The sequence below is a fragment of the Mercenaria mercenaria genome, chromosome 1 (assembly GCF_021730395.1).
Source record: "Mercenaria mercenaria strain notata chromosome 1, MADL_Memer_1, whole genome shotgun sequence".
NCBI lineage: Eukaryota > Metazoa > Mollusca > Bivalvia > Venerida > Veneridae > Mercenaria > Mercenaria mercenaria.
The window spans coordinates 68,502,539-68,646,717 of NC_069361.1; the positions used below are offsets into that span (position 1 = coordinate 68,502,539).

Here is a 144,179-nt window from a genome sequence, read left to right on the forward strand (position 1 = left end):
ATTAAGGGATTTTAATATTACTTGGCATAAATGTTCCCCATGATGAGACGACATGTCACGCGCAACACACAGAACCCTAGCTAAAGGTCAAGGTCACACTTTGAGATCAAAGGTCAATGGGACTTTTTCCTGTCCGGTCAATAACTTTGTCATGCAAAACAGGATTTGAATATTAGTTTGCACAAATATTCCCCTTGATGAGACAATATGTTGTGCGCAACACCCGAGCCCTTAGCTGCAAGGTCAAGGTCACACTTGGAAGTCAATGCCAAAAAGGCTTTTTTCCTATCCAGTCTGTAACTCAACAATCATTAAAGGGATTTTAATATTACTTAGCACAAATGTTCATCATCATAAGACGGAGTGTCACACAAGAACCTGGTCTCTAGGTCTAAGGTCAAGGCCACACATAGAGGCCAAAGGTCAAATACAAGAATGACTTTGTTTGGAGCTTTTCTTCTTCATGCATGGAGGGAATTTGATGTAACTTGGCACAAATGTTCACCACCGTGAGGTACCATTGTTTTTAGAATTACGTCCCTTTGTTCTTACTATAAATAGATTATCTTGTAACTTATTTATTACTGTTCGTAGGGGAAAATCGAGACCAGTTTTCTGTGGTAAAACATGCATGTTACATCCAATTTTTAGGAGCATTTTGACCTATCTCTACCTGGTAAAGAGTTTCTTGTGAACTTATATATATTTTCCCCCTTTGTTGTTACTATAAATAAGTTATGACACCTTTTTTGATAATCGGGCAAAAAATGCCATATGAAAACAACTGTAGGTTTTGTTATAACATATTTTATATAGTACAATATTGTTTATACATCATTGACAGATATTAGTTCATTATGCTATACTGCAGTAGAGAAAATTAGGTGCCTTCCAGCAGCGGACTTTATATTGCATGGCAATACTTCATTCACTTGTTACCTCTCTCATCAAACCAGACTTTCTTCAATTTTGCTTGGCTCTAGGCTTCCAAAGGATCAACGAAGTCAGTGAAATTTATATCGTGGATAAAAAAAATGATATCGGTTTTAGTTGCAATATAACAGACCCTTATTATGAAACATAAAAAAAGTCCCGTTGGTGTTCCGCGAATATTCAATTGTGTCAGTGTTTTCGATTACAAGTTCTTGGATCTCTGGAACAGAAAATTAATTATTATTTACAAGTGCAAAGGATGTTCTATGACAAATATATACATATCTACAGTTTTTTCCTATTTAAAGCGATTTGACTCGCAGAAAACACACCACAACAGTTTTGGACATATTTTCACGAAATTCACATTAAAACAATAAAAGGGGCCTCCGTAGCCGAGTGGTCAAGGTCGCTGACAGCTACGGATAGCTACGTCTAGCTACGGATAGAAACGTAGTAAACCGTATCGATCCGTACCTGCGCCGTACGGATTGGTACGAATTAATACGGATTACTACGTTAAGGTACGGCTCAGGTATGGATCGATACGGATTACTACGTTCCTATCCGTGGCTAGTCGTAGCTATCCGCGCCGTATGTGTGACTGGGGTATTAAAGATAATCGTAATGAAAACGCTGGCAAAACGTGGCCTATTTATATGAAACTTACCGACCCGTTACTAAACCTTAATGCGAACGTAGCCATGCGAACTGATCCGTAGCTGAACGTAGTTATCCGAGGCTGCCCGTACTAAGACGTAGTTCACCGCAGACCCGTCCACGCGCTTGGCAAGTTACCAGGCGCATTAAAACGTAGTTCGACGTAGAACGCCGTACCTATTCGCGTGCTTTATCTTTTTGTTCCCCGTTTCTCACCATTGTTCCCGTACTAAAACGTAATGCTCCGTACTTATCCGTGTACGCGCCCCCACAGACCAATCCCATTCACACCATACCTCAACGCACGGACATATCCGTATGTGTGACTGTAGCTTTACGTAATGTCGGTGGTTCTACCCAGGTGCCCGCTCGTAATGATATAATGCACGGAGGGGCACCTGGGGGTCTTCCTCCACCATCAAAGCTGGAAGGTCGCCATATGACCTAAAATTGTGTCGGTGCGACATTAAACCCAACAAAACAATAAAATGGATTGAAAGTTCAATTATTAATTCAATTGTAACTTCATTTAGATGTAATTTTTTGGGTATAAACAACAACTAATCCGCCAATAACAAGTAAATAACGTTTTTACAGCATTATCAAACTTTAATGAAATTAAAATGAGTTAGGATGATAAGATTTTCAATGCTCATGCAAAGACAGCTTTAGTCAATATTAAAACACAATCATAAAACAATTGAATATAGGCATAGATTTATTGTGTTATTCCTTTGGTTATTTCTAATAAGATCGCCAATTACCAACTCTATTCTAGCGTGGTTAGTGTCTCCATGGAAATGGTGGAACATGCTAAATCTGATGCATACTGGTCTTACATTGTAATCGAATATAATATTATTTGTTAAAATGCTATTAATTAGGTAAAATATTGTTTGTTCCACAGCAACAATTTAAAGAAAACGTCGCTTGAGAAGAGAATGTTATGTAAAAACAAGTGTTACGTACTTCAATAGGTTTACGTAGTTAAACCTGAAATCTTACAACAGACTTCAGAAAGTGAATATATATAGAGCGTTTCCAAGTTCAAATGTCACACTTTTATAATGAGTGAAAGTGGCAAATGTTTGTTTGTTTGTAAGCTTATTATCACCAGTAACCCATATTGGTGGAAGAGAGTGTCTTGAACTTATGACCCCTGTTTTAACAGTCAGACAATGTTACCACTGGACCACAACGTCTGCTCTAGATGACCAGTGCCTGCAACCGAGTGGTTATGAAGATGAATGTCTTCGGCTAAACGCGTGTCGGTTTCGTTACTGCGAAGGAACGGTTTAGTCCGTTGTTATATATCATTAATGTACCCGATCCCCCCCAATTAAAAGTGTGTAGGATTTCTTCTATTTATTGTCATGTTAATATGTGCATCACATGTGTCAAAACATTAAAGCCCGAACTGCAACAGCGTAATGTGTTTTCAAAGAGAAATGAAACTCGTCAAAACATTTTTTGTTAATTTTATCCGTTGGAACATTGAACTAGAAAGCAGGGTGTTATACTTAAATATTTTATCAAAAGGTTCCAAAAATAGTATTGAAATGTTCGCTTCAGATATCTGTTCATTTATGACGGGAATAAAATAATTGCGTTAACTTCAGAGTTTAGGGGAATATTTAATTTTTCTTTTGACTGTACATTAGCTTGAAATTATTACCGTAATAACTCAAGGTAAAAAAAAACAATAAAAACAATGCTTGGCAAACATCAATGACGTGGCGAATGTACATAAAGACACAGATATGTTTGTGTAGACATATCTCCCCGACAATCTTATGACTTTTCATAAACTTTTTAAATACATATGAGACATATTCATTTCGCTATAGTATGATTAATCGCTGTTATTTCGAATAGTTTGATGACGACAATTGTTTCTATCAGCAAGAATTGTCTCTCTAAAGTTTCCCTCGTGTTAAAAACACGTGTATGAAAATGCGAACAGTTTGTTCTTTTGCTTTCATGTGTTATTTACACGAAACCATGATATTGTTCACCATTTAATATGATACAAAATGTACAAAAAATGATTTAACACTTGTACCCATTAAAAAAAATAACAAATGCCGAAACTCCTAGAATTTATCTTTTATTTCACCGAGTACATCAAAGTATGTTTGTAAAGCGCTTTTGTTTTGCTTTCGTTTGAACTGTTTATGATCTCTGTCAAGTCAATATAAATATATAACACTAACGATGTCATTCGCCTACAACTGCACTCAAGGGACAATGATATATGATACTTGTGTAACAGTAATGGCTTTTGGCGCTACATATAATCATTTCAGAGACAGGAAGGTAACCTATTTCATTAATTATATTGTATAAGCATGTCAGTACGTAGCATAGGGTATGCCAGTACTATTTTCACTACAACTGAGAGTACAATTTTGTTTTCATAGCCTGTTAAAAGAACAAAGGTCTACATGTACATACACTGAATACTGGGATTACAATTGATAGAAGTTTGTTCTTATTACTACATAGCCAATAATATTACCACAAATGATACATACATTCAAGGCTATTGAACGTTCTTCTAAATACAATTAGAGATAATGATGTACAGAATGCATTTGAATGTTCTTCAAAACATATTTATTGTTTTACACTTTGCAAACTGACCGAACAAATATGCTTGCTGTGAAGCACTTTTGAATGTGTTTTTGTAAATTGTAATAGTGTTATTGCTGTCTATTGATGAATAATAATATTTTAGCTAGACCAGGTGTAAAACACAGAGTTCTTCTTATTCGTTATTAGATTAATTGTTCAGTGCGTTTATGTTATTCCCCGTCAATAGACTATTCTAACACGATCCGCAGCAGTTGCTATATAAACATATAGCGAAATCGCCTATACATGAATCTACGATAAAATATAGCTCTTCCATTCCGCCCTACGATTGTAACACGACTGAGATTCTACTCTGCTTCCGTTATATACCGACTAAATACTCGACTTTTTCGGTGTAATGTAGTAGTAATAAAAAGTACATCAAATTTTCTGAAACAAACAATATCTAACTGATATTTTTTTTGTTTATATTTTACCGTAAGAATATGTTTCAGCCCGGTAAGTTTCAACTTCAACACCAGTGCATCTATGTCTGGTCGTGTGTGTAGTTTACAATTTCTGCGTTGTAGGCACCACAAATGTCAACTAGATTCTACTTTGACGGTAAATAAATTATAATTAATTTTCCAATCTTCCAGACTCAAGTTTTTACGTGTTTATATGCCGCCGCAATGTTCTGGCGTGTATGTTTCAGTGCCATCATGTAGGTGACGTGTACTATTTTTAGAAACTGCATATATAAACCTTGAATTAAGTATTTACCTCTGATTTCTATATCCGACCTTAGATGTTATTGAAAATAACATTTTCACGGCAATAACTACTTAATACTTAAAATTTACTGAATATCGGAAAATTCCGTTTGATGCAACGCTTTCCATTCGTGGGGAGGTTTTTATAATAGCATATGGCCAGCTGAATGACAATCGCGGTAAAATGTAGTGCTGTAAAATGCGAAGAATTTACGTAGTTAGAATCGAAATAATAAATATGTTCCAATAATTTTATCAGTTAATAAAATATGGGCAGTCGTTCGGATGCGAATATTAAATCACTCGTGCTACGCACTCGTGATTTAATTATTACGCATCCGAGCTCCTGCCCATATTTTATTAACTGATAAAATATAGGCACATATTTATTATTTCTTAATTAATGAACTGAAATGTTCACTCAATTTCTTTATCTCTACTGATTTCTAAAAATACATTATCTATCTTGTTGTGATACTAAATACAAGGAAACAGGCTCGACCGAAAATCGTTTTGAAAAAAGCATAGTTTAACTGTTAGTGTCTTTGGAGTTCTTGCAGTGTCGTTCGAACTATTTAAGGATACTGTTCAAACTTTGATCTTGATCAGAGATTTGAAATTAGTGTACAGTTACTTATTGAAAATTATAACAATAGTTACATGTTTAAATTGCAGTACATGGCACAATAATCATTACCATAAAAAAGAACGTAGTTTAAATTTATTACACTTGTATTTACTTTTGTGAATTTTGTATCGATCTATAATTGTTTCTAGGCAAGTGTCATTTTGCAGCCTTTAAATAAATATTTTTTTCCATACTGAAATTTCCCGCGGGGGTTAACCACGGGCTATCTACCATTTTACGTGTAAAACTTCCACCTTATTTTGTGGTTAAACATGTAACCATTTTTATTGTAAATATTGCACATGGCGTTCACTCCGTGAAATATATTAATACGATCTTACACTGAAACAAACGAATATCCTCTCTATATTTATATTATGATCACAGAAATTTCTTGCTTTGCTACGGAAAAGGAAGCCGTAAGCGTTTGTCGATGTGATAGTTCTAATTTGTACATTGTACTTTGTTAGGAATACGGTCTACTTCATTTTGACTTCTGTCCGCAGAAATATAACAAATGATATGTCGCAAGTAAAATTTTGTTTTCGTCCAACGTAAAATTTAGATGGCAATGCAGATTGGATGATATTTGAGGTTTAGTGCATTTTCAGTAAAATATGATGTTTATGACACTGCAAAATTTCAACAAGACAAAGTAATGTCATTATATTATTTTATACATTTTACGTTTAAATCACAAAAATATACACAAACGAAATGCGTATATGTTGAGACAATGAAATCCCTATCATATCAGAAACAAAATCGCATCCTGTCGAAACCATGAAGAAAATCTACATTTTGTCTGATATCTTTACGAAACCTTTGTTTCAGTATACATGTACTTATATTTGCTCCATCATCCATGTAAAGTCGTATGATATTTTAAAATTGGGACGGGGTCGCACAATGAAGGCTATTATAAGAATGAGATTTTCGATGGTTTCAATACGTAATTTTCAATATAATTATTATTCTACAAGTAAGTAAAATTATACTTTCAGTAATTGTAGAGAAATTGGCAAGATGCCAAGTATTGCATTAGAAAATTTCTTCAAAAATAGAATCGCGAAATTAAAGGGACATGAAAATAACCCAATGTACAGTATCAGAATTGAAAAAATGGGACAATTACATTTAACTTCACTCAAAGGATATGGAAATCTTAAATAGTAACAACTGTTTAAGTTAAAACTTTAATATATCTCCAAGTATCTAAACGCGAATAAATGCAGATGAGGAGATATGAAATTAATTAAGTGGACTCATTTGGCATATTCCTTGTGGAATAATTTTTTAAACAATTGGCTTTTTCAATAATAACCTTAATACCAAATGTAGCTGTTGTCTCCATGGAAATGGTGGAAGCCAGTCGTAAATTAATTCAATTCTAAAACATGCCAAACTGTGAAACATGCAAGGCAGAGTTTATTAATAGTGTGTTTTCTCTTTGGTGTTTTGCAAACAGCATTCAGTGTGGATTTAACAGAATTTTCGTGCGATTGAACTTGTTTTGTAGCACATCATTAAAATAACACTCTATGGCGACCCTGTTTAGAAAATATGAAGGCAATACTGATATTGCCACTTCGCTAGAAAATCATCATTTTGGATATTCCCTGCAGTTGTCTCTTGTTTTGGTCAATGTTATGGTTTGGTTTGGTTGAAAATTAATCATATTTTACACCTGATAAAAGTCATATTTGAACAATTGATCTAGTTTTTTTTCGAGGACTTCTACATAAAATTAATCTCGTAAAGAAACAAAAAGTTGCTCTGTATAAATTTGATTTAGAATTGCACTGAGAAATATCTAACATATGTTTCTCAACAAGCAAATTAGTCCCTACCGCTGTCAATAAATGTTCAAATTAGTCTCTACCGCTGTCAATAAATGTTCGACAATAATGAATTTATTGCATTTAGTAAAAGATTCGATACAAATTCTATAAAGTTGATCGTAATATTAGCTTCTGGAAGCGCTTTATTAAATTGATAGTTTGGGTCTAACACAGTATAAGTTTTAAAGGGAAACGTCATAGTTGCACCAAATCGAAAGGACATCGGACATTATGCTACGGATTTTGCCCAAATTTCAATGTCATTTCATGAATTCAATAGCTGATAATTTTAAATAATGGCTTCAATTACGCATAAATTGATTATATACCTATCAAACTGTCACAAAAATGTGTAAAATGTGTATCTTTAGTGATAAGCATTATGCATTTAAGGTATGTCTATTATAAAGTGTTTTAGAACAAAAAAAAATAAATTTCTACTATGCAAATTATCAAGTTTATTAACATTTTTAAAAATAACTGAAAAGCAAAAAATAAAAGTGGAACAAAACTTTTGGCAACACAACTGTACTTTAGTTCTTTCCACCTGGGAGCTCATGATAACTGATGCATTGATCATAGCCTATTGTTTGTTTTCTATACATCTATTGCGATACTATATATTGACACATGCAGTACACATGTACAATACTGACCGGGCATTATAGGCAGGGTTATATATTGCATACATGAAGTGTTTTACATACACTGACGTAGCTGGCCTTTTTCATTTATAGCGGAGGGGTGTAGGAGACTGTCTAGGCCACTGTGGGTTCAGGTGTGCCTGGGTTTTAGCATTTTATGACACATTTGGACACATTCTAGATGCATCGTTTGCTCTTCTCAAGGTCCCTTAGTATTGCATTTTTAGTGTGTTTGTTTTTTCAGTTTCCGAAATTATCTGTAGGCAGTCCTGTTGTGCCTAAATAATGGCGGCTACACCACAGAGTCATGCACATTTAGCCTATATTTTTAATGCCTAGCAAACATTTAAATGTGCTTTCTGTTACTCTAATGCAAAAAATATAAAACAACATAATAATAAAATGTAGTAATAAAATGTAGTAATAAAATACCGCCTGATCCAATATATCAATGGAACAGAACTACACTAGCTAGTACCAACATTAAAGCCCCAACTTTTACTACCCTGGCAGTAAGTTTTGTAGGAGGAGCCTATCAAATAACAACGCTACTGTAGGCTGTCTGTTAGCTAAAAATAGCTCACTTTAAATGATTCACAGGCAGATGTAAACAATGGTCAGTTGAAGAAGAAATTTGAACTAGTTTGCATGTTTTGATGGTAAACAACTATTATTATCCATATTGTGCACCCGTATCAGTATCAATCCTATGAAAAATTGAGTCAAGACTAGCATTCCTGATTTTTAATCTTGTTTATGTAAATTTAACAATGAAACTCAAAATCAAACATTCATTTAACTAAAATTATCATTGCTGGCTGGTCAATTAATTGAGATAACCTAGCAATAAATGTAGAAATGATAAACTTTAAGTCTGGGATGCAGAACAATACACACAAATTAGCAAGTGCTGCTGTGATAAGGACTAATAAAAATGATAAGCTATTTGAAATTATATTTCTCACTGTATGTCTGTAATTAGTAGTTCCCTATTTCTTTAAAACATTTTTATGATATGACATATAAAAATATAACTGTAGAAATGACTATGATATTCTATTTGGTTTAAAAATTCAAAATTACTTTCTGGAGAAGTTTTGCAATGCACTCTAGCTTGGTGTTAATTCCATTGATACGAAGCCTTCTGACGATCAGGTTTGTTGATAAAATTAACCACGTGGGAATTGTTTACATTCTCTGTTCCTCTAGGGTTCATGACCTCATTAGCTCCTCCCGGCAAATTCAAATTTTTGGCAGTTAGGTTTAAATAATTTTTTGAAACTATACTTCAACAATTTTTGTTTTAAAAAATAAAAACACCAATTGATAAAGAATATTTCAATGTGTATTTATGCAATTTTTCATAACTTTTTATTCAGTGGTTTATTTAAAATTTTGAAAAAGGGCTCTCTGATGTGAAACATGCATAATTTATATAAAAACCTGCCCCGGCACCATCTTGTGGCTTTTATATGGCAGTTGGGGGTTTAATGTCGATATTCCTTTGGGGTCGTTACTAATATTTCTGTCGGCTTCGGAATAAGTTTCAGTTCAGACGTGTGGGTGAATTGGTGTTAATTCTAGGGGTGTCAGTGTTAGTTCTGGAGGCGTCAGTGTTAGTTCTTGGGGCGTCAGTGTTACTTCTGAAGGTGTCAGTGTTAGTTCTGAAGGAGTCAGTGTTAGTTCTGGGGGTGTCAGTGTTAGTTCTGAAGGCACCCGGGTCAGTTCAGGAGTCGATGTCTAGTGTAGTTAGAGTTGAGGATCGATGCTGGATACAGTGCTTCTTTGGTTCGAATTAAAGCAAAAGTTCATAAAATGCATTCTAGGTGTGCCATAATTGTATCCTACAAAGGGTAAAAAGGCATTTGCACCACAGTGGCACTGTTTCCATAGAAGGTCGTCTATATCTCTTTGTCATGTTTAGGTTGAAGACACATACATCTAGTTATATATGTCTAAGAAACTTACTTCTTTCATGTCGCGACTTGCGACAGACGCAGTTGCCTCAATCCTCATAACACTATCGACGGACTTCGACTGTCAAGAGGCCGCAGACCTGATTGAAAAATTCATAAGATAAACATACCAGGATCAGTCTGCTTTCAAGCTTGAAGTTCTGTGTCCCCTTTTTATTTATTGTTGTGTTTTCTTTGCTTGAAATATTTACAAAAACGAATAAGGCTGTAGATATGTAAGATTTAGGAAACACATGCAAGTGTCAAAATATCTTATGTAAATTCATTTGCTGACACCCTGTATGTATATTTTTCAATTTTTAACATTTCCCCCCCCCCCCCCCCCCCTCGTGACCAAGGCCATTTTTGCAACATACGTACATGATAATCATTTACAAAGGCATGTGAAATATTTTGTTGCGTCACTGGGGGAAAAATGTTTAAAACATAAAAATGATTAATGTTCATATTTCAATAGAAATAAAAATGAGAAATATCTACAAAATCATCTTTTTTTTAACAAACTTGTAAAATTCATTCGAATATATCAAGAAATGGTCTTTAACAATCTTTATTATGCTATTTCAGAAGTTTAGCCCTAGGTCAGTTTTTACTTAATTTGATAGGCAATCTGAATAGGAAAATGTCCGATGTCCTTGGTTGATTAATTGCAAAACTTGGGTATCCCTAATTTGATGTACACGTAAATTTCACAAGTAAACTAGTTTCGATTTGCAAATTGCACTTGATTTTGTCATCCATGTATAAAACATTGTACCTGATATATTTACTTATACGGACATATAGTTCGAACACTTTCATATCATGTTATTTCATGTGTTTATCTGGCAGGTGTAAACTCTGACATCAGGGTATTTCCATTTTTGGTTTGGACTCGCTAAAAATAACACAGTAATCCGGTACCTGTGTAATATTTACACGCTTTTTCAATAAAATGAAATGCAGCAAGTGCTTGTATATTGTACATTTTAACACTTCTTGCTTTAGAAATGATGTTTCCTTATTATGCGAAACATCACTTACAACTTCAAAGGAGAAACCAAAGAAAAAAAAACAATTGAATTGTCATAGAGAAAATGCGTTGGGTGACTGAAACCAGTTTTCATCCAATTAGGATATTGCATACTAAAGTTGAAACAAAGGAACACATGTGTGTGAGCTCATTTGTTACTCGCACATTTTGCCGTAAGCAATTGTCTTTACAATTATTGCTGTATCTCTATGATTAAAATTATTGTAAGTTGCATCTTGTTATATTCCGACTAAGTAGATCAATCATACGATCGCCATTTACTACTTAAATTTGGTAACAATTATTATCAACATAACAATGGTATTTAATGTAGTTTTTTGTGTTTAATGCACAGAAAGTAACGACATGCATCATTTATCATGACAACTTTGAAGACAAGAGCTGTCAAAGGAAACAGCATGCTCGACTTTTTCGATACTTGATGGTGAAATAGGGCATATCTTAGAAGGCTAAAACTATCACTGGTAATACTGGGCAATAGTTATAGTCTGAGTAAAATTTATGTAGTGACAACAGAGATAGTCTAAGAGTGAATTTAGAATATAAAGGACATAATTCATTGAAGAGTAATGCACCATGTGTTATATCATGTGCCTTATAACGTGTAACAACTATTTTAAGTTTGAATCCAGTAATAAATAACATACAGCCAGCAAATTTACGTGACAAAAACCTTACATTTTTAGTAAAAACGGGGTTAATAATTTCATAAAATATCACTGAAAGAGTTATGGACCTTGTGTTATATGCTGTGGATGATGAAATGGAACAAAAATTTTAATTTTTAATCAAATCCATTCAGTTACAACAGAAATAGGTGAAAAAGCATCGAAATAGAAATAAATTATAACTAAAAGGGAATATTATTAGGAAATATTTGTGTCAGAGTAACGGATCTTGTACCAACTAAAAGGGAATATTATTAGGACATATTTGTGTCAGAGTAACGGACCTTGTGCCAAATGATGAGGACGATGATGTGAAAGAACTACTTTAAGTTCGAACCAAATCAATTCAGTAATTTGAAAGATCTTTCTAATTCTAATATAAAAGTGGGAATAATTCCAAACAAAAAGAAAATGATAGTCCTTGTGTAATATGATGTGGTGATTATAATGAGTTCGAAGCAAATCCATTAAGAAAAACAGAGTTAAAGTGGAAGTCCCTCAAAACTTTAGCCAAGTGTGGACAATTTACCAATAGCTTTTTTCATATGGTCATAAAGTCTGTTTATGCCGGTGCACATAATTTTAAAACAAATTGCAAGTTACTAAAGAGAATACAAAACTTGTAGTTGGTATATTTTGAGTTTTTGTATTTTAGACTCAGACGGACGCCGCCGCCTAGGCGAGCAGGATAGCTCTCCGTCGAGCTAAAACATCGATCTGTCCTATGAAAACTAAAACAGGTCACGAATAAGTTATCTGACTAAGGAAATAAGCAACGCTCATTCTGTCTAAAATACAAAAACTCAAAATATACCAACTACAAGTTTTGTATTCTCTTTAGTTACTTGAAACTTGTTTTAAAATTATGTGCACAAGCATAAACAGACTTTATGACCATATGGAAAAAAAAGCTATAGGTAAATTGACAAATCTGAGAACTGTCATCGAAATTTAAGTTTTGTAATATTTTTCGATATGCAAAAGTACCATCAAAAAGTATATTTCCACATAGACTGTAGTTGCAGTACTTACTTTAGGTCCATTTCTATCGAATCAGTTCCGCAAACAATCGAGCAAACAATACTGTTCATTGGATTATCATTCTTAGTATGTTCTTGGTATATTATGATGCTTTGAAAAGTCAATATAACCTGCAAGAAAAACGAACGCAACCAAGGAAGATAATAGCAGACTCTATTTGATTGAGTCTGTTCGTGAGAGGTAATGGAAAGTGCAATACCCCTAAGGCCTATAGCACCGGCTTAAGCGGAACTCTATTACAAATGTATTGAGTGAATTCCATGATCCGAAAGGACCAGAAAATATAACAACACAGAATCCAAGTACTGGTAGACATTTTACAGCCGCCACACGGCATTTAAAGATCGATGTTGTGATAGTTAATAGAATCTGCAAGAAGATCTTTTGGAAGCATAGAACGTTACCAATCAAACTAATAGCAGACTCGGTTTGACTGATTCTGTTCATGAGAGGTAATGGAAAGTGCAAGACTAAATCAAAGTCTACATTACAGAATAGACGTTTGACTTGAACTTGCAGGACAACATTAATCCTGAATCAAATTTCTCGAATATTACATCTCGACGCATAATAGTCATTTTTTTTGTATTTTACATTACATGTCTTCTGTTGCCTTTGCGACTGTTAGGGTTTCACCTAGCTGGGATAGCTTCTATTTACACTGTCCTGTGACTTTAGAATATGGAGGGGGTAAGAGTGATAACGTGCACCATAAACCGGTTTAAGCTCCCCAGTGGTGGTTTTGCCACTGACCATTCCAAAGCGGTGCCCCACTGTGATCTTTATTTGGTATGTTTACTTTCTGTGTGTGTGTGTGCGTGCGTGCGTGGGTCGTGCGCGCGTCCGTGTTCTGGGTTTACGTTTAGGGAGGCTGCGTTTTTAGAACGTGGCTTTCCTTGTTGGATATTCATCCTTGTTTTAATGTATACACTTTTTTTTACTGTAGCTTGCTACAAAACTATGTAGTTTACTTTCCATGGGTATCAGTTAGTTGAAATAAATGTCACGTTACAGTCCCGTGGATAGGAAAGGGTAACTGCAAATATTGAGGATAGAAGTTCATGTATGACGTATTGCTGTCTGTTGGAAAGACATTTCTTAAGCGCCAATGTTGACGCTTGTATACTCATTATGGCTCATTTATAATATTTAGAGGGGGCAGGGGGCATAAAAGTGCCTGAAAAACTGGAGGTACAGGCAGTTTTACCAATCTTGTCAGTACACTTATGCTTGTATCAATGGCGCTCCAAGCAGGGATAAGTATATTGCTTTTTACTTTAACTAAATACAACTAAAGACAACTATGGCATGTCAAACGTTGCTAAATTATATATGTATGTTATTATTATTGTATGTTTATTATTGTTATTCAATGTCGTGTCATTCATATCCTAAAATTTGCTATTGTTATTGTATATGTCGTTATTCTTATGGTATGTTCAATATTCTTATGGTAAAAGTCATTATTGTTATTCTATGTTTCGTTATTGTTATTGTATCTTTGATATTGTTATTCAATGTCATGCCATTCATATTCTAAGTCTTACCATTGCTATTGTATATGTCGTTATTCTTATTGTATGTTCGATATTCTTATGGTAAAAGTCATTATTGGTATTCTATATTTCGTTATTCTTATAGTATCTTTGATATTGTTATTCAATGTTGTGTCATTCATATTCTAAGTGTAACCATTATTATTCTATATGTCGTTATTCTTATGGTATGTTCGATATTAATTATTGTAAAAGACGTTATTGTTGTTGTATATACATTATTGTTTTTCTAAGCTTGATATTCTTATTGTATGTGCGATTTCCGGCGATATAAATAGCACAGTGACGCTATACAAATACAATCACATAACATAGAATAAGAATGACACGTTTTGTAAATAGAATCGTCAGATATTGAACAACAATGATGACTTTTGCCGTAAGAATATCGAACATACAATAAGAATAACGATATATACAATGGTAATACTTAAAATATGAATGACACGACATTGAATAATAATATCAAAGATACAATTAGAATAACGAAATAAAGAAAAACAATAATGACGTTTCCCATAAGAATATCGAACATACAATAAGAATAACGACATATAGAATAACAATAGTAAGACTTAGAATATGAATGACACGACATTGAATAACAATATCAAAGATACAATAAGAATAACGAAATATAGAATAACAATAATGACTTTTAGAATATGAATGACAAGACATTGAATAACAACAACAAACATACAATAATAATAACATACATATATTATTTAGCAACGTTTGACATGCCATAGACAACCCCTTAGTCCAGAACATGTTTTTATACGCAATTTATAATGTATCCGACAAATAGTGGCATATATATCATTTAATGTATTTAAGGTGCAGTTTTAATGTTCACGGCTTATGTTTATGACAAATGCGATGCCCTGAGTAAGACACCTAGAAAGTTAATTGAAATGACGAATGAAATTCTACTAGTGTAACCAACAAAATGTTCAAACTTAACATCTTCAAATATACGGATATGTCTTTAAAATTCCGTATTAACTTATTTAAACTTGCAGTTCAGAGTGGGATATATAGCCTTTGCTATAACCTAACTGAAGCTCTTCTAGTATTTCTTGATTATGGTAAGATTTAACACAGACATTCTGACCAATTCTTGTGATTATCAGGAAAAAACTGTTACTGTGGAATTGTGAATGTTAACAATATGATTTGGAATAGTGACCTAGTTTCTGACCTATATAATCCTGTTTCAGATTTGACATTTCAAAGAAACGAATATTCTGACAAAGATGTATGATGATCAAGTAGAAAGTGTGACTTTTAAAATTGTAATAAGGGTTTCTCTACGATTTAAGGATGTATGAGCGTTTTTCTCAGGATATCCGCCTTTTTGAAAAATGTTTCTTCGAATATTGCTTTCTAACAAAAGTTTTGCAAAAAACTAATGCTAAATATGGCTAATAATGTACCATTTAACCAAATATATTATGCATTTTGCGGAAAAAATGTTTTCACCCTTATTTTTGGCTGGCATTTGCCTAAAATTGACGTAAGATTTACAATGGGGTAGGGGTAGGTAATTTCAAATATCTATTAAAGTAGATCAGGTTTGGTTTTGATATTTTTCTGACTGATACATATAATGTTAAGCTATAAATAAAATAAAAGTTTTCAAGATAGCACTTTATATTTTCTAGAAAATATAAATTAAAACTAAAAGAACAAAAAATATCAAAATTCACCTGTTTTTAACAGTTTTTTCTTAATAAATCTCTTAGATGCACGGTGACCCCAACATTTTTTCTTTCCATTTTGAAGCATTTTTATGTGTCATTAATGCTGCAAAATATTTTGAAAATCTTAACGTCAGAATTTTTTTTGTTGATCTAAATACGTTTTTTTTCCATTGAAAATAAAGTGGGTGGGGTAATTATGTCAACATGTAAAAATTAAAGAGATTTGTTAGTGACATTTATGCTTATATAATACTGACATCACCGTATATTCATATTAACCTGTAAGACCTGAAATCCCTATAAGATTAAGTAGGATATTATATGTTTTATAAAGTACCAACATTTTTTCAATTTTACAAAATTTCAGAAATGCGTAAACAGTGGGTGAAGAAAATACCCTATAAAATTAAAACGAGTTCGGTGACCTATGTTTTTTCTGCTCTTGTTTGTGTTAGAAACTAATGTTCTTCAAGCTCACAGGGTATGAAAAAATTCTTAACGTTTGAAAAAATTCGCTCGTACATCCTTAAGCTAGTGTCGTAGTTTTTGTACTCATATGCAGGAAACAAAATTTTAAATACGGCCAAGGTTTAATCAGAGAAAAACATTCTAAGAAAGAAGCATGATGATTAGATACAAAATATGGTCTCTCGAGTGATAAACAAGGTTTTCTGTAATCTGGTGACAAACTTTACGAGCTAAGGTAATTCAGTTTCGAAGTTAATTTACGTTTCATTTGAACGAACATTTTGCACTTTTATAAAGATAGTGATAAATAACAAATGTGGTATTAAATATGTTGGAAAGGGTTTTTTTTAATCATCTTTTTTGTTTAACCTAGTTACCTAGTTTTAAAATTTATTTAACCCTGTTTTAAAGCTGATCTTGAGACGGTCATTCAGACAACGTTTTATGAAGGTAAGGTAAAAAATGTAGCGTTTAGAGTGTGTAAACATTGTGTTCTTATTAACTAAACTAGTGATCTAGTGTTTCACTCCAGATGACCTAGTGGCAAATATTCCGAGCTTTTATTAAAGACAATATTCTGACAAAGTTTCATTATATGGCCAAAATTGTGCTCTTTACAGTGTTAACAGTTTAGAAATGTTAACTACGAAGATTAACGACGAACGACGGACACAGGGGTATCACAATAGCTCAACTTTTGGTTCAGGCGTGCTAAGAATGACACAGCTGCAGTACAACAATATACGTAAGAACCCAAACGTAAGTGTTTGCTGTTCGTGACTGAGGGTCTGAATATAAAAACGTGTAACAGAGTTAAGGTACTCGCAATGTACTTTGCTATAAAAGCGTTTCTTATTTTATGATTTTAGTAATATTTAAAGAAAAAACTAACTATCATTATGTTCATTTCAGGAAATATTCTTCAATTTTATATTGATGTTAACTTATCCCTCCTAGTCAATAACTTGGAGGACAACTCTTTTTTTATTTATGTCCAACCCTTTGCGTAAAGAATGCCTTTAAATTGTAGCTCGAAAGTATTGCCATATAATAGTTTACTATACTAGCAACACCGATACAATACGGTTAATTTCAAATCATCTCCCTTGAATAACGTATTTATGCCTACTAGACGATCTAATAACGATTGATAAATGATTTCATGTAGCAAGTTTGAGATATGAACGTCACTTGTCCATAATATGATTTATTACTGTCATTTAGAACTGTTGGGTGAAGATGATTGTGTTAGTTATCTATCGATGTTCTTGTATGTATTCATTGATTTTATTAATGTGAACTGTTCCCCTCTTCTTGTGTTTGAATATAATTTAAATGTACTTCTGAAAATATGTGTCAAACTGATTTTATTATGTCATGTTTAACTGTTTTGAGACATACCGCATGTTAGTGTTCAATCCGTTTACAGTTGGACACTACGCTTCCCTCTTTGATTGCGTCTGACGGAAGAGTTTGTGTTTGTGTGTTCGGGTTTAACGTCTTTTTCAACATTTTTTCAGTCATATAAACGACGGAAGGGGGAGGACTCTATGATAAACAGTTTTTAAATCCCACCAGGACTGAATTGTTTAATTTGATATCTGTCCTCTGCCCTGTTTTGTCGGGCCCTTAAGGGTGTTTCTCTTGTTGCTCTGTCTCCTGTAAAGGCATTGAGTACATACGCTTCTGGTTCTTAAGGTTTGTTTTTTTATATATTTATACAGGAGCATTTTTGTGTTTTACCTGCCATGCCTTTTTGTTTCTATTGTGTGTTAGAGATTCACCTGGCGGGGGTTACTTTTATCTAAACTGTCCCGTGTCTTTGGAACATGGTAGGGGTAAGAGTGAGGTTGAGTGCGCACCATAAACCGGTTTAAGCTCCCCAGTGGTGTTTTTGCCACAGACCGCTCCAAGGCGATGCCCCACTGTGTTCCTTTATTTGTCCGTTTTGTCCCCGTGTGTTTGCTTTGTATGCGTGTGTATGTGTGCGTGTGTGTGTGTTTGTTTGTAGTGTGCACGTTTGCGTGCTGTTGGTTTCGTTTTAGAGAGACTTTGTTTTTGGAACATGGCATTCCATGTTTCATATATGTCCTTGTTTTTTTTATGTTCAGTTGAGAAAATACCTGAACACAATTCAGTGCCAAAGTCAGAAAATGCCAAAACGATTTTTAAAGACCGGGTTGCACATTTTCATTTGCCTTGAAAAAGAACTAATCACGTAAGACATATTAAACATAAACGATATTTTTAACTCACTCACAGGCTCATATGTTCTATATTCAAGATATATAGTATCAGTAATTCACTTTCAACAGGGAAATTCTGTTTATTTGCTGATCAGTTTATTTTCATTAATATCATTTATATCTTTCGGTATCAAAAGACTAACTTTCCAAATGTATGCTAACAATGCAGAGTTGTTGAACATTTGACCTTTAAATGACGTTGACATCATACATTACATCACCGATCATTTAAACAATTTTCAGACTTTAACTAAACAAAGGCCCGCCCGTTTAGCTCAATAGGGAGAGCGCAGATCTAGGGATCTCGGGGTCGCGAGTTCGATCCCCAGGCGGGGCATATGTTCTCCGTGACAATTTGATAAAAAACATTGTGTCTGATATCATTCGTCTTCCACCTCTGTTTCATGTGGGGAAGTTGGCAGTTACTTGCGGAGAACAGGTTTGTACTGATAAAGAATCCAGGAACACCGGTTAGGTTAACTGATTATGACTACGTAACATGAGTACCCATCAGGAGTAAGAAAGTTACGCTTGGAATTTGATATCGAATTGCTTGATGCATTATCATAGAAAAATGAGTTTTAAGTTTTTTCGTATCTTTACATATATTCGTAGAAAGTAAAGCCTTTATGATACCTGTCCGGTGAGATTGTTCAAACTGTACAGAAAGGTGAGTAGAGAAGATTCAGTCCTTAGAAACAAAGTTTTATTTCTCGGCGAACCATAATTTTGGAAAACTAGTGCTACAGGTATAAAATAGTTCAATTTGTATGATAAATGCAGTAAATATTTGATATCCTTCTACATTTCCATGTTCTATAACAGTTACATGTATTCTCTCAATATAGCATTTAATATGTTAACATTTGAAAATAACAAAAAGGAACGTGAAACATACATTTATTTATTTGATTTTCTCATATTTCTGTATGCTGTATTAGTCTGCTTAAAGTTTGGGTGAAATGAAAATGTACTTTGTGTTACAGGGCAATTATGGTATATATCTGAATAGATGTTGGCTGTAATGAGAAGGCAAACTTCCATTTCAAGCGCTCAAAGCACTCAGGCAAAAAAAAACATACTATTTACAATAAATTAAGTGTTGGCTGGCATTCTACCGAGGTGGCGCAGTTTTCGCGACATGTAAAATCTTAACTTAGTTAGTACCACAATGTTTCAATGGTTAAACAACAAGAAATGTTGGCAATAATCCACCAGAATAGCACGTATGATGCACTTTCTACATAAACGGTACAAGAAGGTTAGCAACAGTCCATCTGGAGAACATTATGTGAGACAATGAGTCACTTTCTGCATTGCAAGACATAGAAAAATGCATTATCAGCAATTCACAAATATGAAGAAGTTGGTACTTATAATGCGAAAACTGTGATAAATCTTTTTCATATACAGAGTCCTGGTGGCAATGTTTACATGACAAATCAAAATTCAATGTGCACACGAGTTGTCTTTTTATATTTGAAACTTTGACATTTAAAAAAATGTGATATGCAAGATGCTTCAGTTTCATTGAATCAAACTCTTAACTATAAATAAATATGAACGAACCCTCGGGCTGATATCACCATTATCCAGAGATGGTACCTAAGGCTACGTTATCAACGATAACAACAACAAATCAAGTGCAAAACTGAAGTGCATATCGCTTATCTCTTAACATAGCACCGTGCAGTAAAACAACGACATCGGCTTCGTTGTTTTGGTGGATTAGCTAAAGAAAGGCGGTTGTCATTTCTTTTTAACTAACACAACCATTTTATTTATACTACAAAACGTTTGCATTATATTAACAGCAGTTTCTGTAACGGCAGATTCCGCAAGGTAAATGCGTCTTTGCCCGCCTCGGTCAATATGCAAATTAGGTACATTTGTAAACACAAGGTGCGTGTCATAAAAAAGTGAAATATTTACACATCCGAATCTATGCATACTTTATTCAGATAACTAAATAGTCCTAGAAGAGTTATCTGTCACTGGTTTTACCTTTCCATGTAGGGATTAAATATTGCCTTTCAGCATGAAGAATGAAGTATGAAAGTTAAACCATTATTTGAGGTACTCCGGTATTAAGTTTTCAGCAGAATGTAATATCAGATGCAAATTGAATTTTAGGTACCATCTCTACATTGACACTCGAAAGTTCCGTTCTCCAATTTATTAACATATACTTATTCAGCCACGACTTGCTAAGCAGAAATTGACTGTTATTAACAATTCTAACACGATCCGTTAAATTTCCTACGTTTTATATTACTTTATGTTAATATATACTTAGCTACTATATTTCACAACATTTGCATGTGGCATAAATATTCTATCCCTCTTATCCATTGTTACCAGTTTATATGCGCAATATTTCGTTGCTAAACGTTATATATTAAAACAACAAATAAAACATAATCATATTAGTATGAAATGATCGTATTGACTCGTGTGTGGAGCCATAGATATGTTTTGACCTCTGTCAATTGATTTCGAAATGATGTCATTAAAAGATAACTTAAAATATACGATGTGCCAAATGTCTCCAAACCGCCTGCGTAAGTATGGCATTATTTCGGTTGTTGCCTGTCCAAACCTCGTTCTGTCACCCGTCTCTCCGTTAAACGTCACGACGGTGCAACCTTCAGCGGGGCTCTGAAACGACCATTGGTGGGGACTTTTTTACGCGAGGCGACGTTTGGTGTGATGACGTTCTATCGGCGATGTTTGGTGGATAAAACTCGGAGGGTGACCTTCAGCAACCCAAACCGTTGATGCGACGTAATGTAGGGCGCCATAATGACATTTGTCGCAGTGCCGCTACGACAGAAAGACATAAAAAGATGGTACAAGTTAGCCACTATATTATTGGATTACTAGATTATGGACATACATCAAAATTCCAGTTCGCACTACTTTCGAGGTGGACTGTAAATTGTAATATCGTATGGCCCGAATGCGAAAATGAAGTTGGACAGTAAGTCTAGAACATATGTTAATAAATTGGAGAACGGAGCTTTTGAGCTACTGATGATTATTATGATGAAAATAGAAATTATAATGTGTACTTATCAGTGGAAATACAGGCAGACGACCGGATTCTATTAGTAACACGTAAAACATATGTTTTACGCATTCGTGATTTGATCATTATTCATCCAAACTTCTGACCACATTTTATTCACTGATTCAATATATAAGCATCTGTATTATTCCTTAGTGAATACAATGTCATTCTGAAGATAATCTCACTTTTCATATCAGCAAAAACAATAAAAATTCATTGTTTCACTTTTTGTTTTGGTTTTCCTCTCTCTCTTTTTTTTGCCTCTGATTTCTTTCAAGTTGATATAAAATAATGAAACTAACGACGCTGTCTGCCTACATCCGCACACAAGAGACCATAGGAAACAATATATATACACATAACAAATGTAAAATTAATAGTGTTGATCGTTTCATCTTGGTCGTACAGATGTATATTAGGAGACTTATTTTACATTCGGTTGCATGTAAACTAAGCGTGCCGCTATCACGTAATGTGGCATACTGAGTAACTAACGATGCCATTTGCCTACATTTGCACACAAAGGACCATAAGAAACAACACATATGTACAAATAATGGTGTTCACCGTTTCATCTGGTTCGTTCAGATGTGCATTAGTGTACTAAGCCTGTCGCTATCACGAAATGCGGCAGATTGAGTGCAATTTTTTCTAACACCACAATATTCTATAACTTTCCCTAAAAACGTATGCACCGCTCTCACGATTTGCCAAAATGGAAAATTAACAATACTGTTTAGTCTTTTTCTTATAACTATTCATATGTGTTCAGTCGATCAATAAAGTAACATCTGATACTGGAGTAAACCTTGGTTTACTCAACCAAATCGCCACAAACTCAATAAAAAAACGCAAGTAAATAAGTATAGGTAATAGAGCATTTATTGACATTCTAATGCAATTAAGTTTGCCGAAACGGAGCACAACGTAGTAAAGGCAAAACTTAATGCATTAGAATGTCAATAAATGATCTATAACCGACTTATAGTTAAAACGCCCCGTTTCATTTTACTGACAGGTTAAAGCAACAAAAATTTTCGTCTCTGGTAAACTAAACAACATCTTCTTCAGTCTCTTGAATTTTATTGGCTAGTCTTAACTTCACTCATGATTGAGGAGTACATTTTTAATTTCATAGCAGTCCCTGTAGTTTGGCAGTTGTACCGTGTCCTTAAATGTTGTTGATTCTATAATGAACTTGTCCGTCTTTCAATTTGGACATTGCCATTAACTGTTAAAATGAATGCTTACCAAAAAACGGTACTGTCTGAATGGCGAACAGTGTAGATCTTCATCATACTGCACGTGTGTGTAAAAACAGATTATCAATATCAAAAATATCTAGATAGCGTAATGTATTGTTAAATATAGTAATAATATCTTTCTGCGTCTCTTGAGAAAGGCTCAATAACACATTTCTTTACTGTTTTGGCGGTAATGAGGCTGTGTGAAATCCGGAAGGGGACTTCTTTTTTTCTGACTATTTATTTCAAATTCTAATATGTTACTTCGATGTCCTCATCTGCGGTATTTCGTTGCATCAAACTAAGGTATAAAAAAGTAGAATCACTATAAAATTGATAGTCAACATTGTAGTTGTGGTAAAGGACCTAAAATTCCCTGTTTAATTATTTCGTAATGAAAATGCTTGCAAATATCGAAGTAAGACGTTAGCATCAAGAAACTAGAAGTAAGAATTTTTAAGCTAGAGGTAAGAACGAAGAAGTGAGGTGAGTAATGGTAGTAAAAGATTAGGCGAAGGATTAATAATGTCCTTATAATGATTATATGATCAATATTTTCTATTTATTTTTCATCCACAATATGCTGTAAACTAATTTCTCATACATTATAATATAACTATTATAGTTTATAAACCAGCTAAGCCCAGGATAGTAAATGATATGAGTAAACAAAATGTGCATGTAAGAGAATGAAATGATTTTTACTCCAAGATTTACACAAAATACCTACAGTTGGAATAAGATTCATATTTATTAAGAATTAACCGACTTTCACTGAGCACACTACTATCAAGACAGCAAAACCGGGTTAACTTTCGAGTAGTACAAAAGACTTAATGCACATTTACAAATAAAAACATTATAAACCAGATACTAGTATTTCCCTTTTAGGATCTCATTTACTGTCTAGACAAGAAAATGAAATATCGTAACTTTAAATCGTTAATTTAAACTTTTAATGAGCGCATTATCATCTGCGCTGTGTCAGGCATACGCCTTAATTCATTCAGATTTAATTCCTGAAAATATTTTAGGAGATTACTGTGCTAGAAGAAATATCATTGCTATCATTTTGCAGCAGTCTTTACCTATATCCTTAGGACGGCCAGCACATATTTATGCAATCTCGCCAGGCATATATATGTTTTTGACAACACAGAAAATGACGTCACTCGACCTTCAGTTATTTCCGGAAGTAAAGAAAATGAAAGAAGAAATGCTAAACTTGAAAACGAAAGCCGTATTTTGATTCGTAGATTGTCCGGGGTCACGCGCAGGGGTCACCCTGTCTAAATGTATGCGCGTGGACTTCTACGGAAGCGTGAAAGCGCCATCAGACGCTTATACGTTTTAGTACGTTAAGGCTGCGGAAAGGAAATGACGCAATGCAAAGGCAGATTACGTTATTTACAAATATGAATATAAAACGTACATAAGATGAATTAAATACAAAATAATTTATCAGTTTTCAACAGTCTTCAAGGATTGTGTGGCGGCTGTCAAATATCTCTCCGTACTTGGCCTCAATATTTTTATATTTTCGGGTCTTTGGGATCAATGTTTATGGATAACAGGAGTTTCACTTAGGCCGGTGATAGGGGACATGATGGGAGTTGTACATTTCATTACCCTTTGATTCAATCAGATTAAGTATGCTATCATATTTGCACGACTACGTTCAATACGACAAAATCATCTTTAGATTTTGTTATCCACTCAATATTAAAAATGTGGTTGTTGTTTTGATAGAAGCGGCGGTATTCACATTCATTTAGATATGACAGGGCCGTTCTGTCAAGCTTTATGGAGGAATAAATGAAACACAAAACCATTCAGCGATCTCTAAACTTGCTTTATTAAATAATAAGTTTAAGATTTTACATACTTAAAGATATTTCAGCTCATCTGGACCAAATAGAATAATACGATTACATTTGTATATTAAAGAAGAGTTTTTCTCTAATTTACTAAAATAGTTCTTTGTGACTTAAACACGACTAAATTGTATCGAAATAGAAACGAATTAACAATAAATTCTTAAAAAGAAACGACACTTATCCTCTTTTAAAATGAAATAACATATCGTTAATTGTGGAATATTATTTGTCAAAACCTGCTATCATCACATTTTTATACCTCTCATCAGATATAATAGATTTTGATGCATTTTTAAATGTTCGTAAAAAGTCTGCTTCTTGTCATCTGAATATTCGGCTAGCTTGATCTTCAATTTAACAGGGAAACCAACCGATGTCAACGATAAGTGATTTAAATAAAGAGTTTGCATTGACTTGTTATTTATACAGGCCCACAGTACGCAGTGTACATCTGAATTTGACACCAGCGTTTTTTTATCCTATGACATCTATTTTTATCATTTCAGATTATGCCTTTCAAGACACACATAGCTGATGAAAGTTTTGTTTATGATCACCTTCGTGTAAGTTCATTTTAGAAGTTTTCAAATTAAGCAAAATAAGTTACTTCGTAATCAAAATGTATTTAAATATCAGTTGGTCGTAACATCAAAACGGACCATCTTTGAATTTTCAGTTGGTAGTCTGATTTTTGAAAGCCGTTAAAACTAACCAATTCTTTGTCAGTAAATATATTTAGGTACATACTCTTTTATTGATTAACACGTTTTAATACTTGCATTCTAAAGTATATGAAATCCGTATAACCATCACTACTTTTACAGCTTATTCTTCACTAAATGATGATTTTCACAAAGAATCCATTGTACTATGGCGGTCTACATAAATTCTGAGAATGGTCTACTATAATCTAACATTTTTACAGCTGAAACGTTTCTGTATTTGATTTTCAAGTCTATAAAGATATTTAGAAAGCTATATTTCGTCGAAAAAAGGGGTCTGACGCTATCATAGAAAAAGGTCAGTTACAAAACTTTCCTGAATATTTTAATGATACTACGGAATATTGAATTAATGTAGGTTTTGCTTCTATGAAACTGAACTGTAATTAGAATGTCTTAACCGAATCCCTTTTGGTATGAAACAGAATGTTAGCTATTCCAAGATATCAATATTGAAAAAAGACACTGTCCTTTACAATATTCATAACATGGATGATGACAATGAATGATGCAACGTAGGTCATATAACAAAATATCAACAACATTCCATTTAAACAATAACAGCACTCAGAAGCCTGGCTCTTTCACACAGAAAATATATGATATAGTACACTGCTGATGCAAAACAAGAGTTGAATGTATCCAAAAATGGTTTGCCATCCTACAAGATAATTGTTTTCTCGTTTTTTCACGACAGTATTTAAAATTTGTAAAGTCTAATTTTGAGTTTGTACAACCATGGCGGTCGTCTTTGAAATGAATATAATAACTAATACCAGTTTTGAAGTAAAGCTGATCTATTGCTGAAATCTACATATATTTGAGATTTTTCAATTTGAAACGTTGCAACAAATAGATCTAGAATACAATTTAATTTCCTGTTAAAACTAGTGAGCAAATAATCATGACAATCGGCTCCCTTCGGCCATAACTGAAAATTGTTGAATCATTACAACCGAGAATGCCGAAAACACACACGGAGACTACGAAATCGAACGGAAACTGCCGATTGTCATTGCGGGTCCACTACTTCAGCTACATGCCACCTATGGGGAATGTCCAAACATTTTCGAATACATTTTTTAAAACTTTTATATATAAGCGTAACGTTTATGAAAATCGGACAGCATATAAAGAATAAACACAGGCAAATAATTTTGTTTACATAATAGAATTTAGTTCATTCTTGATGGAAAAGATATAAGATAAATAATCATCTTATATTACCAAACGACAATGTACCATAGGTTGAAATATTAGTTACATTACTTTGTTTTTCTATTTTCTATATTCTTTCAAGGGACTTTTTACAGAATTATATTAACCAACTGTCTAAAAATGACTTATTAAATACTATGGTATAATACGAATACTATCCAAAACGATTTTGATACAATCATTCAAAATTCCTACCATATAAAAACTGATAATCAAACGAGTATAAATAGATCAAATATTACATGTACATATAAAATCATACAATTTCATACAAATCAATATAACAAACTTCATTACATTTATTTATTCCAGTAAACTAATTGTATTACATGTTCACAAAAAGGACAATGTTTCTTCTGTTTACACAGTAATATAAAAACCTTTTAATGATTATGTTTGAAAACAAATTGATTTAATTATCTAATAAAATATTTTTCATTGTTATGGTGATTGAAATAACACAATCTAAATTGGTGTCATTAAGAATCTAAGATGTTTTAGTTTTATTTTCTACTTTTTTAGTATTGCTTTTTTAATAAATAAAAAATGGATGAAATTGTAACGAATTCATGAAATCACAGAGAGCTTTATCAGTATATCTAATAATATATCTTGAAGCGAAAACATAACTCATATCGAGTCAATATCGGTAGATCAGTTACGGTCGGTATACTATCTGGAAGCTATGTTACGGATGTTACTAATATTTTTTTCTAATGATCGCTGAACGGTCACAGACCTGTCTAATGTATTAATAAGGTTTTTGGTCCGCACTGTATCCCTATGTAAATATGCCGTGCCTGCAACACAATTTAACTGTTTTCTCAAAAGAACTGAGAAAAATATCATCAACTGTCAGATTTAGACCAACTGACTCAGCACGGTTGCCATGCAAGTGTGATCTCATTTTACAGTTCATGTGGAGCATACTGATTGAAACGTATTTGATGCTGTGAAATTAATATGATTGATATCACCATGTGTAACATTTATTTTGTTGTTGCGCCTATTTTTCAATAATGGTACTAAAGTTGTGATCACAATATATATATTTAATTTGCAATTTAAGTTGATAACGATATCTGTACCCTAGATGTATTTTTACCATCGGTAAACTGTTAAATTCAGGAGTTCAATGTTTGATTTCATTCCGATTAAGTCTGAACATCAGTAAATTTATTTTAAGGTATTATAGGATTATTTAACGTGATATTCCTTGGCGAGAATCCCCCCAAAGAGAGCAATAGTTCTTCCACTTCTGCTTCAAGTTCATTTATCAGACAGATTTTGTTTATCCTGAACAAAACGTCTAAAAGACACGGATAAACAAAATACTAGTCGGGTGGGAGATATCGTTAAATACATTGTACTCTATGTATGGTATGTCAATACAATTGTAAAATATTCCTTTTTAATATATATTTCTTCACTTACTACTTTATTGTTACCTGGGGCCGTATTCATAAAGCATCTTAAGTATAAGTTTTGACTTAAATTGAAGATTTTAGCTTAAGTCTAAGTAAAAAAAACTTGTCCTATTCATAAAACAGCTTAAACTTAAGATATGTAAGAAATGACTTAAGTCAGAAAACAAAATAGCGTCGTGAGTACGATTAAAGTGTTGGTTTTCAGATAAAAGCACTTTAAACATAATTGTGCATGTTGTATCTGTCTGAAATTAATGTTGTTGTTTTTTAATGTTTTCGTCCACAATAAAAGCCAAGAATTATTTATTAATTCGTTTTATGAATAACAAATATACCTAAGTAAAATAAATTTCCTACCTAAGTAATACTTAAGTAAATAATCAATTTCTTATACTTAATATATACTTAAGATGCTTTATGAATACGGCCCCTGGTCAACAAAAAGTAAGACATATCTTAGAATGTCTAAATGTTTTTACATCGTCTAGATTGTAAGTTGATCAGCGTTTACAATCATAAGATGTAATTTTGTGGTTGTTGTTGCTTTTCAATATATTCGACATGACGTCATCACCTTTCTGAGCATCGGTTACTGTAGCGGAATGTTTTTATGTTGTTGTACGTTGACGCCTAACTACTTTGCAGACTTTGGCATAGATAGATATGGGATTGTGACGAAATATGTGACTCTTTGGAAGAATTTACCTTGTTGGATGAACATTGAAAAACAGATTCTCGCTTCACACACAGCATACAGATCAATCTGACTAAAGTACATCTCCTATTGCGCTACGCATAGGATCTGACAACGAGCTATTGATGGCCTCGTTCTGACAACCCTTCCGCTAGCCAATCAAAAGTTAACTTACAACATTCTGCAAGCTTTAAAAAGCCTTGGTATTTGATATTAACAATTTTTATGTAAAAAATGCCAGATAGCCGGTTAGCTCAGTCGGTAGCGCACTTGCTCTGTAAGCGAGAGGTCCCGGGTTCGAGCCCTGGATTAACTGCAAATTTTTCTTACTCTTTGACATTCGAAAAATAGCAATCTTGGAAATCCAAAATATACAGAAGACGAATGTGAATGGGTCGTTCTCAGATCTTCGTTTAGAAGATCAAGTACTTTAGTCAGATTGGCATACAGATTAGACCATATACTACGTACAAAACTGCATATGCACTTTTACGATGGGTTAATTTAATTTCAACGGTAAATGTGTCTGTGTATTGAAAAGAAGTTATTAATAAATATTGGACATATCAACAAGCATACTTTTGTTCATTTTAATTCATTTAGCCATTCATTCATGCGGCAGTTTGAAATGTAGCTTTCCAGACCAAAATATATTTTTACAGAAATGTTCTGTTAAATAAATAATAGAACTGAATTTGAAAAAAAATGCTACTATATCTGATAGAAAGGTGAATCTAATTCTTCTGTAAGTAAACATAAAACTGAGGGTATACACAGCTACATTTTTGCTTCCATTTATACAGAAAATATCAATATGAATGGTTACCATGACAATAAAATGACAAGCACTAGTTTACGTAATATCATGTATATCAACAACATATATTCACAAATATGGCATTTTGATGTTTAAGAGCAGATGTTTCAAAATTAAGCGATTTAAAACATAATAGCTGTCAAAAAGTACACGGATAGACTCTTTTATACAAAATATATACTATCTTCTGATGGATAAGATCTGGATTCCTGTAACCAGAAGTCACGGGTCCGATATACTAAACATTTAGTCCTCCATCGACAATCTGTGTAAGCAAGCTTGATGTGTCGTACCATTCACCTTTGGGCATTCCAAGTTTTAGCAAAGGTCGCATATCGTTTTGGAGAACGCCGATAAATACATTTTCCAAATTTCTCTCAGCTTTTGGGGTCAATCCAACCATCATTGCTATATCCTGTAAGTTTGTTGCCACTGAAACAAAGAAGAAAGTTCTCATATTACATGTTTAACAACGCAATATTTGAAACAAATCACAATATTTGTCCTTTTTATTTTATTCCCCCTTTGTATTCCCACAACTTCTAAGGTCAAGTCCAAATCCAGAGCATAGAAAAAAGCAACTGTTTTCCCTTCGAGATGACTGTTTCCATGACGATTAGGCTAAAGAAATAACGCGATTAATAAAAACTTTGGTAAATCCTGAGTCTTGTTGGGTAGATGTCTGTTATTTGAAAAGAACGATTTTGTTCCAGTTGGATAGCGACACCTACCTTCAGGCAAGCATATCAAACTAAACGTAAAAAGAAGAATAAATCAGACCGAAGATAAAATATAAATTGAATGTTTAAATGTAGGTATGAATACGGATATAACTTCAACCTGGATTTTAGAAGTGTTTTATTAACGCTTCAATGAATTCTAAATCGGAATGTTCTCATAATTCAAACTCTTACTAAGATACTGCGGGCCTACGTGGCCGAGTGGTTAAGGTCGCTGCCCATTCTAATCACTTGCCCATCACCGGGGTGTTGAATTCGTCAGGCGAGGAAGCCTTTCTGCTGGCTTACGGAAGGTCGGTGGTTCTACTCAGGTGCCTGTCCGTGATGAAATCATACACGGAGGGGCACCTGGGGTCTTCCACCACCATTAAAGCTGGAAAGTCGCAAAAGGACGGTGCAACGTTAAACAAACAAATTGTGAAATAATAATCTTTACGTATACATACATGTACCAATAAATATATATGCATTGCCGAAGACATATTTTTTATATTTTCGTGCATATTTTATTCGTTAGGTAACTTTTCGGGTTAAACTAATCAAGAAATTTTTCCCTGGCGTTTCTAATAGCACCAATAGAATTCCAGTTGTTAGGAGCCAACATATGCCAAGTTCTAAAACCTACGTTATATACTTCTCGTTCCGACATCATGAGCTTTGTATTTGTCTGATTTATGAAAAATAACTTAGGTCCAAACGGAACACATTTTTCTTTCAGTATAGCTACTAGTGTCAAGATAATGACACTGACAGCAAAGAGATATGAAAATTGGTCGTTAAATGTACCTGCGAGAGAGTGTGCAACGAGTTCCAAATCTGCACCACTGAATAACTTCTGCAGCATCCATTTTCGGTTTCGTTCCAGGAATTTGTAAATGGTTTCAACAGGAGGTCTCTTTCCTGGAAACAAGTAAGGAGAATAAAAATTTACATATTCATGTTCATGCTGCGAACACTTGTACACTTCTAAAGTTGATAAATGCAACACATTGTTTTTCAAATATCATTACAATTATTATAATTATCATTATTGTTGTCATTACTATTATTGTTAGAATGTATATATTTAAAATTTTATTTACAATTAAAGCTATATGTTGTAACGAACATGATAACAAAAATATAAAAACACAAATATAACTTAATATGTAGAATCTTTTGCTTGATATTTCATATCCATTTAGTGAAATTCAATAGTTACGCATCTGTGTTCCTAAAAAGATATTTGCTCACTAAATTGAAAGCAAAAAGTACACGAGAGTTTTGTATGCTTTTATTAGTTTATAATTAGTTGGTTACATAAATCAGTAGTTTCCGGAAAATCGCATTTCAAAGTTTGTGCCAGACGACGTAAAGAACTTGTTTGATGACATCAAATCTTGTAAAATCCTAATAAAAGGACGATATTTGTAACAGTGTGGGAACGGTAATGGCACCGAAGGTTCTTCAATGACAAAACATTGAAAATGTTTCAAAAAATATAAGATACATTTCACTCGTGATGTTTCAGCGTATAATATTATGTCAACCGTTCTGAAGAAGAATTATTGAAACCCATGTACAATAATATATTGGACTAGATTTCAATTCGTGTGTACGATGAGTCTGATAGTGAATTAACACGGCCTCATTAATTGAAACACTCTTGTCAATTAGTTCGCAAGCAATATATGAATATAAATGTAGTCCCGTGAGCGCTTTCTGCTATTGATTAGTGAAGTTCAAATGTTCACCATATTAATGTTGAGCGTTATTATTTCCATTTAGTTATTTGATGAAAGGAAAACGATTCTATGATTCTATTGTCGTATATAGTATTTTCGTTTTTTAGTTTTAATCCGTTTCAAATGTAAAAGCAAAATCAATGAAATAACTTGAAATATATGGTAACTATTGGAGAAAACATTGTTGAATAGAAGAAATTAGAAGAGATTAATATAATGTTTATATGTTTTAAAGGTATTATTGGATCCAAATTTAATATTTAGAAACAATTACTTCATATGGTTTATGTAAACATGAAAGTAATAAGTATATGTGTTGTAACAGTACTATGCATTAGGTTTAAAATAATATGCACTGTATACATGTATGGGTGACATAATACAAAAATGCATGCTACACTTAAAGAACTGGTTGTTTTAACACTCAGATGTTACTACATGACATTTAATTATTATAATAAATCAAGCTCTGTAGGCTGCATTAAATTTTAATTAAATTTAGTAAAGTTAAATACATCTGATGAGGATTTTATACATTTGAAGTAAATAAGATATATATAGGATAAATATTTCAGTGAATGATGACCATTGGACATCTTTAAGATAAATGCCGGTGCTGCAAAAACTCATCTTGTACTCAGCGGAGTAAGAGGACTCACAGGCTGTGGCTTTATATATGAATGAATGCTTTAAAGAAAACCTTGATTTTATATCTTCTAACATATGAAGAATACGGTATGCAGAGAGAGAAACCTTCACTGAAAAAGATGTGGATTGAAATATCCGACTGTAGGGTAACTGCTCTGAGGTAACGAGGCAGAGTTACTGTATACACAGGTATATTCGAGCTGGACATTTCAATTCGCGAGTTCAACCAATGAAAGATGCTTATAATATGAACATACTAGCGTTGCAGAGTTCTTCATCTTCATCAAAATGGTCCGGGCAGTCGGGATGGCCATCACAAACTGAATCTAAAGCTATACAAACTTCTGATGACTGACATAAGAAAGGCTGCCATGCTGGACACGGATTGCCTGAAATAGACATACATGTGTGTAATTATACATTTTAATTATGATGACAATACATATAATATAATATTCTAGACAAATAAAAAGGAATGCACTGGACCACGCTTGACACGGGTTGGCTGAAATAGACATCTTGAAATAGATATGCCCAATCTACAAACTGATAAATGGCATGTCATTTTTGAGCTCTGAAGCTATAATATACTCATGTTGCTTTAAATAAAAAGGGATGCAATTCTGGATACGGGTTGCCTGAAATAATAATAGATTTGGATCATAATGAAATCTAAATATATCAAAATGTAACAATAATGTGTAATTCGGTATGCATAACTGACATAAAAAATGTTTTCTTGTGAATAGTTGTTGCCGAGAAAGAATTCAATAAAAAATCAAAATGTTCAATGACGACAGTATTATAAATAATATTTTACATAGTTCAATCTTATATTTATAACTGTAATAAATAGCTACTCCTGACGTCTGATGGCCGACTAATTGATAGTTACCTGATATACACAGAATAAGGGTTGCCAGAAAATACTTAAATGAATAGGAAAAGTGGAAACTTCGTTGGCCGCCCAAAACGACAAAAACGAAAACTCTGAAGGCTAGGACTGATTTAGCATAATTGAGAAACCCGTCGCTGGAGAATCTAAAAATGTTTGCAATAATTTGTATACGGTCTCGTATGTGGTGAATATACAAATGAACGGTAGATTAATGCTATGTTATTCAAGACATGGTGTTATGAACAGAGACGTTGACAACCATTTGTGATACCAAAGTCAATACCATATTGCAAGAAAAAATAATAAAAAATAAAAGAAAAAAAAAAAAACAAGAGCTGTCTCCATAGGATGACACATGCCCCCGATGGCACTTTGAATGAATAGTTATGGCCGATGTTAGAGTTTAGGACCTTTGACCTATGGACCTAGGTCTTGCGCGCGACACGTCGTCTTACTGTGGTACACATTCATGCCCAATAATTTTAAAATCCATGCATGAATGACAAAGATATGGACCGGACACGCCCATCAATGCACTATCAGGAAATATGACCTTTAACATCTAAGTGTGACCTTGACCTTTGAGCTACGGACCTGGGTCTTGCGTGCGACAAGTCGTCTTACTGTGGTACACATTCATGCCAAGTTATTTGAAAATCCATCGATGGATGACAAAGATATGGACCGGACACGAATGCACATCATGAAAAATGACCTTTAACGTCTAAGTGTGACCTTGACCTTTGAGCTACGGACCTGGGTCTTTCGCGCGACACGTCGTCTTACTGTGGTACATATTCATGCCAAGTTATTTGAAAATCCATCCATGGATGACAAAGATATGGACCGGACACGAATGCACATCATGAACAATGACCTTTAACGTCTAAGTGTGACCTTGACCTTTGAGCTACGGACCTGGGTCTTTCGCGCGACACGTCGTCTTACTGTGGTACACATTCATGCCAAGTTATTTAAAATTCCATCCATCGATGACAAAGATATGGACCGGACACGAAAATTGCGGACACACCGACAGACTGACAGACCGACAGACGGACAGACGGTTCAAAAACTATATGCCTCCCTTCGGGGGCATAAAAAACCGGGGTGTAATAATAAGTTCATAATCGTAAAAGTGCATAAAATGCGCTTTGAAATCAGTATTGTAAACATATGATCAATTTAAATAAATCATTTTCCCAAGAAAGTGATAATTCAGATAGTACTGGTAATTATTTTCAGATGTGATGGTAAGAATTCACAACAATAGTAATAAAAGTAGTTTTTTAAGACTCCCCAGAGATTGTTTTGTAAAATTAATGTTTTTTTTCAAGCCAGATAAAATTGTATATTCAACGTAATTCTAGGTGTGTCGTTCGATATTATATGAATCGGAATAATAAGGTATGTCTCTATAGAGACCGATAAGCACATTTATGATACATTATTTTAAAAGAAAACTCTTCATGTCATGTCCGTTTAAGAACATTTGTTTTAAAATTAATATATATCTAAAACCTTAGGACTTATGTTAATGTGTGCCAAGTGTCTTGCATTGCTCGTTATTACTCCTTTTTGATGATTAAAAACTATAAAACTTATGCGTCTAGAAAAATCATTGGTTATCAAAGATTCAGTTTATAGCATCTCGTTTATATAAGTAAGAACAATAGCAAAATTAAAAGTTCAAAAAGCCGTTTTCTTAAAAACTGTCATCCCTCAGTTTGAGCATACGTGTTATAACAGTATAACACAGTTTGATACTTTTGCAAAACAAAGCAAAAATTTAGTGTAATGTTGGCGGCTATAGCTTCATACAGTTAACATACAAGGCATTTATTGAAATTATTATATATTTGCAAAACCCAAAAACCCAACATTTTTGGAAAGGCCGTTAACATCCTGTAGCATTCAATCACCCCCGATGCATAACTTTGCTTTATCGAATCCACCTATGATGGACCGAGTGAATATACTGATTTTCTTACAGTTGTCCATTAAATGTTAACAACGTATACAGCATGTGGTGTCTTTAAAAAACGATGTATGAATGAAAAATACCAAACATGATAATGCATCAAAATTTTGGAACAATAGCTCTATATTTACATTCGCCCTATTCTTTTCCATTGAAAATAATGACGTTCATGAACACAAGAAAAGGCGAGGAAGTGACGTCACGCTGCTAAGTAATAACGGGCCGCTGTTGTGACGACGTTCGCGTATACTCAGAGATGACGTCGCAGTTGTTCAGTCTGGTGAACAGAATGACCGGGGAGCTGATTTTAATGTTAAATGCAACAAAACGTATGAAATGTATAATATAATCTTGTTTACAAATGGAAAGGAAGTATAATGTAAATACATGCGAAATGAACGACAGAATAGGATCGGTAAATTAAATATGAATCGCTATCGCGATTCATGGATTTGCCGATCCTCTTCTGTCGTTCATTTCGCTTGCACACCGAAAATTATTTTATTTCTTAATTGAAATTTTAAGTGCCTAAACTTTTATCATATCTTTAAGCCAGCAAAGCAAAGCAATAACACCTTCTGTTGATTTCGCTTTATAGAAAAATAGTTGCAATAAATATGCATAAACGCTGATGAACTGGCAAATAAAAATGTAATTTTCCATTTAGATGCAGCAGAAAAGCTTTCGTATGGCACCTGGCATCGACGGAGTACACTATTGCGTAAAAAAAAAACGTAAAAGGCATGACACCTATTGAGTAATGTTAATTAGTCTTTTCTTCGTAGTTCGAAAGCAGGTAAAATTAACCAAACGGAACAGAAAACGATGTAGCTACACACATTAAGCCTTTTCATAGATATTAAAGTTTATGAGTTGCAACGAACCAGTGGACTGAAATAAAAAAAAAATACCGATGAAATTAACGAATCAAATGAGAGAAAAAAATATGAGAAAACACGAGTTGATTTCAATTTCTAAATGGAACCGATACAATTCAAATCCGCCGTCATTGTGATCGGACAGGATCATATTTTACAAAGTAAAACAGTTTGTCTCATAAGTGACATCTATTTAGAAAAAGATTGTTAACAAAAAGCACCACTGAAGTAAAAGCACAACAATCCAAACGAAAATGAATAAACTGTTTAGTAAAATTTCGGGACATAAAAGATATAAATCAATTGCATTCTGATATGGCCAGTTCAGGTAAATACTAAAATTGGTGAATCGGGCGTAATTTGAATATGACTATGTGCTGCTCGTGCCTGTTATTATCAAGGGTAAGAGAAAACAATCCTCGAATATGGTAGCCTCGAGGTCTGACATTAGACGACTGAAACCCATATGCAATAGATCAAAGACTGGTAAAAAAAAAAAGAAATATTTTCAAAATTATACCATGATATGTATTCGGTTTTATATGAAGTTATTTTTCTGGTAAGCTTAAGTAGATTTTTAGGCTTCAGTTATTATTATATTTCACGGTAACTTAATTTGGAGTTCTACATTTTGCAGCCTCTCTATTCGCTTTATTGTTGTCCCTATACCAAGAAACGGTAGGCAGATTAGCTAGATATGATAGTTATTATTTCAAAGTTCCATTAATAGTAACAATGATAAATGAAATGCATGTTTCTAAGACAGTCACATCACCGAAAGCTCTGGCTGCATGACAGATATGCTCAGAGAAAATAATTACATTATCTGAGTGCTACACTTGAGCAATTATTAATTTCATCAACACTGACTCATCGTGCAGTATGGATAGAAATAAAGATGCATAAAGTGTTCGTATAGTTACGAATACAATAAGCGTAGATCACTTGATGTATAATTTTTAAAAGAAATAGCTGACTGAAATTCTTTCACTTGAACAGGACGTGTTTAGAATAAATGATAGTATAAGATACAACAAATAGATTAACCTTAGAACTACTGACATCCGTGAAACTTTCTGATTTAAAATCTATATATGAGACACTATTTGGACTAAATACTGAATGAAAAATAGCTAAATAATACAATATACTCCTACAGGAACCAGAAAACAATGTTAAGCTCCCCCACCTTTCCCCAAAATACATCCACTTTTATAATGTTAAATTTCAATTGTAGTACAGTTTGTACTACAGTATCAATTTGTTGGTCGTCTGATTTGGGTTTCCTTTGCTTTGTTTTATGCCTCCAGAGAATCAACTTTCACATCTTTGTTCTGTTGGTTTATTTCAGGCTGGCACTGTTCATGTATTGCTCTTAATAGTTGTGGAGGCCAAAAATTCCATTTCAAGAACTGTTACGCCCGGTTAGAACTATTGATCTTATCCAAGCGAGGTACCAGGTCAGGCTCCATTTAGAGGCGAAAAATACCAAGCTAGGTACCAGGTCAGGCTCCATTTAGAGGCGAAAAATATAGAGATAAGTGATTGGAAATAGGAATTATTGTTTAACAGGTCACTAAATTTAAATGAATCTTGTTTTAAGCAAATAGTTTTTGTTGGTGAATTCACTTTACGAACAAAACATTGGCTAAAACATGACTTAATGTGTTAGAAATATTGATCATGATCTGTATAGAACAATGACGTGTTGATCATGAAATGTATAGAGCAATGACGTGCCCGAAACACATTGCGCTTGTATTTCTGCAATTAACATCATCTGATAACAACGGAATCCCACAACTATTTATGAGTAGATATTCTGTCCTGTATGACGCATCATTTACTCACCCCCGCACAAGATCCTTATTTCGATCTAGTTTTCATACTCAAGAAAAAAATCAAAAGTATAACCATGCTCGTGGTCTAATTTTGAGTGCTTAAGTTGTATACGTCATCAAACGTACTTCCTTGATAATAAACAAAAAGAATAACAACAAAAATGTGAATAAAATTCATGGAAGTGCATGCTTTATTATGATGTTAAAGATTGTTGAAATAATTTAAACATCAGAACTGCCATTAGATATCTGTCCTTTTATCTTAACTTCATTCACATTCCAGTAATTGATTTCAAGTGAGAAATGATGAATTGATCCAACGCCGCGTCATGTTCAATGCCAAGGAATAACAGTTACATAATTAATTAAAGTAACCTCCGGAGGCCTCTTAAGTTATATGAATATATTCCTTATCGCATATCGATAGGTGGCGTAAATATATGAACGGATTTAGAAAGAATTAACTGGAATCGATTCTGATGAAAGAATTTAAAGTATTGAGCAGTGTCAAGTAGTAAGCACCTCAGAAAGTGGCATTCTGCCACAAATGAAACAGCTGATGCAAAACGGGCACTAAATCATTTGCAAAGTAAAGACGTTTGTACCAGCACTGAAGAAAATTTGTCTTTATACCTTCAAAGACAGTCCATTTTCGCGCTTTAATGATTGCCTTTGTGTGTAAAGAACCTTTGAACGTGAAATGTCATGTCATGAAATGGGCGCTATATAAATTTGGCATAATAAAATATTGTATATAATATTTCAATACATATTTAAAAACAAATGAACACTTACAGCCAACAGACATCTTTCTTATATATAATATTAGGGATATTACAATTATCGCTCTTTGTTCATTCCTACTAGATGTATACTCCTGACGTATATCATTTTCTAGACAAGTTTCAAAATCATTATGAATTCACATGTAAGATTGGTAGCCCTTAGAATTAATTATCATGAAATTATATTGGGGACGAATATCATCCGTCATTTGAGAATATCTATTCCTTCATAAAACGTAAAATAAATATTTGTGAATTAACGTTGTCGAGAAATGGCATTTCTATTGAAAGTTATATGAACCGGGGTATCAAAACTTTATCTAAACTTATATGCAATTAAGTACAATTAAAATAACTATTCTTGTAACACTATCACTACAAATAAAGTAAAGGAAAATGAATGCAACAATAAAATAGACGTTGTCGAGACATGACACTTCTGTTGAAAGTTATATGAACCGAAATTACAAAAATGATAATAATATAAAAGGAATCTATACATTGAATAAATGTCGTCTGTCTAGGAGAGGATTCCAAGTATAAACTAGTAAATGGTAATGAATGAATTATTGATGAATAAATCTGATTTCATCACCATGAGTATATCTCCTAAATGTTAGAGAAAACGTCTGGAAAACTGCGGTTTTCCAATTTAGCAGAAGTCATACGAAAAGCTTCAGAGATTATGATACACTCGGATGTACAACTTCATGGAATTAGCATCGATTAAATGTCACAGTGAAGCAAAATAAAGAAATATTATCTAATCTGCCTTTCGTCAAGCAGACGTTCAGCAATTTCGAACAATTTATTATAATTCGTGGTTCGAGGACCTGATACATTTGCTAGATTTGTGTCCAGGGGCAATCTGAAGCCGAGAAAGGAAGTGACATCATTCTAATACGAGATTAAAATTACATTTAAAGTAAAATGTATATGGAACGATCCCACAGTCATGTGACTCCATTGCAAAGTATTAGATCTACCTTTTTGAAAGCGGTGACGACTATTTTTTAGTTATATAAGGGATAAATTTAAATAAGATTTCCTATTATTATACCATGTATTTAGGGTTTTTTTGCAGATTTTGGTTTTATATATTTTACTGAAAAATAAATACACTAGCTGTTTTATGAAAGCCGTTTTGTAATACCCGTCTTTAAAAATATTTTCCTGCCCATGATAGTCTATGCCAGTGAAACCAACAATGGTATTAGTGATACGATTACTGAACACAAATCCGACTGTTTTAGGTGGGTTTTTTTCTTGTACAGATTTTACAAAAGAAACTAAACAGGGTGTGGTCGTAAATCTGCACATGTTCAACTGATGCAAATTTTACTTACGGCGAACTACTGCTGAAACTCAAGAATCCGAGATTTTTTTCATTGATCTAGTGCATCTACCATCTTCTGTGTGTAAAAGTAACGGACACATGATGTGACTAAGAGTCTATTTAACCACTGTCGTTTTATTTCATCACCATATCACTATGTAAAAGTATAAAACGTGTGATACCGGAAACGAGATATTTGTTTACAAATTGAAAAGGCGACAACTAATGAGTTTCTAACATGTTTACACAGAAAGTACAAAAGTATAGTGTTTACTATTAAAAGGTATCAAAAGAATAACGTATACGTTTAATTCGGATTTTCAAAGAATTTCTCTACATTGACAGTCACTTTGATCAAGCTGATTTCAGTTCTTTACCAATAACATGATTCTTTTCAAATGTAATATCACACCAGTAAAGTAGCAATTTCTTTGTTTATGCAGCAGTAGTTTCGTAAAAATTGTCAAATATATTTGTTTGAGCATGATCATTTACATATTTTATTACAAAGGTATTAGATGAAATTAATTGGAGTAAATGTCCTTATAAGCAGTATCTGTACGGTATCAGAAGCTGCCTTTGCGGTAACGTATATCAGGTGGTGTAATTGTAAAACTTACTGACTAAAACAGTTTATCACTTGTGTGCGTGAAAAAAAAATCCCATCTGATCTTTAGAAATTAAAACAAAGAAACAACTGTGGTATTACATAGTATCATGTAAATAGACACATTTGTATTACATATTTCTTAAAATCATTTTTCTTTGCAGTACTGTCATTGATAACTTTTGACATATTACCTGTACACTTTTATCATGTCTTACTATTCATCATTACATGTCCGTCTGTACTCTGTAACATTTGGTCAGATTTTATTTAAATTTGAGATACGTTATTAATGGAGAATCGTCGAATGCAGTGCATTTAAAACTTCGACAATCCATTTGAAAGTAACATTTTCCATGCTTGAACCTCCATGGGTGCAAGTTAACGTCCGCCCCCATCCCCTCAACCCCTCCACCACCACCACCCCGCCGTTAACTTTAGTTTTATTTATCAGTTTACAAATATTTTTTTCTAAAAGGTCTCCGTTTACAGCAATGCTTTCTGCAAATATCTACTTTAATTTATAATTATAATTATACTTTGTGATATCAAATATTTCTTTAGTTCTTCATCAAAAATGTTGAATGATGATCGCATGTACATGTACAATAAGTATTTCTCCTTTAAATACAGAATCCTCTGTGTTCTCTTTGAGTTCTCAGAGTACTCATATTCAATTATAGACCTAGCGTGTGATTTGAATTTCCACTTGTCGGATTTCATTATCTTTTTCCAACTTTAAAGTTCATAATCTAGTTTTCAAAATTTATTTCGCCTACAAGATATGACAGCACAGATGTGCATCTTTAGATTTTCAGACACTTGTCACTTTCAGATCTTACCATCAAAGACAAGTTCGCCTACGTCTTTCTGCATATTTTATATATAGAGACAATGGGTCATGTTGAATTGGCCGTCACATGATTTCTAGTATGTAATAGAAAACACTTAAACATCTTAAACATCAAAATAGAGATAAAAGTAAAAACGTTTTTTTTTTTAAACTAACAATTAGGACGAAATGAGGTTTACTAAACCTGTGGCGACAACAGTGTTTTATTTAGTATAAACATATTTTATTGCGTTACGTATTTTCATCATAAATACACATATTCTTCAAAGTTTTGAAGGAGTGTAATATCTTGAAGAAGAGAAGAAGAAATACACATCAGTTGCACAGCATAAACAAGCAGTATGTTCAAAAGGGATGTGTAACAAGTTCTAACAACATTCTTTCAAACTGATACATTCTGTTAACAATATTCATTTGAACACAATATATTTATCTACCAGCAAAGCAAATGTTATAAGAAGAGAAAAGAAGTGGGGAAAAAGGGGCGTAAATCGGACTCAAGCGAAACAAAGTACAATATGTGTACTTTAAATATCTGTTGTATACCACATAAATAATGTGAAAAAGATAGTTTGTGAATGTTGGTCAAGTTCTAATTATATTCATTATGGTGTAATATGAGCCGTGTCATGAGAAAACCAACATAGTGGGTTTGCGACCAGCATGGATCAAGACCAGCCTACGCATCCGCGCAGTCTGGTCAGGCTCCATGCTGTTCGCTTTTAAAGCCTATTGGAATTGGAGAAACTGTTAGCGAACAGCATGGATCCTGACCAGACTGCGCGGATGCGCAGGCTGGTCTGGATCCATGCTGGTCGCAAAGCCACTATGTTGGTTTTCCCATGGCACGGCTCATATGTCAGTTTCAAAAATCATCATGCGTCAGTTTACGTACTAGTATTTGAATATAGGTAGTGACGTCAAAAACAGACAGGATTCGATTTCATACTAGCACTAGCAGTCCAACGTGTAAGATTATCTTAACTATTTTTTATAATCACCTGATGTGTCATATTGCAGAAGATTGCAAGCTGTTCACAAACTAACGTTTTAACTGTAAGTGCATTTTGCACGTTTTTTACGTATCAATTTGCCTACAATGAGCGATTCGATTAGATTTATCGGATAATTGTAGCAGAGGCATGTTGTTTTATATAAATATAAATAAAGATTTACTAAACATGCGCATTAACGTGCAAGTATTACTTCACACTCTCTCTATTTGGCCATATCGAAATCAGTGTAGGTCTCAAAGGATAGCTATTGTTCCGGGTCAAATTGGTCTTAATAGTATAGTGGCCTTAATAGTTGGGTTTTTGCTGTCAAATGAAAGAGTAATCCGTTGGCCACTGTACTCTGTTGTTCTACATAAAACAGGTGAAAAAGAAAATAAGAAGCACAGTCATATATATTTTATTTTCGTAACAAGTAACACGGACTACATCACCGAGCGACACAATCCATGAAATTGTTCTACATAAGTAACCTTAATTTCATATTACAGGAAACAACGAGTGATTTTAGCTTTTATAAGCTATTAGCACCAGTATCATGCTATGCATACACATACATATGCAAAAATAGTCTTTTTTGCCACACCTAAACAACACCTGTTGATAAAAAACTCAACTATTATGACATTATTTACCATTTTCTGCTAATTGATTCTTATTTGCAGTTTATCTTAATTAAAGCAGTCTTTACCACAAAGAAGTCTGAAAGACTTGTCGTAATACTAGTATGTAGTTGGTGCCTGTAATTACTGAGCTAATTTGTATGAACATGACATTATGTTTTTGATACATAGGTCGTAGGACCTGAATTGCGGGGTTCCCACGGTACTGAAACATTTCTTATTTCTTAATTGAAATATAGACAAAACTGTTCTTTTTTCAAAAGTTCCCTTAAGAGTTTCAATGTAATGACATTTTGTATCAAAATAATACACATTTTCGTAGATACTTTAAACTATCATTTAAAACAAGAAAATTTATTTATTTAATACATAAAAACGTGATATAATGTTTACAAAGATGATTTCGATGGCGTTTATTTGGAGGAGGTCTTTATAATAGCGGGTTTATATGCCTTTTACATGTGTAAACTGGAAGTGTTACTGACAGTTATTTTTAGCAGTTGAAATGTCACTGTTACAAATATTACTGTAATCTAAGAGAAATTCATTAATATCATTATCAGCTGATAAATTTCTGTTATAAATATGTGTGTGATAAGGAAAAGAATGAAATACTATTGCTCAGCATAAACCCTTAGGGTAGATGTAAATTTACTTCATAAATTCAGTTCCATATGATAGGTGAGACAACGTTCTAGTACAAAGAATATAAATAATGTTTTACACTATTAGTTCTATTGAATTATAAATTTAAGAAATAATATATCTCATCCAGTGATTTGTCGTTGAATAAATCATTGTTTGGAGTTCAGATGCAAAGGAATTTTATCATGAGGGCGCAGCCCGAGTGATACAATAATACGGACCTGAACGACAAATAAATGAATGATTTATTCAAGAGCAAATCACTTAATGAGATATATTATTTCGATTCTAACACGTTACTAAGTATTTTTAAGTAAATCCTTGATGACATTCATTAAATATTTACCCGTTTTCAATCGGTTTCTTTTCCAGCGCGCCGCTATGCCGTTTGACGCTATGACGTAATAACTGTGACGTCAGAACATAGAACTGTTAAATAATAATTCAGTTTTCAGCCTTCTTTTTTAATAGGAAAATGAATCGGACGGTGTTAGAATGTAAATTAATGTTCTTTACCAGTGGAATTATTCTCCGAAATCATGATTGAAAAATTGTTAGATGCACTGTGCTCTTAGGGTATTGGTAAAAAATGTGATTCAATTCTATACAGTATCTCTATCTACATAAGATTTAAGTGACCTAAATAACAATGGTACACTAAGATAAAAAAAAAGACATATTTCAACACATAAAGTGCGCAAAATAGAAAACGTTAAGTCACTTTTGCAATATTATAGAGACTAACTTGTTACACACATATTTTAATGAAAAGATATTCACGATACCGTCATGTGAAAAATGAAATTCTGTTACGTTAAGTAAAATGAAAACACTCCAAATCAGCGACTTAATTCAAACCAGGTTTCTTTTACATGACCTTGTTGTTCATCCTGTGAAACTATGTTTACACAACTTTGATCTATGTCTTTCTGATTTCATTATATGAGGCGCAACATGAGAATACCAACATAGTGGCTTTTGCGACCAGCATGGATCCAGACCAGCCTGCGCATCCGCGCAGTCTGGTCAGGATCCATGCTGTTCGCTTTTAAAGCCTATTGCAATTAGAGAAACCGTTAGCGGATGCGCAGGCTGGTCTGGATCCATGCTGGTCGCAAAGCCACTATGGTGGTTTTCTCATGGCGGGGCTCACATTTCTTCTTCTTACGTATATTCAAAGCTCTATACCGGCTATACAGATAAAAAAATTGGTTGAACATAGAAAATGTACAAGGAATTTCACTAACTTTTTAATGCATCTTATTCATGAAATATTTGCTGCTTTTGTCTCCGAAGGTTTGAAACAGTTGGAAAATATTTGGAGATGACAGTTCCCATCCTACGCTTAACATGTCATTTGTTATTACACTGAAGGCATTAAGATTTCTAACAAATTTGCTGCCAGATAAAAGTCCCAATGGATACTCTTTTCTTAAGGCGACAAAAATATGATACATCAAACCCACATTTTGTCGGCTTCTTTTCATGTGAAAGTTATCAAATGAGATAACTTTACGCAAATGTTTTGCTGTTATTTGTCACAATTATATTCGTTAAAGAGAAAAGGACTTTTAAACCTCATTCTATGCTTCTCAGTGAAATACTGAAATATTTCGGTAAAATAAAATGAATATTCTCACTGTTTCAAAGCAGGGAATGTATCTTTTTTTTTATTTTTCACTGGTACGGAACTGCACTTTAATGCAAAAGTGCACGATTAATAAACAGTCGGAAATCCTTTGCAAAGTATACCTCAGTAAAAATATAGATTTACATAATAAATGAAAGAACAAAAAGATAGATATACGTTCTACCGTATTCAAATACGAATGGAAATTCGGAAACTTCACAAAATATTTGACCATTTTCATTTATAAATATCGTGACGTCCCGCTACTGTGACGTCGCCTTGCAATAGACGTGATGTTGCGCAAGGTAAATGGACGTAATTTAGCCAAAACCATTAATACAAGAAATAACCAGTGGTAATATAAAATATACAGTCCTCATTATATAAAATTCTATTCTAAATACTATTACAAATTAGTTTTATACTGTTCATCCTCAAATTATTTTTGTTTACTGTTGTTGACATATACCTTGTGAAATATATAAACCAATTATTGATTATGCGATAGTGTGTATTTGTAAATATGCTATGTATGTATTATCGATGATGTACTTTGTTCAAGTCACAATAAACTATATTTTCTGTTCTGTTCTATTCTGTATAAAATGTCGGCATAGATCAATGAAAAACATTTCATTTTGAACAGTGAATAGATACTAACGTGATGATAGAAATAGAAGAAATAACAATACGTTGAAAATATCATCGTTTTTAATACCTTACTTAGAAACAAGTTGAATAGAATCCAATCATTGACATGTATTTATTAAAATGGTAACACCATTATGTAAGCAAATAATCTGTAAAGAACATGCCGTAATTACTGTTCGTCCATGGGACTCTGGACGAGTGTGTACATGTTTTAGTACAATATAAAAGTTGTAAAATAGCAACATTTCAGCTACATTCACATATAAAAACTGGAAGAAAAATCAAAAATATATATTCATAACAATGGGAACATACTTGCAATGACAAACAAGTAAAAGCAATGCATCACTTTTCCTCCTCATCATCAACGGAGGTCATACATCATACATGTACATGCCTTAATTACTGTCAGTTGAATTTCTGGACATACAGCCATTGTATTGTTTTATAAGGATCATAAATAATTATAACGAATAAGTAAAGATTATGTATGATGAAAGAGTAAGAACACTACCTCACTATTCGCCAATGTGTACGCGAATAAAACCGTTTCCACGGGCTTGTATTTAAACGGAGTTTTATCAAAATGTAGAGACTTAATATATAAATTGTATTATTTTTGTATTACTCTTTAAGAAATACGTTTCTTCCGTATTGCCTTAGACTGGAGTTAGTGCAAAATATAAAACTAGATATCTCTTCAGCAAATGTAAGTCCATAGGATATACTATTTTCCTACTTTCATGCATTTACGCCATTTTTACGACCATGGAACCACGGAACTCTCGCACCTAAACGTTAACAAAACGCTTTCGACCCCCTTATGCATATTTTCAGTGCATGAACCATAACATTGTGCTGTTTTTGACCGACTTCCTTGTGCATTTTTTCAGTGTCATGAATCATATTACATTTTGCTGTTTTCCATGCAAGTTTATGCGTGGTATTTCGAATGACATTTAACCAGATACTAAAATCGTTTCGGAGTTGCAAAAGTTCATTTAATTAAGTAATGGGATTATGTCGGATTCCATATGCATCTTCTCATGCATAGTTATTTATTTCCTGGATATTTTCTCTCTATAATTTATAGTAAGAGATCAAATTTAAAAGACAAGTTGTAAAACGTCGAAGCCTTGTTCATTAGATTGCTAGGGATTCAAGTACACCAAAACCAGAAATAACTTGGTGTTTCCAATTTCGCACTGAAAAATGCCCGGTATTGTATTCAAGACGCGCATAAGCGATAAAATAGTAAAGAGTAGATCTACCTAGATAGGCATACGAATATGAAATGTAAAGAAAGTTAAAATGGATTATAGGCCTAACTATAGAAAAGGACCCAGCGTGGGAGCCATCTGGTCTACTCGCGTAATGGCGGACAGGTTTTTGAACACTAATTTTTCACTTGGCATGGCAACAGAGGTCTAAATTAAAGGTAGTTTCTGTTTAAATTTCATTGTGGATGTATTTTTGACATTTTGGTAGGAAAAATGGGAGAGCAGGTTGTATTTGGTGAAGTGAAGCTCAAATTTAGTATGAGTAGTACTTCCAGGGCACAGCAGTGTGATTTTGATGTGATTTTACAGTAAGCAAATGTGACCAGAGAAATCTTTGAAGATACATGAACCCTACTTGTCTCTTCATTTTATACCAGTTTTATCATAACTTCTTTAAAATGAGATAAGCATTTGTTCTCTGAAATTGGTCTAGCTATGTTTGGCAGCTCTTTAAAAAAAGTCAGTTTTATATAGGATATATAGGGAAAAACTATTTGTGACCTTATACAACAGCCTTCCAACATTTATTTAATATTTCGATCAGGTATGTTAACCCTGAAATATCAGGAAAAGTTTAGCCAAAACTAAATTCACGTTTTCCTGCGTTTTATTTTTTTCAAAATATTGCTTGCTGTTAGTTTGCTAAGATGTTCTCCATACTTCCAAAAGGAACTTATTCATTTAGTTGAGAAAACTAATATATTTAATACAGAAAAGTAATGTCATCCAGCTTTATTTTAATTCACACAAATATGCAACATGAACTTTACAAGGTGGGGAGTGGATTTCAGGTGACGATTGCTCAACCCGTACGTGTTTGGTTCTAGCCCCTCTGGTATTAGGGCCGCACATTCTCATATGACACCATTCTAGTTTTCGCAGGAACCTGATGCCAGCGTGGTACAAACAAGCTAAAAGCCTTCATCACAGTCGAGCTAAAACAATTTAGTAAAAACTAAACACTTTGAGTAAGAAACACTCCCGACATTTCACAAGTATCACATTCGTATGCTCAGTTGATATGTTTCAATAAATTTGAAATGCTTCTTTTATATATTTAATGTTTTCATTAAATTACTTTAGGAATATAGGGTTCAATTCATGTTTCGGTTTAGTGTTCACGTTTTTCATTCATATTATGTAATACTACAAAATGTCACACTGTTGAATAATTATATAATGTACACGTTTGCTGAATGTGCAATTTAGCAAATGCAAATAAATCTGAAGACCAATGAAGAAGCTTTTGCAGTTTAGTTTTCACGTTTTTCATTCATATTATGTATTGCTACAATACGTCATACTGTTAAATGATTTACTAAAGTCAGTATTGTAACGTGTTCGTTTGCTGAACGTGCAAAGAGCAGATTAGCCAGACAGGAAGGTTTCACGTTTTTCATTCATATTATGTAATGTTACAATACGTCATACTGTTAAATGATTTACTAAAGTCAATATTGCAACGTGCGCATTTGCTAGATGTGTAATTTAGCAAAGGCAAATAAATTTGAAAAGCAAATTAGCCAGACAGGGAGCTTTGCACATAATTTCTGACCAGAATTTCCATCGGTGGCTTGTTTGTTTTTGAAGTAAATCATCTTTTGATTGCAGTTTACTTCTGTCGTTACACAAATTCCATTTCCTTTTATTATTTCGTTAAATAAGGCAATTTCTCCCGGAATGATGTTAACATGATTGATTGATCCAATACAATCTCCAACTGGATGTATGAAATGGCTGTAACAAGCTTCACAACAGAAAACCTTTAAGCCTGCGACACCGACATAATTATTTCGTCTCACTTTTTGCAACAAAGGTGATTAGTAAGTATGAAATGATACCGTTAATGAGATTCAGTGTTGGCAAAATAATTGGTGACAGAGAACACAATGTCTGTACAACAATGCGATAAGCATGTATCATGTTTTAATCCGATATATCATATATTTTTGTTTTGATTTATGTTAGGGTTTCTGCTGTAGTACTATCTTTGATTCGTATTCGACAACAAACGAAAGGTTAAAAACATTTTAAATTTCAATAAACAGTATCGTTGATTGGTCAAAATTTACATTAAAGTTACCATTTTAAACATAAAAAGCTCATAATTGATATTTAATACATATAATACTACAACACAACATGGATTGTGTTTTTATAGCTTTCTTATTTCATTTCTGGTTCGAATATTTTTATTTGTATTTCCTTCTTTTATGTCATTGAATGCAACAGTGTGTCAAACGACAGTGCACATTTAACACTATTCATTTCTAGCGATTCAAACACAGGCATCAAATTATCAAGAGACGAATTCTTACAATTTTTCTATGCAAGTACATTGTTGGCTTGTTTTCGGAAGTAGATCATCATTTCGATTGCAATTAACTTCTCTCGAAATACAAATTTCATTAAATAAGGTAATCTCTCTAAGATTGATGTTACATGATTGATTGAACCGCTACAATATGCGCTAAATTACTCGAACAAGTTGTGTAACTGAGACTGAAATGACGATTTTGTCTAACTTGATTTCCAAAACAAATTGCGAGACGGTGATTAGTTTGAAAAAAGACATCACCAGTAATGGCATACATTTTGCCAATTAATTGATTAGTTACATACTGTCTGTACGATTCTCGTTTAGACAATCAGCTGTTCAATATATTTGACTTAAATTAATAAAAAAGAAAAAAAAGAAGAAAACAAAACAAAACTCCCTGATAATACATCCCAATATTGTGCGTGAATGTATAATAACTTGATATATAGCAGTTTTACACATATTTACGAACGCATTGTTCATTTTCACTTTGGGTGGGTGTGTGTGTGTGGGGGGGGGGGGGGGGTATTTTTGAAATTTGATTTTCCTGTCCTCTTATTTTAGCGTAAGTATAAACGTTATAAACATATGATAAGAAGATAAGAACTATCATATTGTCTATGTCAAAAATTATAGATGTAATCTAAATATATATTTAGGCTAAATTCATTAGAAATGCAAGTTTGTGATGTTAATATAACCTCCGTTTGCCTATTTCTAAAAACAAGATTGGAAATAAATGAATTTGGAAGCTACACGCTGTTCTAAAAATTTCCACTCGAATCTGAATGTTGAAATATTCAAATATCTTTCAAAAGAAGAAAACTAGACATCATATTGACATTAAAAGAAGTAATTTGCTCTGTTAAACTTTTGTCATTACAACATTTTATAAAAAATCAATAAAACATACTTTTTGGTAAGGATCTCACTTTGTGTGATGGGTCTTTAACGGAATATAACAAAACTTTAAAATATCATAAGATGTTGCCTAAATGTGACTAAGCACCTTTAGAGTGTTCTAACATGCATGTTGTAATTAATTTACGCTAACAACCGAAATACACATTTTCACTGAAATTGAGCAAGTCAACACGCAGTTACTTTATCAATTTTCTTAAGTCAGAGCTCATTAAACCGTTATTATCAAAGAACATTTACGTTTTAGTTAGAAACTCAATGTATTGATTACACCCCTTATCTGGCTCTAAACTGTGCTTTCAACCTGATCTATGACATAAGAGGATCATTCGGTTATTGTTTACTTAATGCTGATTGTTATCTAAGTGGAGACATAGAAAATACAATTACTGTACGGATGAATTCACTCAAATTACACGCCGACAATTTGATAAAACTTATAACTCCCTAGGAGAATTCCAGCTCGTTGAGAATGTTCATGGAACTGGATAACATTGATTATTCGTTGGGAGCAATTTGTGTCATACCTTCCATTTAATTTAGTCCTTTGTCACGTATTCCATTTAACTGATCTTTGTGTCTTTCAACTAGAAGTTTCATTGTATAAGTGAAAAAGAAAATGTGAATAACGTCACAATTACTTACTATTTGGTAATTAATAGTTATCATAATTATACTTTTTTTTCAAAATTAAATTGTCCGTAAGGTAGTCCGTTTTTCATGCTATCTGTATTACAAAATAAATGAGAATTAGATCAAATATGAAAAATGCGAATACCTGCGAAACTATGAAAAACTGTATAGCTGAGATTTTAAATGGAATCATTTTGTTAACAACAATTGGCTATGAAAGCCTTTATTTGACGAATCTGTTGTCGAGAATATGTGTTCGTCAATAAGCACAAGAATCACAGTTTAGTTGTCATATACTTGTTTAGAAAATTACACACGCACTTACTCCTACTAAAGAATAACTCGTGTATTTTTTCACATATACACGATGTATGCCAATAAAGTGAAATGTAACCCCAGAAAAAGTTCCGTCCATTATTTGGATTGAATACACTACTTTAAGCTTATACATGTCGCATTATCCGATTAAAACTTCAGCAGACGATTCGTTTAACACTGATTGAATAACTGTTGGCATAATACATTATTTTTCAAGTCATGTTTATGATTACAGTTTCAAAATGATTTTGTTACATATTCCATCAGTGCTTAAAGGAATCATTCCTTGAAAAAAAAAATCTGCGGTGTTTGATGCAACATTACATTAAAGAACAATCGGTGGCTAACTGAAAAGTGGGTGTTGCAGTAGGTAATATAAGGTATTACCGGAATATGATATCAAAAAGTACTTGGCGGAGCAAATGTCACACGAAAGATACATATTTTTAACAAAAATAAAAATGTTTACATCTGAATAACAAGTAGGAAAATAAATAAGAACTTACTGAATCTAATTCATGTTTGAATGACAATATTACTATTAACCCGGTCAAATACATTAAAAATTAGTTATTGCTGGCTGTATTTCGGAATGCCCAGACTTAAAACTATTACCAAACTGTTTGTGTTCGGTTTGTTACAGTCACCACTCCTTTTGCGCTAATGAAACCTAACCCAATCAATTACAAAGACGGGTATTAATTACGTTTTCAATTATGCTTCTTGATTACATTTTAGTGTTACGGCTCATCAAAGCTACCTTCTCCGCGAAGCAATTAATGGAACAAGTCTGCAGATCATCTTGATAAAAACATGTTTTTCTAAACGTCATGGAGCACGCTGAGAATGCTGTAATTACTTAGTAATGTTAGAAAAAACCATTTAACTGCCTTATGTGACGATACATAAAGAACAATTTACCGAGAATGTATGTAAAATGAAATGCCCTTAACACTGAAAAAATACCACCTTGTTAGAATGAGAAAATATACTATCTTAAACGTGAAAAAACTACGCCTATCAGTAAATTATCTTCAAATAGAATTTGGCCAAACCTATTCAACATTAATATATAAAAACTTGTGTTACTGTGCTACACACAGACGTTTTAATTAAGGTTTAATTTCGTAACATTGCTGATATATCGTTTAAGCAACAAGTTTTCTGTTCCAATTTCAAATTTATTACAGCAAGCATCTGTCACAACACATATGACAGAGATAATATCAAGAAAATTAAAATACAAACTCAAAATAAGCACACGTGTCCGGCCCTATGATATTGTTATGTTTATTTTTAGAACAAGACATATACTTACTTTCTATGCAAATAACGCAGCTAATGAACTATCTAAACTATTCTGTGAGTACACCTACGCACGTATGCATAATTTATTTACCGTCCCATTTTCTCATTCTGATTATAGAACACCTTTTATATGTATAATACAAACTGACAAATTGGAACAATTCTTTCTTCTCCCTTTCAAGACTCTAACATCATCTATATCCCAACGTCGTATCTCAAGGTGATCGTAACCTTAGATTATCGGCATCTAGTTCGCTGGTAGCCTCCATCTTTTCGTGAGGAAACGGTATGTGGCGGGCTCACAAATGCATATTTTATTTGATGCCGTCACAGAATCGCTGTTAATTACTCTTAAGGGATTCTTGCTTAGAGCAACTAATGATGAAAATCTTGACTTCATATATAATCAGTATTGATGCCATAATCCAGATATAAGCAACACGATATCCAACATGTCGTACAGTAATAAAGACTGACTTTCAAGATGAGAAACAAAATAAATTATGCCTCTTTTGGGTTTTAAAGAGGAACAACCTTGAAAGAACGTGCCAGCTGATGGACATCGAAATTTTATTGTGTGTTGTAGACAGAAATGAACGTTCAGGCTTTATGTAAATAATCATAATTATTCCCTTTTAAATTGATATTGTATGAATACATTAATTACGGCACCACTAATTCTATTTTTAACTGCAGTTTGACTGACTCTGAATACCTTTCGTTATATTTTACAGATTTATACCAGCGTTTTTATCAATAAAAACCGTCTATATGTAGAACTCACAGAATTAAATTTTTTATTTCACATTCAAAATTAAATTTATCTATTTCTAACTAAACGACCTAAAAGCCGAAGCTGAAATGAGCCGTGTCATGAGAAAACCAACATAGTGGGTTTGCGACCAGCATGGATCCAGACCAGCCTGCGCATCCGCGCAGTCTGGTCAGGCTCCATGCTGTTCGCTTTTAAAGCCTACTGGAATTGGAGAAACTGGTAGCGAACAGCATGGATCCTGACCAGACTGCGTGGATGCGCAGGCTGGTCTGGATCCTTGCTGGTCGCAAACCCACTATGTTGGTTTTCTCATGGCACGGCTCAAATGATGTTCACGGGCTATGTTACATCCATTTTATCATCATGTTATTTCAAATATTTCATGTCTCGAGTGAACTAATAATCTTTGTAATTAAATACTTGGCGGTAACATTAGGCTTAAAAAAGGATTTTGTTAAGCCAACATTCAATATTTGTACGGCGGCTATCACACGTATGGAAGAATTTTTAAGGGTCTTTCAATTGTCATTAATAGTTCAATACACTTTAAGGCAATTCAATTTGTAGCGTTAATAACAAGATAAATACAAATTTACACATCTTATCAGTCGCCAGTAAATAACGAACCATTGCTAAATTTACAGCTGCATTTCATTGTGTAACTTAGATAATTGCATCAACTATCAAACTGATTTTGTAAAAAAAAAAACACAGTAAATTCTTTTTCATAAGATTCCACCTTTTCCGTAATCCGGATATGCATTGTGCTGCGAAAAAAGTGTACAACGTAGTTTTTCCCGCAAATTTCTATTTCGTAAAATCAAATTATACCGTGCTTGGTACCAATTTTTAACCTTCTGGTCATTGCTATGTAGGTGGACTGTTTTACAAATGGGCTATGATTATTGCAAAAGAAAACAGGACTAAGTTAGAAATCAAAAGTTACTTTTTATGCAGTAAATGAATTGAATAGCGTGCGATTTTTACAACATTGTACTGTATTCCATCGATAATGTGTATGACGTTCATACAAACCATGACAGATCAACGTTAAATGAAAACGGAGCTGGGTAACTATGTTAAATAAAAAGTGATTCCATCGATAATGTGTATGACGTACATACAAACCAGGACAGGTCAACGCTGTGTGGCAACGGGTCTGGGTAACTATGTTAATTACAAAGTGATTCCATCGATAATGTGTATGACGTCCATACAAACCATGACAGATCAACGTTGTATGAAAACGGAGCTGGGTAACTATGTCAAAAACAAAGTGATTCCATCGATAATGTGTATGACGTTCATAAAAAAAACATGACAGGTCAACGCTGTATCAAAAAACGGGTCTGGGTAATTATGTTAAATATTAAGTGAAATACCATTGGATATATGAAAATATCACTTTAAACACAAGAACTTTGGAATTAAAACGACGTGATTTTAACCAAGGAATTTCAACATTTATAATTCAATACTGATATTGGTTTCGGAAATTGTCCACAGGATAATTTGTTTAACGTATAATCTCTTTTACTGAAAGTAACTTAAAGCATTCAATGTAAACCAAAATGGAAACTTGATGAAATGTTAAACAAATTGACAGCTTAGTTATATTTATTTTGATTTTGACGTATTCAATTTAACACAGAAGCGCCTGATTAAATCCAATAAATTGTAATGAACAACTGTTTACACGGATTTAATGCAAATATTTGATACATCTTATTGGGAAGAGCGAGAACATGGCTTAATTTAGTATCGATGCTGCCATATCATGTATATAAGTTCACATTTCAGAAGTCAGAAATTTTAGCTTTTATCATATGGGACATGTTATAGAATGTTTTACAGTTAATATGTACTTATGTTATGTTATGTTATGTTATGTTATGTTAATGTCAATAGATTCAGGTCAATATATAGTTATTGACCTTTCGCGAAGTATGATATTGACCCAAACATTCAATGATGCTAATATATCCCTTTTCGAGTCATTATCGGTTATTGCCGAGCCCTCAGCTGATCAAAATATCAAAAAAAAAATCGATTTGCTAAGGTAAAGGTCTCCATTTTGAAGTCTCATATATATTGATTGCTAAGGCTTTTCCATGAAAACCTGTCTAACTTGTTAACTTCAAACCACAGGTGACTTAACTGTGCGCCTTATAGAAAAATCCGGGTTATAGTTGAAACAAAGTAAAACTGACTCCTTTGTAATTTTGTCTCATTATTATAGAAGGGTCAATACCGCTGGGTATAATATATTGCTATATTTCCTCTTATATTATACTGGTGAGATACAATTAGCTGAAATAAATGACATTACCTCTAGATCAGTTACGATCACAACAGTTGAAATTGTTACTGAGTTTCTGATACAATGAACCTGCAATAGTAATATAAATGCCGTACTAAGTATTTAAGAAGAATAACTAGAGAAAACTGATATTAAAGATTGAAATTAACTTCGTAATTTTTGCAATTCTTAACTTTTCAGCCCGTTTGTTTAAAGGCTATTATTACATGTTTAAAAGTATATACTTGTATGTACATTTTGATACATCGGCCATATCATGCCGCTGACCATTACAAGGTACTGCCGTAAAAAGGTTCCTAAATCTTTTTGCGTTGGATCTTGTAGTTTTACTTCGACATTTACACATCTGTACAATGCAGCATGAAGTTGATTTTGAAATGCTTGAAACCCAGTTATTCCTACTGGATATTGGACTATGTTTAACCCTTACCCTGCAAAATTTCTATAATGCACTTAGCCATCGTTCAATTCGGACAGTATCATTAACTGTTAAAAAGGGGTGCATACCAAAAAGATACTGACTGAATGGCGAACAGTGCAGGTCGCGATCAGACTGCACGGATATGCAGGCTGATCAGGAACTGCACTGGTCACAAAGGCAGAATCAATCGTGCCCAGTATGATAAGGGAAAATAATCTTATGGAATTAAAGGCATGTTATATATTGATTTTTCCCTTCCAGGAGTTAATCATCATATTAATTTTTTTTCCTGGTGTCAAATATTCAATTTATTAATTATCCTGTTCCGAAGCCAGCGGTGAACTATTGCGTGCTTGTATGCACTCCAGCGTATGGAAAGTTGAAACAATATATCACTCGTGAGCAAGACGATATGAATAGCAAAAATATAACCACATGGAACACAATAATTAAATACGGACACTTTGAGAACATGTGGTTGTGGTTTACAGGCACTAAATAGCCAAAGGTGCGAAAATGTTGGATTTAAGAAGTTATCATCTATTCATATCCTTTATGCATCTTTCCTTAACTTTATAATAGATAGATGCTTGACATACGGGGAGCATTTTTATCATTAAATATTTGTCATGGGAAGTTATGTCATACACCACCACTGGAATTCTGTGTCTCATTTTCGATCTAATTCCACAATTTGTTTGTTTGACTAAACAGTTATGTTTTCTTGCATTCGACATAACCAAACTTTTCTTTGGTTTTAATTGGCATTGACAATTTTCTTCAAGAGAATGTACATTTTAAAGATTTAAATGCTTTAAAATAACCATATTCTAAGAGAACACAGACTATAATCCCCTTACGATATATTCTAAATATAAATCAGAATTATAACGTGTCACAAAGACCTTAATTCGCACCGAAACAGTGTAAAGAGAACGAAAATTCCATTTGGCATGAAAGAATTGCAACCACCTCATTAACTATTCATTACAATTGACGCATAGAAAGGATATGTGGAATATTGTATTGATGCAAAGGACACTCTACGTCTCTGTGAAAATGTTCTAACGCACCGGATAGATTTCACAACTGTCTCCGAATAGTCATCGAGATAATTCAATCAAACGTTGTGGAATTAATATGACGTTCAACAATTATTGAAACTGTCAACCCATTTACATTAATGCAGAAGCCTTATAGACGGTCTTGTACGCATGTGGTGATACGAATAGAAATTTAAGATAATCGCCTAGGGAAAACAGATCTGAAAATCAAATTGCATGACATTTTATCATACATAATGTTAACGAATGGGTCTCATTTTGTCTAAACATAATACAATATTCACGAACAAGTAAATAAAGTTCAGGCAAATGATAAAAATGATAACATTTAAGACTTCTTAAAAAATCGAGGACAGATGAATAACAGAAGTACAGAAATATGTGGAACAATCCCCTACTTCATTGTTGTTTTCGTACACTGCAGGTAGTAATCGTTCCTATTGCAGACTTGTCATTTAGCAATTAATATCTATTCATTCAAAATAAGCTGTCACGTCACGTCAAGTACATACCAATTGAACAGATTTCAATGAAAACCGCTCTAAGCGGAAATCAACCACTTATGTTTTCACTACGTTCTCTTTGATTGATCACTGGTATGCTAAAAGCATATATTTTGTAGTCCAATTCATTCTCTGTACCTATACCAATGGGTAATTATTATAAAACTGAGGGGCAAATACATCCCAAAAAGCAAAATCAAGATCAAACCTCCATAGGAACACAAGAAATGTAGTTCATATTCCAAACTACTACGATCTCCAAATGAAGTGAAGTTCTGGTTTTATGTTTCTCACTGGCCACTTTGTAATTATATATAACTGTTATGGAAGCGGTTTGTGACATATATGCTCATTATTAATACGTTTACAAAAGCAGTTATGAAAATACAACTGTATAGTTACCATTACCATTTGTCTTTTTCATAGGTTACTGATGTTTTTAATTTTGTTACATGTATCTTATCTACACACATATCAGAAATAACAAGAAATGCAAATCTGACCATGTATATTTCAGATTAATATTTCAATCATTAGTGCCATGAAATAATTACTACACAAAGGACTGTTACATTAGTTTTGTCCTATAAAAATCAGCATTTATCACAAAAGCTTATCACCGCCTACATCTCACCACTGGACTATGTAACAGTTTTTGTTATATATCACCTCTATATCGAAGAACTTGTTCCTTTATTTCACAAAGAATTCATCAGCTTCTGTAATATTTTATTTTGCCTGGAGATAACTCTCATTCATTTTTTACCTGATTAACCATATATGATTGAAAGTCTATCAAACTGTTCGTCATTGCCAAAGAGCGATATCGTTTCGAGATCAAAATAATGAATCTGGTTAGGTTCCGAATTTCCAACTTCACTTACTCGTTCTAAATACGTTATAGACAGATTGAAATTTTGCGGTTCTTTTCTAGGTCTTGAATTATCATCTGTTATTGATAATGTTGTCCTTAATTTGATATAGACGGTATCAGTCTAATGATAATTTTCATTATCATGTTCAGGAATAAATAGCTTCGCCTAACAGCTCAATGCTTGATACTTGTCATATATAAGAAAGTTGAGAACATGTTAAAAGCAGATACATGTAGGAGGACATTTGAGAAAAACAACGAGCACAAGCATGCAAAACGGGTATATTCATTTCATAACTTTGTCAAATCTGTTTTTTTCATATTGTAGAAAATAATTTACTCTAAGAACGTCTGCCTCTGCCCTTATAGAACAAATAAATCTTGCAGGTATACGTTCACTGTAGACCATTGTCTTACAAATATCTACGAATAAAAAGACCATTTCACTGTAAGAATACATGATTACAAGCAAATATGACAGTACACTATTATAGATACATTAGTTGGTACAGTTATATAACATAGCTTTAATCTTTATAACAAATGTAAAAGACTTCATCAATCGTAGATATTGTTGTGTATTTGTGTGCCTACGGGATATTGGTTCACGAAACATTAAGCTATAAGCCGTCAATGGAACATTTCCAGATATGTAAACAAAGTGCATGCAAATGCATAATCAGCTCTATTTCATTAAGTGTTTGTGAAGCAAGCAGAGCGAATAGATTCACAGTAGTACACGCTAAGCCAATTTACACCTCATTTTCAACGAAACATCGCCAGATAAGTAAATATAGTGGATGTAAATGCATAAATAGCTCTAGTTCGACTTTGTTAATGGCTGGTGAAACAAAAAAATAGTTTCACAGTGGTATACAGAGTTACACGACATAATCATAAATTAGGCAATGAAAATAACAAAGGTCATCTTGTCGTGTTAAAATTAAAGTGTAATATTTGACAACTTTTCAAGAACGGGTATCCTACTGTTCTGACACTGCTTTTTGCAGACACGTTCGTAAACTACCACACTCATGAAATACATATTTTTCATGAGTGTGGTAGTTTACGAACGTGTCTTCATGAGTGTGGTAGTTCACGAACGTGTCTGTAAAAAGCAGTGTCAGAACAGTAGGATACCCGTTCTTGAAAAGTTGTCAAGTATAAACCGGAAAACATGGTGATTTTTGAACACGACAGCCCTTTAATATTTAAAGAGCAATATACAATGCGTTGCGAAACAAAATCATACAAGCAGTAAATATTTCAATATGGTATCATGCATTAACGTCAGAAATAATTTGTTTCATATCACAAAAACATGTTAGATCCATTACTGTAACAGTTTTTAAGGGGACATTACAAAAACATTATTTCAACATAGCGTAGCAAAATGACTAATGATACAATTTTTATGTGGTTGCTCATTAATTTCATAGTGTTGAAGATTTCAAATGCACATCTTTCAAACTTTCAAATATAGAATATCCTCATCAAATATATTTAATTTGGCTAAATGAAAGCAACCGAATGTATGCAGAGCTATTTCATTATTAAATGTCCTACAGTAATAGTCATTTTTGTTAAAAAGCCTTTATTATTAGATTTTTACATAAGGTACACACTTTTACGTGTAGAAAGTGGTTACTATTTTAAGTCTAATGCATAGTGCTGTTGATACACATAATGTTTTAATTTTATGTTTAGTTTTTTGCATAAACTATGTCTGGTTATTTTTCATATTTTCAAATATAGAATTTGGGCCGAGTACCCCTTTTACGAAGTATAAAGCTTACAAAACTGAACAAAATAAAAACAACGACAAAACTAATACAAAGGCTAATATGTTGAACTTTGAATGAAATAAAAACAAAGACATAACTAACTTCTATTCCATGACATTTTGAGACATTAAGAGCCAGGATTTCCATTGTTATTTACTAACACATCTTAACTAATGAAGCAATCAGTGGGGAACTGTCGTCTGCTTAATGATCACCTTGGAAGCGATTTTAACGCTTCTTCTCTAGAAAGCCAGAAACTTGAAATCTGGAAATTGTCTTTTCCAGGAAGAAACATTGGAACGAAATGTAATTACATTGTATTGTTGTTTGTTTTAGTATTATAAAAAGTATATCTTTCTGCTTAGAAAAAGACTGCCTAGAAACGTGTCCATACTACATTGATGCCCCCAGTATGTGTTGTAATGACACAATTATACAAAACTTTCAGACTGAAAACGTAAAATAATCAAAACTATTTATTTCATATTTTAATTTTACATCATCTTGTTATGGTGAAATGAGCCGCACCATGAGAAAACCAACATAGTGCATTTGCGACCAGCATGGATCTAGATCAGCCTGCGCATTCGCACAGTCTGGTCAGGATCCATGCTGTTCGCTAACGGTTTCTCTAATTGCAAAAGACTTTGAAAGCGAACATCACTGATCCTGACCAAACTGCGCGGATGCGCAAGCTGGTTTGGATCCATGCTGGTTGCAAATGCACTATGTTGGTTTTCTCGTGGAGCGGCTCAAATTTTGTACGAACTTATCTGAATATTCTTCCTTCTTCGTATGTATGTAGCTGTTAACTTTTTTTTAAAGGGTCTCTTAGAGTAACTTTCAAATTTTAGTTGTGGTTTTCTTTCACATCAGGAGTCTTTAAAATTTCATTTTCAATACTTAATAATCAAGTAGGAAGCATCTATCAAATCGGGCACATGTATGACTTTATCAAAATTTGGAAGTTCCTGTAAGTAGTCATGAATTAGGAGGGGCACTTTACCACAAAGGAGTTATTCAAATGTATTTGTTATAACTAAATAAATCGTCTTTTCTTGGAATAAACATTGAAATACTTCATGACATGTTTTTAATATCGTTGACATGACGTATGGCGCTGAAATAAATTAATTTCTGACAGTGAAACATTTCAACTTGGGATACATTAAACTTACATAAAATCTTCATAATGATACATCTGTGCTTTTTTTGCATGCCGATAAAAGTATTTTATGGAATATTAAAGCTCGAATGTCGTGTTAATGAAATTCGTTGTGCCTTGTGAGAAACATAAATATTGAATAATGCATTTAAACTGTTCATATCAGCATTTCATAGTCGAAGAATATTAAAATAGTTTAACACATACTTTAAAAAATCCGATCTATGTGTATGCGTTGTTTTTAATTTGTACATGATATTGTGTTGCTTTAAGTTTAAAGGAAGGATCATTACAAGGAAATCGATGAAAAGGTGATTGGTAAATTTAAAAAAAGAAATAAAATTTATAAAAGTACCATATACGTGGCAGTATCAGACTCTTCCAATTTAATACGTATTGATATATAATCTGACAAATGAAAAGTGACTAAAATTATCTGAAAAAGTAAGATTTACGTAACACTATAACCATTACAGATGGTGCTATTTAGATTGTACCAAAATGATGTACAAAACTGTGCTTTTGGTAAAAGTAAAAATGTCCAACTATGAATAAATGCTGTTTTATTATCAGACAACAATTATGAGATTTTACATATTTTATTAAAGGAAACTATTTGTCCAAATTGCCCCCATTTCTTAAGTGAACTTTGAAACATGCTTACATGAATATTGTGAGTAGTATATTTTACATTCTAATTTGACTAACAGTATAAGAAATCTATGACAGAAGCCTACAATGTTATACATGTTTTAATCATAGATTGTTTTTCCATTTAAAGTTTTCTGACCAATTTCTGAACAGTTGTGTTTCATGACAAAATAAAGAGAAACACATATTTATTACCGCAGTTCTGACGGGTGATCAACAAATGTGAAATCTATACATTGGCATTTGTTTTTCAAATTGTTACATGGTAAAAAAAAATATAATATTTTAAATGCACCAGCGTGTTCAATCACTGAAGTAAATATCGTTGCAGATAAAATCATCAAACCACGTTACGATTATGTTTATCGATGAACTACAAGTTTTCCCAATATATTCATTATAATTTGCAATAATTAATAAAACTCTACCGAAGTAACGTGTTAAGCGTTACGTAGGGAAAAGCACAAAATTAATGGAAACGACATTAAAGTCAAAACAGCTGAAGATATGTATGACATAAATAGGCACATGGGAGTAGGATGATGTTGCAGTTTTGTGAAAAGTGAATTATTACACAAACGTTATAAATCCTGTTTGTCATATATGGTAGCTTTTTTAAACCATATCGTTATAGCGTGCTCATGCGCACTATCTAGATTAAAAACCGTTTCACAGATACACAAAAGGCATCCGAATTGGGGTCATATCTACTATCTCATTACTTAATTATCGTTTCCTTCTAATGTACAACAAGGCTAGATATTATGAACGTTCTATAATTTCTTCATGAAGATTATATTAAACTGTATATTATTTAAATTTTAACCTTTAATATTGAGTTACAGAATGCAAATATTCATACCCATACACACAAAAAAAAAACACAAGAAAACATTTCAATATTACTGTTACTGTTGTATGACTCTTGAAGCAACAGGTACTATTTTTGCTCCTAAATACTTATGCGTGTACAAGAAACATTTATTATAGTGGATAAAAACACAGTTCCATTCCAGAAATATCTGAATAACGACAAAGTTATCAATAGGAATAAAATGTAATGAACTTGCTACTCCAAAACGCAAATCTGACATGCATTTCTAAAATAAGCTAATCAGAATTATAAATTTGCGGTGAAACTGCTATGGAATTCCCTCTTGCTCTCCGGTTCCAAATATAGTAATTATATGTGCTTATGCATAAGGGTTTACAAAATTATGCATTTTTGAATTAGACAGTACTAACTTAAAGATGTTTTTGTAAAAAGATTACTATTTTTTTTTATCAAAATTACTTTCAAAGAGATGCATTGATTATTTGGACAATATATCATTTATCATTCGAAGGGGTATTCACTGAAAATTTACTGACCGAATAGCGCATTGCAGACCATGATCTATGTTCTACACTGGTCGCAAAGGAAGAATTACTTGCCGCCAACAGGCTAAAGGTTAACCGAAGCGGTAATGTACACGAAACCAAAAGAAGTATTGATAATATTGCAAAAATGGCAAACTAATTATTTTGTCTTTTTGAGTGATATCATGGTGTCGTATGACGCCGAATACGGGGTATGGAATTTAATACAGACTAATACACTTGAGGTATAACGAAATAACATGTCAAAAAGGTGCGTCTCTGGGGTTATGTGTCTACGACATATATTTTTCGCTGGTTAATATAAATACACATAAACGATTCATTTAGTTCTAGGCATCGCTTTATAAGCAAAAAACATGAAATATGTGGACAAAGAATCTTTTGCGTTAATCACAAAATAATATATTTTGAAAAAAAAATACAGTCTCAAATTTATGTAACGCAAATTCACTTTATATTTTTCCGAGCAGTCTGGTCTGGATCCATGCTGTTCGCAAAGGCACTATGTTGGTTTTCTCATGGCGCGGCTCATTTAATGTTTCTTGAAGTTCTACGTAGGTTGCTACTTACTTTTTCACGGATTGGATAAAGATGTTTCCTTTGAGTGGTGTTGCTTGAAAGCTTTTATTGCATGATTGAACAAAATGACAATAAATATAACTTAACACCAAAAAAAAAAAAAAAATCAAATGAGCCATGACAAAATATTATTTATAAAATAGTCATAAATATACGTTTGAGTTTCACATCGGATAGAAAAGTTATTTAACTGAACTTTTGTGTATATACTATATTTGGATTCATTTATTCATTGATGCCACTTATGATTGTACTTTTCGAAAGTTGCTATACTGAATACAATGAATTCGTAACGCTTTATTCATAAAACTATAAAATTTTAATATATGTTCATTTGCCTATAAACTATCATCATTCTTGACTGACATTTCTCTTTTTAGCGCTTATCACCGCCCACATCTATGAGATTCGTAACTCGACAGTGATACGTAACCGCTACATTTGCCATACACAGCAATAATTCGGCCAATATTTCTTTTTCAGACTAAACTTACATTTGGCAATGTATCTTGCCTTTCAGACACCCTTCTGATATATCATTATATCCAATTTATTCACTCGAGTTAACATGGATGATCTGATATATGTCGAATTACTGGACCAACAATTACATCTACTGTCAATAATAATTTAATAATTCAATTTATGTATTCCAGATTAGTAACAAAATCTGTACATAGATTTATGTTTTTGGTAAATGTCACGCAGTTGAAAGATTTATAATAATGACTATCTTTTGTAGTTCCAAAAATGGTTTTGCATGTTACCGGGTATAGAATTAGTTGATCTGTAGGCTATCACAGTACAAAGTGACAGGAGAGAGTTTCAAATAAGCTTTCAGCTTCCTACTCAATCCTGTATGCTTTTTTGATATATATATATATATATATATATATATATATATATATATATATATATATATATATATATATATATATATATATATATATATATATATATATATACATGTGTGTGTGTGTTTTAAATGAATTGTGATTAATAAAATATTGTTTAAACCAAAGTGACAGAAATTGTATAGGCAGCTAAAGAAGAAAAAAAAAACAAAGAACGGAAGAAAAAAAAACAACAATATTACGTTACAGTGCGTCTGTTGCAGGTTTAGATTTGAAAAACATGAGCATGTGAATAAAAAATGTTTTTTTCTGTGTAAGCAGTTTAGTTCTTTTATTCCGGAAAATGTTATATTTTGCTAGAGATACATATACGTTAAACCTTCTCTTTTCTAACTACAATCTCTAGATTCTTAGATGAGTAAACCAAAATTGAAAGCATTGTGACTGCATGTTACCTCCTTACTTCTAGGCACATTAAAAAGGAAATTACTTCAGTTGTAAAAACTTACAACAGGATAAACAAGTTACGGATATTCTGGAAGCATCAAGTTAATTTAAAACCTTTATACATAACAATTGAAGTAATAATTCCAAAATGTTTCATTCATCACACCAACGTTCTATCAAATGTACTGTTAAACGATATTGCTTTATTAACTACTGTTCAGTGTTGATCTTATGTCATACGCAGTTAAATCAGTTAAACTGTTGAATGTGATTTAGCTGAAAGCATCAAACAAACTTTAGTTAGCGCTTATATACCTCTTAAACTCTTCAAATATAAACTAATATAATTGTGAGTCTGAGCTATGTAAATTTAAAACTGATCAAGTCTCATGGAAAAAATCTAAAAAAAATATAATAGTTAATATCCATCTGTAAAAATTTTCACCTGCTTCTTGTATGTAGGTTATTTTTGCCAGCACAGATATTGTAATATGAAATTAATATTAAAAATGTTGGGCCTTTGATCGAAATTTCATAACGACTATTCATAGTATATCAATTCAGTTGGATTTGGCACCAAATATGCGTGCCGTATTTCGATTCTTCGTAGTTCAACCTCACTCATCGGCGTTTATTAACTGCAGAGATATAAAATCATATAAATTCAGCTCATTGTATGTCTCATTTCCAAATAAGTGTGTACAATTTACTTCTTTAAATGTATTCTGAATATTGCTTGCAAAGTTCTTATGCTTTGACTGACTTTTAACACACAAAGGCTCAACCCGAAACTAGTTTTTTTTTTTACGGAAATAAGATACCGAGGGTCAACGCAAAACTAATCTACAAAACGTACATGTCTGGGGCTCAACGCGAAACCCTATGTGTGTATTTACAATATGAAAAATGACAACACTGGAACAGCTGGATTTTTCTCTGATGTTGCGTATAAAGTACACGTACCCATTATGTGCTGAATTTCAACTGTATAATTGTATGCCTTAGTCCACTGAACCTGTGGAAGAGGAAAATAAGGCACCTGACCTATTGTTATACCCTTCATGAAATGTCAGTGCTAAAAATATTATAGACTAGTAAGCTGAAACCTTTGACGGCCAACTGATCATCTTGTTAGTGAGATATGTGCAAATATCCAGAAATAAAACATTTAGTTATTGGCCCAACATAAAACACTCTTCTATTAATATTCTGTAGGTGTCTGTACATATGTAACTAGCATGGCTTTGGTAATGGTAATGAATCTTGTTAAAGAAAATATGTACATTTAGTTATCTCAGGTAACAATAACTACCTCTAATTTTACAATAAAAATAACGACCGACTATGCTTGTAGTTCAAGTTATGAAGAGTTAATATGAATTTTTAAGACTAGTGTTTTTTGCTTTTTTTTCCTTTCTAAGCTGCAATAATTTTTACCAAATAGTTTATCTATATAAATGAAACAAAACATGAGCTCTCCAGACGCAACAGCAAAAGGCAGAAAAACTGAACAAAATGGTTGTAAACATCGAAATATATCACATCAAACCTTAAAATTCTTCATAATAAGAGCTCAGAAAAAGTAACAACGGTAATTGTTTGAACCAAAAGAACTCATCAATCTAAAGTTTAGGAGAGTCCATGGTGTTACAAATGACGTACAGTGATGAGATAATGACAAGCCTTGTGTTTTTGGTCACTGATTTCTTACAGTCAGACATGGCACTTGACCGCTGACATTAGATGAAATAACAGCAAAGATTATAGGAGTTATTTTGCATTCCAAAACACACTGATGCACAAAGGACAAGAACTTCCGTTATTGTTTACGGTAATGCTGTAACAAATGTAGCTAATGGAGAACTCGGACGAAAATATCGTTATTTTAATTTTCTCAAAAAATCAATTGCAATTCTATTTCAAATATTTCTAGAATATTTCACAAGGGCTTTACATTTCACAACAATGTTATTTCTTGATTGATGAACCACTGGTAAGCTCTTGGCGTAAAAACATTATTGAGTTTGAATTTGAAAGAATGCACTGGGCGTGAAGATAATAACTTTTAAAAGAAACGCGTGTCGCTAAGTTTGCTGGTATAAACACATACACGCAAAAACCACTATCGACTGTTCGTACATTTCAAAGTAAAGACTAGCTACATTGTCTTTTTTTTTTCTTTTTTTTTTTGAGGCGCTCCAAAAAAGCTAACCCCGTTTATTTCTTATACATTTTGAGAAATATAACGCACTACAGCAAACAAGAAAAATAATATATTGCTGCATTTACCTTGTTTTTCACAGCAAAAATGCCAATTTCCTAGAAAGTTCATTATGATGATAACAATATTCAATGAAAGTTTTGGGGAGTGTTGCATAGGTAACAAAAAAAGTTTTGATACACATATATATATGTTTCAACTAAATCATTGGTATTAATACGATGGCTAACCCGTTTAAGGAAATCCCGTTTTATCGTGCTGTGCATAAAAGCGTCTAACATTTTAGAAAATCAATCTTTATGACACGTTTATCACGCTATATTTTGAGGGAAAGTTCACATTTTGTTAAAACATCATTAAATATTTAAGAACGAGTAGTGAAAACAAGTCTAAATCGAAGTTCATATAAAAATGTGAAAGACATTACAGCCTGGTTTGATGGAAATATTTGAAAATCTATCAATTTATTTTCAGCATTTTGCACAATGGAGATGAAACAAAAAGCCACTTATTTCACTCGTTCAGCAATTATTGTTTAGTTATTCGCCACTTGATATTATGTCAAGCTCGAGCTTATTGAAAAATACTTGCAATAGGGATACATTTTTGTGGAAGGTGTTTGATGGAATACGGGTGTATTTATTGCCTAAATATATCTTAAATATGATATCAACAGATTGTTCGGGCTTTTTACAGATGGAATAAAGATGCATTTTTGTATTTAATTTTTGAGAATATCTAACGTCTATGTTAATCAATTGTTTTTTAATACAACTGCAATTTTGGAACTTGTATCATGATTACAAACAATATTTAACGATAGAATGTTATACGTTTTTTCTCGACATCATTACTTCATCTGACTGCCTCACAAAACTTCTAATCAACCTTATTGTTTCAACACTCTTTCTCACCCATGGGATGTAATGGCTCAAAGTTCTGCATTATATAAACTGCTGGTTATAATACCGTATGCCAAATAGATATTTACGAAGGCATGTACTGAAAGTATCAAATATGATTTTAAAATGATCAGAGAATAATGATATCAAATCTTGTGTGAACATTTGATTTTTACAAAGTTATCTATATTGGAATAAAGTGTTTTAGATAAGTTTTATATATGAGCCGTGCCATGGGAAAACCAACATAGTGGGTGTGCGACCAGCATGGATCCAGACCAGCCTGCGCATCCGCGCAGTCTGGTCAGGCTCCATGCTGTTCGCTTTTAAAGCCTATTGGAATTGGAGAAACTGTTAGCGAACAGCATGGATCCTGACCAGACTGCGCGGATGCGCAGGCTGGTCTGGATCCATGCTGGTCGCACACCCACTATGTTGGTTTTCCCATGGCACGGCTCATATCGTCTTTATTCAAGCGTCTTATACGCCGAAAAGCAGATAAAAGTGACAAATGAGTATTGTGTATTAACATGTGATAATGTCCGGATATTCATAACACCAAAGGTACAAAGAAAATATATGGTCATTCCGTAGGAAAACTTTCATTTATTTATAATTCTAGTCAATTAATTTCCTTGTAGAAATAATCGTACAACAGTTGTTTTTTGTTAGTATGACAAAAACAAAACAAATCAACAAAGCAAAGAGGTCACTGACATTAAAAAGTGTCACAGCAAAGACATTAGTGTGTTTTTATTTCATTTCTGAGAAACTGAAAGACATTGGAAGCCATTAAGAGAAAAAAAAACTCCATCGTTTATTACTTTCACACGGTAACAAGTTGAACTTAAACAATCTGTTGGAACTTTCGTCAGTACAATAAAAGCTTGTGAAGGGGTCATTTACCGCTCATTATCAAGTAGGTCTGGGGCTGTCTTTCCTGTGACGGTAATTCAATAATTTGTCAAAATACTGGCACGTTTTAAAATTAAATTTAATCTCCAATAAAAGTACTGGCTCATTTTGACTCCGAATGCATCTTCGACTTTTTCATTAAGGAAATATACTTCTGGTTTGCTGTGCTGTGGATCACAAAAATAGATTTAAAAAAATGTTTTTATGACTTTAAGATTTTAAATTTAGTATGCTATACAAGGCTGTACAAGAACCATTAAAGTTCACGTGTCTACCATTACATTTGATAATTAATTTAAACTGGCTGAGGTAATATGTTTTACAGACATCTTCGCAGGTTTACAAAAGGAATCAATTTAACTTTAAAGAAAGTGTATACACATCTAAAACATAAGTTCAATAGACAGCCCTTTTATTATAACGCAATATTTCTGTACGATCATATCTCCCCTATGCATTTTTGATAAAAGCGCAATAATGAATATTGTAAAATTCAATTTGTTTTATTTACGCCTGATATGCAACTTCACAGCCCTCAATAAATTAATCAAATTGTCACATGGCTGAAATTTATATCATGCTAAATCAAACAATGAAGACATCATATTAATTATTCTTTTATTGTTTTTTTTCCAATAAACTCACATATGTTTTTTTTTAATTAGACACATTTAACATTTAATAATTGATAGGAATCTGTCAAAGTAACGTATCGGGCGTACCATTGCGACATGCACACAATTAATGGAAATATTAAATGTCATAAAAGTCAAAACAACTGGAAAAAATGCATGGTGCAAATACACACATGGGAGTGGCATTCGTGCGTTGCAGATACTGCATACAAGCAGCCATCTGTAAAAAAATTTCAGATATCGGGAATATGAATATCATCTCATGGGCATTACTGAGTTTTGCCTTTGAAAAAGACTGCTTTTTGTTTAAGCTTTGATATCAGAAATGAACTTACTAAATGCTGTATCTACATGACACAATGTACAGAATATTTAAAGAAAAGTGTTTCCTTTTATCAGATAATTAAGTGACACTTTATATATCTTAAATTACCGGTCCAAAGTAGTTTCTGATCATGCTGCTTGCATAATCTGACATAAATTGTAATATACTACTCATATACTTACAAAAATACGCAAATAATTTTTAACAAACATGACTTACTCCCTTTCCTTAAGATATTATAGGAACATTTCATCAAAGGCTCCAAACAGAGGTCGACAGCATAAAAGTTAAAATGTAAAATCAATACACGTCACTGTTTAAGTTTAATTACGGTCCATCTGCCCTTTCAGACACAATGAAGCATATAAATGCCTCGTATCAGTACACGTAGAGGTTATGCAATATTTTAAGATGTACATGTACCTCATATCGCTTTAACGCGATACTCATCCGCAGCTAGTGTCTTACCCACAGGCACCAGTATCGGACCTGGGACAACAATATGTTTGTTTTCATCCTAAATGAGTTCAAAATGAAAAATATGTAGTGAAATATGAGCCCCCGTCAAAATATACATATGTCTACTGAAGGCCAGAATCTTGAGAATCTAAAATATGTTTGTCAGACTAGCAAGGGTCAAATTCAATAAAAAATACTAAATAGTATAAATAAATAAATAATAAAGTGTTTGAGACGCTACTGACGATTGTGAGTTGCCCTAGTTTATGTATTTATTTATACTATTTAGTATTTTTTATTGAATTTGACCCTTGCTAGTCTGACAAACATATTTTAGTCCGTGATTTCGTACCGTTTCGTTGTGCCACATTTCTGTCTACCTGGAACTTGCAGCAGAAAGGCACTCGTTTTCTGATAGATATTTCATGAATGGGAAGGGCTAGAGACTTAGGGTCGGTCTCATTTTGTAGCTAAATGTACACGTGAAATGGTGATAGGTAGTTTGTTTAACTGTCTAGAGAATTTATTTCACAATGGCCCTGGAAGTGAACCCACTGCTCGCAGGGTCGATTCTCGAGATTCTGGCCTTCAGTAGACATATGTATATTTTGAAGGGGGCTCATATTTCACTACATATTTTTTCATTTTGAACTCATTTAGGATGAAAAGAAACATATTTTTGTCCCAGGTCCGATACTGATGCCTGTGGTCTTACCAGCATTATTTTCATTAGATTCAACAAAATGAGTTTCCTTCATTACATACATCAAACTACATCTTTACCAAGAATGAAAATGATATCACAGTAAAGTCACAAAGGGGCTATATTTTCAGGAAACTTGAAGACATTAAGAGCTAAGGACTTCTCTTGTAATTTACCTTCACGCATGAAGCAATCAGTGGGGAACGGAACTGTCGTCAGCATAATAACAACTTGTGAAATGGTTATTTACCGCTTCTCCTTTAGACCGGATACTCTAAGTCTGGAAACTATCTTTTTCCAAGACGGCAGCGCATTAATTTGTGGAAATAGTTGCTTATCTTAAAACTGATATTGAATTAGATCTCGTATAAGTTGGTTTCTTTTGGCCTTGCATGATTTCGGCACGTTATGAAGAAAAAACAATCTGTGGAAGGCTCTGTAGAATGGACCACTATAGTTGATATTGGGACAGTTGTGAGACTTGGTATACGTTCTTATCATTCATCAGTCTGTACTTAATGTACATTAACCAAAATGTTTCCCATCTGTCTACCATGATTGTATATATTTTGATAACCAGTATAGTTACGCTGTTTGAGACAATACCCGCTACAAAAAATTATGCTGCAACTATTATAGAGGTAAACCTTAAATTGCAATTTGAATTTCACGAAAATGTGTGTGAACTTAAAACCTTCATGATGCTGAACTCTGTCTCCACAAAGATGACGAAAATATATAAATAAACTCTTATTTTATTAACAGTCGTCAGAATTTAAATTGTCATGAGTCCGCCCATGCATTTTGATAGACGAAAAGTAATAAATGTTATAGATTTTTTTTCTCCATTTTACGCTTGATATATGGCTTTACAACAGTCAATAAAAAGTAATCAACTCGTCCCATCACTGAAGTTAATACCGTGTAAATACGTTGTATTAATACGAATTTAGCAATGAATCCATAGTTTTGTTCAGGTTTACCCATTTTGATAGTCAATAATTGAAAGAAATCTGTCAATGTAACGTATGGGGCGTACCATTGCAACAAGCACACAATTAATAGAAATATCAAATGTCACAAAAGTCAAAACAGCTAAAGAACTGTATGGCAAATAAACACATGGGAGTGGGATTGTAGTGCACTTTTGCCTTAAATACATGAACCGATAAAACATGTAACATTTCTTCACACTCACATGAAACTCACGACATACCTTTTATTTTGCGGACACTACAGTTGACGGTGGTCATTGTTTACCGGACCAAAATAGTAAAATATATAATATAAATATGTAACAGGCATGGCTTTGGTAACGGCAATGAATCTTATTTAAGAAAATATGTACATTTAGTTATTTCAGGTAACAATGGTTCGTAGTTGATATTGTTACGAACAACTATTTCTAATTTTACAACAATAATAACCGACTATGTTTGTAGTTCAAGTTATGAAGAGTTAACATGATTCTTTAGGACTAGTGTTTCTTGCCTGTTTAAGCTTCATCATTTTTTACCAAATATTTTATCTATTATATAAATGGTATAAAATATGAACTCTCCAGATGCAACTTTCTTAGATGTTCATATATCTGACGTGCATTCATGAACTTCGCTTTTACGCAATATCTATACGCAGCTAGTGCTGTATCAACATTACTTGAATTAGATTCAACAAAGGGAGTCTTCTTTATTACATACATCAAACTACATTTTTACCAAGAATGAAAGCAAGCGGCATTAAATGATATCACAGTCAAGACACAAAGGGGCTATATTTTCAGGAAATTTGAAGACATTAAGAGCTAAAGACTTCTCTTGTAATTTACCTTCACGCATGAAGCAATCAGTGGGGAACGGAACTGTCGTCAGCATAATAACAACTTGTGAAATGGTTATTTACCGCTTGTTCTCCTTTAGACCGGATACTTGAAGTCTGGAAACTATCTTTTTCCAAGACGGCAGTGCATTAATTTGTGGAAATAGTTGCGTATCTTATAACTGATATTGAATAAGAACTCGTATAAGTTGGTTTCTTTTTGGCTTTGCATGATTTCGGCATGTTATGAAGAAAGAAAAAACAACCTGAGGAAGGCTCTGTAGAATGGACCACTATAGTTGATATTGGGACAATTTTAAGACTTGGTATACGTTCTTATCATTTATCAGTCTGTACTTAATGTACATAAATCAAAATGTTTCCCATCTGTCTGCCATGATTATATATATTTTGATAACTAGTATAGTTACACTATCGGAGACAATACGCACTACAAATAACATTATGTTGCAATTATTATACAAGTAAACGTTAAATTGCAATTTGAATTTCATGAAAATGTGTGTGAACGTAAAACCTTCATGACACTGAGCTCTGTCTACACAAATATGACGAAAAAATATAAACAAACGGTCATTTTATTACCAGTCGTCAGATTTTGAATTATCAGGAGTCTCCCACATGTATTTTGATAGACGGAAAGCAATGAATATATTTTTTTTTCTATTTTACGCTTGATATGTGGTTTTACAACATTCAATAGTATTAATCAACCCGTCTCATCACTGAAGTTAATATCGTGTAAATATATTGTATTGATATGAATACCAATGAATCCATAGTTTTGTTCAGGTTTATCCATTTTAGTAGTCAATAATTGAAAGAAATCTGTCAGTGTAACGTATCGGGCGTACCATTTCAACAAGCACACGATTAATGGAAATATTAAATGTCATAAAAGTGAAAACCGCTGAAGAATTGTATGACAAATAAACACATGGGAGTGGAATTATAGTGCACTTTTGCCTTAAATAAAACTTGTAACATTTTTTCTCACCTACATGAAACTTACGACATACCTTAAAAAAGTTTTATTATATGGACACCTACAGTTGACGGTAGCCACTGTTTAACGGATCAAAATAGTATTTAATTGCCTAGAAGTACAGCAAATCTCTTATTAAGACCAGATGTGACACACACGATTTCTGAAACTCTGCCATTCGTTAAAATTCCCTTGCCTCAAACCACTGAAACAAAAGTAGTAACTGTCCTTAGGGTGCATATATCGTTGTATGATATTGGTCCCTGTTAGTATTTTCGCATTCGTTACCTTACGTTTACTCTTGTAGAATCACACATAAGGAAATGTACGATTAATTACACGTTGGAATGAAAAAGTTAACAGAGGCATTAGCCTAACCATAATATGAAGGAACGTCACTTACAGATATATTATTCAGGATATGTTCAGAAATCTCTACGAGTAATATTAAAATAAAACTTCAAAAGGACTGCATGAAACACAATATATATATATAAAATGCTAATTCCATTGTAAAGGTATATCTAACAGAAGTATATAAAAATGCTAATTCCATTGTAAAGGTATGTCTGACAGAAGTATATAAAAATGCTAATTCCATTGTAAAGGTATGTCTAACAGAATTATATAAAAATGCTAATTCCTTAATGATTGTAAAGGTATGTCTAACAAAAATATATAAAATGTTAATTCCATTGTAAAGGTATGTCTATAAAATGTCTGGCGTCGTTCTTATGCTTTCCGGTATGTATGTTGTGCACAAAGATAGTATCTTCGTTAGTCTTAATTATCTTTACTTGTATCTTATCTATAAAAATGCATGCAAGCTAAGTTTAAAAAATAATAAAAGGCATTTCACGAGTAAAAGACATTTAAAAAGATTTTTTGAGATGTTCAATGCCTATTTATAAATCCCTCTGTAGTATTTAGCCATGGTGAACTGATACAATCTTATACAAGCTCTAGAATAAATTTGGTTTATATTTGTCGAGAAATGTGATGGAAATGCTAGAAAACCTCTTTCCTCATGGGAGCAACGTCTATAACACTTGTTTTGCTTACCGCCCTTGCAATATATCAACCAAAGCGATTTATGTCATAGTCGTGCACGAGAGAATTGCCCAAGTGCTATTATTTTAAGTTTTGAAGGAGAAATCAGAGCTCCATAAGAGATATAAGAGTTGGCGGAGATCCAATTACACACAGGGGGTATCGTCAGATCATTCAACGACCATTATCATCAATTGTTTTCTACAAGTAATTTCGATTACTAGGAGAGGATGAATTTCCCCTAAGAAAATTAAATTGATGTATGGACACAAAATACCAAATAAAACTAGACAGGGAGACATATTATTTCATTTTGGATCCACAATGAACCGTTTCAGAAAAATATTTTTTTTCTTAACACTATCGATTTGTTTCTGGAAACCTGTTGTAATAATGTCTGTGTTCGTTACAACATGGTATTTTAAAATGTACGATTGTACATCTTTAACAGACATCTTTTGATATGTACATATTTAAATTATACATGGAAATTAGATTTGTCTTGATTTATAATATTGTTACATAAGGTCGCCCTATACTCGCGTCGTTGAATAAGAATGGGTAAAACATTTAAGTGTTATTAAGACACTTTCGGTATTTATTTGATTAACATGACCTGGACATAGATAAAGTGCTTATATTTATGTAACTAAATTAATGATATCTTTGATATCTTTATCTTTTAATGTATTCAATAAGAATCCCATTAAACCAGAGACAAAAACGCTGACGAAAATTTGAAATGAAATGACGATAAAAAAAGAAAGCCGCAAAACCATGTATTCCACGAGGAATTTACATTGTACCTATATTGTACGTTCTTTCAATAAAATATTTAAGAAAACTTCGGAATGGAAAGAAAATGGTCACCGTTATGAAATTATGTAAGCAAAAATGGCAGTCATCTGACATCCATGTCTATTCTAATCATAGGAATATCTAAAGACAAACTATTTTGAAAATAAAAGACCGTTTGAGTGAAATAAATTTTTAATTGTTGCAATGTTATTCTAGTTCTTTTTCAATTGAAGGCAAACAAAGTCATTCTTCATTTTTTGTTGAAAGAGTTTAGTCATAGCTGTTTTCAACTTGAAAATGACACAGAATGTTTTGTTCTAAAGGCACGGAGCTCTTTTTTTTTGCATGAATAAATAATGGATTTTCTTAATTTGGATACAAGCACTGTTTTGTTCTCCCTATATGATACACGTATTTCGTCCCTTGTACAGCATGAATTAATTATTTGCTTAGTACAGACATTTTTCCTAGTCCATTTTAAAAGCTGAAGTGCCACGTCTGTTATATCCAAGGCTATATAAAATACTCGACTTAAAAAGGTAGCGAATATCTATCAGTTACGTGATTCATTGACAAAAAGTATGTTCTTTAAGTGACAGAGATTTCACTTTTCTTCTGGACACCAAAGATTTGTCATTATATCTTTTGTATGACTGAATTTCGTCTGTTTGTAAATGAATTGTAAAAACGGGCTAAGAATACCGTTTGATGATCACAAACCCAATATTGATGCAAACCCAGTTAACCTAATAAATTCAGATCTAGAATACGGTTTCTGCGAAATTCGCGAATAAGTTCTTAAAACAAAGCTACACTTCGATGCCTTCTGGTGCTTTAACGCTTTCAATGCTTTTCTGATGTTGCTTTTTTGTTCATTGTGTGAACGACATTTGGGGCATGTCAGGAAACAATTCAGAACTGAAATCTAATTACAAGATGTTTTTATGAATACGAATTTAGAACTCAACAAGGCAATTGCGTTAGAAAATAAACATTTTGTTGACATAAAATTCGAGTTCATTAGGAGAAGGCTTGTAATCGACCTTCCCAACGTAAATTTAAGGTGACAAATTGTCGCGTAATTCTTTACCTAACATTTTTTAAATAATACAAATGTGTACAAACAGCCTTTTTCTAGATTATAAGATATTTTGATTCAATATCGATAAGTTCGTCATATTTATTTACGTATTGCAACTTACGAATTGTCAGGTTTAGTTGAATGAATAAGACGCCAACACGAAACAGATGCAACTGGGTTTTTATAACTTATAAAGTTATATTTGACTGGAGACGCGCAACCAGCTACTGTATGTTACCAACAACACAATTTCGACACTTAGCTTCCCCCCCCCCCCCCCCCCCAAAAAAAAAGCCCTCTGTATCAACATATTTAAAGGTCAGTCGAATAACTTATCTTTGAAAAGTTTCGAAGACGAAGATCAATGTTTCGTGTTCGTTTACCCAGTAAGTCGCATCTCAGTACCTGTGGTATTTCGGAAGCGACTTCTATACCGTAAATACTTTCATTTTCATCAAACTGAACAATACAGACAGACAGACAGACAGACATACACATACTGAAAGTTCTTTTTTAGAAATATTAATTTAGCAAAATGAAAACAAGCATTAAAATATGACAGTTTAAGGCTGATTCCGAATTTTAGAAAGGAAATCATGAGTAAAGCCATAAACAGTAGATTCGTACCTGCACAAGTAGCATCAGGACGTTTATCTAATATGAAAGGCCTTCTTAGCTCCCGTAGCCTGCTAAGGTCCACACTGAGTCCATATGTACACGCACTTAAAACACTCAAAACAATAAATATGCACTGTGTTCGTCCAAACAACCGCATCTGAAAAACAAAATGCTCATGTATTGACTGTCAATATTGTATTAATGAAAATTCTGATTTGAAAGGTTTCTATGGTTACTGTTGTGCGCCCACAGAAACTATGTATATCAATTGGTATATTTAAAGAAAAAAACTCATTTTTAATTGAATTATACCCCGCTTTATCTGAATAAATTTCACCGCAATGCTTATCTCTGTTATTTCATATCTAAAATGACAGAGCTTTCAAGAAATTATATAATGTAGGTGTAGGAAAACGTAGGAGATTAATCACGAGCGGCTTGGGTTTCAGTCTGTCGGAAATGGTATATCAACTCTGATATTATCAGATGACACATTCCATTGCAGTGCCAAATAACACAAGAACTCAAGTTACATATCCACTACTGTAACCATATTTGCTATTTTCACCTTTTGTTTAACACCATTATAAACATATGCCTGTATCTTATATGATTTTCAAACTTCATTTGTATGACGCATTTCCATAATGGATTAACGCCATACCAGGTTGCAGCACATATTTGATTAATTTAGTATCATTTTATGTCAGCTCTTACCTGTTTAAGCCTACACTGGAGAGAAAAGAAATCTATAATTTTGTAGATACAATAGATATTTAGTATTTCGTTCAGATAAAAACAGAATACCAAAATAAATCATCAATTTTAAAAACTCTTTTGAGATATGGATTCCGTTAAGAGACAGCAGAAGAAATCACGAAAATATGTGAAAATCCAAGTATAAAATCTAATCACGTTTTAGTTAGATATGAACCAGAATGAAAACAGTTTAACATGCACAACACTTATGTAAAATGTATAATACATTTCCTGAATTATGCTTGCCAATGCAAGTCTAAGCAGTAATTTGTTGACAAGAATCTTCAGATCATCCTCTGTTCACTGAAGTGTCAATATAATATATCTTACTTTTCAAAACTACGGTAAACTAAAGGTAGCCTCAACCTATTTAAAAATTGAAACAATTACTTGTTCACTCTTAAAGCAACTGACTGTGAAACCTTTGCAAACGTGGGGTTTGCACATTTTCGTAATTACATTATTTACAGACTGTACATATTGTTGTACTATTATAACATTTATTTATAGTTATGCTTTGTAATATCGATATGTGCGAAACAAACAGTACTATATCTCTCTTTTCAATTCAATCACAGAAAAGATAAATTTTGTTAAACAGATATTTAGTCTTATATGATTTCGTTTGTTATGAAACAAATGATGTTTTTATCTTACAGGAAATACTTAGTTCATATTGTGCGTTTTTTGTACGTGTATTTATGCAAGTTTTATTTGATCGTTATACGCTGGGTAAACTCTTCGAAGACACGTACGTTTTATTATAAAGAGAAAACATATAACTTGTTTTTAACGTTTTAGTACTTGTTTTGTGTTGTCAGTGGTATATACATGTAGTTCTATTTCGTTGTACTAAATTTGAATGTAATGTCTTACTTTTAATCAATTTATGGACGAAGCCTGCAGTTTTATAATGTATAAATTTACATATTTTTCCCTGCTTTAGAAGGACATTATTTAAATCTTCATGATGGGTAAATACTTTTTTTACCTTTCTTAGTATATCATGAATATAGAAGATTGATTCTGATTTAAATGTTTATGGGTTTAAAAGTTATATAAAAACGACTAGGTTAACATACTTTCAAAGCTTTACGGAAAGATCACTCCTTTCAAGAATTTAGCAAATATGATTTCATTGATAGTATTACGCCGCGTAAGAATAGAAAAAAAAGATGAAGAAAATAAATTAAAAAGTTTTTGGCATATTTGTGTTTAAATTTGCGTGATTATTCATACCTTATAAGGAATGATATGCCTGTTTTTGCCAATAAGCACAATCGGGAATAATCTCTTATGAGGCTTTTGTACACCATTGTTCAATTCATTACAGAAACACAAATATCTTATACAGTCGCAAAACATGAGAAAAGAAAGGGAAGTTAAAATGAAAAGAATCAAGCAATAATAAAGTAATTCACATACCACATGAAATTCTTCTAAACTAGTTATTCCTTAAGTTACCTTCCCCACTAAGTCGATCTACAGCAAATGCTTTACTGTCAAACTAAATAAACCGAATGAGGTACTAACACAAAGTATCACAAATAGGTTAACGGTGCGGATATTAAATTAGCTATACTCAGTTGGAACCGCAAGTATGTGCGTAAAAGGGATTGACACACGCAAGAGTCAGTGTTTCACGTGTTACCAGTCAGATCTATTAAACCTTTAACATACTGCAAAGCGGAAAATTCTGGAAAGAAATAGTCAATCATTTCAATCAAGTTTAGATGATTAAACTAACAAAACGAGGTAAAGACGGATGTGTCATGATTACTTCCTGCAACTATGTTAACATTTGTAACAAAACATTTACACATTTGTAACAAGCTGATTAAAATGCAATAATGATAACAATAATGTAAATATTTTAGTTTCATTGCAAACAGAAGAACTGTTTTATTACAACTACTTTGTTACCAGCGTCTACACAATAAATATTTTGTCAAACAATATCTTGATAAAAATACGTTATATAATAGAACATGACATCTAAAATTCTAATGAAAAATCGTATCAAATGATCACATGCTTTTCCTTGCAAAAAAGGAAAATGCAAAAAAAGCAGTTCTCCGAAACATCTCTTACTAAAAGAGTGTCAAAATAGCAAAATTCTGGAAATTATGCACAAAAATATTGTATTTGTCTGCATTTGGCTAGACAATCAATAAAGCTATGACCTGCATAATCATCAATGTTAATCTCCTATTTGACCCATAACGTCTTTTAGAATTAGGTAATTATGCTTTCATTCTCAGACTGTTAATATTTTCTCAAATGTCTCGTTTTTCGGCGTTAGCTGAATAACATGGATTTTGACCTAGATTTTGTAATAATCGGGACACGGAACAGGTGCGCGCTGAGAAGATAAACCATTTATTAAGCCTTAAATGACATTGATTATCAGAAGGCACATATTAAATGGAACACAATTTAGTTACCCTAAACTAAAATAATATATTCTAATTTTAAGTTTTTAGTAATTTATCACCGCTAGAGAAATCGAAAGTAAACTTCTTCCCCCGTTGCGTACCTCGCTTATGGATGAATGAGTTGTGGCTGGTTTTTTCTGTAGAGTCTGTGTACCGGGGTCGGACTGTACGCGGTTTCGCACACACGGCAAATTCATGTTCTACGTGAAAATAAAGGAGACAATTTAACAATTCTTTGTTATTATTTCACGAAACTGAGTTATTCCCTACATAATTTGACACTAGGGGTCTTTCCCCACTGGAGCCTCCATCTGGCAAGTGCAGACAAAAACAATAACAACACCAATGGAGGCCAGTATCAGCTGAAATTTTTTAACTTTCATGAAAATAATGACTATGCCAACAACAACAATGTGCAAATCAAATTTAAAAATCACTATTCTATCATATATCATGTAAGTATTTACCTATTACTTTACCCAAATAAAAAAGATTTCAGCATTTACTGAATGTATCCCAATCTGCAAATGTTTGATATTTTGCTTTAAGTTTTATTTTTAAATTGAGAACTTAATCTAGTAAGTAGAGTTATGGGGGTCACTACTAGTGATTTAAAAGCTAGGGTTTCGTTTTCATGTCAACTGCTTTAGTCCAACTAATTGTACGCTGGTCGGCATATTGTGCTAGTGGGTTACTTATGGTGGATTCTGACCCAACACGAAATTAATTCAGAATCAGCCCAGGACGTCAAATCATTCTGACCTTATATCACTGAAAGGATACCTCTTGATTATTTAAATTTGCTGCCTAGTTGAAATATTTGCAAATGAATAATGTGTTCGTATACGCATATCCAAATCCTTTCTGTCTGTATATCCTGTTTAATTCTGAATGTTTCATGCGCCAAACATTATTACCTCTACGCTGTTTGTCTTTTTAAAGACATTTCTTGTTTCTCCTGCTAATAGTTTGTAACGTATCATTTTAAGATACAACATGTTAACCCTTACCCTGCTAAATTTCTATAATGAACTAGTCCATCTTTCATTTTGGACAGTACCATTAACTGTTAAAAGGTGTGTTTTCCAAAAAATACTGACTGAATGGCGAACAGTGCAGATCACTGGTCGCAAAGGCAGAACCAATTGTGTCCAGCATGATAAGGGATATATATAATAACATGGTATTTGACTAATGTGCTTAGTTTTAGCTGGTCGTAAAATGAAAAAGAATACTTCAAAACCTGACGGTTGAAATTGATTAAAGGAATTTAGACTTGTGTCCATACTGAACCATGCACTCATGATGGAGAATTTGTATTTGTTAATTCCCTGTGTAAAAAGGTATTTGTTAATTCCCTGTGTAAAAAGGACAATTTACAATAAGACGATGAATGAAAAACACACTAAATACTTTCTAACCATATGTCAAAGAGAAGCCTTTACAAAAATATTGACGCATCTTGATTTGATAGCAGGTCGTCAAAAATAAAAAAAATTCTTATATTGCCATGGTAATTGGAAATAAACATATTTCATACTGCGTTGCACGAAATATCGCCAACTTCATGTGTAAAAACCCACTGTGATGCTTACGATTTTGTGTCCATTTCCACAAATACCCTCATTTTTACACGTTTGAACATGATAACACGTTATTAAATGTTTCTGCTTTTCATAATTAAAGTAACATAAACACGTGCAAAATACACTGAATAACAGTTGACGCAGTTATGGACTTATTTTACTCGTTTGAATGTACTCTGTACCAAATGACATTTGCTGTGACAGCAGTTTGCGGTCAAAACAAACTTCAGTAAACATTGATTTTCTCTATCATAAAATTAATTAAAATCTTTTTAAAAGATTTAACAAATGCAAGTTTTCTTATAGGAATACAAACTGAACAATATTTGCTGAAATCCAGGCGAGTGGTTAGCAGAATTCATAATTTATTTCAAAGCTATTACGAGTTACATTTAGGCAAATTTAGTCGATGTTAACATCGTTTTACATAACATGGTATTTAAAAGGAAGATATAACGTTTCCTGATATTACTGTAACATTCAGTTTAAAATGATACAGTTAAAAATAACATTTTATGTACAAGTTTCAATGTTTAGCCGCATGGTAAAAAATCACGTATGTTTACAAGTACTGATGTTAGACTCCAGTTCAAATATTTAAGTAAACTTGATTCTTACATTTAATAATTTCAAGATGTTGTATTCGAATCAATGAAGCAAAGGTCCCTAGAGTATGCCCCAGACAACAATGTTATTATGAAAAAAACCTTAACGTAGACATCTTCTTAGAAAATTTACTAGCCTTACAAAGTCATCTGGGACAAACCAACAGAAAGTTAACACATCTATCATCTGCAGACACATTTCTAAATACATCAATATGTCGTTATTCAATGAATTTCAAACGGATGTTTCGCTATATATGTTAACTATGAATGATATTACATTTGCAATAATATCATTTCATTTTACATTTTGTATAAGATTAAAATATATTTTGTGTGATGAATTTAGGCGGTGATAAGTTGTCTGGGCTACTTTAAACTGCTACATACTGCTTTTGGTTCGTAGCTGTGTTTGAAGTTTTTGCTATTTAGCGCGAGAATGCAATCCAGTTTGCTTGTGGAAAACCAAAGCTCTAAGCACGAGCTCGCTCTTGGCTAAACATGGCCTACAGTGGCCCTAATAACGCTCCACAGACATAGTCCCTGTGTTTGTGTGAGTGAAAGCCAAACAAAACCAATGAAGTATACAGTAATGGTTAAAAAATTACAGGTTGACTCCTGGTGAGATAATCTGGCAGAGTAGCGGCTATAATCTTACACCCAAAGCATAAGCCGCTGTCTACAATTGCATTATTTATAATATTTGTGGCGTAATTAGTACAAGAAGCTAGCTAGCAATAACACCACTGACAATTTTAATATTTTTATTTCAGTTCTCAAATAGGCAATGTTCAGTTTTTGGTATCAGTCTACTTCACAACGTTTGACAGCAACAAAACCATAATATTTCTTTTATAAATGAACTTTATACACCATTTTCAGAATAGCGTTGTGTGTGTGTGTGTGTGTGTGTGTGTGTGTGTGTGTGTGTTCGGGTTTAACGTCTTTTTCAACAATTTTTCAGTCATAAACGACGGTGTCTACTTGTAGCACAGTGCCCAATTTTATAGTGCTACCTCACTGGAATATCACGCCGTAGACACGTGGCATGATACCCCACCCAGTCACATTATACTGACACCGGGCTGACCAGTCCTAGTACTATCCTTTTAATGCTGAGCGCCAAGCGAGGAAGCTACTAGTACAATTTTTTACGTCTTTGTTATGATGCGGCCGGATATCGAACCAACGACCTCCCGCACTCGAAGCGGACGCTCTACCACTAGGCTACCGAGACGGTTTAGCGTTTTGGACTTCGATTTAACCGGTGTTTTTTTTACATAATTGTCATTTTCTTGTAAAAGGTCAACCTCAGTTGTATCTGTGCTGTTAAATAGTATTGATGTTGGTTGGTGAATATTATCACACACGAAGTGATTGTAAAAAAAAACTCTGCGAGCCAGGAGGCAACTTCACTGATGGCCGTACTATTAGCAATGCGACCACCAGATTCTTCATTCTGTTATACACGGTATATAAAATTCTCAGCCAGTATCAGTCTATATATTATCTGTTTGTCTTTTTAAGTTTTATATCTTACATTTAATCCACTAAAAATAGAAATAAGTTGATAATAAATCAAATCTTCATAACATACAAAAAAAAACTTTCAGGATAATAATACATATTTTAGCAACATACGAAAATATAAAACAAAGTTAACCATTCCCATAAACACAAACTTAGATTTACTTGTCCTGAGTGTGACTTCATTATCTTGAATGTCTTTTCATGAACTAAGGTCAAATGGACACTGCATCATTAATATTTGGGGATACGCAAAACAGTCCATTTTCTTCATCTCGTGCTCATTTGGCAGATAGAGAAAACCATCAAGGCAATTCAATTAGGTGTATCTAAATGTTCAAATATGAGAAGAATGGTGACAAAACAATTCCCTAAGGAGAATTTAATTCTATTAATTATTCAATATGTTGTCCGTTATTTGCACCATTCATCTGTTTATCGACAGCAATATACAAATATCGTGTTCAGTTTTCTTGCCTTATGCTATTTATAGTAACGGAGCAACTGTTGTGCAATCTACAAATATAGATAAATTAGGGAACAACACATATAATATTATGCTTTTGCAAATTCATACTCAGAAATGTAAAGTATTTATTGTTTAATTTAATTTATTTTTTATCTCAATTTGAATGATAATCGCCCTAAAGAACATCCTCCTATTTCGAGTTTCTTGTTTCAGTAAGTTAAAATTGAAACAGTTTGTCCCGTCCTCAAATTTCTTGACAATTTGGTATGATATAAACAAAGCTTCAGTACTGTGTTCTGTGAATCTAAAACCGAAACGCTACCAGATTCTAAACACATGTAGACATTTCCTTTTACTTTCACTTCCCTAAATATATATGTTAACTTAATTGATTATAATACAAGTATAGCAATATATGTAGAATTGTTCCAGAGCAATACAATTCTGTCACTGAACGAAGTGCACATTTGTACCGTTATCCGGGATATAGCAAAAACGAAAGCTAAAATATTTCTCTTTTTTTCGGCGACGCCGTCTAAATTCGTTTTCGTTACCTATGCCACGTGACTTCAGTTAGCAAATCAAACTACTTGATAACGCATTATAGATAATTTATCAAAATGGAAGATTTATGCAACACTCTGCCTGATTGGACGAGGGTGTCAATTTCTTTCACTCTGTTGATTGTGCTACGCTGAGTGAAATGTAGACAAAGCGTTTATCCTAAACGACGCTGTTCACAGTTTTAAAGCTAACTTTGGCTCAGTATATTTAGCAAGAATATTGATATATCTCAAAATGATAAGTAAGTTTAATAAATATGATAAAAACCTGTTCAAATACCAACGTATATCAAATTAAAGAAAGAGCTGAATACGGTCTGCGTATCACATGAATAAGGGTGTGATAAGAGTCTTTTATGTAGAGAAGTGCTTTTTAAAAGATTTTCCTTGTTACAATTGTTGTCTGTATATGAAAAGGTTTCTTGCTTTTGTGACTTATTCAGATAGCATATTAAAATGAGTACTTGTTTGCTTTGATATATTTGTTATAAATTATTTAACTGATTTATTATATATGAATATCTTTCTTTAGTATGGTATGCACATATTGAACTCAGTTGAAATCTGTTTTATTATATATACATGTATGCTATATAATGACTGAATCTCATTACACTGAAATGAAGGTACGCTGCATACAGTTTATCTATGTGATATGACTACGGTCAAACTTTGCTTATGAAACAGAAATATTGAAATAATTACAATTGTATGTTTTGCTTGACCTTTACTTTTTTATAGGTGTGACGTCATTGTTCAAAGATTCATGAATAGCGAATATGCATTTGTTAAAGCGGGATCAGTTGGCCTATTTTAGAAATAAATAAAAATAATAAATAAAAAAATCCTTTAATTGATTTTTTCTCATGTATTCTAATCAAACTTGATTTGTAGCATCTTTATCAGGCCCGCAGCCAACTTTGTTCAGCTGGAACATTTAACCCCTTTAGGGGCTGCTAAAGCTAAAACTAGAAATGCCTTTATAATGCGTCTCATGAACAGCTTGGTGGATCTTTGTCATACTTGGTCTGGAGCATCATTATAAGGTCCTCTTCCAAATTTATTTATATAGGAACTTAGGCCCTATTATGGACCACTATAGCTAAAGTAGATATGCCTTTCTTCGCACTAACCACTAAAATGTAATGGGTTTTTATCAAACTCGATGTGTAACAATATCGTAAGGTCTCTTGCTATTTTGTTACAAATGGGGATAGGGACCAATTTAGCTAAAAATATAAACACGTTTAATGACCTCTTCTCATGAACCGCTTCATGAATCTTCATCAAACTTCTGCTGTAATTATTCGTCTAAGGATAAACGAAACAAAATTGCAACCCTACGAAACCTTTGCGAAAAATTAAAAGAGAACCATTTAAATTGTTAAAGTGCGGTGTTTAGTTTTGCAAAATGTTAGATGAAAGATGAATGTTAGATGAAAAATTCATAAACTTCTTTCCTTATTACAATTCGCCGACCATCATTTTTAAAGATATTTCTTGTCATTGATTAAAGTGACTTGATCTACCAAACGGTGCTATGCTGTCTTAACTGACATTACACTGTATGTCGATGCAACCATTTTGTAATTTCGAAAACACCAGGAACATTGATTTAATATATATCAAAAGCAGACATAGTATCAGCTTGGGTGCGTTTTATGCCTCAAAAGGTCTTCTTAGCCGACATGAATGAGATATAATATTGAACTAAAATAAAACGTGGTTTAAATCTTGAAAAGATTAAAGTCTCAAAGAAATAAAAGATTTTAAAGAATATTATAACTTTTCCATTCTGAACAGAAGCTCTAAGCTAAACAAATTACAGGTCACGATGACGCATGTTTCAATCGTCTCATATGAATGTAGATTACTAGAGAGGTTTTAAATATTAATGGAATGTCTGTACATATGTATTCAAAATAGAATTTTCCCTGTCTGTTTTGTAACATACTTTTCGGCAACTCAGTTTCAAAAGGTAGGTGTCGCTTTATGTCAATGCTCTTGTTAACTTTTCGCACTTAGGCGACGATATATTATTATAATGTTCATGTGATTTTATGTTCAATTACAGGTTAGTTCAAGAAATAAATTGTACTGTAACACGTAGCTATTGTATTAATGACTGCACAACATGGTCTGTTAAAAAATCAGATTTTTAAATTTTTCGACAAAGAAAGAAAAACAAGCGATATATTGAAATGCAGGTATAACATGCCCGACAATTTTGTAACTGAGATAAATATCGCTCAAGATTTTTTTTTCAAGATAGTGAACACCTCCAAGTTCACCGACTGGTAATTGTGTGTTTGCTCGATTGTTAAGTAGTTTACATGGATACATTTGATGGTTTAATAGACACTTTTACCAAAACATTTATTGTTGTCAGTGGTCGTGTAATGTATGGATGTATTTACATAGTAATATTTAAGCGGTTAATTTAAATAATGCTTAAGCAGGTGGTCTCATGTAGCAAGACATGGTTCAAAGTATGATACAAACTGGATTTTAAATCAACTTGCTTATCATTTCGTCTTTGCCTACAGGCCGTCAGTGACTCTTGCAGATGGTAAGATACTGACATGTTTTGCATATACACAGTATGTGACTTTGACATTATCCCTAACCATTTGAGCCGTGCCATGGGAAAACCAACATAGTGGGTGTGCGACCAGCATGGATCCAGACCAGCCTGCGCATCCGCGCAGTCTGGTCAGGCTCCATGCTGTTCGCTTTTAAAGCCTATTGGAATTGGAGAAACTGTTAGCGAACAGCATGGATCCTGACCAGACTGCGCGGATGCGCAGGCTGGTCTGGATCCATGCTGGTCGCACACCCACTATGTTGGTTTTCCCATGGCACGTCTCATTTTTGTTTCATTTTATTATAAATAGAATAAACTACTTTCAATTTGAAATTAGGATAAGTAACTATACATACATTCTGTAATTAATTCCATTGGGATATTAACAAGTGATTATCATAAGAGTATAATATAAGAAAGAAAGAAATGTGAAAACTCACTGTAAGACTATCATTATAAATAGTAGAAGTAACAGCTCTGTATCCCTTTCAGAATTGATTTTGTCTATAATTCTAAATTTGATGTTTTTAATTGAATAAACTTGAGTATATTCAAATCCTTTCTTTTACTGAAAGTGACTTTTATCTACTCTAAAACTTTAACAGGTGTAAGGAATCGACGACATTTTTTAACACATTGTAAACAAATAATTACAGAAATACAATGAATTAACTTGTAATCTCAAAGTCTTCTGCATTCACTAAAGTTTACAGCAAAATATATACAGGCATCTTAGATTATTATATTTTAAAAAAGATATCTAGTTGTTACAAAATATAACTAAGTTTCCAACTGAAATTTTTAAAGTCTCTTCAAAACTTATGACAATCTTTGTGTATCTATCTATTTACAGTTGTCATATTCATAAGGCTTGACTAATTAATTCACAGTTTTTGTTGTATCAGCAAATTAAAAAAGTAATTAACTCATGTATGGCAAGAACTATTGTTTTTTTCTATCGTAAAAAATGGTAACAATTATTTAAAAACACAAGTAAAGCTAAGTTGAAATCTGACTTCATGTACACTTTTACAACGGTTGTATGCCTTTCGAGCTTTAATGAATATATCTTCATAAAGACGCACTTTTAGGTACTAATTTAGGGCTAATAAAAAAGTTTAGATTTGAAAGTGTTTTTTTTTTACGATTCTGACCCTTCTGACACACCACTATTGTTTATAACAATCGCAGGAATTAATGTCGAGTCTGTACGATAAATGCTGGGAAAGGGAAGAGGTGTTAGCCTAGTCCCCATAATTGTCGTGAGAACCCCATAAATGCCCATGAATGGTTACTAACAATATTTTTAATCCAGTAATAAATCTGTGTTATTAACGACTCGTGTTTGGACTATCTCTACATGAATTCTACTGACCCTCCACAAAAATATGGGAGGCCACCACGTGGCCACTTCTTAACCAAAATGCTAGAATACCGGCAGTATGTCGATAACATTGAAATATGGTATCCTAGTAATAGACAAAAGCGTTTTATATTTAATTTGTTCTAAATAAATCGTTTTACTTAAAAGTTTTAAAATCTCTGACGATGACATGCTATGCAAAGTGGTTTTGTTTGTATGCCAAACAGGATTTTCACGAGTTTTTGAAAACCTCATCTCACACACAAGGGTGTAAGATAACTCACGTGCTTAGATTTATGAATAAATGCGTAAATTCAAACGCAACTATAATTAAATAGTGTTCAAAGACCAAATTTATTGAGGATATTCTACATTTGAAATTGAAATTAAAGTATTTCACGGTATATTACTGAGATAACCTACCCTTTTGTATACCTACGTCGACTGGCAAACAACAACGCAAACATTGCTCCTGTTGTCAGGACTGTGCCTTAATTATACTGAATGATTTACCGTGACCCTAACTTAAAAAGATACTGGTTTGTCTTGTTTGGATACCAACAACTGTCATTGTTCATTTTATGCAACAAACAAAGTTAACCTAACTTGAATCTTTTCTAGGTCAGTTGGCAAAATCAAATTTACCAATAAACAAAAACATTGTTACACTTGTCCTGAGTGCGACTTCATTACCTTGAATGACTTTTCATAAACAACGGTCATTTACATTTGGGGATACGCACAACAGTCAATTTTTCTCATCTCATCCCCATTTGGCATATAGCGGAAACCATCAAAGCAATTCAATTAGATGTATCTGAATGTCCAAATAATGGGAAAAAGGGTGACAACTTTATTCTCTAAGGAAAACTAAACGTCATTAATTATTCAAGATGTTATCCGTTATTTGCACCATTCGACAGTCATATACAACTATCGTGTTCTGGCGTCTTGTTTTATACCATTTATACATTGAATCGTTTTGAAAACGTACAGTTTTTGAGGCTGTTCTAGTAATTTAAATACTGATGATTTAGTGAAAATAATGCGACATATGAAGTAAAAATGATGAAATTTGCTTCTCTTCTAGCTGGCAGACTGGAAAACTAAATACTTTTTATAATGGCGGCATATTTCAAAATCAAAGCATACGAGGGGTGATTTTAATACCGCATTACTTTATTCAAATTTTACATGACAAATACAATACCATTTTTTTTTCTTATGAAATGTTGAGCGATTATCGTAATAAAGCCTCTAAAAACGGAAAACAAAACTGGTTTACAGAAAAGTCTTTGATTAACATCAGTAAGTTAATACGCACGAATATAGACATCGGCATTAATAATCAAAGGTTATTTCAACAAGTGGATTCTACGGATGTTCCGCGTATCAGGTTACAGCTAATATCTGTCCTAATTTTACATCATTATGTGACTTTAATTTTCATTTTTATATTGGATGTCTCCTTACAAATACACTTCTTATTAAAATTTTAAATAGTTCACTGACGTATAGTGCTTTTTCGTCATATAAAATTGCAACACAACTGATGTTTCGACCGAAAAGTATACAGTGTCATATTTGGTGAGTTATTTTCAAAACTGTTCAGTTAAATAACTTGATCAGTGTCTATGCAATGAACAAAATAAAATATGATGTTTGCCCTTTTACACCGAATTTATGACACTCCTTTAAAACAAATAAAATCTCGGTATGGCTTCGCACTTTATCATTTAATATTTATTAAATTATTATAAAGAAAAACGACACTCATCATCTATCTCTAACTTAAAAGGTTAGAAAAGCTATATGACATGAACGTTCTCATCTTGCATATTTTTATTTTTGTCATGATATTTAAACCGAGGTATTGAGGGTTGTGAATCTGACTAAACACACTTGATATCTGATACCAAACACCTGTACACATATCTTATTTCCTTTCAAATTTGAGAAATGTACATTCACTTGATTTAAATGTGCGTTATTGCGCTACATTGATTATAGAAAAAAGTTTAAACGATATTTGAAATGTTGTTGCTAAGCAACACAAATGTAGAATTGAACCAAATGTTCGTGTACAGTTAACCATACTATTTATATCAATAAGCGCATGTAAAACATTTCCTAATATCTTTTAAACTCTGTTAGACGTATATATTGACTTAAATTGTTTTCAAATAAATTTACAGATTAAACATATAAATGCATGCATCAGAAACGTTCTGATTTTTCACACGTCATAACAACATGTATGAAATACATGTACAAATACAAAATACTTTTTATGTCAAATATTTGGATTGTACAAAATGCATGAAATTATTTGTAAATGTTTTTTATTTCAAGCCAATGATTTAGCCCCGGTCTAATCCGCTATACATTGAATCTATGGCACACTGGTGCCATTACAAAAGCACGTGGTAAGCAACGCTAAATTTAACCAAATTAATTTTTCTCTTTGATCGGTTTTAAGTTTTTCCTACGATGTTTTTGTTCGTCCATAAATTCCACATTCTATTCTGGATGTTTAGATCTTTTAAATATAGGTTGAAGTTCTAACCAGGTTTTGCTAGCAGTGTTACAAACTTGAAATATATTTCAAAAGGTTCATTTATTAATAATTCAATTAGGCCTAAAAAATCTTTGTTTCCGGTAACATGCCCAAAAAATTAGGGTAGATAGGTCGGAATTTTTTTTTTTTTTTGATTTTTTTTTTATCAAGTGAGACTTTTCAGAAATTATTTTTATGTCAAAAAATGAACACAAATAAGGGGATTATGCCTTTAGAGCATCAGTAAGTTCATTTCTAACAGCACTGACCATGTTTAAAGCATAAAAAGTACAGTTTTGAACAAAAAGTTGAAAAACATATTCTCTAAGGCCATAAAAACATTTAGGGTCGGGCCAAAAATTTAGGGTAGGTCGGGATACCGGAAACAAACAATTTTATTATGCCTTATCAAAATAGCAAACACTGCTTTAGGAGAAATATCAAGTATACGGTTTATGTGTATATCAAATATTGGTAACCAATGGATCTATCACATTTATTGGCTAGTCTGTTTGACGTAATGATTCATTACATAATGCACCTGGTCTAGCAGCGGTAATGAGAAGTGCTGTTAAGTTAGTTACATAGCTAAATGATGTCCCAGTTGGCACATTGTTTTCATGTTGTGAATGGGTTTCTAATGTAAAAGTTGTTGGGAACGCTCAAGATAACTATTGATAACATATATATAACAGATGAGTTGTTTACAGAATAAGTTCTAAATGCATTGGTTAGTTTGGTTAGTATATAAATTATTAACAAAACATTTTGATAGCATTAATTTAAAAGTGTAACATATAGACGCGTTTTCTGTGGAATATATTATATAGCGATAATTCTCGAAGAACAAAGTTCAATGCAGTATTATTTTTGAAATTATTTTAAAGTTGGTGTGGGCGCGGCAAACTTGAAATTTCGATTGAGGAAACTCAAAGTTCTACAGTCCTCACTCGAATTTCGAGGTAATTAGTCGAAATTCTGAGTTACGGTTTTCGAAATATTGAGTTAACAAGTCGAAATTTCAACTTTGGTTCTTGCCCTTTTATCTACAAAGTTGTTTTTTGAACATCAGTCCGCCTGTTAACATGTAAATCGCCTACTTACATTGATTAATAGATTTTTGTTTGTTTTGGGTTTAACGCCGTTTTTCAACAGTATTTCAGTTATATAACGGCGGTCAGTTAACCTAACCAGTGTTCCTGGATTCTGTACCAGTAAAAAATGTTCTCCGCAAGTAACGCCATCTTCCCCACATAAATCAGAGGTGGGGGAAGAATGATTTCAGACACGTCTTTTATCAATTCGTCACGGAGAACATAGGCCTCGCCTGGGGCTCGAACTCACGACCCCGAGATCCGTAGATCTGCGCTCTCCCTATTGAGCTAAGCGGGCGGGCTCGATTAATAGATAGTTACAATGTAAAGCGGATACATCAACCTACACGTCAGCGTGAAAGGTCCTGAAAATATATACTACTATACATCAATGACCTTCCCTAGCCTTTGGAGCTACTCCGCATTTCAAACTATATCCATGATAAACACTAACATTTACATATTTATTATGTTCCTGTGGAAGGAGCTCGACGAGCTAGGGACATGGTCAAGGATGTGAATAATTCTAAATTCGCACTCTTTCTTTGGCCTCGTCGGACCCATGTAAGATATGTTTTTATTTACTTGCCACTGAGCTCAATCTAGGTTGAAAACCTTCCAGACTTAAACATAGTTTACAAGGAGAGAACGCTACCACGTCATCCTGTCTGACCCTCTAGGACCTATAAAGCTACGTATACTATGTTCACACCATAGTTAGTAAATAATAATTTTGAGTGATCAAGTCAAAGTAATTTTATGATAATTCTGCGGAAAGGAAAATCATCAAATCGATTGTCTGTCAAATTACACCTACTGTCTAATGCAAAGAAAAATAAATATTGTATTTGTGTTTTTGCAGGGCCAATCATCGTCATACAAAACTTTCATAGACAACGTGCTAAAGTATGACATTACAGTATATGAAGCATTTAAAGTGAGCACTGGGTATCGCTTACATTTACACATGCGTTTAATAAACGCTATTGCTGTGAAGGAATTAATTGTCTGCTATTCATATACCAATGTACTTTTGACATGTTACTATGACAATATAAATTTTATACTTCTATTTAGCTTATGTGCTAAATAAAGCTATTCACATTCACTTAAATAGGGTAATTTTACTAAACAGTTTTCAGAAACCTAAATTTTGACTAATATTTCTAGAAAGATTTCTTGTGGAGCCTATAAATTCAAAATATCCGGTACTGTTGTGACATTTCCTTGTGTTTTAAGATAAGTTATAAATGTCATAGTTACACGCGTAGTTCTTTCTTGTGTCAGTTTAAAGGGACTTGATTTACAGATTCATGTAAAGAACACTTTTAAGGTCTGTAACTGAAAATATATAGGGCTATCCATCATGAAATTAATCCGATATAATTTTAGACATTCTTGTCAAAATTAAAAAGAAAATAATATATTCAAAGCATGCCCATAAAATCAAAGCCATTTTAAGCATAGTTATAGTAATTGAAATCTTTCTTTGTTGGATTTAACGTCGCACCGACACATGATAGGTCATATGGCGACTTTTCAGCTTTAATGGTGGAGGAAGACCCCAGGTGCCCCTCCGTGCATTATTTCATCATGACTGGGTACCTGGGTAGAACCACCGACCTTCCGTTAGCCAGCTGGATGGCTTCCTGTAATTGAAATCAACTGTCGAATAGTGTGCCAGTATTTTAAAGGTACATTAGATCCAAATTTCATATTTAAATTCGTGTAAATTTATGTAAACATTACATTAACAAGTTGATGTGTATTAATAGTACTATCCGACCCGGGATTCCTGACAGTGACGTCATATTGTGTTTACTTTCCAATGTTTACCTTATATTGTACTGGATTGTCAATATGTTTCTTTACCAATAGCCTGTATGGGTACGTAGCCCAGAGGGTAACGGCGCTGTCGTAATAACCGAGAAGTACCGAGTTCGAATCCGGTCGGCGGATTTTTTTTCCCGCGCAGTATTTTCTTATTCATCTATATAGTTATCTTGATTTTTTGTGTTTCACGAATTATGCATACAGAATAATTTCTGTAGAAAACGTTAGTCATTTCACTCCACATAAAATGGCTAAAATGCCTATGAACACTTTTTTAACTGTAACGAGCCTTTGGAGAATAATGAGAAGCTCCATGTATTCTAAAACACAATGGACTGACTAACAGATGTTGCGTTAGCATTTGGTATACTTCATAATGAAATAAATGGTTGATAATTAAAAAAACTAACACGAAAAACATATTAAAAAAACAACATTTCAACAACTCAAGGAAAGCAAATGTAACTGGTCTTTCAAACAAAATGTTTTTGCTACAAAATAAATATAAGATATAGTTCGCCTGCCGCTGGTTTCGAATCTACATCGCCCGCATGACAAGTAGCCAACACATCCACTGGGCCATACCTTATTAAAGATTTTGATATGATAAGGACATATTTCTATTTAATATAAGTGTATATCCGTTGGGGATATTCCACGGTTATTTATAGTTGTTGACAAAATGACGTCACTGTCAAAAATTGTCGGTGGATTAGTACAATACATTAGGTTTTAAAAAAGTACACACTGTATACATGTATAGATAAACACAGTTTCAATGTGTACTATCACTAAAAAACTGGCTGTCTTTTAATCAACAATACTGCATTAGATTTAATTATAAAATGTAGCTCTACATGCAAACTTAATTTATATATATAGTAAAGATAAATAAATGTGATGAGCAATTTATACATTAGAAGTAAATATCTAACGTTAAATTGAGCAACGCCATGAGAAAACCAACATAGTGGTTTTGCGACCAGCATGGATCCAGACCAGCCTGCGCATCCGCGCAGTCTGGTCAGGATCCATGCTGTTCGCTAACGGCGTCTCCAATGACAATAGGCTTTGAAAGCGAACAGCATGGATCCTGACCAGACTGTGCGGATACGCAGGCTGGTCTGGATCCATGCTGGTCGCAAATGTACTATGTTGGTTTTCTCATGGCGCGGCTCAAATACTTAAGTGAAAGTTGGCCATTGGATATCATTACAGAATCTGAAGGCTTGCAGCTTTCACATGTTTGAAATATTGTAAATGTTCTTCGTTCGTAATATGTCGGTATGAATTACATAAATTAATGATTTTTAATATTTAAAAAACGTTTTGAAAAAACATGACAGCATCAGTCTTGTGTATGTTTTAGAAATTCTGAATACATAAATGTGATAAAACATATTTTACATATTTTTTTTGTGTATTCTGGAATGCAAGTAGAGTGAAAATCATAAAAACACAAAAACTGGTAAAACGTTTGGATCAAATATAATAGGGTTATTATAACAGTAGCTTGATCTGGGATGCAGTATTCGGCTCGAGTGAATTTTGCCAGATCGGATCTCACGAGGCGCGCAAGCGCCGAGTGTGATCCGACCTTGCAAAATCCACGAGAGTCGAATACAAAGTCCCAGATCTAGCTACTGTTGTAATGACCCTTTTATTATATACCTTTACCATTTTGATTCTTGTTTTGTTCTTGAACGAAATCTTCAATGTTTATCGATAATAAATGGAACTTAGTGAAGTTTTTATGTGCGCTATTTATAGAAATGTGTCGGGTCAAGCATATTAATAAAAATAGTCCGGCAGCATACAATACGGAAGGTACAATACGGAATTTAAAAGGTACAATACTGAATTTTTGTCTGTTTGTTCATAATTAATTGTGAAACACAAGCCGATGTTTTACAGAATTTATATAGGTATATAATATAGTTCACTCCTGTACACCAGTTCTTAGATTTTTACTTGTGCATATTATGTTTAGACTGACATTAGTTAATCCATCTAGTGAACCATATTACAGCTCGCGCAAAAATCAGCAAATTTATTGAAAAAAAAGACGGTGCCCACCAATACGATAATCTCTAGAAATGCAGGGAAATGTTGGAAGTATAGTTCTTGCAGATAACCTCCTATATTATCATAAATTAATTACGCAGTGATCATAATTGCAACTTTAAGTCTAGTTGCGTGATTCTCCAGTGTTGCAACTTCACATACTGTCACTAAAACAAAATCACTTTAAACTGAAAATCAATTAAGCGTTGGCCATTAGGGAAGGAATAAAACTGATTAACTGTTATAGTTTTTGATTTAGATATAACACCGTTTTAAGAGCGATGTCTCTCTCAGCTTCTAATATTTTAGGTTATATGGAATTACATTGCACTTTAGGTGCTTCATTATAAATACGCTAAAATCACGGTTATTTCTAATGTACATGTAAAATGCGAACATGAAAGGAAACATATGAAAATATGTCAATGGCTCCGAGTGCAACATTAGGAAATGTCAAAACGGCTAGAAGAGAGGTTCTTCAGGAAGTGTCAAAAATGGTAGTTAGAGATTCTTTATGGAATGTCAAAACGGCTAGTAGAGTGGTTCTTCAGGAAGTGTCAAAAATGGTAGTTAGAGACTCTTTATGGAATGTCAAAACGGCTAGTAGAGAGGTTCTTCAGGGAATGTCAAAAGCTAAGTATAGAGGATCTTAAGGAAATATCAAAATGCTGGCGTATATGTTCTTCAGTATACCATAAAATTGTGTAGGTTGAATTAATTTGACTTTAAAGATACTCATTTTCACCAAGAGTAAATATCTTTTATATAAGCAACGTTTGGCGTATTTCTGAAATTCGGAAATTACAACAAATTAAAGTGAAAACCGTTACTCGATATTTTAAAAGTATTTCAGAGTGGAATTGTGCTTTTGTTTATGATCTTACCATTCCGGAAACATTGGTTTGCCCGTTACAATGATAATTTTGCAACAATTCATATCCTAAACAGATTACACGCAAGACCAAACACACAACCTAGTACAATGATTTGCAAGGACCTTAAATTTGTTTTCCTTGTCCAATTTCCTAAAAAGCCCATATACATACTCCCTTCACATTTAACAAGCTAATATAAAACAATGATATGTAAAAAACGTCGGTTTCATTATAACATACTTTTAGTGTAACATACGTATAGTCAGACAATCTGCTATATTTATAAATTTCAAATGCTATTAGAGCCATCTAACAACGACTTCGGTTATGATATGGCTGCTACATTTTGGGGGACTTAAGATATTATCAGTTTTAGTTATTGATGAGTTTTAGTTATTTCACTATTTTCGGAACTGTGGTCTCGTATATTTTCATAAATTTGAATATTTGGTATTTAATAGAAAATACTACTGACTCGATTTCTTTTATTACTTTCTCTTATGGTGTGACAATAAAACTTAATGTGCAGCTTTTGAAAAGATTGCTTTTCGTACCGAGTACATGTAATTAAGCTCATTTTCTATTTGAACAGTTGATTTAGCTATTTTAACACAAAATTAAAAGCTGACCTTAAAAAAATAATATTAGTTTGATGGTTGTAAAAGTATGCACGCAGATACAAAATATTAATAAAATGGAAGAAACAACATTATTATCTGTTTAACTCATGAAATCACACACATTCAAAATACTTATAGAATGGTTTATATTTCGTAAATATTTCAAAGGTAAAAAAGATAGTGGCACGTTTTGTCTAAATACAAGCTTTTTCCAGTTTTCATTTTTAATTTTCATTCAGCCAGAAGACAGAAGACCCATGTGGGTCTTATACATCATAGTGTATGCATGACAACAGTGAACACTTAATCATAAAACAATTGAAAAATGATCATATTCTTATATTAATATAACATGAATGTAATTAAACTTTACACTTATAAAGTGGTTTGCTGGTTGCCCAAGGCCTTATAACTAACCAGTAAATTGTGTGTATTCTGTAGATATACGTTCAAATTGGGGCGGATAAACTGCGACAGAAATGTTGCGCATTTTGGAGAGATGCACATAAACTGGTGCGGAGATACTGCTCCAGGAATACATTACACAGTGACAAAGTCATTTTCTCTAATCATTCGTCATTCTACAATAAAACCGGGTAACGAAGTATCTTGTATTTTCAGAATTGCTAAAATGAAGATGAATGAACTTCAAAATTCAATTTAACTGTCTCTAGGGGATTGTTTCCAAGTAGACAAAACGCAATATGCTATTGTCTTTTAGCCCCGTTATAAGTGTTATCTGAAGTTCCTTCGGTATAAATTGGTTTAACTGAGAATTTGTTCAGCGAGAATAGAATGGAATTTTCAAGAACAAAAATCTACAAAGCATGTATATCGTATAGACATATTTTTTTTCGTTATGTTAGTCAATACACTTAATGAATTTTCTATTCTGTTTATGTGAGTATTTAGGTGTGAAACTTGCAAATGCCGTAAATAATGTTCAAAATAGAGGAAGCAATGCTTATTTACATATGGAAATACAAGCAAATATGACACACATTCTTGTATATTTCGGCGACAAAAAGAGACAGGAACTCCAGACATATTCATTGATGAAAATATATCAATCACGGGGGAGATAAATTTGTTTGTTTGTTTTGGGTTTAACGCCGTTTTTCAACATTATTTCAGTTATGTAACGGCGGGCAGTTAACCTAACCAGCGTTCCTGGATTCAGTACCAGTACAAACCTGTTCTTCGCAAGTAACTGCCAACTTCCCCACATGAATCAGAAGTGGAGGACGAATGATTTCAGACACGATGTCTTTTATCAAATCGTCACGGAGAACATACGCCTCGCCCAGGGCTCGAACTCACGACCCAGAGATCCGTAAATCTGCGCTCTCCCTATTGAGCTAAGCGGGCGGGCTAAATATAGAAAATAGCTGTATTTACGTTTTTCATTTGGAGTTCGATTTTAAAGTCGGTAAAATAATATTAATCTTGTTGTTTATCATTTTCATAATTGTTGGATTCGATGTAAAGTAAAATGTGTTATGATATTATGCAGATTATTTTGATCTCATCAATGCCCCAGTTTTATATAAATTTGATATTTATTTTCAATAGGGTTTGTAAGTTCCGACTATAAAATGGGAAATTTTGATTAAATAATTGATGATTTAAAAAAATATAGTCGCAAGGTATGAAAAAAAGGGCACTTTTGTTGACTGGTTTGTATATACATAATTATATAAAACGGTTTGTATATACATAATTATATGAAATATTCCCGTCTAGTATTTTATACAGCCTTGATCGTGATTAAACAATATTATCCGCACAAAGATGAAAAAAAAAACATTTTCCCATAAGAATATACTTCCACTCCAACTATTCATTTACCACACTTTCTCCCAATGAATACGGTTATTATTTTTATACTAGAAAACTGGGAAGACAGAGCTTGTTAGTGCCGCGTCAAAGTCTCTTTTTCTTGCTAATTATGTCGGCAACAGTTTAATGTATCGTGTTTTATGTCACTTATTTGTTCTATTTACAAAGAAGCAGGTTGCAAGATTCCTCTTTTAGTGTCAAGTTTGTCTATAACAAGACCTAACTTAATCTTACAAGATTTCCGAAAAATATAATATAAAAACTCTTTGAAAAGTTTTTTGTGTTACGTTTTGGAAACAATACAGGAGGCCAGAAATAGGCATTACATTCTTATTATAGAACTTAAAACACACCAATTTGACATTTTAATCATCTATTATGTCAGGCTTTCGTCTTAAAACACGTTCTGTTAGTATTCCGTCAAGTTCAATTTTAGGATAAATCAACACCCTAAAATCAGTAAATAAATAAAAGAAAACCTCACAATATATCTTACGATAATGTATATTTCTTTTGAAAATATAAATAAATATGAAATAATTATTAATAAGCTGAATAGAATACGTACCGATCTGTGACAAATGTATAAAGAATTCCCTAATATTTTGTTAAGTATGTCCATGTTTCGGGGAATCATTAGATATCCAAATATTTCTTACTTTTATAAACGACGTACAACCTATATAGTTCTTTTTTCTCGAGAAGTCCACAATATTTGTTTCAGTATTCTGCTTTTATTTTAATTTCCTTTTTTTTTTTCGAAATGGCACTTACTACAAACTTCTGTTATTTTGAATCTTATATGTTGATTAAACACCCACGAAATTACCGCAAATCCCGCCCTTGGAATTATGGGATTTCTTTCGATTACAGCGCTTGCGCGGGAACAACCTTGCGTTTGATAGAAGCGCCTACAGTCTCACTGATCTTGTCAATGTCATTGGAGAGCATGGTTTACCGATACTCCGCTGTTATTCTCATGTATCTATTTAGAGATCAATAATTTCACGTGACTGATCGAGGTACCTGAATTAAAATTTGCATTATTAATAAAATGACATGTCTGACCGATCATTTACATTTTCAGCGCACGTGGTCACTGGGTACTGTAATCGATTAGGTAATTACGGGTATATACGTGTCTAACCGAAACTTATATATCCAATATATGTAATCATTTCATCGTTTAAGAGTCGCGGTTTTCATGTATGTAATTGCATGTATCAAATGCGTCAGAACTGGCCATTTGAATTATTTATACATCAATGTATGTTATTTCGCTACATGTCTGATAAAAATAGTTACAAACATCCGATATTTTCTCTGCTACAGCCACTGGGAATAGCATTTGATCAAAGCGCACATAATTAAAACAGAAAAAGTGATTAAATCTGATAAATTACCTTTCGCGTTCAAATATTTCACAGCCTTTGAATGTAGCTTCATGCTTAATTAGAATGTAATGCTATTAGCATCGCTTTGCAGTAACTGGTACCCTAGACAGGCTTAGTTATTTTAAATCAATTTTGTTTTCTAAACATTTAAAACTCAAAACAGAAAATGAAATTATTTAAAGTGTACGCACCTTTATTCTTACACTAATTTAACACATTTTAAAAAAATAGACATTCAGTTAAGGAAAAAGTTCTAATTGTTTCTAATTATCGATCAAAACTGAAACTATTTTGAATCCAGTCGTTCCAAGATTATGTCCAGTTACCTGGTACATAAAATGATAGTTATAGCAACATATCCGCAAAAGTGCACGCACAGGAAAAATAGTTAAGGTTAATGATAAAAGAGTGATTAGCTTGTATTCAGTTCTTTGTTGCATGCTACAAAATGTCATATGAAACAATAATTGCTAATGTCATCAAGGTTATTATAGGCTATAAATAGGGGGAGAAACACAATTAAATGCTCAGGAATGTTGCAATACCAAGCTGCATTTCTGACTATAAATAGACAAATGCGCATGTGTTCAGGTTTAGTCTCGTTTTTGATATATTTACAGTCATACAATATATATTTGGTCTTTCTTAGAGTCTCATGACCGTATCTGTGTATACCTATAGTAGTGAGCACAATGTCAATTTGGTTAATGCTTTGTTGGACCATTTTCCCCCCACAAAATCAAATTTTGTTATCCCCACGAAACATCGATACTTAAAAATTAACCCCGAGTTTTGTACTTACCCGTTGCCAAGAATGAGAGTGACCAGAACTGGTGCTTTTCTTTTTCATATATTGATTTTGTCCAATCATTTGTTAAAGATCCCTATAACTCCTTTTACTTAGTTTCTAGTGTTCACTACAAAAGCCATTTTTCCGACAAACGGAAATATTCATTAATTTAACATCTTGTGATGACCACAAGTTACAGTACGAGTATTACGCACTAAATGATTTATAATAATCAAATAAAATCTACCAAGTTATTAAGGTGATGACGGAAGAAATCAAGACGGTGTATTTTTTTTTCTCCGCAAAAAGCAGATTCTGATATCGTCCGCGTTCAACTTGGCTGAACCAATAAATAGTTGTATTGCTTTCGGCAGAATTGATTAACCAATAAAATTACATAAATCTGATACTGACCTAGAAAAAAATCTGTAGCCAACTATTGCCAACTTTACCTTCGTACATCTTCGGCAATTATTGTAGTATAACGGAAAACAGTTTGTCGTTAAAATACCAGTATATCTTGAAAAGATAAAATGTTATAAACTTTGAAACATAATAGTCGAAGTTAGATTATCGTACACTGAAACGGACAGACAGTAAGACATCAAAACATCACAAGAATAGATAGAAAATGTACTTTATGCACAAAAATGACATTGAAGATGAATACCACCTTGTATTGATGTGTGAAACCTGTCATACTTTAAGGGGTAGGAATATAAGTATCTAGATTTTATTTCGAACGACCAAACATATATAAATTTATACAACTATTAAATTCTACAACTGAAAAAGAATTAATATCAGTTAGCCATTTATTGTAAAAAATGAGCCGCACCATGAGAAAACCAACATAGAGCGTTTGCGACCAGCATGGATCAAGACCAGACTGCGCGGATAACGGTTTCTCTAATTGCAATAGGCTTTGAAAGCGAACAGCATGGATCCTGACCGGTCTGGATCCATGATGGTCGCAAACGCACTGTATTGGTTTTCTCATGTTGCGGCTCAAATGCTTTTAGACACAGATTGTAATCGTTGAATAATGCAACTTAATCTTGTATTACAATGAAACTATTCAAATACATACTTTATGTTGTGTGACCAGCCGTGAGGATTTGCGCATAATGATTTTTAGATATTTTTCCCAATATATCTATAATAATAACGCTGTTCTAGTCACTGTATACTTTTGTGGTATACGCAAAATTGTATATTTTAGTGAACGCTTTTCGGCATGTTCAAGTCTTTAGATAAACCTTGTGTGTCTTCTTTTCGGCAAGGTTTATATGATATAGGATTGTCATGTTCGTTTCAACCAATATTTCTCATCTAAGGTAATCCTTGCAACTCTTTGAGGTAAGGTTTACCAGACTGTATACATTTAACTTAATGATTGTACTAGACGTAAAGCGGTAGGAAGTAACAGACAGTATTGTCTCGCTTATTCAACGTGTAATACAATTGAATGACTAAGTACATTGTATGATACGGTAACAGTATTCACCTTCGTATAGTAGCGTATATTGTACATTCGCTGTTGTATTATTCCAGAAGGAGGATTATCCCTGAAGGAACAGTACTTATGAAACATTATATATGTGTCTTTGATTCTCACGGAAGGTCACATTGCAACCAAAGTTGAATAAATTTTAACTACATTTTCTTTTGGCATTGCAACGCATGTTTTAGTACATTTTATTCTTATAACGATGAACTGTACATGTTTAAGTTATATCAATAAATTACTGTTCTGTTCTGTTCGGCAAATTTAGAACACTTAATCCGAACTAATCAAACAAAACTCCTTTGTATTATATTGCATGTACATGTATCTGGCAATTTTGAGCATTTTGATACTGGCCAACGTGAGAATAATATGCGTTTGAAACAATAAAAACAGATTTTCTTTAAAAAATGATGATGTGAAGTGAGGTGGATCATAAGTTCATAGAAAATTTAAGGAATACGACCCTATTCTTCACGAGTGTGAATATTCATCGTAAGTGTGAAGAATATGTAGAGATAGGCCCTAAAATTTTCAATGATAGAATTACATTAAATAAAGTCTAGAAATTAATTTCCAAGTCCTTGAAATAACCAAAAATGATTTCACAAATGTGAAGTTTATGATAGTTTTGTTAATATCAATAACAGAAGTTTTAATTTTTAATTTAAAGTTGTGATCCACAAAGAATGGCAACTCTTGCCTTGGGCTAGTACTTATAAGTAGAGATCTATTAGTTTACTTCCCTTGTAATTACACAATTGAGTGGAAAATGAAAACTGTTTAAGACACAATATCATACTTTTTTGCACAACAAAATCATTAAGGATTTATTCATTTGTGTTTGATTTACCCCTCAAGACATGGTTCCTATGATTCTGTCAACTTACATATGGTAAAAAATTAACTTTTAACAAGCCAATAATAAAACGAAGTACCTGTAGGTAAATAAGAGTGCAGATAATACAGTTTTGCTTGTATCAAAATGTCACAATAGATCCACTTTTGTAATACATAACACCTGGTAGGATTAGTAAAGGTGCAATTATATTGATCTCTATTTCCTATGCCTAGAATATGAAATGCGAAAAATATTGTCCAACCGTACTGTCTTTCTGGGTTATACATGTTCTGCCACCGTCCGATGACAATACCACATCAAGTTATTTTATACTTACACCGGACTGGCACCGCCTCGGTAACCTAGTGGTAGAGCGTCCGCTTCGAGTGCGGGAGGTCGTGGGTTCGATCCCCGGCCGCATCATACCAAAGACGTAAAAATGGTACTAGTAGCTTCCTCGCTTGGCGCTCAGCATTAAGAGGGTAGTGCTAGGACTGGTCAGCCCGGTGTCAGTATAATGTGAGTGGGTGGGGTATCATGTCACGTGTCTACGGCGTGATATTCCAGTGCGGCAGCACTATAAAGCTGGGCATTGTGGTCACTGCTACAAGTAGACACCGTCGTTTATATGACTGCAAAAATTGTTGTAAAAGACGTTAAACCCGAACACAGACACTATATCGGACTGGCAGTCCTAGAGACTACCTCTTAATGCTGCGCACTATTGAAAAAAAAACTGGTTATATTTCCATGAAGATTTGGGAATCGACTACCAACCCCTTACATGCGCTTTACATGTGAGGTTACGTCTGTTTTTATGCCACAATAGATCCTGATTTTATCTGTGTTGGATGTATCAATTAAAAGTTGTATTGCTTTCGGCTTAATTGATTTACCAATCGAATCAAATATTTTATATTTGCACAGAAAGGTACTCTCCGATATATAGCAAACTATCGCCAACTTCATCCTTGAAGTATTACGGCAAAAGTATGCAGTTCACTACTATCACGTTACACACTTTTATTACACTAACCTCGTAGGTATTATATTGCGTGAACGACTTTTCATTGGTTTAACGTCACACCGACATAGTTAAAGGTCATATGGAGACTTTCCAGCTTTCTATGGCGGAGGTAGACCCCGGATGCCATCTGAGCATCATTACGGACGGGCACCTGGTTCTAGGTAGAACCAACACACTTCCGTTAGCCAGTTTCAAGTCAAGGCTCAAACTCACATAGATGAGCGGCTAGTGAATAAAGTCAGCGACCTTTAACCATTCGGCAAAGGAGTCCTCGCCTAACTCTTAATATCACAGTTTTAAATGCCTAATATTTAAGTAACAATGAAAATAATGAAACAAAAACAATATATCTTGATTTACGTTCATACTTGTTGTCTCTATGTAATAAAGTACTTAATTTCCACCAATCTGCTTGAGTTTAGAAGGAATAAAATATGAGATTATGTATACTCGGTGGAGTAATTTTACGTACATTGTTTACATACACGTCTGGGTGGAAAACTTAGAAGTAAACCGTTTTTGTGTTCGCTATTTTTGATTTCTACATCGAGCAAAGCCTGAAAGAAACAAATGTTTAGACAGATGTACTAGATGTTGCTGAGCTCAGCAAAATATATAGTAGTTTAACCGGCTAATTAGCGAATAAATAGAGAATATTTGTTTGTGTCAGTATAGGATCGAAATATCTTTAAATGTGTGAACATCAGATGTAAGCCACAAGTACAAATATAGCACTTGATTTCATGCGACAGGTTGTACGTTCAAGGATTATGAGTTAGTTAATTCACACTTTTAAAGGCACTGACCTCCAGATTTTGGCTAAAAATGATCTTTTTTTTTCAAATTGAAGCTTGGTCATATTGTGGACATTAGAATATAAGTTTTTGTTTCTAAACTATTTTGAAAATGCCAACACAAGAAAAATAGATGACCGCGTCGGAAATCGAACCCGGACCGCCGCGGCAATAGAAAAGTTTTCGCTGTCGTTACCAATAGCGCTATGGAGGATTTAGTGTTCAATGCGCATTAAATACAGATATTTATAATCGAGGCAGTTTACCTCGAGTAAAGCGTTGCAAACGCTTTCGATTTTCATCGTAAAAAAAGTAGTAAAAACAACTAATTCTTATTGTGTCAGAAATTAGGTTTCAAAGCATTCTTAAAAAGGATAGCATTAATTTCCAGATATCTAAAAAAATGTTGTCGAACGATCTGAAGGCCAGTGCCTTTAAGTGAAATCTTGAGACAAGGAAATCCTCCTACGGTTGAAAGGAGGATCCCTAGCCACATACCATCAGTCAAAATGTTTCAAGAGCAGACACACATGATACAATATAAAGAGACTAATCCACCCACTTATTTTAGGCGAAACGTAATTTCTCTAAAAAATCCGTATAAAGTGAGTACTCTGAAAGTGACAAGTGACATAAACCTGCCATAAGATGTTTGCAAGATATTATTACAAATGACCGAAAATATTGTGCTGAAGGTGCATGTAGTCAGCCGTTGCAACACTTGAAATAATGCAGAAAATTTACATTCTTCTTGCATTTTTACCAATATATAATTTTTATTTTCACCCACATTATCATTTTATACATTTTATACCAAACTAAAAATTTCACCCAAAATGTGGGCGGGTAGAATTTAGGCAATGAATACAACAGTATATACATGTAAGATAGCGGCGGTAAGGCGATTTGGTATTACTAAATGCATTAACCGGTTACAACAGTATGAACATCTAATTCAAACGATATTTCTAGGGGCCCGTCTCAATTTGATTTATTACATTATATGCGGTAAGAAAACTATGCCTATGATGATGATAATCTCCTGCGTAAGTGTATTTATTCCTTCACATTGCATAGGATATTCAATTAATTTCAATAGTACTCAAGTTTTCGTATACCGCTGACCCCGTAATTGTCATTTAAATATAGATTTTTTTGTTGTTTATGTATTTATTAAACTAATATAATTTTTCATACATGTTCATCAAATTTTGTTTTTAGAGATGCATGTATCATAATTATCAACATATAAATGTATTTATCGGAGAACATTATTGATTTTTATCGCTCTTTCTTAACCCTCACCCTACTAAATTTCTATTATGAACATGTTCATCTTTCAAGTTGGACAGTACCATTAACTGTTAAAAGGGAAGCTTACCAAAAAAGATACTGACTGAATGGCAAACAGTGCAGTTCATGATCAGACTGCACAATGTAACAGAAATATTTTATCTCAAATATAGATTAATTATAAGTGACGTCATCAGTTAGATCTTTGATGAAATACCGTCGCATCATTACTTGAAATATTAATTTTATTAAAGCATAAAATTACTTTTCGGGATACTACGTGACTTAACAAAAACAGAAAAGTCGGAAACATGCAGTTAAAAGATGATAAAACAGGAGTCTGGACTTGTGTGCCTTAACATAATATTGGCATACTAGACAGAGGGTCAATATCTCTCCATGTATGCCAATTTAGCATTAAGGCGCATTTGCTCTGTATAATAATCTCTTTTTAATGAAAGTGACTGTTTTTCTTTCTACATTTTATACACAGAGGTAAGAGAAAAATGTTTCTTGTTCAGCTCGTAGTCGACGAAAGTCCCAACAAGGAATGGATGGAACGACTTATTTTCAATCCAGTCAAACCTGAATCGCTGGCGTTCTAGTCCGGCCTGTTAACCATTACGCCATACACGTTAATAAAATCATGTGGAAGGATGCTAGGCATTTTCTTTATGTTAAGAAAGTATATGTTAGGCGTAGATAGAGCGTAGCGTGTGAAACGTTGGGTCAGCTCATTACAATTTGCATAAAACAATGTTCTCCTTGAAAAGTAGACACATATAAGTGTACGAACGTTTACAGTCGGAATTATAAAATAATTTTACACGACCCAATTCGTTTCCTATCGAACAAAGAAGACTGTAGACGTATTGTTACTATGCAACAAAATTTTAGTAAGTAAAAACGTCAGTTATTACGGGCTAGCGTCAAAGGTCATGGCGGAGCGCTGAAATAGAATACGTTTCAACAAGGATGTAGAAAGAAGTCATTGATACCGTGTTAAAATTGAAATATGATAATGTCAAACAGATGTAATATCTTCACATATAAATTGCAAACAGATACTTTTGTGGGAAAAAAATACAGTTTTGGATATATTATTTCTTTATCAAAGCCCGCTGTGATTGCACCTTTACTTCCTGTAAATATCTGGGGTGAAGGTCGTTTAACATCTGATTAAAACTGTACATTTGGATTGGTGGATAAAACATTCCACATGTTTTCGAAAGGAATAGATAATATTTTCTTTAGGGGTGTGCAGGTGGTCTGAGCTGTAGTGTTAAACAGTATAATCCGTTGCAAGACTCCTGTGGAAATAGTTTGCGTCATAAACCTGAATCCCTCCGGTAGTGAAACAATTCTGCCACCCTGATAGGGAGTGATCTCCCTTAAACGATTTACAGTCAACTTTTCCACATTTTGGTCATTTCGTATCCCTTAACGATTTCAAATTGGTCATTTCGTCCCCCACTTTTCGGCCCCTTCTTTTTAGTCTTAATATTAGATTAATATAATATTATGATGTAAAATATATGTTCTGTAAAACATGTTCTACATAAAAAAACATGAACATTTACTTAAAAACTACATTTAATTTTTCTTTATAAATACCCGATCGTACGTAAAGGTGCAGAGTGCATGCACGTTTCGCATTGACTATTGCGGCCGTGTATCTTTTTAACCAATTTCTATAATGGTTTTGTCCGTCTTTCAATTTGGACAGTACCATTAACTGTTAAAAGTGGTGCTTACCAAAAAGATACTGAGTGAATGGCGAACAGTGCAGATCATTATCAGACTGAGAGGGAGAATCAATCGTGTCCAGCATGATAAGGGTTAAAGATACTTCTTGTTTTTACTTTTAAATAATTTCACGTAGCAGCGCATGTGCAAAGATGCTAATGACCATTTGATTTCAAAGACGTGTTCAAACAGAAAGACAACAAAGCATAAAACAACTTGGGAATCTCCTTTGTTGATAAGACAAGACAATATTAATGCATTCGAAACAATACAAATGTGCACAAAGAATAAGATAAAAAATCGCTACAGAGTAGATAACATGTTCAAAAGTACATGAATAGACAGTAGACACCCGGCATGATGTTTGATGTTCTGTATATCCCTCTCAATCAATTTCTACAAAACCTTTATCATTGATGATTATCCATGTTTATTTTAAACATACTAAATCTCATGTATTAATTGATATTTGGGTATTCTTGTCACGAAAAATAAATCGCAATTTATGTCCATTCACTAGTAGAAAATTGATTGGTGATTACAGAAAAGAGTTATTCTACTGAACAAAATCCGGCAATAAAACTTATGCAGTCACAGAAGTTTGTTACAATGAGTCAAATGAAAATGTTTACCCGTTGATAAGACACAATGTAAGAAATAGAAATAAATCAAACTTGGTGCAAAATAACAATAAATGCAAAAGAGTTTTTAGAATTTTCATAGAAACAAATGACTTATGTTAGATTATGTTTCTTTTGAATATGATATGATTCTAAAAATAGAAAAATTCAGCTGTATTTTATTGGGGTTTTTGTTGGGTTTAACGTCACACCGACGTTATGATTTCATCATGGGCGGAAGAATCTTCGGCCTTCCGTAAACCAGCTTAATGGCTTCCTCAGATGAAAAATTTAACTCCCCAAGTTAGGCTCGAATTCACATTGCTGAGAGGAAATTTAGCTGTTCTTAATATAAATAATGACAAAATATCAAATTGAATATGGTACATTTTTTTGTTTGTTACTTTGAATTTACGCTAACTATATCTGTACCTGCATTACTCACCCTTTTAATGTTTTCAGTTCAAGGTCGCCAATTTAAGCATAAAGGCGCTACAAGATGTACTTTCCTTGTAAAGCTGCAAGTTATTGCCACAGCAAACCAAGCCCTGCTTGTAGCGCCACATTAGCTTGCTAATGCACAATGTTAAAATGATATGACAAATTAAATTAAACGTAAAGATATGTTATTACGATAAACAATCATATGATATTCGTTTTCATTCATTAAGTGTTTTAGCAATTAAAAGTTAATGTTTGAAATTAAATGTATCATCTGGAGTACCGGTATACGTTCTACATTCATCGTTTGAGACATCTCTGATATACCTCAATGATTTAATAAAGTGGTGTATTCAGGTACAAAATTAAAATGCTATTATTTTTTTTTAAGTCAATCCCACAATGATTTATCTTCGACAGCTGCCGCTAGGCAGAATGACACAATAATGTACCCTTACAGGCACCTAATACAGGCTTTTGTCTGCGAGTTGCTACTTTCCTGAAACAAGGTTACTCCTGTTTGATATTTTCCTGGCGACTTTCTTGCCTTATCTAAATGTACAGATCATGTTACATGATGTACTTGTGATATTCATCTATGATTTATTCAACCGTAGCGAAAAAGTGTACGTCATGGTAAATCAACAGTATCTCTTTCAACCAGTAAAGATTCGTTTTCAAATAATTGGACTTTAAATCATGCCAAAACAGTTTATGCCATATGGCGACATTCCACATTTCGAGGGTTGAAGAAGACCACAGGTGGCAGTCCGGTCAGTGTAGTAGGCACTGGTTGGCTCCTTAGTAGAAACACAGACAGTTTTTGTAAAAGCTGGATGACGGCTGGATGCCGTGTAACAACCGTAAAAGAATTCCTTTCTACGGCCCAGTGTTGTTATATTTTCTATTTCTCTGAGATAACTTAACTAACTTTAAAGTCCGGTCATGTCGCTAGGGGTGTTGCGTATTTCATTTCCTCTCATTAACATACCTCATCAGATAATAATAAAATTGTCGGAAACTGTTTCAGTATTTCAAATGAATAATGTTCTCTTTCTCACCAACATAAGCGTTATATAACGTATGTATCACAGCAAATTACGAGATCACTAGTATTTCCATGGAAGAATGATCGCATCAATCACCTTTATAAAGCGCTAGCATTTGATATAGTAAACATTCAAATTTTTCAGTCGTATTAATTACTCAGGCGTCCTTATTTTGATTGAACGGACTTCTGAATGGTTTTGATCACTATTCATATTTCATAACAATAGCGCATTATGATACATTTGGGAACTTTGAAAAGATGAGCATGTAAACAAAACTTATTGGATAAAACCGATAAATTAAATGCTTCTCATGGAATTGTGTTCCTTTATTTCTCTTTAGCAATAAAATTGCAAGCATCAAAGTAAATGTCAGTCATGTGCATAATTATTCCTCTCTCATACTTTGAGGACAATGTTAGTTTATTTGTTGAGTCGAGTTTAAACCTATTACGATACGATTTTAGTCAAACGCCAATCAAGACTTGTGCTCAATGGTTAGCCAAGGCGCACCTCCTGGTACGGCCATAGAGTTCCATAAGCAATGCTTTGTAAGTTGTGATATTAAATCCAATTTAATGCTGTTTATGTAGCTTACTTGTTTATAATGGAACAGATGTATTTATTCTAGGTTTAAAGAAATCGAGATTTTACTTATTGAAAAGTTATTGAAGTGTTTGTTGCACGATTATTTCGTGTCAATTTCAGTTGGTATATAGCTGAGTTGAATAGTGAGTTAAGTCATTCGTGGTTGTCTGCATTGCTTAAAACAGCACACACTACTTACATGTATACAAACTGGATCCCATCCCGCCTACCTACCTAAAGTTTTTTTTTAAAATTTGAATAAAATATTGAAGTCTTGAAAAGATATAAAAGTTAAAACAAATAATAATAATAAACTGGTCGATATACATGTTGTGCATTGTGTACATGGTTGGAGTTGCATTTATTTCAATATTTAAAACGAAATTAATATACAATATCCATAAAGGGAGGCAATCAGAACTAGAAAATTCAATAATACTTTCAATTGAATTTGCATATCAATTAATCATCAAACTTCTGACAAATTTTCAAATAAAACAAAAATTCAGTAATTACCTTTGTCTAGAAATCAATATAATGCTTACGACATTTTCCTATAACTGCAATATTTAAAAGAGAAGTTACCGTTATTTTAGTTATCTGTTGAAATAACTTCATCAATTTGTCTGTATTGGAGGAAACAATTATCAAAAGAAAGAAATTAGGAACTAAAATAAATTATATGTTTATGTTCATAAAAGTGTGACAGCCACGTCATAAACAAATGTTATACGAATTTTAACGCTATTTCGAATATTAACAGTACATAGCACGGCATGGAAGTTTCCCGCATGTATTTTATGATGTGTTTGCTTAACTTGCTCGGCTTAATTGTAAGAGCTGATTTAAGTATAATCAGTACAGTTTTCAACATGATGTTCATTTAGTTTATATTTTACAGGTTATTCCAAGAGTTGAGGAGTTCTTCTGGATACATTGTCGCCTAGATTTCTCGGGATGTATACGCGTTTTACATTGATGCATATAGAGAACTGTTCTGTAATGGACTGACGTACCACGAGTAATACATTTGTATGTCTCGTTTAAAGATCCTTTAAAAATAGAAAGTTACTTTTTCTTTTAAGATAGAAAGATAGAGACCCTATTTTACCAAAAGTGCAAAACCGATTTTATCATAGTCTCATTAAGATATAAATGCATTGTAAGAATTCAAATGAATTTATATGTACTCGTAAGTTTAATGAAATGATATGTTCGGAAGACATACATTTTATGAATGTACATGCTTTTGGCTAGCAATTGAACTTCTATGGACTACATTAACTTCACTGAGGATAATATCTTTCGGAAATAGATTATAGGGTTAGGTTTGTCAGTCCACCAGAAAATGGTAGCTGGTCTTGAGACTTGGTATCTTTCTATCTTTCTACTTCCCCCTCCCACGACGGAGTTAGGGTTGAGTAGCCGCCTCGCAGCACACTGACTTGGAAAGTATATTCATGTATGTAAGTTTTCCGTGTAGGAATTAAAGACAATTAATATTTTATATGATTGAAGTTCAGTTGAACAGGATATAATTATGAAGAAGGTTTTTGCAGTTTTTTGTATATATCATGTATATAAATATGTGCAGTTTTCGCTCAGTTAAAAAAAGTGTTGAAGTACATGTTGAAGTACATGCATGATGTGTTGTGTTAAAGCTAGAAATGTGTTAACAAATTGAATGTGGATACATAACAAGGCAGATAACAAATCCAAAAAATGCATTTATATATTTATTTCTTCCCTCGATTTACTTCGATTGAGCGTAAGTACCATGATCAATAAAAATACACTTTCAGCTTTGTGTTGTAAAATCGAGTGTGTTTCTCTCAGTGCCAATCTTATAACGTTTTTCTATACATACGCTTCTGCTCTTACTGATATTGAAAAAAATGGTAGACAATAGAGGAATGTTGTTTGTGGACCCTTGTTCAATATTGCAATTTAAGAACATTTCAACGCAATGATACCCATTAACATGATATCACATCAACCGCTATGAAAATCAGACGTCAATATCGAAATTTAGGTTCCACTGTACATTTACGGAGTACTTAACCTGATTCATCTACATAATAAATTAGTTTCAATGTGTCTCGTAAAAATGTTGTATTTTGTATAAATTAGTTAAGGTAAAGTCTAGATTACTAAATAGTTCTTAAGCCAGCATGTTTGTTTTGAAATACTCAGTTGTAAATATGTTTATTCTATTATTATAAAGGCAAAGTTTTTTGCAATAGTTCTTGCCATAGGTAAAGCAAAAAGTACGTGTAATGCATTTTCAATGAGAGCATTTTTGTATCTGTTACATCAAAATTAAAATTCCATGACTTGACTGTATTATAATTTCTAATACTGAGACTGTCTTCTACTATACCAAATACAATGCCTCTCTCATGTCCGGCTACCAATGAACCACAAGTACACGCATAATGATTCCTCTATGACTGTAAGTTCTATAACCAGTCCGGAATTACCAAAAACGTTCATTCTTAGATTCCTTTACCTTTTTCCTCCTTTAAAACACCACTTATGAGCAGCAAAGAGGCGCAATTATATTTTCATCGTACGCTGTCTTGAAATTGTTTTGGAGCACTGACTGTTGTGAGCCTGGGGATATTTTCAAAACAAGACATGTGTTAGCTATGTGTTTAAGATCTGAATCAAATAGTTTTTTTTTCTTAAGGTCTTTAGTTTTGAATCAGGAAATTAAGCAATTATATCGCAAGTGTTATGGAACAGACACATATTTTGTCTCTTCTGATATTTAGTGCTGTTGGATTGTTAGCAGTTGTAATAACTATATCCCTGCTACGTCGGGGAGTCAAGTAATCTCCAAACTCTCGTGAAATAGTTGCAACCTGTTTTGTTCTGGTATTTATGTGTGCATTGTCCATTACCTTTTATGAGATTTTCATTGCATACAAAATTCAGATATGTTTCCAAACACGGGGTTACTTGTCTTATTATATTGTTATATTAATTACGCCAAACACATGACAGAAGATACTAATATTCGGCGATATTTCAAAAAATGCATGTACTTTATTAAGTATAAAATATGTACACTTTATTCAGTATGAAATGTATGAAACGCTACCTGGAATCATACGCATGTTTACTGTAATGCTCACTAATGTCTTACTTGCAAAAAGGGTTCCACATACTGTAAAACATACAGGTTAGTGTTATATCTATATAGAATGCAACCAAAAAATAATAATAGCAAACTCGGGAAACGAGAAAGATGTGTATAAGGTATCTATAAGATTAGTCAAATCGACGAAGTATATATATTATTTTCTTGTTGCCGATGAGTTCCTGTGACAAGTGACGAAGATACGCTGTTTTTACGCATCTATAAGTTAAATGAAGTTTTCTAAAACGGCGCATTTATTATGCATTTGCAAATAATTCAATGAAACCTCTCGACCATAAGTAAAACGGCAAATATCAATCTTGTTTGTTTGCTTGGCTGTAGTTGATGTTACTATTTGAGAATACTAGAGACAAATCACAGCAAAACTGATGATATATTTATAACCAGAAATCAGAATTTTTTAAAGTAAAAATAGTGTTGCAACTCTCTTTTATACCCAAACTAAATAGGCAACCTTAGAATAAATATTCAATTAACAATTTGTTTGTGCGGCTTCTCCTGGTGACACTGTGACAGTAATTTTAGAATGAAACACAAAAGGGTTCCTGAGGCAATTTAATTTTATTCTTCAATATTTAATGATTAATGATTATTCAACTTGCCTGCGTCTGATCATAAGGACTCCCTTTATAACAGAGCAGAAAGGAACGAAAACCGCTTGGGAATTTCCTTTTGTTTGTTCTGTCCCTTTGTTGGTTAGACGGATCAAACATAACGTTTCAGGCTTTTGTAAAACGAATTGAAAACCACATGCCAATATATTCATATAGTACAAATTTTAAAGTACAAAAATGCTGATGTTATTCAACTTTGAAGTTTACTTTTAGCACATAAGCCCACTCGTGCTATACAAAAGCGTAAATGACTTTCTGAGTATAAAATCCATGTCTGTATAAAAAAATAACAGACAATTGTAGAAACCAAAAAGGCACAAACGCGTGCATAATCAGTTAGCAATATGAGAAACAACATGTTTTACTAAGATATGAAATAATAGCCGTAAAAGTAATATTATTAAAGAAAACTTTATTGTTAAAAATGTTACTACTGCACTCCCTATAGATTACTAGAATGTTGTAACATTTATCTAGATATTGATGTAGTAAAACGCCAATGAATCTGCTATTGTTACAGAATTATTTTATGAATGAAAAAGTAAAACACAAAGTATAAAGAGCACAAGTTTAAGTGTCTTCATTCAAATCACCTTCATTGACGCTTTTTTATATTCATTTATATCGAACAATAGATGCATGTATATTTTCTTCTGTATGTCGAAAACCGTTGCTTACAAACCCATTACTTTAGTATTAATGTCTTCAATGACTTCTTTTATCGATGCGTTTAAATGAACTGGTCGGAACAGAACAGATTGTGAATATATCTGAATATTTTTTACAACTGCAGTTAATGCGAAAATAAACTGTTCTGTTTCCAGTTGCATCCGCGTAATGCGAGAAAAGTATAAAAAATGATAGGCTAAGAGTAGTTTACCTTTTAGCCATTTAGCACATTGTAAATGCGACTGTGATGCAATTTTATATTGGCCCCCAAAACGCTTACATTTTTAGAAAATACTGTTACAGAACGAAGACAATTCCTAAATATTATAATGCATTCTAATGGCAGTAAGTAGTTCTTTCATAACTTAACAAGAATATCCTTCGTCATATTTATTCCTTACGCGTGTTCGCTTCCATTTCTTTCCTTGGCATCGGACATTTTCTCTTAGTTTATTATGACATATATCTGTTGGACAGGTTTTGTGCGTTTCTTGATGATTTATTCTACACTTTCATGACAGACTTTGGTTAATCGTGAGAAGTAATCATAATAATTTATATAATCAATTGATACTTCTCCACAGTCAGACTTAATCATTAATCATGCATTTTTTCTGATTACTTTAATCCTAGTTTAGTTGATTACAGGCAAACATAGACAAACATAGACTAATAACGATTATTTTGTAGTTACGATTACTGTTTGTTTGTATTACGCTTAGTATCAAGTAGATATTTAAACATTTGGATACATGATTTTAGTAAAACAGTGACACTTGCATTGCTTAAAACGAGTCTGCAATTTTCACTGTTTGCTTTGTTCTCGGTGCTTTCGAGGGATCAACTTTCCAGATTATATTAAACAATAAGTAATCATACATTAATTACACACAAGTCATTTTTATGGTTAAAAATGTTCCCTTCGGGTTAAATTATAATTGTTTATAACATATTATCGTTATTGCGCCAAGTGTTGGCAGCAGAAATTTGTGCTCTTGATATTTTGATTATTCAGTGAAAACCAGTGACTTTAGAACCAAGATTTTTTGCATAGTGTTTCAGGAATGTATGTGGATAACATTTCTGTGATTTTAATTGGATTTATTCATTCGATAGTGGATTTTATTCAATAAAACAATTGGATGTACAGTAGAATAGACTGCTTTTACCTGTAAAATAGTGTGTATTTTTTAGTGAACACAATCTCACAACATAATGTGCTTTATAAAGTATAATAGAGACCAATTATCGAAATTGGAAAACATACCCAGAAGGTTTTCACGACCAGACAAAGAAACATTGAAAATTCTAAAGGATTATGATATTTTGATTTACAGATCTGCCAGAGGTGGTAATAATCAACTTACACGTAATTGGGATATCAATCAAGGGATTAAACTGGACAATATTAGAACCTTACCTGAGGCAATTTCAACTGTTATATCAACAGATAGACCAAAGCATAAGAAAATAATCAACAAAGAAGTGTTTGATTCGAAAAGAACAATAAATTTATCCCACATTAAATATGAAACTCAAACAATAGTTAAAGGCCAGAAAAATATAAAAAAAAAATGTTGCATTAACCCAAGATCTTTGAAAAACAAAACGACAGCCTTCTGTGACTTTATTATCTCGAATGATCTAGATCTTATTGCTGTGACTGAGACATAGTTAGGCACCTCCATCGATAAAGCATGTCTAGGTGAACTGTTACCTGATGGGTATAAAATCAAGCATGTTCCACGCTCTGGTAGTGGGCGTGGAGGTGGGGTGGCCCTCATTTATAGATCGTTGATAGATGTAAAAGTAGTCTCTTAACTAGTGACAATACTTTTTCAACATTTGAACATATTGAGTGTAATGTTAGTATTAACAACTACACATTGCTCATGGCCGTTATTTACAGACCTCCTCCATCAAAGAAAAATGGTCTGAATACAAATGATTTTCTGGATACCGAGTGGCCAGATTTCTTATCAAAATACGCCGCAGTTGAGTTGACAAGAATATCATCATAACTGGCGATCTGAATTTTCATTTAGACATTCCTTCTGATCGTGACACCATCAGATTTAACAGTGTGTTACAATCTTGTGGCATGTATCAACATGTGAAAGGACCCACTCACGTCCACGGTCATACCGTAGACGTGGTCATCACCAGAGACATAGATAAAACAGTATCGGCAGTAGTAGTGACTGATCCTGGGTTATCAGACTGCTCTGGAAAAATAGCCAAGGACCATTTCGTGGTAATGTTTAATGCACTTGCCGCGAAACCCCCTCCGTTCGATTGACGTTGATACTTTCAAAGCCGATATTCTATCATCCGATCTTTTGAATTTGCCACAGAGTACATCAGATGCAGAAACTCTCGTCTCATTATACAACAGTGAACTTTCAGCTTTAATTGACAATCATGCGCCTTTGTGTTCAAAAACCATCACATTAAGACCATCTTGTCCCCGGTTCTCAGAGGAGCTCCACGACGCCAAACATATGAAACGTAAACTAGAACGTAAATGGCAGACTTCAGGACTCGCCGTTTACCACTTAATGTATCGGAACCAAAGCGCAATCGTTAACAAAATGTCAGAAAAGGCAAGAACTGATTATTACACAGAGAAAATGGAATCAAGTGAACGAGACCAAAAAAGCTTGTTCAAAATAACGAAACATTTATTGAACGGTCCAAGTGAAGCGGCACTTCCATCAGGCAAGAACCCAGAACTACTAGCACAGGAGTTCAGCGATTTCTTCATAGATAAAATAGAAAAATCAGAACTAATATTGCATCCCAGGATCAGAATGAATCATTTACTCCAGAATACGGACGCATATCACTATGTGATACCGCGCGTTTGACTAGTTTCAGTCTAGCAACAGAGGAGGAGGTGAAAACGCTTGTTAAAAAGTCAGCTAATAAGTCATGTGAATCAGACCCTCTTCCTACATGGCTCTTGAAATCTTGTATATACGAACTTCTCCCAATATTGACGAAAACTGTTAACATCTCTCTGGAAAGTGCAATCGTGCCAGAATCATTAAAAACATCACGAATAAGACCATTGTTAAAAAAAGCCAAGTCTTGACCAAAACTCACTCAAGAATTACAGGCCTGTTTCCAATCTGCCATTTCTCTCAAAAATCCTTGAAAAAGTGGTAAACAGAAGAATTGAGGAACATTTGACGGACAATCAATTACATGAAATAAACCAGTCAGCATACAGAAAATTTCATTCAGCTGAAACCGCATTGTTTAAAGTTCAGAACGACATTCTCGAATCCCTTGACAAAGGTGACGTCACGGTACTTGTGATGTTGGACCTGTCAGCTGCATTCGATACCATTGACCATAACACCCTTCTTCACAGACTCGAATTTAATTTTGGATTCGCCGATAAACCCCTTCAATGGGTGGCATCATATGTAACAGACCGCTACCAAACAATATGCATCGATGGCAAACTCTCTGAACCAGTCCTTATGAAATTCAGTGTTCCTCAAGGATCTGTTCTAGGCCCAAAATTCTACACGATGTACACAAAGCCAGTCGGGTCCAACTGTAGAAACCACGATCTAAACCACCACTTTTATGCAGATGACTCCCAACTCTATCGTTTAAACCAGTTGACCAAGCATCAAAGGCAGCCACAATCACACGAGTTGAATAATGCCTAAAAGAAATCATCTCATGGATGAATTCAAACATGTTAAAACTGAATGCAGACACAACTGAAGTAATTCTTTTTTCGAGTCAAAAACACCCCAAACATGTTGAAAATCTAGAACTGACAGTTGGCGAATCGAGCATAAGACCATCAAAAACTGTTCGAAACCTTGGTGCTACGCTTGATTCGAACATGCACATGGACCATCATGTTAATTCTGAACCTCGAACATGCTACGGCCAAATACGACACGTTGGTCATATTCGACCATATTTGACATCTGAAGCCAAAACAACCCTGATAAACTCGCTTGTGACCTCATGATTAGATTACTGCAATGCTCTTTTGTACGGCGTGCCAAAATCAACAACGAGCAAACTGCAAAATGTCCAAAACACAGCTGCACGTCTTATTACGAAATCAACCCGTTTTGAACATATAACACCAATCCTTAAAGATCTTCATTGGTTTCAAATACAAGATAGAATCAAATACTAAATTCTCATTCAAGCATTCAAGGCCTTGCATGGACAGTCGCCGGTGTATATGAGAGAGTTACTGGAGGTGTACGTGCCAACTAGAAATCTGAGGTCAGCAAGTGCAGCAACAACTCTTGTGCCACAAAAAGGTCCACTGGTTACCTACGGGGATAGAAGTTTCAGGGTTGCCGCCGCAAAACTATGGAACTCTCTCCCTGACAATCTCAGAAAATATTCATCACTTAATTCATCCAAAAGAGCTCTCAAAACACACTTTTCCAAATTTTCTACAACACGTAGATACCAACTGTGACTGTTTCTACCCATTATAAATATGCCATTGTTATTTTTGTAATACAGAACTACGGCAAGTCATTCGTCGCTGACGAAGATCTCTTAACTGTACAATTCATCATGTAATTAACTAAATTGACAATCCATCTTTTATTTCATCATGTCACATTTTAAGGGTTATGACGTTCTATGTGTGTGTTTTTCGCACGACTTGAGTTTCACTTGAAATGTGTGGTATTTCTATTTAATAGAGTACATGATGGCACCATTTACCGGGAGGTTGAACCACTATATGCAGCCCGTCTGGGCGTACCAGATGTTTAAAGCACTGGTATTGGCAATAGGGGTAAAACGACCTCAAGGGTGTGGGTGCGGTCATGGCTGTTTATTACAATAAGGCTGTAAATATATTCATTGTTCATTTATGATATTGTTGTAATAACTATTTTTTTATTATCATGTACAACGCCGTTGAATATATCATTTATAAAAAAGGCGTTTAATCAAATTGTTCAGTTTTAGTTTTGTGATTGCATATGTCATGTTTTGTTATTTTCTTACATATCTGCGATGTGTCACATGTTTAATTGTAAAGCGCCTTTGAACGTATATTCCATATGAAAAGGGCGCTCAACAACTCTGGTATAATAATAATAATAATAATGTTAGAAACAGAGAGTTCGTTCTTTTATGTTCTGATAGGCTGTTAAGAACTGGTTCAATAAGTTATTGAAACAATGATGTTAAGGAATAATTCATTTAGGTGTCTTTGGTAAAAGAATAATTTTATATTACCCCGTTATTAATTTATATCATTTTAGATGTAGGGCCATCTTGCATATTTAGCCAGTTAATCAAATTGTAACATGAATAACTAACTCAGACTATACAAGTACGACTAGACTGATGTAGGATCTAACTGATGGTGGGATTAAGGATCGAGATCCTTTATACAATTACATTTATTTAACGTTCAAAGGCCTAAAGATACCTCTCTTTTTCAGTTAACACTAATCAAAAGAGACCAACATTAAGTGCTTAAAAACAAAGATAAACATCGACCAGTAAACCTCTTTTGCAAAGACACAGCGTCCCCAAAACGTTACTTTCAGAAGTATATGTATAGATGTGTACAGTAACAACGGAAAAATTCGTGTAAATTTGCACGTGCACCAATATATATTTTGATTATGTATTTAGTCTGACTGTGTATAAGTTGCATAGTCATATAGTTTCTTATCACGGCTGATTCCCAATGGAACGCAATTGGACAATAATATACTTATAATAAACGCACTTTAGGTTAAAATTGCATACATTGCCAATGATATACTTCTTACAAACAAATATTTACACATAATACTGCTGCACATATAGACACGCCACCACAGTAATGTAATTTGAAAGATAAAGAGACTTAGCTCCGACGATTTAGTCTTCGGTGATTCGCGAATATTTTCTCTCGCGAAACGTGTAAAGTCGGCAATTCCCGATATGTTTTACCTGTGAGTATATCCACTTATACAGTATATAACGTATATATACTACACAGAAACTAAAATATAATGACGAGAACAAAAGGGACAGATTATGCAACACAGAGTGGTCCCTCTTTCAAACGGTCAGTGGTAAAACAACATTGAGGTATGGTGCACCAAGCCATACTAGAACAAATAAATCCCCGGTACGTAGTTTGTGTTATTGATTTACACAGGTTTGTTTGGTAAAAGTAAAAAATAAAGAAAAACATCGTTGAAATCATTTGTTCATGTTATGCATAAATCTTATTAACCTTTTTTTATTTTGACCCTGCATCTGACCATGCTGACCTTTAAGCCGTTTATCGAGTGATATATCAAATGAAGTTAAGTATCAGTATCGAAAAAAGAACCTGTCTTCAAATAAATCTCAGACTTAATCAATACAAGTTTCAATTTGTCTACCAAACGCCAAACATGTGAAAGGTATGATCCACTAACATTTCAAGTGTCACAGCGTTGATGCTTTTTACATATTATGTAAGTTTCAAGAGTATTACCCATTCCCTTTTTAAACATGTATTAGAAGGGTCGTTTATATTTTATGTGGACAACAGTTGTTTTAAAACCATAATCTGATGATAGGTTTGGTTCAAACATGCAAATATGTTTAAACCCTTATAATGCGGGAAACAATCTGCACTGTTCGCCATTCAGTCGGTATTTTTTTTGGTTTGATATGCACCCCCTTTAACTGTAAATGGAACTGTCCAAATTGAAAGATGGACAGGTTCATTATAGAATTTAAGCAGGCCAAGGGTTAAAATAGACGTTACCATGCGTTATGATAAAGCAACATGATTATACAGTAAATGGTTCCACTTCGCTCTCCAGCTGGTACGTATAACAACATAAACTTGCTATCGTTGACTGAACATGGGCACCATGTTGTTTTCAAATCAGACATAAACATATATGCTTGTTGAATGATACTTATAAAGGTTGGGGCTTTTTACTACATTTGACACTCCAATATTTATTTAGAGTTACATACTAACCAACAACAAAAAGAATTTACAGATGCCTATATAACTTTGATTATCATTTCCCGCATATATTGATATTATTTGATATACGTGTTAATTCAAGATAAACACAACCCGTATTAGAATGTTATGGTCATCAAATATCACGCTTTGAAACTATATATTTTGTGTGGCCCAAACCCTTTTAAAACGGCCAATAAAATGTACAATATTTTGATTCAAAAGATGCGATTTGAATCACCTACATTAACCGTCATTTTAAAGTGGTGCTTTGGTATCTGGGCCCAATCTATTTGACACTTTGAAACCTTTTTTGTCAGTTTAGATATTTCAAAGAATATCTTTTGTCATCTATGTTTAATCCATTTTTGTTTTGTTCCTACCTTCTCTAAAACTCAAATGCATCTAAACAAATAAGCTAATAACATGATATTGACAGCTTGGGCTGACATGAGCAATTTACAGATAAGAATTTGAAAATGTTTATCGCTTATGCTATAGATAATGTAAATTTCAGAAAGTGCATTTATTTTGTTGCTCTCAGTTTGATAGTTTTGTAATAATAATAATGGGAATATGACACCAGAGAATTGTTTTTTTTTCCTTCAAAAAAATATTTTTGCAGTGCCATTTCTTTAATGGCCTGTGATATTAAAGATTGAAATATTAATGTAACTAAATTAAAAGCGAATTCCCGTAAGGGACAGACAATATATGGCAAGCATATTATGTATGCAAAATTCATATTATATAATTCAGATATACTATGTACGATATAAAGTGGAATAATTAAAATTCCATATTGTAGTCAAAGTTGTATTTAATTTAAATATGAAAATATAAAAGTTACAGTTTTTTTATTAAAAAAGGAAAAAGAATAGTTAAAACACCATTCCCTAAAATACAACAAGTAATATAATGAATGCATGCAAGATAATTATAATCTTATGTTTTAGTTGTCTACATAAGCATTTCACAGCTATAGGATCATATATATGGTACTGCTGGACGTAACAAACTTTATCAAATTATAGCGTTTGTAACAGTTTATGTGACTATCGGTTATTGTGTGTATTTTAAGGTATCTGTACAAAGGCTAAATTGTTTCAGTATACTCGATCTGACGTCAACATTTCGGATAATACATTTAAAGTGAGCTCTCACATCTTATGTTTGAACTGAATTTTGCAGAACTCGGCAAAAATCATATCTTTCTATATGTATATGTTATCTTTTCGTGTCGGTCTCAATACAGACATTTTCAAAGAGAGCACTAATTGGCAAATATCAGCTTTAGTTCTAGACGGTTAAATAAACAACGTGCGTCTACCTATCGAGAACCAAAATATAATATTTCATTTGCTTTTACTGAGAAAAACAGCTCCAATTTAGAGAAAATAAAATGATTTACAGTAGGCAGACAGACAAGGAAGGATAAATTTTTCTTTTCTTTTATTTCTATTGTTATTTTAAATGCGCTTTATATAACTTTAGACAAACACGCAATCTGAGTCTTAATACAAATCGTATCTTTTCTGTTTTTAGTTGAAAGTCGCCTTAAGCGGACTATCAGCCTAATTTTATTTCTTTTGTAGTTGTTGGGCTGTGGAACAATGGAGAAATCTTTTAGGCTAAACGGATACCGTTACCGGGCATCTAAAAGCTCCTCCTAATTTAAGAGTCTTTTAGTTTATTTTTCTAAATTAATGAAAGTCACTAGGCTGATGTTATTAAATAATGTTAGAAATGCGCAAATAGTTGATCTTTTACTCCATGGAAATATTTGCTTGACATTCATAATTGATAAAGTTAGAAACAAAAGTGTTTGTATTTAAAAGAGAACATTGTAACATTCTATAAAGCCCACGCCTTGGGGAACAATACCTCTCTCGTGCGATGATTGTCCAAGATTACTGATGGCTCTACTGAATTCTATGGCATCATAGGAAGATAACACATGTCCGTTATATATTAGAATTTTCCTCATAGGTATTATACAACCAAAATGTGTCTTTTTATGTTAAATGTCTAACCATCAAGCGCATAAAAACTTCTGATTTACACATTTTTTCTTCTGATCAACACAAAAGATTGTTGATAGATGAGATTGCATAACGACTGAACAATCCTTTATTTTAGTACAACGCAACCTTTATTTCAATAATGATACATGGTCAGATATTCTCTGATCGTTTTATTATATTTGTCTATTTAGCATATATGTACATTTATATGATAAACTGTGTTGAAGTTATCATTGATTTGTTAACACAGAAGTTGTATATTTACTGAAAATTATTTTACTACAATCGTTTCTGTTATGGCATGGTTTATTAATATAATAATACATTATTTCATAGTGACATATGCCGGATTAAGACATTTCTTCATACTTTATTTACATATATAGCACACACAAACTAGTACTCTAATTAGGTGTAGATATTGGTTTGCCCGATAACATCAAATTGTCTTATATCTGTTCATTCTTGCACAAAGTTCAAACATCTAAACAGAATATAGGAGAAGTAATATTGAATGTAAATCTGAACATTTTGTGAGAATTCACGTTTTTAATGACTGTATATGGTCCTCTGCAACCGATTGGTTAAGGTCAGTGACTTCCAATCGCCTGCCCGGCGTCTCTGCAGTTGGCACGTGCATTTTCATATGTGTAATTTTTTATTTCATTCCTTCTTTGTCATATGTTGCAGTATGTTGTTATATGTAAGTTTTAACCAACTACATTTGGTAACATGATTAACATTATTTGCATGGTAAAATTAAATTTAAGATAGTTTTATGTATGTGTGTAAATTGTTACTAGTCTCTTATAATTCAAAAACTGAATGGCAATGTACTGTATTTTATGTTTTTACTTTTATTAATATGATATGTTGAATGTGTGTACATTGATGAGACTATAATAAATAAATAATTATAAAAATATATGCAAGGCAGCTTAATTTATGTAAGAACTAATACAGTAACTACATTTGCATTTTTCCTATTAACCCTTAGCCTGCTAAATTTCTAAAATGGACTGTTCCATCATTCAGTTTGGGCAATACCATTTATTATTCGAAGGGGTGTTCACTGAAAATTTGCTAACTGAATAGCGAACAGTGCAGACCATGATCAGACTGCACGGATGTGCAGGCTGATCTTGGTCTGCATTGGTCGCAAAGGCAAAACCAATCGCCGCCAGCAGGCTAAGGGTTAAACGTTCAGTCAATTTGCACCATATACAACCAGCTTCAGACATAATTACAAGTTATAAGTACCCACCCCCGACAAATTATACAATTATACACATATCTGCAGCATATCACTACTAAATAAATAGATGATAATTGTAGGGTAATTACGGTAATTTCTTGTAGCACAATAAGACTAACAACAGACTAGCAGGAGATATTAAAAGATTGTTTATGATAACTTGCATCTGATCATAATTTACATGATTAAATCTCGTTGACACAATTACTATGATTTTTATCCAGTGACAAATAATAATAATAATAATAATAATGATTATAATAATAATAATAAATATAATAATAATAATCAGGAAACAAGTAAAAGCAAGGTCTTGGAGCTTCTATTTTGCAATAATTGTGTTTTATATGAAAACCTAATAATAACAATTATAATAATAATCAGGAAACAAGTGAAAGCAAGATCTTGGAGCTTCTATTTTATATAAAAGAAACTGGAATGGATATTGTCCCTTAGCCTGCTGGCGGCAGGTGATTCTGCCTTTGCGACCAGTGCCGACCAAAATCAGCCAGCTGATCATGGTCTGCACTGTCCGCTATTCAGTCAGTAAATTTTCAATGAACACCCCTTCGAATAATAAATGGTATTGTCCAAATTGAATGATGGACCAGTCCATTTTAGAAATTTAGCAGGCTAAGGTTTAAAAAGTGATATGTCATTTAGACTGATCATACAAATCTTTGTAGATGGTTGTAACTTACTTAAATATATATAAACAATTAAGCAAAATAGAATAATTTAATAGAAAGTGCCATAAAGTTTGGATAATAATCTTCTTTCAAAAGAGTACATTCTAGTGCAATGTCATGGCTGATAGCATTCCTAATTAATTCTGTACTGACCCAGGGAAGTTCTATATCTTTAATAAAAATGAGCCACGCCGTGAGAAAACTAACATAGTGCGTTTGCGAGCAGCATGGATCCAGACCAGCCTGCGCATCCACGCAGTCTGGTCAGGATTCACACTGTTCGCTAATGGTTTCTCTCATTGCAATAGGCTTTGAAAGCGAACAGCATGGATCCTGACCAGACTGCGCGGATGCTGGTCGCAAACGCACTACGTTGGTTTTCTCATGGCGCGGCTCAAACATTCATTCTTTCATATAAGCTGTTTCAACCTTGAATGCATTTTCAAATGCATTTTAGATATCACATAGAATTAGCTGTAACGGGCACTATGCCATGTCTCCAAGTAAGCCTTACAATGCTTATTTGCTTCACAGCTATGCAATTAAACGTTTGTTTTTACTAGTATATCACTGTCAAGACTAAGTCTTGTAGAATTAAATAGTTATATTTTTTGTCCCCAAAAACAAAAGAAAAGTAAATTCTAAAATCAATGTCGTCTGGACATGTTTGAATCTTTTACAAACTAAAACACTTTCTAATTGAAGAGTAATGAATAAATTAAACGGTATTTTAATTTATTGTTGTATTTGTTATCCCTTCCACATGTTCATCTGCATAACAAGCTGCAATGCTTTGAAACGCTGTCAAAGTATGAAGTCGAAATGAGGCGCTAGATGCAACAATAACAACGATTCGATGCCGCTTAAATGCTTGGGGTTAGGTCTCTCAATTAGACCCGATTAATTTTGTGAGAAGAAGAATATTGCTGATGTATTTATACAGTCATGTTTCAACAGTATATCCATATCATACAATTATAGCAATTTAAGAATACGACTTTCAAAGATGTTCATGAATATTGCATTTTAAATTCAAAACAGGATGTGTTTATATTTTACTTTTGTATCTATCTATGCATTGTATTTAATGCCATAAAATTACAACTGACTTCCTATTTAAAGATATTGAAAATGTTTGGTGATATTTTTACATCGTCTAAATTCTGCTACAGAATGAAACCTATTTTTACGTCCATATGCAATCGTTTAACCTGAAATATTATCAGAGATGCTCAGAAAAAAATGCAACAAGTCTCTGCATGTAACTATTAATTCTATAAAATCCTCGACGTAACGTGTTATGAAATGAGAAATATGAATGTTGAACAAAGCCATTCCAAAACCTCATATCAAAAAGACTATTTTTGACAATTGCTAATATAAATTTCACAATAAGAACTTATATATAAAAAGGAAAATGCTGAAAAAATCTTTTTCTACTGTTCACGGACTCCTGTTGTACACTTAGAAACTTGTTCCATTTTATGTAATATGATCAGCTCGCAACATCCATACAAATACCTTGCATGATACAAAATAGTAACAAAATATATCTGAGTTCATGGTATATTTATTTCTATAAGCCATGGCAGCATTTATTGCATTATGCAATGATATATCTCTTCAAATGCCTATTTTGTTCGTGCCAAATTTAATGCAGACATCGTTGAAGATAATACTAATTGGCTAATATTAGTTTTAGAATTGGCCGAATAAAAAGCAGTGTATCGAGAATCAAAATATATGCTTTTAAACCTTTTCCAGACGCTGAAACATCAAAAAGGGTAATTTATTGTAGTCAAACAAACGAGGAAGGAAAGGTTATTAGTCATACAATATTTTGATATCTTTTCCCTTATTCCCTCAGATACTGGAAAAGCTTTTGCCAAACACACAATCTGTATAAACCGCAAACAAATCTTGAATATTCTGTTTAATAATCATAATCTGACTACAGCTAAAAGTACTGGAGATTTCGAAACAGCAAAATAATCATTTAATGCACGAAAGGACGCCGTTTAAGAAACACCGGTTAAAGTGCCTTGCATTTTGTACTCCTAGAGCCACGTTTTGTAAGCATGCCAGGCGGATGCTAGTAAATATATTTTTCATTAAGTGAAACAGTTGATTTGTTTTTCCATAGAAAAATATGGCCTTGCTATGGTCTAGACACACAATTAACGAATACCTTGTGATGAAATACCATTCAAATGTCAGAATACCTAAAAAAAAACGCATTCTCTTACGAATATTAGAACTTCGGCTGATATTGTATGGTTCATTCTATATCCTTTACCGGAATGTTACATTTTAACTTCAAATTTAAAATTTCATAAAAATTTAAAACAAGTTATTGTTGATAGATGATTGAAAATCAAATACGATATCGGTTTATAAAACGGCACATGATAAAATAGCTCCTGGACGTTTTATTTTATCTGTTCTTTCTTGAAAACATCACAAGTTATCTAACGTAGAAGTATTATGTCAACGATGAACTGGAATCACCCGTGAGTTATATTCCAAAATTGCTATAATAATACTAACACTATTCATGCAGGATGGGCGTTTATACGTCAGGCGTAATGATTTTTTTACGACGTATTATCGCCCGAATGTATAAACAGTGTTAAAACTAGGTTTTGTTATAAATTATTTTGATTCTAATATGCCCTTAATCTAAAACAGAAGATACAATATAGTAGCGCTTTTTCTTGGTCGCAACCTAAACATTGAAATTACCGCACGTTAACATGACGTCATTATAGCGTAAGAGTGTTTCAACAAGAAAAGTACATTAGAATTCAATATAAAAATAAGTGATGAATTAATTCATAATTTCTATATTAATACACTGAATTTAAAAAAGGGTTGGTAACTTGGAAGTAGAAAAGATGGATTAATCCAGGTCTTTATGATTTTACATGAATTCGAAACGTTTCATACGGTTTGCTTATGTGTTCTTCAATATATGCAACTGGATGGATTAATCCATCTTTTTCTATCGATATCAACAATGTGTGTAGCAATTATGGAAACATGATAGAAAAAGATGAATTAATCTTTGTGTTTGATTTTACTTGTGAGACGTTTCACAAACATAAATTGGAATGGATTAATCCATCTTTTTCTGACAATATTAGCATTTGTTTTACAAGTTGAAATAGACAGATTGATATATGCCTTGTTTTAACATTTTAGACGGTCTTACAATATCTTTCCACTACCAAAATAGAGATGGATTAATACATCCTTTTCTATAATTAATGTTAGCACTGCTTTGTAGAAGTATTGATTTTACATAATAAAATGAACGCATGATTAATCCATGTTTTGGTTTAACATTTTAGATAACGACATTGCGTATTCACAGTCAGTAAACAGTCCAAATGAAAGGATGGATAATCCATGTATTATATTGTACTGAAGTGGACTGATAATATATTGTTCAACTAAAATGAGATAGTCGGAACAATATTTTTTCACAAATAAAATGTGGATGGATTAATCCATCTTTTTTATAATAATGTTAGCCCTGTTAAGTAGAAATATTGGTTCCTTAAAGACTGAATGCATGGGTTAATCCATATTATTATTTTCATTTAGATTAATCGACAGTGTGTATTTCACAATGACATTGTAATAACAGTCCAAAATGAAGGATGGATTAATCCATGTTTTATATTACACATGAAGTGGATTGATCATGTATTTGTTCAATAACAATGAGATAGAGTTGGAACAATATTTTTCCACAAAAATAAAATATGGATGGATTAATCCATCTTTTTCTATAATGGCACTGTTCGGTAGAAGTATTGATTTTCTTATAAAGTCAATGCATGCCATGGATTAATCCATGTTTTTGGTTTTACATTTTAGATAAACCTACAGTGTGCATTTCACAGTCAGTAATGGCATTGTAATAACAATCTAAGATGAAAGGATGGATTAATCAATCTTTTCTATAATTAACTGCTGGCACTGTTCGGTAGAAGTATTGATTTTCTTATAAAGTCAATGCATGGATTAATCCATGTTTTTGGTTTTACATTTTAGATAAACCTACATTGTGAATTTCACAGTCAGTAATGACATTGTAATAACAATCAAAGATGAAAGGATGGATAATTCCATCTTTTATATTACACTTGAAGTGAACTGATCATGTATTTGACCAACTAAATGAGATAAGTTGGAACAATTTTTGATTTCAGTCGATTGCGTTGCTTATTAGGTTTTGCTGATTGTATGATGGATAATCCATGTTTAAGATTGTATTGTTTCTATATTGTAGAAATTATTTGAAATGACTGGGACTGAATGATGGATTAATCCATGCACTGTTACCTGAAGATCTACGATAAATATTGGAGTTTTATTGTAAAGGCATTATCAGCAATGGATGTTATATTTGCAGATGGATTAATCCATGTTTATATAATGCACATGGAATAAATTGAAATAATAGCTTACGTATTTTATTCGTTTGTTTGTCAATGCATGGATTAATCCCTGTCATAACCTTAGCATTATTTACAAATTCGACCATTTCCTAAATATCCTCCGTTATTTAGTCAAATAAGGACACCAAAATGGCGTATACTACCCCAAACAGGATTATTTTGTCAAATCCTTTTTATAAAATCATCAGTTTATATAACATTGCATTCAATGTTCAACAATTCTAGTACTTAGTCTAGCAAAATTTCGTAGATAATAACGATTATATTTTCATTGAATTAAATACTTCATATTTTGCGACTTTACGTGCCGTTTGATAGCAGCTTTTATTATTATCATATTCTGTTCGACAGGATATTTTTCGTCGTTTCTATAGAAACGTCACAATAACTTTTCCAACCCAATGTCATAATGGCTCCAAAAATCCGAAATTACCATTACAGACTACACTAAACAGTTTATCAGTCTTTTTTGCCATTGAATGTTTTATTTTCTACAGCTTTTGCAAAAAAAAAAAAAACAAACTGTTATATATTTTGTGTATGTGAGTTTCAGTGTACATATATTTATTTATAAATCGAACGAAACTTACTAAGTGAAATTTTAGATAAAACTTTAAAATACCAAAGTTCTGTGTTAGTGCACTTAGTTTACAAACAAAGCAAGAACTTATATTAACATTAAATGGAAAAATAGCTCTCATCAATAGGCGATTGACAGATTTAAGCTTTACGTACATATATAATTGATAATGACGTAAATGAATAAAACTAAGTGGGATTTCAATTTAATAAATATTATTCCACGCAAAGGATTAGCTATCATCTTGATTATTGTACCGGTGGACTTTACGACGCACCCATCCAGTACAGGTGTTGCAGTGACAACTTTTGTTTACATCGAAATAAAATAAAATAATACCGAACAAATAAATGGGAATAATGATTAAATAAATGGGAAAATTGATTAAGAGTTGTGCAAAGAAAACAAAGCAACATGTGGCATGTCAAGTGTCAATGAAAATTCTATGGGTACTATTTCACCAGAAAGATTTTATCTAAACGTTTCACTTCAGCTGCGTTTTTTTAAACGCATTAAGGGGTGTGTTTGTTTAAGTCTTATCAACAAAGGGAAGCCCCAAGCGAGTGCTGGGCTTTCATTTATCTCTTAATGGAAAGTTTAATAGAATTAAAAAACGTTATAATTTTGCATCCGGTGTTATATCAAATCACTGAGGAATGTAATTAAGTTGATGTGGCAAATGAAAAACGTCCATTTTGGTGTTTCAACGCTGTATCCTTCATGCACTTAATGCATGCAATTGTTGAAAATTAAAACTCAGTTATGATAAATAAAATAACTCAATTTTCAACCTATAAACGAACCTAATATAGAAATAATACATAATTATGTAAATTGTAAATATAGTAAGGAACACGACTCCCGATAAGCATCATCATATAAAAACAACGTTTCTAAACACTTACTTTTAAACTCTCTTAATTTACACTGGAAATTCAAACGTCAATATTTTACATGTTGACGGGCAAATTTCATATCATGTGCGCAACGTCATTAATATTTTGTTTTGTAGCTTTAAAATTCATTGACGATGATATCTTTAATTTTACTCAGCCTAAGAAACATGTATAGATGCGAATGTAATAAAATATTATTTGAATAGGGAAATGTAAATTCGATCTTTTTTAAGGAATAATTTCGTACTCCTCAGCAAAAAGAAAAGTGAGCATTCTAAAGAACATGCATGAAATATACACATCAAGAGCATGGTTAGTGTTTTTGTTTACCGAGTGCAGACATTTCATTCTGATGAGAATGGATGAACATTAATATGTTTGCTACAAACAAGGAGTGCAAACGTGCATCACTATATATTGATTTATTATTGTTTTACTGCGAATTAAATAGATATATAGTGCTATGATACAAGCAGTTAGCAAGGTACACGCAATATAACATTAGGTTACTTTAAAAAACTGACCACGTTTCATCTCTAGGAAATAAGTAGTTCCGTAGCTGTCAGGCCTCATTTATTATCTTCCGGTTATATCAATTTGTTTACAGTCCACACTAATGCAAAATGCCTTTAATCTACCTTCTGATAGAGTACGGGAGTACTTTATCAACCTTTGACAAGTTTATTTCGAGGCCACGTGCAAAATGCGGGAGTGTCTGTGAATATCGTAATGGACATATCTTATAATGTGCTGTGTGTATTATGTAAGTTTCGAAAAATAATAAATATCATTAAATAATAAAGAAATTAGCAATGGGACACGAAGTTACATTTTGTAACAATGTTTCCTTAATTAATTTTCAAGAACATTTACAATTAGACTTTAGTAAATACGCGATTACAGTTTCACTGCCATGATCTGAAGATATTATCTGTCAGTACACACACAAAGCGATCTGACAAGAGAGAGAGGGGAATATTTTTGATAGCTGGTTACCCGTTCCTTTTGTATAGCACCAACCAGTACACAACCAGTACACAACAAACCCTCTTTCCTGGAAAGAACATGGCCTCTTTGTTGGGATAAACACAAGAGCACCTGAAAAAATTCCATTGACAGAACTGCAATTCGACAACCAGGCGTATGGATTGATAGTCAAGCGTGTTACCACGAGACAAGCGGATAACATGTAAATATGCGTGTTAATGTGATTAGTATCATGATAATAAAGATGTTTTTTTTTCACACCAGTAATATGTATCTTACAGTAACATTAACCTGCCATCAAAACATTTTAAGGTGCAGATGTTACTGTAACTATTTTAGTTTATTTATAGCATTTTTATACATGTATACACAAACAAATTTACTGCACATACAATGTTTATGTTATTGTAATCATACATAATTGTGTACGTTATTAAAGAAAATGGCTTATGTTTATTCAAAGTTCCTATCCCTCTTAACGCTGCAGGTAAAATTTCATTAAGCACCTATATGACGTTCCGAACGGAAGGGATTGTTCAAGCTGGCGTTATGTATGCATTAGAAAATAAAATAAGAGTAAAATATACCAGTGTTATTAACTATATCATCTAATATGACAACCTTTATAACAGAGGAATTTATAAATGTGTCTATAATTACACATCGCGTTCAAAACTACATTCTTATAGAAAGGCAAGAAACAACAAAAAACAATGGACATTTCAAATATCTATTATGATATAGTCATCACAGTGACTATACCTTTAATTTCATATGCTACTGTGACCCTACATGTATCATACACGAGAACCTGAGTGCGATTTGCTAGACTAAAGTGTGTGTTTTGTCCTGTTTGTTTCATTTCTTTCATTACAATAACATTTGTAAGTAGTCTATTATTTCTAGTTTATTGAATTGTCTAGAACTGCATGTGTATTTTTTACAATAAGGTTGTTTTATTGCCATGCGTTTGCTTTGTATTCCCACATTCTTACTATCATGCATTACGCTTGAAGTATTGTCATATCCTATACGTAAAAGCATATAGTATGATAATTGTATACAAAATTATGAATGGTTGATTGTATTTGCAAAACAAACATCTGATGCTTTCACACTAGACTGGCAACCATCCAGATAATCAATCCAACTCCAGATCATAAAACTTGTTGTTCAGACAGGTCATGTAATGTCCTACAGTATGCAATATACCAGTATTTATCTTCAGCCTAATCAAATAGTATCTGCCCACTCGTTTTTTCCTGGACACCAAAATAATTGAATTATGTAAAGAATAATTTCCGTTTTCCAAGTGTTTAGCTGCCACAGTGTGTTTGAATAAAATATTTGCAATTGTAATGAAACATTCCTTGCCAATCCTATGAATGACATAATTTCATTTCAAATTACTCGTAGAATTACAGTTACATTAGTATCTTATGTGCTTTTAGTTAGTGTTTCTTTTTCTCTGTCTTTTAACTTTTAATAGTTTGTGGGTTTTTTTTGTGCTCGCATTAGTTGGATGCTTCTAAAGTGAGAATTGTATATTGGGAATTTGCATTTTACCTCCCCTTTCATAAAGTTTCTAATGTGACAAGAACATGTTTGGTTGTGCAGTCATGCGAAGGCAACAAAATCGTAATTGTTTCAGTAAATATGTTAAAATGATGTGCATGTTGTACAAGTCAAATGAAATGCTTTCATTCTCTAAAAGTTAAGCATTTTGTTTATTGCATTTACTTTACTAGAGCCCAGTGTTTCACGACAAAGATGCAATCAATTAAATATTAAAAGTTCTACCTAAATGAGAGCATTGCATTAATGATTTCAGTTTATTTCAACAAGCATGAAGGCCTCCGGCCCATATACACAATATTTACATAGCTAAGCTTATACAATACATGCATACAGTTTGTACCTGTGTGATACCCAGCTGACATTTTATTAAATATAATACACAAATAATACAGTAATTATTCAGTTCGTCACATATTATACAAATTTCATATTACCTATTGTCACTATATTCCGCTCTTAACTTAAATGCATAATATATGTATATTGCCAAGTTTCTTATAATATTAACATTGGTACTTGACATCAAAATACAAAATTTATTAACATTTGGATATCTAAAATATTTTTCTTGCAGATATTTTTGTCGTATATTTCTATATATTGGACAAATAAGTATAAAATGGTACTCGTCTTCGACACAATTTTTACAATAAAAACATAATCTATCATTTTTAGGTATACCCAAATGTCTTCCTTTTTCTATTAATAGTTGGTGAGATGAGGATCTTAGAGAGACGATACTTGATCTAAACTTAACTATATCTATAGCATCTACATATGCTTCGACATCAAAATTTGTCTTAAATACATGGTAATATGTTAATTTTCTATTCTCAGCACATTTTGTGTTCCACATTTGCAGATACTGGTCTTTTAGACGTTGCAAATAGGTATATATGAAAACATTTTGATTGTTTACTTTTTGACTTTCCCAAATATATCCAAATCCATTACTGTACAAATTACGTTTAATAACACTGGCCCAGTTACTGTATCCAAGGGAATCTAATTTTAATAACATGTTATAGCATTTTTTCACATATCGACAGTCAGGCATTTCTAAAATCTTGATCCAGTACTTAATACATCTTTTTTGTGCTACAATATACATAGGATATCGACCACAGTCTCCCATAATAGCTTCATTACATGCTTTAAGGGAAGCATTTAAGAACCGTTTACATGCATATATATGTACTCTTTCAGTATTTTCCATCATATGGATTCCCCATAACTCAGACCCATAAAGTAGTACAGGTACAACTTTAGTATCAAATATCTTAAAATATGTTTTGTGTGACATAGGTAATACATTATTCAAACTCTGCAAGAGGGAAACAATAACCCTTTTAGCTTTTGAAGCCATACAATCAGCCATTTTAAACAATGACATACGGCATGTGAATTGTAAACCTACATACATAAAAGAATTTTGTGTTTCAATACGAGTACCGTCATAAAACCATTTTTCATTTTTTGACAGCTGACCACCATTTTTAAATACAACTACTTTTGTCTTGCTAATATTAACAGACAGATGCCAATCTATACAATATTGATGCACAGCATTTAATTGTTTCTGTAATCCTACCACTGTGTCGGAAACAAGGGCAACATCATCTGCAAACATTAATGTAAATACTTCAACCACATCTGGACTCAACTGAACACCATGTGACCCACAATTTTCTACTACTGATGCTAATTCATTGATAAATAAACAAAATAAGATTGGACTCAGCTTACATCCTTGTCTTAGTCCAATAGGGCAGTCAAATATATTTGAACAGACAGATCCGTTTCTTACACAAGCCTTAACTGTATTGTATACTGCTTGTATAGATTTGAATAAATGACCTTTTATACCACTTTGATTTAAGGCTTGGTAAAGTTTTGTTCTGTGTACAGAATCAAATGCCTTTTTAAAGTCGATAAAGGCTACATAAAGACTTTTACCTTTTTTACACAAGTATTTGCTTATCATAGAATATAGAATAAAACCATTATCAACTGTGGAATAACCAGAGCGGAAACCGGCCTGGCTCTCCGTAATTTTATCATATGCATTTACATAGAAGGTTATACGTTTATTCAAAATACTTACATATATTTTACTAAATAAATCGACCAGTGATATGCCCCTATAATTGTCAGGTTCATTTAAACTACCCTTTTTATGTACAGGTATTAAAATGTGGAATTTATCATTTCATTTTGAATGATAAATTGATCAGGTGTATCGCAGGCAGTGCATTTAATGTAAACATGTAGGACAAATAGTAATGGAAATTTCCACTAGGGAACTGTTTAATTCGTCGTTTCAATTCGTAAAATATTTTATTACAGTCAGTCCCATGTCATTAGTTATAGAAATCTTCGTTTTAGAATGTTGTTTGTAACAGGCTTACCACGCTCAATCAAACCGAGCCTGTAGCACTTTCGTTTTTGTCGTGTTGAGCGATATGTGGAGTTTCCCCGTTTTCTATTTTACCGCTATCACAACTTAAAAAGGTTTTCACAAATGCCACCAAAGATAGTTCAACGTAACGAAATATAACATAAACCTTGAAAACATTTCTTAAACTTGGCCTTTCACGTTCAACGCGCTTTACATATAGCAAACCACGGAATTCATCCTCCTAGTACAGACACAGAGTGATCTGACCAGAGGGACAGAGCTAGATAAAGCCCCCAGAACAGATAGAGAGAAATCCTTTTTAGATACAAGCCTGTCCGGCTAACTTAGCCTAGCTCTTTACGAATAGACAGCTTGTTTCATTTACGTACCCGGTGTATAGCACCGATACACGCGAAGCCGTCTTTCCTGGAAAGAACCAGTACAGGCATCTTAGTTAGGTGGGAGACTCTCAAGAGCATCTCAGAAATTTCAAGTGCCTGTACCGTGCTTCCAGCGTTTCAAACAATGAAATATTAGTATAATTATTACAACAGCAATTACTATTATCCACATGCCGCATGTCATAAAGGCCACCAATACATGTATTATGTGTTATTTTAGTCATTAAATGCATTACAATTTATAACGTTTAATCAAACAAATTAAAAGTTACATCGGCCTTTCAACCAAATATGGCACACAAAATGAACAAATTTCGAATCACATGCCCCTCATCGTTATGGGTGTAGAATTCTTTATGTGGGGAAGCCATACAGCTTTCTCGCTGGTTTTATCAAGATGTATAACCATTCCTGAACTCAACAAAAACTACAAAATATGTTTCGAATAGTCATGAATTGCCAACATCTAGTAACAACTTTGGATATTTTTCAAGATATTTCTTCAAAGTCATCTAAATACAAACTCCGTACAATAATTAACATTTAATTTTTGACTAAATTTGTTTGAACCGCTTTTGCAGTGTTTAAAGTCGCTGACTTCTATTGTACCCAACGAAACAAACACTCAAACAAACAAAATTTCTGAAATGAAAGAGTTGCAGAAATTATCAGAGATGTCTCAGATAATCAATGTATCGTGAATATCATTGACATTTAATTTCAAACATTCGGTTTCATTACTAAGGGGACATACATGAAAAACATGATATCAGAGAGAAGTCTAGTTTAATGTTCCATTTAATAAGGTTTGTTTTTATATGCTCGTAGTTCCCCGATGTTTCATATCACAAAATAAAATATGAATGTTGATCAAAATTATTTGAAAAATAAAAAGTAAGAGTTACTGTACATAACATAAAACAAAAAGCCGTCAATCATCGTTAAATGTGTGCGATTCTATCGCTTTGTAAATCGTTGTTATATAACTGCAAACCTTCCTAGAAATATTGACAATCTTTAAAGATGTATATACTGAAACCTAAATATTTATATCTACATTCTAGATTAAGGTGGAATGCGCCTATTTTGAAGTTATCGGGTTTCGTTTCAAAATTTTGATTAATATAAATTCAGCATATTCCTCATAGACTGCGGATTTTACTTTTTTGATATTTCTGTAACTTTTTCCTCTACAAACATTGACGTCCATTTTTGATGAACCATAATTTGTCTCATGTAAAACCCAAACGATAGAATTTGACAAAAAACTTACATGATCATGAAAACTTTATTTTCTGTCGATTGAAGGAATAAAATTATGGGGTCACCGAATTCATTTTCGCGTAATATTACGTTACGCCACCCCTACCCCCAAATCACAAGATAGCGCAATTGAGTATTTTGTTATGTATCTCCTCCTTCTAGGATAAACTCTACTATTTTATTTTTCCTAGTAAAATTAAATCAAAATAGCCTTTAAAACTCTATTACATTAGCGAAATAATTTCTGTGTAGAACTAAGATTTTAATGTTTATATTATATTCGATATATGAGAATGCGACAAAATCAACACCCCGTTACCTTTTGCGCTGAAAATTTACATTATTCTACTCCTACCCCAGATATAAAATGCGTAATTAAATGGATTTTCTGATTCTCGTGATCAAGACAAACTCATCTTTAACCTATTTAAGTAGAATTTAATCAAAAGAGGCCTTTACAACTATTAATGAGTCCATTCAACGTTACAAGTGAAATGACTTATCTCGCAAGTTAATGATAATACATAAAAACTCATGTATCGATGCACATTAAATTGTTAACATTTACAAAAATAAATTTTAAAAAACTACGACAGAATATAGTGAAAATCCTTTATTTGAATTATCTCAACCTTTTAATGTTAACAAGTACCAGTATAGAATTCCATCACATGCCGCTATTTCCGTGACGTATTATCTTTGCGTAAAAAAATGTTACATAAAGAATTTTATGCATCTAATAGAACTGAGGCAAACAAATATAGGCCTACATTATAAATATATGCCATAAACATCTTATTAGTTAACATAGGTGTATTCTGAAACAGATTCGAACAACAACCAGTCTTCAGAAAATAATACTGGGGTAAACAGAATCTGGCCAACCTCGGCACAGTACGAAAAAAGTAAAACGTAGGTGAAAATGAGAAATATTCATTCTAACATAAAAAAGTGCTAATACAACTTTTTAAAATTTAGAAAGCCTTTATGTAATTATAACATCATGTTAGAGTAAACATTATTTTATCTAACTTTATTACAAATTTTACGTTTTGGAAATATTTCGATTGTTTGGAGAGTAGTCGGACACGCCGATTTCGAATAAGGTGAATCCTCCTCATTACCGCGGGAAAACATCATATTTGTTGTAATGAGGCTGTTATTTAGCAACTTGGCTAGATAGAAACAGCATCCTTTCTAAAGAGGTTTTACCTCTTTGGAGCTGTGTGTTCAAATGTTATCCTTGTATTCATAGACACATAATAGAAACATATTCCATTCATTATACTGTTTTCTAATATTAGAAACATAAGAAATACGAGTAAAGAAAACATTCCATGACATAAAAAAAGAAAGAATATTTTTTAGCTCTGTTTTTCTACGCTACTGCGGGCAGTTAATCTAACCAGTGTTCCTGGATTCTGTATTCCCAACAAATAACTTCTATCTTCACCACATAAATCAGAGGTGGAGGACGAATTATTTCGGACACGTGCCTTCTATAAAATCGTCATGCCCTACCCGGGGACCGAACTCGCGATCAGTAGATCTGCGCTCCTACTGAGCTAAGCGGATGGGGTAAAAGAAAGAAAGAAAGAACGAAAGAAAGCAGCGGTTGTGACTGACACCCGCTGCAACTCAACGAAACCTCTCTTACATCATGAATATTGAACTTGTAGAAGTTATGAGCGTCTGTGGTATAAAATTTCAAAAAATTGAAAAATTAACTCTGACCCGTAAAAACCAAATTCCGCCATCAAATTATGCGAACGTATGCGTGGAGCGGGTAATTAACCGGGCAAGCCCATGGCAACTTACCTTATGGTCAGACAATACTAGGGTGGTGAAGTAAGAAACGAAATAGTAAAAATGTAAGAACTCGGAATGTGCGTGCGTGCGTGTGTGCGTACTGAGGGAGGGTTAGGGATAATATTAAGAAAAACAAGATACAAACAACCTTTACTCCCTTGGAGGGGCGGTTGAGTCAAGGGTCATACGTCTGAAATCGCAACCTATAGAATATTTGAATCTGTTGTATAATATTGATCAATGATATTGTACAATAATGATGCTTTCTGTTTGTGTTTCAAGTGTGAAAACTCCGAACAATAAACACAATTTCATATGCAAATATTCTTCATATTAGCAGTGTTTTACAACGGAAAACGTGTTTATTGGTACTTTGAATAAGAAATATTTGAAAAAAATAAGCTTTATTATATAGAAAGTATATTTAAAGCGACTTTCAAAATTAACATGATCAGTATTTTTAAGCAAAGTTGTCGTATTGGCATATGTAATACATTTTGCATTCAAACCATTTCTCAATGAAGTCGCCAATTTTACAGTTATAAGGACCTCTTTTGAAAGGAAAAACTCTCTTTCTCACGTTCCATGATTCGTTTCACGCCTGTAGTGAACAACTGATGAATGAGAATGTAAAATACTAAGATTTGAAAAGAGATATATCGGAAAGACAGCCAAACTAAGCTATGTTGTTATTTTGGGGTAGGGGTAGCGTAACGTAATTTTACGCGAAAATGAATTCGGTGACCCCATAATTTTA

General features: G+C 33.1%; 1 protein-coding gene across 2 annotated transcripts; it reads right to left on the minus strand.

Annotated features, from left to right (window-relative positions):
* Positions 1 to 24,892: 24,892 nt before the first annotated feature.
* LOC123545511 (neuropeptide prohormone-4-like) lies at positions 24,893 to 102,516 on the minus strand. 2 transcript variants are annotated; one of them, XM_053550157.1, is made up of 5 exons: positions 102,230 to 102,516; positions 78,807 to 78,954; positions 33,186 to 33,317; positions 31,343 to 31,456; positions 24,893 to 30,248 (listed from the first exon to the last, which is right to left on the minus strand). In XM_053550157.1, exons 2-5 carry the CDS (start codon positions 78,952 to 78,954, stop codon positions 30,055 to 30,057), a joined length of 588 nt encoding a protein of 195 aa, XP_053406132.1. In that variant the 5' UTR covers positions 102,230 to 102,516; the 3' UTR covers positions 24,893 to 30,054. The 2 variants fall into 2 exon arrangements, with proteins under 2 accessions (XP_053406132.1, XP_053406127.1); XM_053550152.1 differs by having other exon boundaries at positions 102,139 to 102,514.
* Between the last annotated feature and the right edge of the window lie 41,663 nt (positions 102,517 to 144,179).

Coding starts and splice junctions, on each gene's coding strand:
- LOC123545511 (XM_053550152.1), bottom strand. CDS start 102,207: ATGATTCCCCGAAACATGGACATACTTAACAAAATATTAGGGAATTCT. Junction 33,318..78,806: donor TCCTGATGCTACTTGTGCAG/GTACGAATCTAC, acceptor TGTCTATTTCAG/GCAATCCGTGTCCAGCATGG. Junction 31,457..33,185: donor TGAAGAACTCTGCAACGCTA/GTATGTTCATAT, acceptor ACTTGTTTCCAG/GAAAGAGACCTCCTGTTGAA.